Source organism: Paralichthys olivaceus, chromosome 4 (assembly GCF_024713975.1).
Source record: "Paralichthys olivaceus isolate ysfri-2021 chromosome 4, ASM2471397v2, whole genome shotgun sequence".
In the NCBI taxonomy this organism is placed as follows: domain Eukaryota; kingdom Metazoa; phylum Chordata; class Actinopteri; order Pleuronectiformes; family Paralichthyidae; genus Paralichthys; species Paralichthys olivaceus.
The window spans coordinates 25493318-25594591 of record NC_091096.1 but is presented as its reverse complement, the minus strand read 5'-3'; the positions used below and the strand labels follow the sequence as shown (position 1 = coordinate 25594591).

At 40.3% G+C, this 101274-nt stretch overlaps 4 protein-coding genes across 5 annotated transcripts; 3 read left to right on the top strand and 1 right to left on the bottom strand.

Moving 5' to 3' along the window:
- Positions 1–730: 730 nt before the first annotated feature.
- Positions 731–51679, top strand: LOC109639066 (collagen alpha-1(I) chain). Of its 2 annotated transcripts, XM_069522826.1 has the most exons (68): positions 731–988; positions 7167–7314; positions 7854–8012; positions 8223–8415; positions 10408–10515; positions 17325–17813; positions 20205–20249; positions 20643–20762; positions 23867–23905; positions 23981–24034; positions 24184–24237; positions 24330–24437; positions 24532–24585; positions 24833–24886; positions 25285–25329; positions 25931–25984; positions 26074–26118; positions 26221–26274; positions 26369–26413; positions 26518–26571; positions 27428–27472; positions 27552–27605; positions 28719–28763; positions 29574–29627; positions 29990–30097; positions 30459–30512; positions 31202–31255; positions 31362–31406; positions 31500–31553; positions 31720–31764; positions 32898–32951; positions 33048–33098; positions 33232–33285; positions 33464–33517; positions 33719–33772; positions 33881–33925; positions 34034–34078; positions 34767–34874; positions 35026–35079; positions 35209–35262; positions 35406–35459; positions 36862–36969; positions 37100–37153; positions 37615–37722; positions 37818–37871; positions 38417–38470; positions 39297–39350; positions 39443–39496; positions 39732–39836; positions 40368–40421; positions 40850–40903; positions 40982–41035; positions 41348–41401; positions 41487–41540; positions 41703–41756; positions 41938–41991; positions 43051–43104; positions 43220–43273; positions 43875–43928; positions 44037–44054; positions 44232–44285; positions 44442–44504; positions 44760–44925; positions 45127–45233; positions 46251–46331; positions 46438–46623; positions 48061–51494; positions 51632–51679. In XM_069522826.1, the coding sequence occupies exons 1-67, from the start codon at positions 877–879 to the stop codon at positions 48214–48216; spliced, it is 5181 nt and encodes a 1726-aa protein (XP_069378927.1). In that variant the 5' UTR covers positions 731–876; the 3' UTR covers positions 48217–51494; positions 51632–51679. The 2 variants fall into 2 exon arrangements, with proteins under 2 accessions (XP_069378927.1, XP_069378928.1); XM_069522827.1 differs by lacking the exons at positions 45127–45233; positions 46251–46331; positions 46438–46623; positions 48061–51494; positions 51632–51679 and having other exon boundaries at positions 43206–43273; positions 44760–44781.
- Positions 51294–61676, top strand: man1b1b (mannosidase, alpha, class 1B, member 1b). Its single transcript, XM_069523060.1, has 14 exons — positions 51294–51422; positions 52567–52686; positions 54610–54718; positions 55133–55242; positions 56602–56732; positions 56816–56922; positions 57125–57304; positions 57470–57618; positions 58048–58236; positions 58468–58658; positions 59277–59355; positions 60387–60581; positions 60755–60886; positions 61470–61676. The coding sequence occupies exons 1-14, from the start codon at positions 51294–51296 to the stop codon at positions 61674–61676; spliced, it is 2028 nt and encodes a 675-aa protein (XP_069379161.1).
- Positions 61677–65347: 3671 nt separating this feature from the next.
- On the bottom strand, positions 65348–75425 carry dpp7 (dipeptidyl-peptidase 7). The gene is made up of 13 exons (XM_020102375.2): positions 75243–75425; positions 74917–75043; positions 74691–74830; positions 73538–73701; positions 72141–72276; positions 71841–71922; positions 70976–71142; positions 69720–69780; positions 68977–69095; positions 67999–68155; positions 66742–66806; positions 66582–66652; positions 65348–66494 (listed from the first exon to the last, which is right to left on the bottom strand). Exons 1-13 carry the CDS (start codon positions 75318–75320, stop codon positions 66383–66385), a joined length of 1479 nt encoding a protein of 492 aa, XP_019957934.2. The 5' UTR covers positions 75321–75425; the 3' UTR covers positions 65348–66382.
- Positions 75426–79557: 4132 nt separating this feature from the next.
- noxa1 (NADPH oxidase activator 1) lies at positions 79558–95326 on the top strand. The gene is made up of 16 exons (XM_020102327.2): positions 79558–79717; positions 80886–81060; positions 82404–82486; positions 82984–83092; positions 84349–84480; positions 88273–88380; positions 88734–88793; positions 88897–88934; positions 89027–89165; positions 90645–90713; positions 91181–91268; positions 91479–91573; positions 92118–92278; positions 92764–92872; positions 94506–94629; positions 94780–95326. The coding sequence occupies exons 2-16, from the start codon at positions 80887–80889 to the stop codon at positions 94875–94877; spliced, it is 1587 nt and encodes a 528-aa protein (XP_019957886.2). The 5' UTR covers positions 79558–79717; position 80886; the 3' UTR covers positions 94878–95326.
- The last annotated feature ends 5948 nt before the right edge of the window (positions 95327–101274 follow it).

Genomic DNA, 101274 nt, shown 5'->3' with positions numbered 1-101274 from the left:
ACCAGCATGAAAGGTGCCTCACTCAGTCTTCAACACACAGCACAGCTCAAAATGGAATGATACATCATGTGTATTTTGAAGCTGACCACACACCTACTTTAATGCCTAATTTCAACTCTAATTTTACTCTGAATAGTTTCCTAAATAAATACCAGTGAATTCTGATAAGGAGAAATACAGTGAGTGTATATGAGGACCCTGACCTGGGTCCTGTGTTTGTGCCACTCAATTCAATTAAGTCCAAAAGTTTGAATACTGTTTTTCAACACTGACTCTTTTAGCTTGGTCCATGTCCCATGTGTTAACACGGAGAGGGCAGGGTTTGTGACTTATGTTGCAACCAGGATCAATCAATATGTTTTGGCTTCACTTTTTCGGTGCTGTCGTGTTGTCTATATATATATATATATATATTTATAGAGAGTTATTGATGTGAGAACATTTGCTTCTCTATTGTTGGAGGCTTAACATTGTAAAAATATTCTTTTAAAAAATGTCTCAGGTGAGTTTGAACAGAAAAAAAGTTAAATTAAAGCGATAGAGATTATACTGGGAAATGTTTTTTATATTTATATTTACGAATGTAAACATGTGTATGTAGTATTATTTCTAATTGTCTTTCTTGCATGTGTCGAAAGCACGTTCGCTATAGGAGCGGGAGGCTTTTGTTTTGAAGCCTGACCGGAGGTGGCCCTGTGCAGTCTTGCTCGCTTGACGCGGGTGAATAAAGGTGTCGGTCAGTGGATCACCTCGCAGATGGAAGGGGACTGCGGGGCTGTCGATAATCAATAATCACCGGAGTTTACCGGAGGATAGATAACGAGCTCATTTTAATGTTGGTGGCAGCTGTGTTATTGTTGTTCTATCGGCAAAAATATGTCTTCAAAACACCAAGTGCACTTTTTGTTGCTTTATTTTGACATGCTACTCGGATTTGCTGTGGATGGGATGTCTGTTCATGGAGAAACATGGAGTTTTCAGTTTTCAGGTAAGATACAGACACTTTCAAGTATTTGTACATAATCAAATAGACCGAAGAGTACAAGTTAATTATCACAGACATCATTCGTTGATTGGCTAATTGATTTTTTTTTTAATTGCAATCCGAATAATGTCCATTGTGTGTTGTAGCTCCATCAATGTATCGATCCTTTCAGAGCTGCTGCTGGGTTTTTATTAAGAAGGTGAACTTGCAGATGCAGGATGTGGAACTGCAGTACCCGGCTGCTCCGCGTAGAGCCGCTGTTGCCCTGAAACATCTGCTCATTTGATGAGTGCAGTGGTTGAACTTTGAAATCTTTATATACAGTCTATGGGTTGAACGAACCTCTGTGACTTAGTGCATCTGCTGCTTCCTGCATGTGCACGTGTGGTAGTTCCCTTTGTCCCCTGTCACCACCTCGTTCCCTCAATGACACAAAGCACCCGTTTGTGTTCATATGCTAAGGAAAGATATTCCCTACAGACAGATATCAATTGTTTGGACCACTTTGCCTCCATCACATGTTGGTGGTGGTAAGAAAATACAGAAATGCACATTTCGGTGTTGTCAGAAACAGATTACCAAAGCTGACCATTGAAAATAGACTGGTTCATAACTATTGTTCCATGTTGATGTATTAGATCTAAAAAATTTTTTATAGAGGGGTTCGCTCATAGATCATTCACGGCCTGATTTATGGAGCTCTGGCGTGATTAAACCAGACGTTGAAAAATCCCCTCTGTCAAAACCTTTGGCTCTAATATTTCAAAAACATGAAGCAAGAATTTGAACATGACTTCATCCAGTGTTCATCTTTCTGTTCTGCAAACGTATGTATTTAAGCACATATTTCATTAGATAGTGCCTCATTTGCATATTAAATATTTGAGAAATTTCAAATATTAAAGAAAAAATCTGTTTCAATGTGAGTCATCAAGAGGGGGAGTCTCATGGTTAGCTAAAATGTAAAATTTCCTCTTCACCATGTCTCACCATTATGCTTAGCTGTTTATTAAAGATAAACATTTTTTTAACATGTGTGACTTTAATGTTTCCCATCCCTGTGTGATTGTGCTCAGAGTTCAGGGTGAGGTTCAGAGATTGTGTGAACCTGCTATCTGGAACAGGCCCCCGAGTGGTTTAATATTTGTATGTAATTAAGTAATGATGATTAGGTCAGGTCAGCATTGCACCTCACCACCAGTTGGTCCGCGGTCACCTCCCAGGAAACAAATCCCCCATGAATCATCCCTTCCCTCTCAGTAACAATATATTGGGATTTGCAGGTTTAACATGATGCTGAGCCCAGGCCAGCAGTCACTGCTTCACAGTGACTTAATGGTCCAGTGTGTAAGATTCAGGTGAAAGGGATCTATTGGCAGAAATGTAATGTATAACAATCCTCATGATGTTTTCACTAGTTAATTTCATCTAAATTGTATGAATTGTAGTTTTCTTTACCCCAGAAAAGGTCCTTTATATATAAATACTTTATATTATCATCGAGGGGACCCTCTCTACAGAGGCCGCCATGTTTTTTACATTAGTCCAGACTGGACAAACTAAACACCTTTTGAGTTTTTATGACAACTGAAGCTACCACAGGTTCTGCATGCAACTTCAACACTAGATATCAGAACATTCTACACACTGTACCTTTAAGGTAGAGGTTTGCAGGAGGCTGCCAGGACACTTGTGCTATTAAAGAATGAATAAAGGGATCTCTCCTGAGGGAATTTCTTTTGATGTGAAGCATGCACACAGAGCAGGGATTTCAGCTCTGTTGTATCTGATGTAACGTTTGAACAGTGCACCGGGCAGAAAGCTGATGTGTGGACTCTGTGTTCTCTTCTCATGTCACATCTTCCGACCAGCTCACTGACATCCCATGATGAGCTGATGGCCACTAATTAATGTCACTCACCTTTGATAGCTGAGGCATGAGTGGAGGGAGCAGCTCCATGTTTGAAGCTGATTGTGTGTTCACTTCCATTTGGCTGGCGCCCCACACCAGAAAGTGTTTAGACAGAACTTAAGCAAATACAATTTGAAAACAACTTATATTGAATACATTGTACAAGTAAACTAGTTATTATCCAGTTACATTATGTTTAACATTTTTATACAGACTTTTTTTGTCTCAGGATGTTGGAGGGGGCAGCCATGCTGGATGTTGCTCCTGTGGAGGTTTCAATTCACTTCTGAGCACAACATAAGGTTGAGACCATTTGAGATAGGTATGAAACCAACTGGGACCATGGATATCCACATCTCGTGGAATCGCCAAGGATACCTAATGACCAACCCACATGTCCAGTTTAAGGTGGGCAAAAACATTAGAAATGATTTCTTTTTAATTACGAAAGAAGGAGGCTCTTATAGCTTGAAATTCCCCTGGGTAATTCTTTGCTGAGGTGAAAGGTATATCAGTTTACTTTACAAACACAGGGGGTCAATGAGAGAGTGTGACTGTTTTACCGAGTGAAGGAAAAATCTCCTGTCTCCTTACATAGAAAAGCAGTCTACAGCCAGGCTAGCAGCTGTGCAAGGCAGTTATTCTCTGAGCTTCAGGATTTGTTAATTAGCACTGATTTTTTTAAATACTAAAATCAAAGCCTAATTGGAGTTTAATGTCTTCAATCAATCTCCAAAGGTCTCATGCTAAGAGATGGGTGATTAAGATTAATAATCTGGAGTAACTTCAGTGGATCTCTGGAGTCCATTGCATGTCTGAAAGTAGTTTAAGAGATCTGAGCCTCCCAGATATTAGCTTGATCTACAAACATCGATGATCTTAAGAAAACATTTCAGTCACTATACAAAGTCTATAATCAAGTTCAGCAGCTTTATGTTAGTATAAGTTCAAACATGAACAATTTGTATTTAGTGATGTGCTTGGTAACAGTTAACCCGAGCTGCAGGAGGGCTACTTGCTGTTCCATATCGCTGTGGCCTTGATCTCTGTAACCGATGGCTCTCGTGATGCTCCACAGAATTTCTTTTGGAGTGATGCTTGTTACTGCTCGTTGCGTTGCTGGTAAATCACTGCTTAGCGTGTCGGTTTTGTTGTATACCAGAGGTTTTGTGTAACTGCAAAGGGCCACGTTTGATGCTGTAGAGGTGTAACATTGGGTCAACCCCGAATGTCTCAATATTATTCTTCTGAGAGGGAAAATATTTTAGATCAGTTTCACTGAATTCTGAGAATGTGGAGAATCTGAGTGTGAGCGCTCTTGCACATGTGTCATTAGAGTAGGAATCATTCATGTGAATGAATGCCATTGTGATGTGTAGATAAACACTGTGCCAAGTGTTGCTATGGTTACATCTGCTGCGTGTATTTGGGGGGAAAGCTTGCATTAATGTATTCATTTGAAATCTCTTGATTATAAACTATCACATTTGTAAAATTGGAAGATGGAAGTTTGCTGAACAGCAAGCAGGAGTGATGTGTTCTCTGAGCTTTCTTTGGAGCTACAATGACAGGCGGGCAGAAATCAGCAGAGCTGTCGCTTTTCGTGCTTCCTCCTTCACTGGAGATGAAAACATTACATCTGTGTGGCACGATTAAGTGACTGTAACGTCCCATGAGTTAGTAAATTAACGAAGAGTGATAAAACATTATAGTACATTATGTTTAATTATATCCTCATGGTTTAATGGCATATTCACCCTTCTGTGGTTCAGGAGGTTCATCAGGTTGTCCACTAATCAGAAGGTCGGTGGTTTGAACTTGTGTGATGTCCTCTGACCAGGTGCAGTTTCATTATGAACCAAAAGTAATTTTCTGATTTATTTGTTGCAACTGATACAGTATTAACATGGACCAGTGCATGTTGATTTTCCATTTTTTTCTCAATATCAAACAAAATGTGTTTGAAATGAGTAAAATCTGTCAATAATAGAGCTGCATGCTGCACATTTATTCACTCAGCCCCTCCTGCCCTCCATCCCACTGCCTCTCTGTCTGCCTCATACAGCTACAGATACACACACACACACACACACACACACACACACACACACACACACACACACACACACACACACACACACACACACACCTCTATGTATCTTTCCTCTACTTGCACACAAATCTAATAGACTCATACAAACCAATTTAACCACAATATCCTTTGTTTGATTCCAGCAGGAGAACTTTGCCGAATGTTGGACACCTCTTACTGCAACACCGTCCCCGTGTAGATAAGTCAAACTTAAACAGGGTTGAGTGACACTGGGGACAGAAAGGTTTCCCATCACATCTCCCATCACCAACAGTTTTGCAGTCACATGCTCTGCAGTCTTGCTGTCTGAGAGCTCCAGACTCACTGTAGCCATGAAACTGTCAGTGTCTGGATGAGCTCCTGGGACATAGTTAAGTCCAAATTTACCTCTTGTCTTCTCTCAACACATGGAGTCAAGATGCCAGTTTCTCCGCTCCCACCTGCACACGTCAAGTCGTGCTTTGTAAAAAGGCGCCTCTCCATCTGTGTCTCCGTCCTCTCTGATAGTACACTAACTGACTCCTTGAATATTTTCATCACTCTGGCCTTTGAACCAACCTCAACTTTGATTTCGTTTGTTTTATATTGCATTTGCTGTTTGAAGAAAGAAATTTCAAGTTAGATATTCTTTCAGTACCAGAGAGTGGAGTACGATTAGGCTGCAGCTTTCCTCTGATCACATTAAAACATTTTAGTTTAGTAGCCATCAAGAAACTGTTTGTTCAAAGGTGGAGGAAGGATGAGCTGGATAATCGCACTGAGTGATGACACCACTGTAAAGACAGACAAGTCTTTTACTGCACAAAAAGATATTCATAGTCATGACATTGCATTTAATGTGTCACTCTAACTGATGAGAAGAGTTTTCGGTGAGTCTCCTGAATCTGAAAGTCCTCTTGCTGTAAATCCAAATTACTATGATGTGATTACATATAAGAAGTCAGAGTGACGGTGGTTCGATCCCTCGCTCCTCCATGTTGAAGTATCTTTAAGCAAGACACTGAACCCCTGAGCCGGCAGTGTGTTCTATCTGTATATAGAGATGCTGTGAAGATTTGGAGACAACAGGTCCATCAGAATGTGATTTTAACGCTACACACCGTGGATACAGTTACATATTGTTAGTGCTGCTGACTTGCTCACTGGAGTTTCTTAGTGACAGCGCATGTGTTTCCTTTATCCATGGCTCCTACCGTACTGCTGAGCTCCAGCTCATTCTGTTAGAAATGAATGAAGGCTGTTAAGAGCTGCCATTCCGCGGCAGTGGAATCCAACCATGAAATGAATGAACGTAACGAAGGTTCAGGGGTAAAGTCAGACATTAGCGGATTTTAATGAAATGCTGAGGCTGCTGAATGTGGCTTTTCTTGTAGCTCTTACAACATGGATTGTATGTATCCAGGTATTTAGCAGTATATCTATAATACTTTCCCAGACACTAATTCATCATTGAATCTGTCTGTGGGGGTGAGGGGGCTGGGGGAGCACCTTTCACCTGCAGCACAGGATGCATCAGCGCAGGTGAGAGCTGATTGATCCTCAGGTTTATAAGGCAACAGAGAGACACTCAGGACTGAGTCACATGAGAGAAGGTCACAGAGACAGAGCTGCGAACTAGAAGTCCAGCAAAAAGTGCTGGCAACTTTAGGTTGTGAGTTTAGTTGAGTGATCAATAAAGATGCTGCAAAGCAACACACTTGTCTCTGGCTGTGTGTGTGAGAGCCCCGTGGCACTGTCAGTTGCCACACTGGCGCCCAACGTGGGGTAACGTACCCGGTATGCTACGTGTTCTGGTTAAGTCGACTACCACTGCTAGGCAACAGCAACATGGAAGCCGAATGAGCCCTCTGGTCGTTTTTTGTGGCTAATAATTTAGCAAGTTATTGGAAATATCAGGATTTTCCTCAAAACGACAGTCAGGTACGCAACAGTTGCTCTGCTCTCCTTAAGCGTTCCACGGAACCTTGAGTATGTGACAGTGAGCCAGCATTAACAATACCATGACTCAGTAGCTAAATGGAGCTCATTCACCATTCACACATGTGCATTTCCTACTGTCACATATTAAATTATCTTCTGGGGAAAAAAAAGGGCTTTTGGCCACTTTTGACTGAAATACTGGACTCAACTTAATTCACTGGTTACTACTTCACAGTATTTCTTTGGTTTCTCAACAGAGAAAGTGGATTTGTTGCAGCATTTCTCTCAGATGGTGAACAGCGCCACCAATGTGTCCTTATCAATGGACAGTCAGAGGTGCCCCACTCTCCACATTGGCCTTTATGGTAATCTGATGATGGCAACACAACAGGCGTTTGGACCCAGGTACACAAAAGTGCTGACAAGTGTCTGTGCAAGATAGTGGAGAATGAGAATGGAACATTTAAAGGAAAAATGTTGAAACATCTTGAAAAGTGCATACTTTATTTTTTTGTTTTAGAAAGAGATGAGAAGATGGACAGCTGGGGTCAGGATAGAGTTAGCTTTTCATCTATCACCAGAAAATTGATTAGTAATTATTTGTGAAAATCAAGTAATTTGTCAAACAAATATACCCCAAAATGTATGGTTTCAACTTGTCAAATATAGAATTTGATTTAATGTGTGTTTCATATTACTCTCTAACTTGAATATCTTTGGGTTTTGGACAACGTGTTAACATGTATTTCTCTGAACTTTGGATGAAGCCAGGCTAGTTTTAGTCTTAATGCCAAGAAAGAGAATAATCATAAAACATTTTAACCTATTCCTTTATTACACTGATTCACAGAGGTCCCATAGATATTGTTCAATGCAATGGATCTATATGTGGATGAGATGTGTGTCAGTGTGCATGCGTTTTTCTGACTGCATGTCTCCTGCAGGTTTTCTGATGAGTTCAGCTTGCTGATGGAGCTGCGCAGCTCTCAGATGGAGAAGAGCAGTGTGGTGACTCTGTTAAACTCCCAGCATCATGTCCACCTGCAGCTCCGCCTCGGCCCCTCTTCACTCACCTTCATCTCCACCCAGCACAGAGAATACGAGTATGCATGACCCCTGGAAAAATATTCCCATGCTGTACTATGATTAACCATAGCATGTAATGCGCCCTCTGCACTAGAACATAAATAGGAAGCCAAATAGCAACCTGTAGATGCAGGATCTTAGTGAGACGTGTCCCATGTTCCCAGATCTCAGCAGTCCCGAGTGTCTCCCCTTTCTTACTAAACCTGTCCTGCTTCCATCAAATGAAGGTTCACAGTGGGCTCTCTGTGGGATGGTCAGTGGCACCGGGTGGCACTTAGTGTTTCCCCGCTTTGGCTGGAGGTGTATGTGGACTGTTCTTTGGTGGAGAGGGTGAACTGGGCCTATCCTTGGCAGCGCATCTCCACCAATGGCGTTCTGATGATCGGAGGCAGTCTGGACGGCTCAGAGACACCGTTTGAAGTAAGAAAATGTGTCTTAATATTACACCTGTACCCGCCCATGTATTTTTAGTGTTTGCTTGGTACTAATGGAAGGCTGAAATTATTTCACCACTTGGTGGCAGTAGAGGAATCTTGATTGTATTATCTGTTTTCCTCTCTAAAGTTCTAATCATTACTTAAGGTTCATTGTTAAGGGAAATGGTCAGATAGGATGCTCTCTGTGATTAATGTGTAGGAAGAACACATAATGCAAACACATGCCCATCGCTCAGACAGTGATATTTAAACTATTCATTTTCAGTTGAAGTGGGTAGAGAATCACAGTACACAAATACAACAGTGCAGAAATAATACAACAACCTTTAATTAAATGTTATTTTACTAAAGTACAAAGGTATACCGTAGGTTATAAAGAAATGTGTTGGAGGCAGTGGTGGGATGTAACAATGTACTTTATACTTCTAACTGAACTTAAGTACATTATTCATGAATCTGTAATTTAATCTATTTTTGTGCCATTTTCACTTTTACTCTACTACATATATCTGCACATGTCGATGCTTTCTACTGCACCACATTTTTGCAATGCATTGCTTTTTGTTCACATTGTTTATTTCTTTATATTTCTAAGAGTAATCAGTACTGAGATTGGTCCACTGCTTCAATCAGAAGTGACCATCTTCCCCCTCTGACTGCCTCTTAGAAATCAAATTCTGGTTCACTCAAAATTTCCTCAAACGTAACTGGAATAAAACTGAACTTCTCCTTGTTGGCACCAAGTCCACTCTGGCCAAATGTAACAGTTTTTTATTTACAGTTGATGACTCCACAGTTTCTCCATCTCACCAAGTCACGAGTCTGGGTGTCGTCCTTGACAGCACTCTATCCTTCAAATCTCACAACAATAACATCACATATTTCCACCTAAACAATATCAACCGACTCCGCCTGTCTCTCTCCTCAAATGCCGTATCCACTATTGCAACACTCACCTCTCGGGCCTCCCACTCAAACTCCTCCATAAACTTCGACTGGTCCAAAATGCAGCTGCCCCAGATCATCACCAGAACCCCATCCATCAAGTGAGGAGTAGAATCTTGAAGTCGATGCGGTATTTATATGGAGGCACATCACCTCCGTCCTCTGAGGACAGAGATTCTACTCCTCACTTTCAAGGCTCTCCACAACATGGCAACTCCTTACCTCTCTAAACTCCTCCACAACCACACACCCACCCATACTCTTCGCTCTTGCTCCTCCATGCTCCTCACCACACCTCCTGCCGGGCTGTCTTCCATGGGGTCAAGAGCCTTCAGACATGCAACCCCCCCATCTATGGAACTCTTTCCCACAAGCCATCAGTAAAACTGACTCTCTCCCCACCTTCTCAACTCACCTCTTCCGATTGGTGTACTCACTATAATTTTTGTGTTCTTTTATCAGTCTGTTGTTCATGTTTGGGCTGTTTTTATTGTTGTGTATCTGTTTTTATTATTTGTACATGTAAGGTGTCCTTGAGTGTCATGACAGCTGCCCATAAATAAAATTACAATAAAAATATTATTATTATTAGACCGTTTCATTTGGGAATTGACCACACTCTGCAAGTACTTTTAAAGGTTCAGTGTGTAATATTTAGATGAATGGGATCAGTTTGCAGAAATTGAATAGAAAATAATGATGTTTTTGCTAGTGTGTTTCGTGTGAATGGTTTCTTTACCATAGAATGGACCCTATAATTAAGTACTTTATATTTACATCGAGAGTGGGTCCTCTCTACGGAGGCCGTCATGTTTTTTTACAGTAGCCCAGACTGGACAAACTAAACTTTTTGAGTTTTTATGACAATTGAAGGCTACCACAGGTTCTCTTTCATGTTCGGAAGGGGAGGGTGAGGGGTATTCAGCTGCAACATGTAACATGTGGGGTGGGGGGTTAAAGGTGGGGTTTCCTGGGCCTGAGGTTTACATATGGTTAATCTATGACCCTTACTTCCCATTGGTGTCCTCAGGGTGCTGTGAGACAGATGACTTTTGTGATAGGGGATCCAGACACTGCCAGAGACCAGTGTACTCTCAATCAGCCTCCGTGCAACCCACCATCCTCCAGGGCTCTCCAGGTAAACACTGCCATGGCTGGAACTCACTGTCCTTAATGTTTTGTACATTTGTGTGTGTGTGTGTGGGGGGTCTGTGGGTGTTGGGCATCGATGGGAGCATTGCACCAGTTTTAGAGTTGTTTTGGCTCTGACGAAACTTTGTCAAGAAGACTTGACCCTTAAGACCTGGATAAACAGTTTCCAACCTTTCTGACCTTCTGATGGCTTCTTCATCGCTACCTGACATTATTTTATTTGTATTTATGTTATTTCATCTGAAATAAGGAAACATGTATTCTGTTAACAAAACTGAACTGATCCCACCCCCCACCCCAGTCCAGGGTCACATTTACAAAAATAGTAATAACAAAGAATATGATAATAGAAATAAAAATAAAAATATAGATAAAATTAAGTATGCAGAAATATTAAGAAATATATAAACAAAAGATAATGTCACAAACAAAAGATAATGTCACAAACAAAAGATAATGTCACTACCAATGATTGACAAGCTCTACATCCAGAGTAATGCACTCCCAGCCAATGCCTCATAATAGGAGCAGATGAAATTATATTTAATTCATTCATAGGACAAGAAAGATCTTTATTATATCTAATAAACCGAGACCATATTGTTTAGAATTTCTGTTTCAAACCACTCACAGTAAATTCAAATTTGTCCCATTTCAGCATTGATTGCACCTCTTGGATCCCCTGAATAAAGAAAGGGGGCCTTCTCACTTTCCAATTGCTCAGAATGAGTCACTGGACCAGCAGGGAGGCAAATCCAATTGCGTTCCTTAAATGACCTGAAAGACCCTCTTCCAGCTGAAGTGCCGCGAAGAGGGCAGTAAGAGAAGCGTCTGAATGGTTCTAGCCCAGTCGGAGAACAGGAGGGAGACAAGTTATAAGACTGTTCCCCAGTGGGAAGGGACAGCATTTAATGCATGTGCAGACGCTGAGGATGTGGTGTCTCTGATGTACACCCCTTCAGGGAGGATTGTGGTCTGGCCTCTGTTCATTCATTACCTCTTCTTCTAGCTGCATCCTCAGTGCTGCTACTGTCCACCCTCACACAATATTTGCCAGCTTTCCACACTTGACAGAGGGTGTACTTTTCGGTGTGGTGCAAGCCTAAAGGTTAGTGGTTGAGGTTGCTGTGTGGGTTGGGAAAATCAAAAAGAAAGTGGATGATTCACCACATTTTGTACTACCTTTTAAAACTGGTGGTTTCTTCTGAAGGACAAATAATAACATCAATAAAGTGAAAACAGCGGCTCCAGCATTCTGGTGTTAAAGTGAATATATATGAACTCATTCTCACCAAATACAGGTCAATCAAAACCAATTTTAGTTCTCTTTTTATCCTTTTTCGTACTTTTCGTCTTTATTTATAGTCATGTCATTATCCCTATAATGCCTTTGATGATATTACAGCAATGTGTGCAATGCCAGTGAGCTTCTTATATGAAGTATTGTGGTAATTATGGTGCTCATCTGATGTGTCAGTGTCCTTTCCCCTGAGAAAACCTCTCAGCCCCTTATTGGTGGTAAAACAAAAACCACATGTCCCAAATATTGGACCAGTGTTGAAAGGGTTATCCTCTCTGTCATGGTTAGACTGTATATTTGTATGTCTGCTTGGTTGTTATATGTTGATTATTATATATATATATATATTATACACACACACACACACATATATACGCACGCACGCACGCACACGCGTGTGTGTGGTCGGACTTCAAGCTGTTTATTTGCTGAGGGTTTTCAATATATATATATATATATATATATAGTATAGTCAAGAACTGAAAGCCTCATTGTGACCACAACTTCTTCTTACTGCTGATCCCAGTCTTTAACCCAGTGAAGACCCTGACCACTCACTGTGCTTGGACAGGCTGCTGGAGGTCTCCTCTGTAATTCTTCCATATTAACCAAATTACTCATGGGGAGGTGGTCTGGTTTTATACTGGGAAACCTCTAATTACAAAGTCTTTTCATGTTAATCATTTGTGTATTATCATGGAAAATTGTCTAATTGAAATCAGCTAATGTGGTGACATTTTCTGGAAGCAGTCAGAGTATGGTGTACATCTGGAAAATCAAAGAGGGAATGTAAAGGAGTGGTTACTGACAGTATGTCATAAATTATAACATTAACAAAATTAATGATGTCTTTTATCGTATAAAAGTTTATGCCAAGGTCCACATCTGAACCAAGCACAGCCAAGTGGTACAGAAACCAGTCAATTAAATTAACTGAACATTGGTTTTTATGGTTCTATGCCAGTGATAGCCCAGACTGGCATTGTGGTTTTTTTGTGGGTTCTTGTTCTCTGAACACCTCAAGGGAATCTCTTCAGGCTTGGCAAACATGGTCACTTGGATTCAAGAAAGCACTCATTCATTAGGGGTGAATGTGGTTCAGGTGAGAAATGTCAGAAGAATGCCTCATTGGATAAATTACAAAACATTTGATCCAGAAGGTCCAAGGTCAATTTCACTTAGACATCAACCTGGTTTGCAAAACCTCTTTTCTGGACATAACTCAGGAACATGTCATTATATTCCTTGCAATTTCCATGCCTTGCAATGATCTCTGTAATATTTTACATATTTACCTTCACACCACAGATAGACTGTACGTTGTAAATGTAGTAACTTTTGATCTTTCTAATGAAGTTATTCTTGTATTAGAGATTTTGGATAGCATTATGTTTTGTCACATCCTCTTCCCAGAGGATGTCTTCTCCTGCATTTATTTTTTTGGCTGTCTATTAGTTACCCAAAAAACTACTGGCTGGTTTACCATGATGCGATATGGGTCGTGAAAAAACGGATTCAAATTTTGGTGTGGATCGGGACATGTTTTTCAATAGTTTCATTGATTTCTCCGAATAATGCATGGATCTTAAAGAAAAAAATCCCTCATTTTTGGGGGACTGATACAACATGATGCAGATCTAAATTAAAATCTGGATCTTGTGAATTTAAACGGGGACAGAGGAGATATGCGCTCTCTGACTGCCATTCTACGTTCTACGTGTGCCTCCTCACCTGCTGATCTTGCAGTGGATCATGGATGGTTAAATTCTAACATTCATGGAAAGATGCCAGTGGTGAAAGTTTACAACAGTATGTTGTGAGGCTTTGATGTGACAGCAGCAGTGCACAGGAGATAAGCACCCATCCTCCTCAGGGCTGAGTGAATAGTGTGGGGTGTGGTAGCATGTGTTGTAGTGTGTGTGTAGCAGAGTCCTGGGTGTGGCTCTAGGAGGGAGCGCTGGAGGAGGGGAAAGGCTGCAGCTCCTCTTCTGACAGATCCAGGTCTGCATATGGGCTCTGGACTCTGCTTGACTCAAGCACAGCTGCAGTTATTGAGGACATGCTGTAGACATGTGGATTACGTTAACTTTCATGCTGGGCTGCCTTTGGCTGCAGGACTCTCTGCACATGGGACTGATTGTGGATGGGCAACAGACAGATATGGTATGTACTGTAAGTGATGTGACAGAATGTCAGTGATAACACATCAGAGAGTGTAGGAATGCAGGATGTGAATGAATCAGAAAGTGACTTTCAGTGAGCACACAACATGCCTCCTGTGAAGTGTCTGTGGTTTCATGTTCAGACTACAATTGCACTGGGACAACTTTCATATGTATCTAAGGTGACTTGTTGTTGCCATGTAGACGCTAATTGATTTCATTTGTTATGGTTCTTTGATACTTTATTTATAGAGGTCTATTTAAATCAATCCCATTGTGTCGTGTTGATCTCGCACATGTGCAAATATGAACTTTTTTGGCTGAACCATCCAAGGTCCAACGCAACATCCCAGAATGTGAGTGAAAGTGTTGCCCTTTTAAAATAAATTGCTGCCAACAGCTGCTGTTACTTCATCAACTCTCTGCAAATGTGATCAACTTTTCAGATCTTTTTTGCAATTTCTTTTGCAACATAGATGGACAACATGACAGCTCCACAAAAGTGTAGCTCAAGCACCTCTGTTGCCCCCTGGTGGACGGCTGCATTATGGGTTATAAACCCCACCTATTCCATGTGGTTCTGTTGTACTGATATGTTTTCATGTATTTGATAAGTTTGGTTTGAGTTTTTTAGTTAGTTTATACTATAAAACAAAGTGAAAGGTCATGTTTGAGAGTTGAGATTAACTTGTGGCTGGTGTATCGTGGGACCTCTGTTTAAATACAATCATTGCTGCAGGCTAACATGTAGTCTAAACTGTCCACATCTCAATCAGTGTTTCATACAGAAACAGAAAAACGTAAAGGAGAACAGTTTCACCAGGGATTCAGCTGTATTAAAATGCAGTCCATGTGAGCACAGCGAGTCAAAGAGAAGTAACCAGATAAAGGCCTGAAACCAGCTGAAGGATGCAATGACGTCATAAATATAACAATAAGCAACAGTTTTCAAATAAGTCCTCAGTTTTGAAACATGGGGAAGCGGCATAACTTACAGAGCTATATGAATCTGGATTTCTGCTGAGGCTGCAGATGGAACAGTCACAATCTGGTGTCAACAGCATGAATCCATGGAGACAACCTGCTTTGTGTGAATAGTCCAGACTGCTGCTGGCAATGTGATGATTTGGGACATGTTTTGTTTACATCCATATTAAACCAATCAATCATGGTTTCAGTCTGAGTATTGCTACTGACCATGTGCATCCCTTTATGGTCACAGTTCACCATCTTGTATTGGCTTTAAACTAGTGTCATGAAAATGACAGTGAGTTCAGTGAACTTTAGTGACCTCCACAGTCAGCAGATGTGAATCAGACAGTAACCTCACCACACCCTCATCTCCTCTTCAACACATCCAGCTCATTTTGCTGGACCAGTTGGATGCAATGGTGGTGACTTCTTCTTCATGGACATAGGACGGGTGGTTTTGTGAGGGCTGGACTTGAGAGGTTCTAGCCAAACCAGTCAAAATCAAGTGTGATCGATGGACATCTTCTATATGTTGTATCTAAACTGTCCCTGACTAGGTGGGACAGTGATAATCAGTATCATGGCAGGAAGCAATTTCCAACATTGTTCCTTGTTTGGAGTGTATGATGCAATGGGAATGTTTGATGCTTTCCATTTATCCCATGTTGCAGGGCCACAGTTCTCTTTCTATGGCTCTGCATTTTGGACTGATAATGAAAAGGTACAGCGCTGTGTTTTGTTGTGATGCTTTGTTTATGCAGCTCAACTTATCAGAATTACTCATGTGATTAAAACGTATTGATATCTAAAGAAAACAAGTTGACATGTCTCTTTGTGGATTAACTACAGGAACATTACATTAACATTGGCAGTTTGGGTGTTGTACCTCCTCAGCTTCAGTGTGGTCATGGTTTTTATGCTTCTGTTTAAGATTGATTTTGTTCGTGATTCTCAGTTATATTATCCAATGGTTCTAGTCTGTCATTGCAATGGTGATGAGCAGGCTGGGAGAAGATTAGCTTGACAAATAGCTTCAGGTGCAGAGTTACCAAGTGTCTTGCTGGCTGAGCGAGCTGTAGTAACAATTTGAGCTTGTCCAGGATTAAGGAACATTGTGCTCAGCTAAAAAAGAGAGTCTGTGTCTGTACTGTCTCTTTATTATGCCGTAAGTTCACTCAGCAGAGCATCACTATCTTCTCACCTTTGTATCAGGTGGTCTTCGAAGTCTGTCAGCTCCAGACTTGTATTAGTGCATGATGCTGGCAGATTATTCAGTTCAGTTTGATTAGTTCATATACATGGTGTCTCACTTTCTGCATTATACTTTGAACTTCTGCTTTTAATCAGCCACTACTTAAAGGGATAGTCCACTGAAAAATGAAAATTCCCTCAACTCACCATTATGCCGAGGGAAGGGTGGGTAAAGTGTTTGAGTCCACAAACCTCAGTGGTAACAAGCATTGCTCTTCTTCAGACGTAATAAAACAACAGAAAAAGCATAACATGCCTCCATACTGCTCGTGTGGTGTCTGTGAGAACATGAATGCGCCTCCAAGGAGGATATTAGAGGTCATTTAGAATTCAAACTTGACGTAAATGATTTTGTTGCGAGTTGAATATGATTGTCGGCTCTTACGGGACTTGGATGACACCACACGAGCAGTATGCAGGCATGTTATGTTGTTTTTGTTGTTTTTTTTACGTCTGAAGAAGGAGTTCCATTTACTTCAATTGTATTTGATTTGGCTGCAAAGCTGTTTAACCCTGAGACTCCAAACATGTCTTTTGGACTCAAACACTTCACCCACCCCTCCATCGGCATAGAGGTGAGTAGATAAGTAAGGAATGTTCTAATATTTCGGTGAACTATCCCTTTTAGCATGGATTTTACTATAGAGCAGTGCCTGTCTTAAACCTGCCTGTTTGGAATGGGCTGTTTGCTTGGTCTGTGGTGATGCTGGTTGCAGCTTTCTTCCTTAAACTGAAAAACCCTCTCACCTGTGTAGTGATGCTTGACTCAGTACGCAGAAGCTGGTTGCAATTGTCATGAACGCGCTGTTGTCATGATTAACAATGTCAGTTACATTTATAAGTCCTGGGTGCTGCTACAGAGCGCTGCTCGCCTGTTTATTTAAAGTTTATCAAACATATCTCGTATCTAACTCCCACCAAATCCCGGACAGACAGAGAGATTTCTGGAATTAATTGATAGTGTGCAAATGTAACATTTTTCCTCTTGCCTTGTTCTTTAGCTTGTGTAACGTGTTACCATTTTAACATTTTGTCAGTAGCAAGAAACAGCAGAATTTCACTTGATGGTATTGGTTACACAACTGTGCTGTTTCTTTTCTGTTTTCTCAGGATCACCTGTCAGAGAGAAACCCTGCAGACTCCAACAATCAAGATGCTGCTGACCAAAGCCAAGGCTTTGTACTTGTTGATGAACCTCACATTGTGTTGACAACTAACACCGAAAATGTTAGAAGAGGTCAGAGTACTGAATCCTCTCCAAGCATCCAAACATCAGATGAAAATATCATCCAACAAAGTGCAGCGGGTACAGCTCTAACCTCACCTGATTCACAGACACAAACGTCTGAGGTCAAATCGCACAATGTTACTTTGGTGAGGTATAACAATGTGATACTATCAATGGCACCAAAAGGACATTGGGAGACAAACAGACCACTTCCTCAGTTAAGAAGCATTGAGGACGGGCAGCATTCCAGTCTGCAGCACATGGGATCAAAGCCATCTGCACCTTCTGGGAACATCATTTATGGATCTGACCAGAAAATCTACCGAATCCATAAAGGTCTCTCTGGGCCAATTGGACCACAAGGAAGGAGAGTAAGCATCTCCTTTATGATATAATTCGTCATGCATTATTGTTGGATACAATATAGCACTTAAATTGTTGATTTAGTGTAAGTATGTGGAGTGCTCAGACTGATGTCTGATTAGAGTATTAATTCTGCCTGGTAAAACTGGACATTGACTTAAGGTTTCAATGTGTAAGTTAAGGTGAAATGAATCTATTGGCAGAAATGTTATCTAAAACCATCTTATAGATTTTAGTGTGTGTTTACCCTAGAATGGGCCATTTATATTGAATTACTTATTTAATAATAATAAATTATATTTACATCAGGACCGGGTCCTCTCTATGGAGGCTGCCATGTTTTTTACAGTAGTCCAAGCTGGACAAACTAAACACTTTTTTGAATTTTTAAGACAATGGAAGACCATAGGTCTTTTTTATGTTTGGAAGGGTAGGGTGAGGTGAGGGGTATTCAGCCAGAACATGCAACTTCACCACTAGATGTCACTAAATTCTACACACTTAACCTCAGCCTGGGACAACAGCCAGAGTTACAACTGGCTTCTAGTCTCAGGAAAGACGAGCAGAGCTCTTCTTGCACCTGGAGGAGATCCTTAATGAGCCGCTTAAATCATCACGGTACACTCTTCAGCTCAACTACCCCATGTGGTTTGGGTGTTATGTAGAACTGTAAAACAAGGCAAAATACTGCCTGCAAAAAATCCTTTGCAAAAGACGAAGAGGACAGACACAGAGTTATGTAGGATCCTTGATAGCAGTCAGTATGACAGGGTTAAAGCATACTTGTTTGGTCTCCAAACAGGAGTTCACAGCAGATTAAATGGATCAGCCCGGATCAGTTTCAGAGAGGCTTCTTCAACGTGGTAACGGAAAATTGAATAGCTATTAGAAGCTACCAATTGTGGTGGTGATAGTACAATGAAGGTAACAGAAATAGAAGCATAAACACCAAGCAGTGGGGATAAAAATAGTAAATTATAACTGAGTTAAAAATATATGTTTCACCATCAGAGCAGACAAGTCATCCTGGGAAACAGTGGGATGTCTGTTAGCTTTTGGATAGAAATTGAGCTTTGGCTCAGAGCAAAATGACAAAAGGTTTTGGTTACAGACTCGGCGCTGGGATTTTAACAAATGTTTGGTGACGAGAACAAAGATATAGAATACCACAAGCATTATCTTTTAAAACTGGTACATTAACATCTCTCTACCTTCATATTAAGTGGGGCGTTGGAAACAATATAGATATACATTTTATAACCTTTTTTAAACTAACCATGATGACTTTCAACTAATCTGAACTAACCTTAAATGACACACAAGATCTCCATGTCCATCCATCACTCACAGGGATGATAACTGGAGTCAAGCGTGGTATTGCTCAGTCATAAGTTTAACAGGGCCTCAGATCAAGATAAATAAGCTTTGTGATCCGTTGGATGTTTCTTTGTTCTTTGTTCTCCTACAAACATGTGAACAGCATTTTTCAGTGATATTAAATCAAAATCAATGTTGTTTCAACAATAGGTTTATTTAAGTTTTTCTAAGAGTGGTAAGATGTACAAACCTTGTGCCTGTGTTTTTAAATACAAAGACTGATTGATGACGTAGTTAGCCTAGCTCTCCACAAAGACAGTGAGACAGTGTGAGACAACCTGGTTCAGTCTAAAGTTTAAAAAAATCTACCAGCATCCTTTATGAAGAACTCTGATGTATGAGAATTATTTATTTATTTAATTATTTAATTTTTCATCAGGCTGTGCAGTGCAGTTTCACCAGCTATTGTGGTTTGTTGGATAGTCAATATACACACAGGTCATGGTGGAGATCTCTGTATCAAACCTGGCAACCTGTCATTACACTCATTCATAGCTTCTCATTTCACTCTTGGAACAAAGTAAATAAACATATTCTTCAGAACTTAGAGTTTTTCAAGAGCTCCCAAGGAGCTGGAAACCACACTTTGGGTTCCACTGCTCATGTTCACTTCATGAAACCTCTAGAACATCTATAACCTGTGTCTCACTGGTGCCACTAGAATATCATCAGCAGAATGAACTATCTTTTCCCTGAGTGGCTTATGTATTTCCTCCAATTAGCTCTTCAACAGGCCTGTATTTTGGTTGTAAGTGGAGGTTATGGTTATTCTGTGCAAACAGTGTGGTTACATCAACCCATGGGAAAGTGACTCATACTGGTTTTTTATTCCACTCGTAAAATTATAGGGTACTGAGATTGCTTTCAAAACACATTGCATTAATATCATCTTGAAGAGACCACAGTGACCTTTACTTTGTACGATGTCACACTGTAGATGATGCCAGACAACAGGCTGGACGGTTTTTACCAATGAACTGTATACATGGTGGAAATAGCTCAATGTCATATTGTTCCTACAGGGATGTGCTGGGAGAGAAGGCTATATCGGATTAAAGGGTGACAAGGTGAGATGCTCGTGAGCAAATTACTATTTTCTTTTTCAAGCAAACATAAAACAACGTCAAATGTGATGAGATCAGAGGACATGTAACCTTAACAGGATAATCTGAGTAAAACACTCAGCTGTACTCCCTATGTTACTCAGCACAGTTAAACCCACTTCCATCAAAGCTACGTCATGAAAAAAGTTATTTGTCATTCATTCATTCATTCATTCATTCACGGTTCAAATCATTCGTACACAGGACAAAAACATGGCGTCTCCCAATAGCCTGTTAGTGTATGTTTTGCCAAACACATGACCTGAGACATGAACTACTAACTTTGAGAGACTGATATCTTTTATAATGTTTCTATTCTTGAAATATGTCACATGTCATTGACAATCCTTTTATCAGGGCTCTCAAGGTATTCCAGGCCTGGATGGGAGGAAAGGGGAACCAGGGCCTCTAGGACCTCCAGGACTTCCCACGCTGTATTTATGGCGGAACTCCGAGGACGACTGGATGGCTTTTAGGGTAATTTTAACACCCACACAATAATGTGGACCATACTGTACATAATCCTGACTAACTACCTGCATGTATGTATGTTTTATTTTTGTTTTATTTATTTATTTTTAAGATATTTCTGCAAATAATCGGGACAATCAACAAAAAAGTCACATTTTATAGTGTAGTAATGCATTAACCTTTGCAACCACTAAGATTAGATCTATTCCTCTGCCTATTTACCAAAAGTATGTGTGATCATAAGGTATAATGCTGTTATAAGGGCCGTACACACACACATTCATACAACACTTCTACAGTGCGCACTGGCAACAAAGCCTCCAGGGGCAGGGACACCTGAGCAAGAAGACTGGAGTCAGGGATCAAACCGCTGACTAACTACTACCTACTGAGGTCTGATGAAATGGTGACATCACTACAAGTCTGGGAGGGATCAGGCAAACAGACAAGCCAACAGTTAATCCAGATTATCTAACAATCATTTTGAGATTTAAAGGGGAAGATCTGTCAGTGCTCAGGAGAACTGTGACCGCACAGGGAAAATCTGTCAGTGCTCAGGAGAACTGTGACCGCGCAGTAAATGTTATAGTTCAAAGTAGAACCAGTAATTCTGTAAAACTGATTAGACTAACTACAGCATTATTGTATATATTTACCCTGTATTATAAGTGAAGATATGAAAATGTAAGAATAAAGTCAGTAATATGAACTCTGTGATATGGAAATGCAGTGCTTATGCTTTTTTATAGATGATGATCACATGGAGAGAAATGAGACTCTGTTACAGGCAGGGCTGAGTAATGTCTGTTGACAATTTGTAGATGGCCAAAGCTCAGGCCTTTACAGCTCACTGTGCTCACACTGTCTGTAATGAAAGCCGATGTATTGTAACTGGAGCAAATCCAGACCTCATGCCTGGGTCAGTCCCCGCATTAAGTCAGAGAAACAAGCAGGGTCGAGGTGGCTGTGAAAGGCCTCAGTGTTGCTCTGTCTCAGAACACACCAGAGGCTCTGACTGCTGCGTCCACAGAGACACAGTGAGACTCACAGTGAGGGAGGTCCAGTCCGAGCTTGACCTTGACAGGCTTGGCCGGCCTCCACTCGTATCTCCGCTGCAGCACCATTGCCAAGACAAATACTCCCCGCGGCAGCAGACCTGGGTGGTGGAATAAACTAGAAGCAATCTTGTGTTCCAGAATTGACTGACACTCCTCTGGCTCTTAGAGTGTGGTGACCACAAGCTCCATGTCATTTAATAACCATTATAGCACTATGCACTATCTAGAGCTCTCAACACTTTGTCACACACTCATGTCTTTTGGCTCCATCTGCAGTCTCAAGTGGTACAAGACATGAGGTGTGAGAGGCCACACAACCAGCTGTGTTAAAGTACTGTGATCATTCACAGCTGTTGCTGCTTGAATGGTTTTCTTCTAAAGTGCATTCGTGCTGTAATAAACTGTTGGGTCATGTGGGAACCTACAGTCAAAACAAACGCTCTCTCATCTAATTAACTTAAATCGAAGAAGACTTCGACAGAAAGCAACAATAGGTGCATCCTAAATGCCACAAGTGAAATCTGGTGTCAGAGCTGTCATTAGGAAATTAAACTGAAAGGAACTAATTGTAACTTGTGCTATTGTTTCATAGCCACCGTGAGCATTAACAGCTGTTTACTTAATTTTAACAGATCACTTCTTTGCCTCTTCTGACGTTTACATGGTAAACAGTTAGCCTCGGTTGCATCTTGTCTGCTCAGAGGACATATTGTAGTGAAAAATGGCGATCCTTCAAAATTCCAGTCAAGTCTCCTGAAAGGTTTTGAACATGTGTCGTGCCTCTTGTACACTAAAGTTTTGATGACCGATCAATAAAGCCCTCTTAGCTTCTTAACCATTCTAGTGGCATTTTTCAATTCACCATCACAACATATTAATATACATCTACCTGTCATCTTATTCTTTAATTTTATTTTATGTATATCTCATAAAAAGTAAAACTTTTAATTACATTTTGGTTTTTTAGATAAAAATTACGAAGAAGTTGGGGCGTTCTCAGGGGTTAGAGAGGGTCGTTCTTTAAAGTCGGCGGTTCGATCCCATTTGCTGCCCATAGATGCACTTTATGAATGTGTGTGTGAATGGGTGAAGGTAAAACTGGACTGTAAAGCACTTTGAGTGGTAATCAAGACTAGAAAAGAGCACCAAATAAATAGAGGCCATTTTACCATAGGAGAAACAATGCAGACACACTGTTAGATTGGACAGTAATTGTTCTTCAAGCCAATAGCGCGTCGGAGGTGGAGTAACCAGAGATCTGGCCTTGAGAGCCGTGGAGCAACATAACACATATTAACAAATTTTATCATTCACATTATAAACTTGTTTAAGGGTATTAAAAGATGCCAGATGAGAAAATCACTAAGTTTGCAGCACTGTGCAGGCTGGAGAGTTGCCAGCGTCCCTCAGTCCATCACTTGGATTGAGAGTAAAATATTTGAAGTGCACTTTTCCACAGCAGTGACTCTCATGAATGTTGTCAACATGTTCTCAAAGGAAGGAATCCTGAAGACCTTAATGTTCCCAGAGCTTTTCATGTAGCACCACCAGAAATTAAAAGAAGAGTTTTTAATTCTAAGCAAAATATATCATCTATTCAGTGGAGTTACACATTTCTTTATACATACATTTATTATTTTTAAAGGTTGAATGTGAATTATATTGTTGACCCTCTGCTTCTTCAGTGCCATCAGAAGGTTACAATTTCAAATACAGAGAAAGGTAGTGTCATCAACATCAGCTTCGGGGCACACTTAGCATTTAGAGCTAATTACCAAATGCTTAGATTCAAAACACTCAACGTAGATGGTGAACATGGTCACTATTTTACCAAGGAAACATCAGCATGTTAATATTTTAATTGTGACCATATTATCACATGACATGTTGGCATTAAGCACCGGTGAGCCTAAGTACAGCCACACAGAGCTGTTTGCACAGTGTAGACTTTTGTTAAGCTTCTATTTTATAGTAAAGTGTCAATGAATTGTTATTGGAGGCAATAATTCAGACGGCTGTGTATAACTGTCAATTTTGTTCTTTTTTTAATAGAGATCATCCTTTGCTCAAATGCTCAGAGCTGGCTGGCCGGTGAGTAGCTCAGCTTTTAGTTTTCAGTTGTTCAATCAGAGTAAGTCACTGATTTGTATTTATTTTGCTCCAAAGGTGAAGACTGGCCCACCTGGTCCCATGGGTGAGATAGGAAAACCTGGCCTTCCAGTGAGTTAAACATCCATTGTGCTTAAATAAGTCATTTAGGAAATGTATATTAGATTTCTTTTTCTTCAGCATTTTGACCCGTCTTCCTGTTATTGTTCTGAAAATATGTGCATTATTAATGTTTCTGTCAAAATGCATTTATCATTTAGGGTATTCCTGGTGACCCTGGGAGCAGAGGAATGCCAGGACAGAGAGGACCCATGGTAAATGTTGAAACCGAAGACCATTTCTGTAACATCCGCAGCTGTATTATACCTAGTGTCGTGACACCATGTGATATGTTTGTGTGTATTAGGGTCACCCTGGGCCAAAGGGCATCCCTGGCAAGACAGGGAGTCGGGGCAGGAATGGCAGTCAAGGAGTGGATGGGAGTTGTGGGCCACCAGGACTAACTGGGCACCGGGTGAAAACTAGCACTACTCAGGTTTAGAGAATGTATCAGTCGGTGTCAATGATTAGCCTGTATCCTTTAACATGTTGTCATTCATTCTTATCAGGGTCCCAGAGGTTTTAAGGGAGACGGGGCTTTATCAGGAGAGAAAGGTGATGAGGTGAGCGTTTTAGCTGAGTCAACTATAAAATCATATGTAAGTGAGTGTTAACACTCAGTATAACACAGTATATGTCCCTGGTAAACCACTGGCTACCTAAACATTCTGTCTAGCAATGAGGAGGCAGACTTTAAAGAAATAAATTAATCTGCCTGTAGTGACCGTTAACGACTTACAAGCACTCTCATTCTGAAAAGGAGGAGTTTGTTGTTTAGATTCGGTTTTCTGATTGTGTCCTGAACTACAGGGTTTAACTGGTGAGCCTGGACCATGTGGAGACAGAGGGAGAGCTGGGGCAAAGGTCAGTATAAAAATAGATTTTGATTGGTAAATAACAGAAAAGTATATGATAGAATAGTATTAAAAACTATTACTGCCAGTGCTTTTGCAACAACTACTTCTGCTGCTACTTTATTCATATTATATTATGTAATTTATTTATTATTAAAGGGAAACATTTGCTTTTTATTCAGTATAGATTAAATCTAGTGGAACTAATCAGTGAATACTGTGTACCACCGCCACATCATCTCGGTGTTTTGCATTGGTCTTATCAACTTTAATCTTACTTAATACAAAACAACTAATTCTAAATAACAAAAATAATGTTTTTATACCATGTCAGAATATATTGATATCTGACTAGTTGGAAAAATGGACCAGTTCCTTTCCTCTGCATGTTGTTTGTGTGTCTTCCAGGGATATAAAGGGGAACCAGGAGAAGATGGACCTGTTGGGCCTCCTGTAAGAGTGACAACTACTTTACTACAGTATATATTTAAATGGCCATTCAACAGTAAGATCAGTTTAACAGTCATGAATAGTAAGAAATATGTAAGCCTTTATGAGTCTCAGAGAGAACTACTGAAAGCTGCATCAAGTCAATGGTGGCATCTGTTAGCCTCCGGTATCACATATCAATTCTTTATCAACTTCTATCAGCTCCATTTGGTGTTTACACTGTAAAATATTTAAGTCTAAGTCAGCACCAGATACTCAATGTTTGTACCCTTATTATAAGGTACTGTTTACATGAAGGGTTATCTGGCTTTCTTTTTTAAATTCCTATGCAACACTGCAGTATACAGCTACTAATTATTCTATATTGAACCTGTCGATTATTGTTTTGATTAGTCAATTCTTTATTTGGCCCATAGATTGTCAGAAAATATGTTACATTATAATGTCTTCAAGCTTAAGGTGGAATCTTCAAATGCATTGTCTGACATGTTTTAGATAATGGATGCTCAGGATGTAGATTAACAGACCCAGTGTCTTGGATTTTGCACAATGCTTCAACTACACTGTGTTCTGTCTCATCTGACTGCAGTTTGTTCTTATCTAGGGTCCTCTAGGTAACAGAGGCATTCAAGGGCTGCCTGGACCTCCAGGACCACAGGTAGAATATGTAATATTCTTTATTAGTCAGACAGTTCTCGTTCCCCTCCCTGAAATGACACAACATGCACCATTCTTCCTTCACAATAGGGAGACTCTGGAGATGATGGAACGATGGGTCCTCCAGGACCAGTGGTGAGCACTAAATAGTGATTCACAATGTTCACACAAGTGCTACCTGCTGCTGCTGACATGACTTTGACAAGCAACTCTAATGTACATTGGGAATTTTTCTAGGGCGCACCCGGGGCCACAGGTGGTGTAGGGCCACCTGGACTTGATGGGTTTGAGGTGAGTTCACCATATTCCTTTGAATGTTTTTAGTTTGACTCGGTTAAATACGAATCAGGTATGAAGGTGTATGTTTCGTCTTTGTCCTGTACAGGGGGCTCAAGGTCCAACTGGTCCACGAGGTCGTAAAGGCCCTCATGTATGTCTTCCACATATTAGAAATTACTATTAGTTCTGATACTGATAAAAGATAGAGGATCAAAGCAGACGTGTAATTATTTAATCTTATTCCATCTCTGACAGGGACCGTCAGGATTAGCAGGAGCAACAGGCTCACATGGACCTCAAGGGACTCAGGTAAATTCTGAGAATTGTCCATATATGTGACTGTGTAGATCAGTGGTCGCCAACCCGTCGATCTCGATCTACCGGTCGATCTCGACAGTCTTCACCGTCGATCTCTGTAACTCTCTGGACCCACAGTCTGCGGCCGCGCGGCAGATCAGCTGTGGGTCGGTTGTCTGTTGTTCACACCCGCTGTGTGTTTATTTCCTGCATTTCCTTCAATACAATCGGATTATGCACTGAACTAAATGTCAGGACTCTACGGTATGAAGTCCTGCATCTTCTGGTCTGTTGACAACAATCAAAGCCCTGTTAGAACAAATGAATGGATTCAGAAGTGAAACGCTGGAGTGCTTTTACTTTGAAACGGGTTCAAGAAGTGTTGTGAATACGTTTGTGACATAGACAGATCAACTTTGTGTTTCACTGCAGAATAAAATGTTCTTTCACCTGAGTTTGAATGTTTATCTGTTGAATTTATGTCACAAACACAAAACAAAAGCACTTCAGTGTTTCTGTTGACCAAATCCATTCTTTTGTTTAAATAATTTTGTTTATTGTGAAATATTTGCAGGAGCTGAAAATGCATGAATTCATACTGAAATAATAAATATGACCTTCCTAAGTGGGTTTTTTGCAAGATATTGGGGTTGTAGATCTCGGCTTACGTTTTGAATTAAAAAGTGATCTTGTGCTTTAAAAGGTTGGAGACCACTGGTGTAGAGGGAGCAAATTGAATGATGTGATCAAACTATCACAAACAAATGTTTCTACTGTCTCAAGACAATGATGCAATCCGGTCCTGACATGCTTCAAATTATTAAGTTTCAAATTGAATTCATTTTTTTAATTGATATTTTTTTGTCAGGGTCAACCAGGCAATGGTGGCCCCTCTGGTCCAAAAGGGGAGATGGTGAGTTTTAATGTAACAATCTTGCTGTGTTTCTCAGTGTTTAAGCTTATGACACTGACACAGTTGTTCTCTCTGACAGGGTGAAATGGGACCTATGGGGAAAAAAGGATTACCTGGCATTGAAGGGCCCATGGTAAATAAAATAATCATCAATTCTGTTCGATATTCAGTTTAGTTAAAAGTAGCCGTTTGTGTATTTCTTTGACTCTGCATGTGTTGTTAGACTTGTGTCACAGTCTCCTAATTGTGGAGTTAAGCCTTGAATTGTAGTCTACTTCTATAATAAATGGTATGGTCTGTATTTATATAGTCCTTTTCTAGTCTTGAAGACTGAGTTGTCTTCAAGACTAATCACAAGGTGCTTTACAGTACATGCCATTCACCCATTCACACACACATTCATACAGTGCATATGTTTGGGAACTTTCTCTGTGAGAAGGGTCAATTTTGTGGTTCAGTATCTTGCCCAAGGACACTTTGGCATGCAGAAATGGGGATTTGGAATGGGAAAGTTTGTAAGTACAGAGCCCTGTTGGAGGACCTCAGCTAGCGCTCATGAAGGGTTAGCTGATCGCAGATACAAGCTGTTTAAGGCTTTAAAAACAAGCAGTACAATCGTAAAATCCATTCTAAAACTCACAGGCAACCAGTGATTGTGTCACGTAGTGTCAAAGCCTGGCAGCAGTGTTCTGTATAAGTTTGATCTTGGTATGTTTTGCTCGCTGATGCAGGAGTGAAGTGCATTACAGAAATTGACAAGATAAAAGCATGAATGACCGTCTCTAAGTCCGTAAAAAATGGAATGATCTCATTTTGTTTCGTCTTCTCAGTTGAGCAGAGCAGGACTACACCACTGTGGTCACTTGAGCATCAAAAGTAACTTGCTGGCCTCCTTTAACACATTGATTCACACGACTTAAGGCTGTGACTCTTGAAAACATGACTTGAATAAAAATACTGACTCTAGGTGACATGAGTCTTGCTTTGGCAACCTCAGAGATCTCTGGCTGATTTGGTGATGGTCAGTTTCCATTATAACCGGCTACATAGCATATTTCAGTCAACTTCAATATATAGATAATCTGAATAAAACATTCTCTCAAGAGCTTCAGTATCTTGTATGAGTTATGACTATATCTCCAACAGTATACTTTGTGAGCAAATCTTTAAGACGTAAGAGATAAGATATATTTTCCATCCAGTGAGTGCATGTTCTTATTTCACGATGCTCTGCTTGCTCTTTTAGGGGATGTTTGGAGGTCCTGGTCCAAAAGGATATCCAGGTGCCACAGTGAGTCTTCTGCCTTCAATTTTCAAAGCCAATATGAGCATTTAGGATTGAACTTAATGATTAGGGTAAGGTAAACTAAATGTGTTGGTGTACTGTCACTTTATAGATTACTTATGGCCTACATTTAGCAACAGTGTGACAATGGCAGGGTAATCAGACTCAGATAACTCAGAAAACTCTCAGGAGACCAGGGTTGAAGATAGAGTCAAAATGTTTATACACTAAAAGTCCTAAAAGGAACACAAAAACACAAGCAACACAAAGAAAAATGCTGAAATGCACGCACACTAGTGTAATGGCAATCTGACAAAGAAACGATGGGAATGGCAGACTGTATTAAGTGGATTTGGATGGGAAAAACAGGGACAGGAAACTAATCAGGTAACAGTTTCAGTAGTAAATTGACCAAGAACTGCACAGAAGGGAAATGAAGAACAGGAATTGGACATGCAGAAAACTGAACGAGATGTTACAGGTAGATGCCCTGCTGTCTTCTTTAAACACAAACTGAATCTGCCATTTGGTGACATTTTGGTGGTAGGTAGGAAACTAATCACAGTGGGTTTATCAGAGCTTTCTCACTGAAAACAGTGAAGAGAAATGAATGTCTGCCACAATATATTTAGTTTTAATAATAAATAAATGGAATATTGATTAATGCAGCTTTAATACAAAACTGTTTCCTTTTATATGTCAATCTCTTTTAGGGCTTAAAAGATGAGTTGAACTGAATAGAGCTGAAAGTGATTTCAAACTCAGTCAGAAAAAAGACAATGTTACATCTACTAAAGATGTCCTGTTTATGTGTAGGGCTTCAGAGGAAGGGAGGGTGACCACGGAGAGGCTGGACCCAAAGGAGACAGAGTAAGAGGAAGACATTGGTGATTGGTGATCAACTGTGCAATGAAACTACGTAAATCCACGTTTGGCTGAACTCCTTATTGTGAAACATAGAACACAGAAAATGAAATGTTGAGTATCTGTCAGTGCTGTTAGAATATATTAAACAAAGTTACTTGAACTGTAAAAAGTACGCACAGCCATGTGAAACCTTATACACATATCAGTATGTTGGTATAATTGTAGTCTTGAACAGGAGTTAAGGCTAACAACAGTGTTAATTCAGTGTCAGTGCAAATGTTTCCCTAGTTTTCAATGGTACGTCACATAACCCCATATATCACATATTTTGTGTAACTGAACCTCTGACATTATTGTTCCCTTAGGGCCCACTAGGTGCTCCAGGAATCAAGGGTCGTCAGGGAGAGAATGGTGAACGTGGCACCTCAGGCTCTCCAGGGGTAAGAGGTCAACCTGGGCCCAGAGGAAAACAGGTACATATCATGATGTCATTGTTGTATTAGATCATGTATCAGTTGGTATGAAACAGCATCCCACTGACTGAACTGACTGGCACTAATCAAGTGTTGTATAATTGGTAGGGAGGCATCCATTTTGCTGATATAATGAATATCAGATTGTCAATCTAAACGTGTATAAATATACAGTTGCAAGCCAAAGTGAAGTAAAATAACCAACTTTAAGCAAATGTGTCATCTTAGATTCACTTGTAGTCTAATAAAAAAAAAACTCTCATAAGGTTTAACCATTGTTTGATCTTATATATTTTCACATTTATAGTGTGGTCGAAGAGCATGTCATAGTTTAATGACTCTCCTTGTTATATCTCCTTAGGGTGAGGACGGGGAAGTTGGCCTCCAGGGAGCAGTTGCGATACAAGGGCCAAAGGTCAGAGGCTTTTATTGGTGTCTGGTCAAGTGAAGCTAATAACACTGAGCCATATCTGTCACAGCTTATCTCCCACTTGGACATTTGTTTTATTGCACTGCACTGAGCAAAGACGTTTGATGTGATGACCTCTGCAGATGTTCCTGTTAGCACCAGTACTATTGCTGCTAATTTATTGCCACTCTTACTGCCACTACAACTTAACAATGATAAGAGCAGTATTTAGTAGCTGGTGTAAAACAATAGGAATGTGTACACTGGCACTTTTTTTCCCCAGTCAGATAGACAAGTGAAAATGAATAAACCCCCAACAGTGCACACTGGTTTGTCACCAGTTACTATTTCCTGTAAGAAGACATTCTCTGTCTTCAGTCAAAATGTGCATAGTGTGTAATAATGATAATAATGAAATATCTATGCTAGCGATTGCTCTTTAAATTATTTACAATAAAATATATTTATAATATCAACCTTTGCCTAGGAGGTTATGTTTTCATCTGTGTTTGTTTGTTAGTTTGCAGCATTGCACAAAAACTATTGGACTGATTACCATGACATTTCTTGGGATTTCCCTTTCTGTTGCATTGCAAGAGAGTCATTGTCATCATAAACCCTGACTTCTCAGAAAAGTTTTTTTTAGTATATCAGTCTTTTGTCTCAGTCTAAAGGTGAATGTGTCCATATTTAAGGGCAACAGAGGAACCTCAGGACAAAATGGGAAGTTAGGACTCAAAGGACAAAGGGTAACTATTACTGGGACAGTATAAACTCAAATTCATTAATATAATATATCTGTGCAAATACATTAATTGTATTAAAAGCTGTTTTTATCTAATTGTCATTGTACAGGGTCGCCCAGGACTTCCTGGCCTGTTTGGTTTACCTGGCATTCTGGTAAGAACAAAACAAGCTCAAATCCAGCTCATCAAGTCTGTTCTACTAATCACTAAACTGTGTTTGTCTCTTTGTTTGTGTGTATTTTTACAGGGTTTCAGAGGCCAAGTTGGGACTGAGGGACCAGAAGGAAAGCCTGGTACACAGGTTCCCATTTTATAACTTTTCATCTCATAAAATTCAGTTTTTGCTTAATACCTCACTCTCAGTCAGCTCCATCAAGCCATCACTATTACAACATTTATAACAACATTGCGATGCATATGTAATGACACATACCGGTACATTGTAATGCCATGTGTCTTATGTGCAGGGTGCTCCTGGATCTGTTGGCTCTCCTGGCCCTAAAGGAGACAGAGTGAGTTTTCTTTTTTTATAACACAGGGGTGCGATGGAAGTATGAGCAGCTCAATGAGGATACAAGCAGACAACATAACATTTCATATCTTGAAAGTTATAATACTGTAAAATTTCAACCTTTCTATATAAAGTTCCTTGAGATCATTTACGATGTGATTTTGTGTTGTACAAATAATTGAAATGAAGTTGACTGATAACAAAAAGTACAAAAAAGGCTCTGTGGAAACTTTGTTGGGGAAATTGGCCTAAAGCTATCGTAGAATTCTGGAAAGTCCCCAGAAGCTAAATCTAGCAAATCTATCTAAGTAAAGACTGTATATAACTATAAATTCAGAGAGATGCTTCACCTGCACTGCTTGTAGGTTTGGATATTTAATATGTGCCAATGTGTTCACTTTTAAACACTGGTGAATGTTTTTGATTTACAAAATTATAAAATTATTATAACTCATCCATTAGAAGAGGGATACTGACCAGCCAATTAATGTATATATAAATAATTTATATATGCATACATACATACAATGTGTACAAATAATCATGCACTGTAAAATGAGATTGTAAGACCTGATGAGCATAATAAAGTATTTAGTAAGCATAGCTGCTAATATCGATGGTGTAGAAGAACATGTGTAATTATAGCTGCAAGCGGCGATACATGGGTTCACTCCCCTCTGAGCTGAACAGAGGGAAGCAGCTCAATCTACATGAATTAAAGCTGCGAGCAGCTGCCCTGTAGGCCAAGCTAGAAATACTATATGGTAGGTCTATTCCCAAGGCCTTAAGATACAGTATCTACCAAAATGTATGTTGATTGGATAAATTGTCAGTTACAGTCAGTGTTCATTAAGCAGGGATACTTTGTGAAGAAGGTTGATGGCAGCCATGGTTTTCCACTGATCTTGCTGTTTTTTAATATAGATGTGTATCCTAGCCCCCCCAAGTCTGCATAGCAAGTTTCGTCAAAATCCGAAACATTGTACTGATTGCATTAGTCTGAAACCTTAATCCAGTACAGTGACCTTGACCTTCGGTGGGCATAACAACACCAAGCTAGCACCTTCATGAGCCAACTAAATCATATTTATTTGCAATATTGGTAAAGGAAGTTCTGGTTTCTCTTTGGTGAAGGGGTTTCCAGGTGTGGCTGGTGATCGAGGGCAGACAGGTCGTCCAGGAGCCAAAGTAGGTCAAAACTTCTTCTAATGATCATATGACAAAACCAGTGTGTTCATTTTGGGTTTTGAACATTTTGAAAGAACTCATTTGTGACTTCAACAGGCTCCTGGAAAGCCTGGTGAAAATGGAATCCCTGGACCAGCTGGGGAGAGGGTGAGCTGATGATAATATAAAGCATGAATACAGTACATTTCATGAATCAACATAAACATCAACATAAGCATGTTTAACGTGTAACAGATTTTTCTTAAAAATATGAATGATTTATTTTAATGTCTCCTTTTAGGGCTTCACAGGCAGTCCAGGAATGATGGGCCCCCAGGGCCCAGTGGGCATGTATGTAAGTGAACAGAAAGAGACAGAGTTCATTAGACAGAAATATTGGAATGAAATACTAAATTGAACCAAAATAACAAAATACTTTTTTATCAAGTTCTTTTACAATGTTGTGCAGAATCCCGTTCGTAACTGGTTTAAATGTACGTGTGAATGTAAACAGAAAATATCAACTTCCGCAGGGTTACCCCGGAGCAGTAGGTCCGACTGGGGGACCAGGCCACATGGGACAAAGGGTGAGGCCTGGCTACTGCTGTGACATCATAAAATCTGAATCCATTCTCATAGCCCACAAGGATGTGGTTCAATAGAAAGTTTCAGTTATTAGAACTTTTGGTCAAGCTGCCAACCAGTGGATATGTTTGTGTCCTAAAAGATTTGTTGAGTTTCATTATTCCAAAACATGACTGAATTACTTTCTCTTACCTGTTGCGAAGGGAGACGCTGGTGTCAGAGGACTTCCTGGCAGCCTTGGAAACACTGGACCTCCGGTGAGTGTGATTGGTAAAATCATTTGGATGTCCACACACAAGCACATGGATGTACGTACACATTGGTTGATCTTGGCTGTAGCGTCTGTTGAATCATTGTCTCCTCAGGGTCTCCAGGGCCTTCCTGGTGAGAGAGGGCCTCCAGGACCACAGGTGAGAACAAGACTACTATACACCCATAAAGTATTGATCAGACATCATCAACTGCCATAATGTTAGAGGGTAACCTGATGCAGCTGTTTCTGTCATCTCTTTCCTTAGGGCCGTCATGGAGAGTTGGGGCCCAAAGGCATTCAGGGTCTGCCAGTGAGTATGTCGATCAGACACATGCACAGCGTTTCCACCACAGGAACTTTCCAGTGGGAACTAGGAGCCTTTGGAGACCATTGACTTCATCAAGTTTTAACCCCCCCAAAAAGTCCCCACAGGACAGGGTTCTTTGAGGTGAAGCTTGCAGGCTCAACATGAATAATTGGTCGGGTATTCCAGCATTTTATTTCAGCCAGTGTTTGCCACTCTTCCAATCAGCAGCAGCACAATTTAAATTTCCTCCATGTTGTATTGCTCGATATATAGAGCATCTTCGTTGTTGAATAGTTTTCTGTTTTTAACAATCGACAAAAACTTTTTAGTTCTGGGAGTAAAAATTCCAGGGATTTAGGATTATTTTTAAATGAAACACTTCATCACTACCACATTATTTTAGTATTAAAAGAATCAATTCAAAAGAATAAGAAATTGAATACCCTCTATAGGCGTGAATAGATTATATTCCAATTGGCCCTTGGGCACATCCATAAATCCATCCTCCACCTGCATTCTTCAAGCTGAGATATTCTGATGTCAAACATAAAATAAAAACTCTAAGTGCCTTCCACACACACACACAAAGAACACAGAGAATACAGTCATATGATATATTTGTTTCATGATCTGAATATCATGATGATATTCTTTTTAGAATACCAATGTACTCTGACTTTTGTATTTTCAGGGTCCTCCAGGCAAACCTGGACCTGGGGGCGGCTTGGGGAGCCCTGGTCCTCCAGGGAGTGAGGGGCCACCAGGGCCACCAGGGTCGGCTGGACCCAGAGGGTTTCCAGTGAGTGGGTACTTTCCACCTTCCTCTTCATTACATATTGATAGAGAGCTCTGCGATGCTGCCCTCCCTATACTCATAGTGTCATGTTATACAGTACCATATCATATACTGCAGCGTATGTTCATTGCAAGATCTTTTTTCTCCTGATTAGGGAAAACCAGGCATTACTGGGCTGATGGGTCAGGCTGGAGAGAAAGGAGAGCAGGTAACTGATTCTATTTTTTTTAAAATCTGGATGACATTTAATATTGTTATGAAATGTTGGGTTTGTTTTTGTTAATGGAACAAGTCCAATCCTTGAGATTTCAGTAATATTATTATTTATTGTTCATAGGGAGCAATGGGTCCTGCTGGGAATATTGGTGCTCCAGGTCTGGATGAGCAGCAGGTTTGTTAGCGTGCTGAACACACGGCTCTCATTCTGATATACTGCATTGTTTTAAACCTGCAATTTGTAGTATATAATACTGAGGAACCTTGTTATACATTTCACTGTGTTAATAATAAATGTGATCATGTTTGTCATGCCAGGGTCCTCCAGGGCCAACTGGAGAAGAAGGGATTCCTGGAACAAAAGGTGACCAGGTCTGTGTCTTACTGAAAAAAACTTTCACACTGAATGTATTATTATATATTCATGAAATAGTCTTTTATTTAAAGATTAACTTAATAAGAGACTGAAAAGCAGTGTTTCACTTCACTCTTGAGTTGATAGTTATCATGTGTTTTATACACTTTACTGCGGCAATGATAGTGTTCTCAGCAATGATAGTTACCTTGTGTACAGGTGGAGTGCAAATAGAAAAAGTTTTCCAGCTAGCTGCTGTGCAGACTGGTAAAATGGATCTGTCATGTCTCCTCTGGTGCTCCTGTCATTCTCTTTGCCTCCATACAAGATGTTTTGGTTATTATATATGATATTATATCAAGGCTGCATTCCCTCAACCCATCACTCATTAAACATATTCATAAATGGTTAATGATGAATCTTTATTATTAAACCACAACTCTACTACATTGTTAAATAGAAAACAGTGTAGATATACAAAATAGTTCTACAACGACAAGTACAAATCATATCTGTATGCACAAAACTTTCAAACATGTACAAAATATTTCTACAGCTACAACACTTTAGAGCTTTATTTTGTAAGTACACAGTTTGATCCATTTTGCCCTTTTCAGCCGCCTGTCAATTTCAATCAATCAACACAGTTTACACATTTATTTTTTCCTGTTTTCATGGCAGTGATCACCTCCCCCGATGCACCATTGTTGCATCAAGGGCTGTGATTGGTTTAAAAAAATACGAAAAAGGCAGAAAATGTTTGACCCCCTGTAGTAGGATGATAATGGCATCGACTTCTGCTGCCTATACTGTATGTAATATATTTTAATTATCCTATTAGTCCTGAAATGGTTGACATTTTCAGTCCAACAACATACCCTCCTCACGTCCTGACTTAAGTATGTGTTCTGAACAATTGTGACAGTTTTTCAAACAAGAAACAAAGCAACAGGAGATAAGGTTATTGTGCTCCAACTGTGTCAGAAAGCAGATGTGTTTAGTTTTTTTCCAAATGGCTTCACTGGAAGGTACAGAAAAAAAATGTGGATAATGGCACAGACTTCAGAAAGTCTCTCCAGGAACATACTGATAGACTGGTCTGTTTACATTTTAAGTAAAGGTTGTGTAGTCAATAAAAAAAGAAAGCTATTTTGAGTACCTGTCTCCCCTCTCACCTCTATTGGCCGAACATGAAGGCTTTTCTGAAATAGATAATTGCCAGCACAGGCATGTGACATCAGAAAGATTTATTCGGCAGGATGGGGTTCCCAACTTTATCTGACCAGCCAATGTATATCCGAGTTTACTTAAGTTGAGGCAAATAAAATTATAACATTCAGCATCAGGTTAAATGAGTCAGGCGGTCACAGAGGATGATGTCTGACAACTGTTAAACACTGAACTGTCCTGGTGAAACAGGGACCTCCGGGCCCTCAGGGGAAACCAGGACCCAAGAGACCAAAGGGAAAACCAGGACCTCAAGGATCCCGGGGGCTGCAGGGTGAGCCTGGCCAGAGGGGCAAAGAGGTTAGATCTATTGTCATGCTATCCAACTATTTTATGTTGAGCTGCAACTTAGGAGAATTATAGTTAATGATCTATCTGTCGGTTGTTTGTTTGAGAACGGTGCTCATCATGATATCTTTTCCCTGTGCAGGGAGAAGCTGGAGGGCCTGGGTCACCTGGGGATCAGGGTGTTAAAGGAGCAAAGGCTAGTACCATCTTCCCATTGTATTGTTAACTAATGTAGCATATTTCTTATTGTATTCATATTGTTTTAATGAATTTACAAAATCCAGTTATTCTAGTTAGGGCAGCCTTTATACTCATATACTCGTATTTTACTCCTTGGAAACTTCCAGATTTCCACTTTACAGCAGCAGAAGACTTGTTATGTTTTTAGAAAGTGAGATGGAGTGAAGGATTCATTTCCATCACAACTTTGTTTACTGATGCACACTGGGTGTTTGAGTCAGTCACACCATTGAAGTAGTCATTGCTCATGACTAGTGTAGCTGATTGAATTTAGAGGTCACTTAATTAGGATGAAGATCATTGAAGTGGCATATAGTAGATTGAACAATGAGAACAGCTGCATCTGGAAGGTCCAATTTACAAGGGGTTTAATACCTTTTTAATACAGAGTTCTGCTAAATTCATACTTTTTCACAGGGATATGTGGGGAATCCTGGTCCATTGGGGTCAGAGGGGCCCCCAGGAGTCTTGGGCATAAAAGGGCAGAGAGGGTCAAAAGGAGAAAAGGGCTACGCAGGGCAAATGGTAAATGAGCCTCAATAACTCTTTATTAATCAGTCAATATTATCATGTGTTTATCTACAGTATCTGTCCTCATCACCATTTATTTCTACTTTCAGGGTCAAGGGGGCCTGATGGGAACGGTGGGACCATCAGGCTTATTAGGACTACAGGTAAGTTACCATCTGCCATGAAAAAAGGGACTTCATCTTGATAATGAGTGTGATACTTTCAAATTTGTAGAACAGGTGTCATAGTTATGGCTCTACGCCAGCGACAGCCAGTGGCCAGAAGTGTAATGTTTTCGGGTTGTTTGTCTGTCCTTCCATCTCATTCAACACAATATCTCAAGAACACAAGGGAATTTCTTCAAATTTGTTACTACTGTTTACTTGACATCACAATTTAGGTGGTCATAGGTCAAGGTCACTGTGACCTCACAAGTCCCTTGTGAATGCATTCTCTTAAGAACTCTTCAGAAGGTCACATTGGCCTCTTAAATTATGTTTTTGGCCTCTTGAACCTTATATCTCAAGACTGCCTCTAGAGAATATCTTGGATGAGATGAAATTATGTAGTCTGAAAACACACTCATTGGGAGGTATACAACCACACAACGATATTTCTGGTCCTTTATGTTTTACAAACACTGTGAACCTGTATAACTTTTTTTAAACATTCACAGAGTGTCAGTTCACCTTCTTCAATCTGTTTTCAGGGGTTTCCAGGTATTTTTGGGATTCTTGGACCTCATGGGCCACCAGGACAAAAGGTAGTCAAACTCACACTCAGGACCAATAAGATGTTTTCAAATGATGGACTGGATTTTTAAAAGTCTCTGTTAATACAGATATCACATGCTATATGTTGAGAGAGTTGCTGGTTACTCTAATCATTCCTCTGTATATTGGCCATGAAGCCACTTCTTCCTAACACGAGTTCACTGAAAATTCAGAGCAAAAAGATATTCCAGTGTTCTGTTCCTATGAAGTTTCAACAATCTTGAGTTCAATCAAATGGGTGTTGTCCTTGCAGGATTGTGTATAAGCAAATAAACACATAAAAATAATTTCTGTTGGCAGTGACCATTATACCCAATATGCATATGCATCTGTTTGCAATTTATTGTATGGGTTGTAGAGAACAAGAAATAAAGAGGGTGAGTCTGGAGGGACTGGGTGAATCAATATGCTGTATATGGAATAAAAACAAATCAGTATGTGTCATCAGTTTTAATTTTATGGTTGTGGCCACAGAAGTGAAAAAATTATTTTGGTTCATTATTTTACTTAAAAGTTCAGAGGACGTCAGCTGAGAAGGTAAACATGTTTATGCGATCACCTCTGAATGTGGTCGGATCTCAAATTTGTTTGTTTCTTGGGAATAGACCTCTTTATATACAGTCTTTGGTATTCACATACTTTTACTGAGAGCTGTCCGTGTGACTAAGTCACACAACCACATTAGCAAGGGTTTGTTTCCCATTCAGAATGAAGAGAATGAATGACTACAATGACCATTAGCAGCTGCGTACACACAGGGTGGACATGTGGGTGTTGAAGTTACTTTTTGATGAAGTGGACATGCTCTGTTTACAGGGAGATACAGGTCCTGCTGGTTTGATGGGGGAGTCAGGAACTCCAGGTCCAAAGGTACAGAGCACTCCTGCTGAATATTTATGATGTGAAGCAACAGTCCATCTATTACAAGTGCTACATCCTCTCTGTGCTCTGTCTATCTACAGGGTGTGGCAGGAAGCCCAGGTGTGAAAGGTGACATGGGACAATCTGGACCACCAGTACGTGAACAAAGTACAACATGACAAATTAGTATAAAGTTAATAATTTTACCCACTACTGGACAATAACTTAACATTTTATCTTTTTCTTTTTCCCAATCATGTTTATTTTGGGGGTAAAATCATCCTCTATTAAACTATTAACCTGTATGGGCTTATGGTCTACCTAATGATGTTTACCTTTTGTAAATTTGCATGTCACCAAATCATAACCGGGGATATTATTGTGATTCAGGGTTCATCAGGAGTCCAGGGAAGACCTGGTAAGCCTGGGTTAAAGGGATCTCCTGGATCTGAGGGGCTGAGAGGAGAGCCTGGAGAGACAGGGCAGCCAGGAGAGGTGATGACAGCTTTTACACAAATCTAAGATTTTAGCTTGATTTTAAAGGTACAGGGTGTAGAATTTAGTGATATCTAGTGTTGAAGTTGCATGTTGCAGCTGAACACCCCTCACCTCACCCTCTCCTTCCAAACATGAAAAAGAACCTGGGGTAGCTTCAGTTGTCATAAAAACTCAAAAGGTGTTTAGTTTGTCCAGTCTGGACTAATGTAAAAAACATGGCGGCCTCCATAGAGAGGGTCCCCTCAATGTAAATATAAAGTATTTAAATATAAAGGACCTTTTCTGGGGTAAAGGAAACTACAATTCATACAATTTAGATGAAACGAACTAGTGAAAACATCATGAGGATTATTCTACATTACATTTCTGACAAAAGTTCCTTTTCACCTAAATCTTACACACTGGACTTATAATGAGTGTTGGTTAGAAATAAAACATGTAATTGTTTTTTCAATTATTATTTTAAATCTAAAAGATTTCTTAAATGTGTAAACACCAGATGGTGATGGGTCACTTTACTGTTTGCAGAGTCCTGATGGCCTGCCAGGAAATAAAGGAGCTCCAGGATTACCAGGACCAGAGGTAAATCATGACATCACTGTACAAAACGTCATGACAATCCCTCCAAATAAGATATTTCAACCTGACCAACGTCGTGGACTGATAAAGCGATGAAAAACGTCTTACTTGAGCATCTCCACTGTCAAGGCCACACTTTGTTTTAAAAAAATGCATTAAGGCTTTTAGGTTTTTAGATTTTATTGCTTAATGGGGTCCACCACCTCTTACTTAGTTCAACGAATTAGAGAAAATCTTTAAATGTTTTTTATTCATATTGAATGCTATATTGTTAATATATTGAAATTGTAATATATTCTTCACAGTTGATAGAGATTCATGTAGAGGAGACTTTTGTGGTCATTGCACCAACACACTGTGACCAAACAACACCTTCATTAGTGTCATATAGCCTGATATGACAAACATCCTGTTGTGTTTGTTTTTTCCAGGGTTGGGACGGTGACATGGGGCTTCAGGGCCCTGTTGGCATTCAAGGACCTCAGGTTAGTTCTGCCTCCACACTCAAGCATGGACCATATTGTGAAATACTCAAAGTTGGACTTCATCTGTATCACCTTCAGGGACCTAAAGGTGTTCCTGGGCTGGTGGGAAGGAAAGGACAAAAGGGTCAAAAGGTCAGCTCAAACCCTGTGTCTGTGTGTACCACACTGCAGCACTTTGTTGATGTTATACACTTTATTTTTATCCATTTCAAACTATTGCACTATTTCCCCCGTCGGCCTTAACGTTTGCTAAAGAGTAGTGTCCCACTGTTTCAGGAAATTACTGAACCCTTTTAAAACCTGAAACCATAAATTGATCTGTTGTGAACCAGTGGGTTTGGGGCTGAATGATGCAGACAGAGTAAGGAAGTCAGAAAGTATTGAACACAATGTGAAGCTGTTATGACTTTTTAGTCTAAAAAAAACTAATGGATTGAATTTCAGGGGGATGATGGCAGAAGTGGACGTCCAGGGAAGGACGGACGCACTGGGAAGAGGGTAGGATGATACGCTTGACCTCTAACACGAATGTGACTTTGACATCCCACATCCTAAACTCTAATTTTCCCTCTTTCTTTTAAAGGGGAAAAGAGGGAGAGCTGGTAGTTATGGTTTGAGAGGAATACGAGGAGAAAAGGTCAGTTGAGGCTTTTGAGCCTGACAATCTGTATGAGCTGTTACCTTAAATTTTAACTTTGACTTTAATTCTTCTGCTTTCAACTAAAATGACTTCGGGTCAATCAGTGTATTACATTGATTATTGTATTAATCAAGTCTTGATCTTTCTCTTGCCCTGCAGGGGAAGATGGGAGATCTGGGTCCATCTGGTCCTCCAGGAAGACACGGTACATATGTAAGTTGTCCTTATAACCTCATCAGGTTTTCAGTCTTTACAGTCCACCTCTTCAGATATCATCAGTATTAATGTTGTATTGTGTCTTTGTCATCTTGTGTTTGTCATACCCTCACCTTATTTCGATGAAAACAACCTAAAATAAATAAAACTGATCTTCATTTACAATATTTCCTTGAAGGGCAAAGCTGGAACTCGTGGAGAAAAATGTGAAATGGGACCACCTGGCTTAAAGGTAGGTTTTTTTGACTTATTTGTTTTGTTTTACTCACTCAATTACTTTTTGCTACTTTATTAATAGTTTATTTGTCATGGTTAATTCAGTAAATGATTCAAACTCATATACAAGTCACCCACCTAAACAGTAATACAGCAAATCCTATTCCATTTTATGAAAAACACTGCAGATGCGATAAACGCAAAGTTTTCTAACTTCACACTGCAGCACACCAAAGCTCTGCACACAACGTCCAGCACACAAACAATAAAAAGTGACAGTATATTGTTGAACTGCTTGAGGAGGACTCACTAATGACAAGGAATCATTCTGAAGTAGCTCCTGAGCATTACCACAGGAAAAGAGAACAGCCCATAACAAAAGGACAGGTTTACAACAGTTACTGCAATAGTTGTATTAAATGTCTTTGACGTTTTGAATTCTATTCTTTTTATTTATCCTCTTTGTGAAGCACTTTGTATTGGCTGTCTTGAAAGCATCGATATAGATCTTTTTTTTTATTGTGCACCTGGTATTTCTTTGTTTGCCTCAATATCTCCATTGTGCCTATTGTGCCTGCATTGTGATCAGATATCAACATACAAGTGGAGCTGGCAGATTTAGTAACATTTTTGATGAGGGGACATTTTGCTAGCCCCTGTGCTACTTTCTAGGCAGCAAAAGAGGCGTATGATTTGATGAATGTATTAATATTTCAGATCTGATCACAGTGCGAGCCAAACCACCTCCAGATGTGGTGGGAACTGTCCGATAGTGAACACAATACTTGCTGCATGCATTTACACCCTGATCCTGATCCAGATTGCATATTGGTAAATGTAGACGTGTAGAAGAATGTGAAAATCTCTTATTAGTACGGCCTGATCTACTAAGATCCCAAATAAATAGTGCTGAATTGCATGTGCATTCGAACGAATTGCACGTTTGGTTGGTGGGCGTTTTGCGGGTGATCAAGTTTGCACATGATTTTATAGACTTAAACCTTTGGTAGGTCAGGCCCTTATTCTTATTTGTATTGGTTTTTTAAAATAATTCCCTCAACTTCCCTCTATACAGGGAGAATCTGGGGACATAGGAGCAGATGGCCCTACTGGTCGAGAGGGGTTAAAGGTGAGTTTATGTTTCAATGCAGTATTCTATGAAAGCTTCTTTAACAGACTTAAATCTCCTATTATATATTGTTATGTATTGTTATGTATTGTTATGTACAGTATTGCTTTTTCAGGGAATACAAGGCTTCACTGGAGAGCCAGGAAGAGCTGGTGAAAAGGGAGAGCAGGTAAAATGACAAATTCATCATATCAAACATAAGCCCCTCGGATTCAATAATTCACAAAAACATACAAGAGAACACACAGTCATCATGAGAAGTTATTATTGTATGAAGGTTTAACAAAAGCACTTACGTCATTTTGATCACAGCCCGTCAGTTAAACTGCACACTAAGTGATAACGTGTTGGACGTGTAGGTAGTTATTTAATATGTAGGTATTTATTAATCAGGTAGTTATTATGTAGGTGGTTATTTATTATTTAAAATGTACATGTATAGATTATGTTGAATTTAATACCAAATTGATTGATACCAGTGGTTAATATATTTAAAACGTTGTAGCTATTGACAGGACATGGTCTGGAGTAAAGATTCCCTTTAGCCTCTACTATATTAAATTCTCTTTGTGACAAAGGAATTGTGTCAGTCCTAAAAACCTTCCTGCCCCCCACACAATATTGAAATGACTTTAAACACAAAGTCAAAGTTGTTTTTTCATTTCTCCATTTCCTGCTTGAATTCATAGTAAGAGCTTTCAATGAACTGTGAGTTCTGTGTCATTCTTTTCTGTTCTGTAATCACACGTTGGTATTGGTATGTGCTCTAGGGCAACATCGGCCTTCCAGGTAGACAAGGATCTCCAGGCCTGCCTGGGCTGCCTGTAAGTCGTCTCCACTAACTGATATTTCCATCAATAATAACTGATCTGATGTTTGATAGAAATCTGTCACCACTCTGAACATCTGCTCATCTGCGTCTCTGTTTTCAGGGTTTGTTTGGACACAAGGTGGGTAAAACCAAAACTAGACTGGATGAGGTTGTTTCCTGAGAACTCTGATTAAAATCTAGTTTTCTATAATATATATACTGAATATATATTGCATGCTACAATATAGAAACAGGCAACTGGTTTTATTGATTGGTTCTGATTGTATTTCTAATTGATGCAAAATATGATCATTAGGGTCTGAAGGGATTTCCTGGACCACAAGGCCGGACTGGGGAGAAAGGATTACCTGTGAGTATGCATAAATTGTGTACAGTGCAATGAATTAATGCAGATTAGTTGTGTGACATAATTTGGGATTTTGATCAGAGTTGTTTCAGAAATAGGACATCACACATGCTGACAAGTATGAGCCTCTGTATTCACCAGTCTCCTTCTGTTTATTAGGGTCTGCCTGGTCCACCTGGGCCCCCAGGGGCCACATTCAACCTCACCATGACTCAGCTGAAGGTAAATGAAACTGAGAGCCGTTGTGTGTCCATGATCACATTATTGCATTATTGTCCTGGTTTTCTTTTGAATATTGTTCACGCCTACAGAAAATAGCACGAACCTTCAACAAGAAGTCCTTTAAAAGTGTGTTGAGAGGATGTTGGGATGGGGCCGGAAAACAAACACAACAATACTGTTATGGAAGTTTTCTCCATTGTGGAGAAATAAACAGATCAAGAGTAAAACTCACTTACTCTGCAATGAATGTCTTAGGAGCAAATGTACGTGTTGGACAAGCCCAACCCAATCCTGGTGCAGGCTCTGCTGGATTCCCTGCAGGGGGAGCTCCAATGGTTCATAAACCCACCAGATGGCAGCAAACTTCACCCGGCTACTACCTGTCTGGAACTGTGGCTGGCTCACCGAGACTCCACTAACGGTGAGAATGACACAGGATCATTCACTGATGACAAGGATGTGGCCTAATAGAGGAAAACGCTGGACTATACGTATCTGTGGGTCAGAGTGGCCTCCATGTTTGTCAGCAAACCAAGTAAATGCATTATAAATAGTCAGAGGTGGATGTTAAGATGTTTGTTGTTTGCAGCACATCATGAAGCACAAGTACTCTTTCTTTCAGGGGTGTATTACATTGATCCTAACCAGGGCAGCCCAGCTGATGCTTTTCAAGTGTATTGTGACTTCACAGCAGAACCAAAGACGTGTCTATCTCCGCAGCAGACTCAGGTATCAACAACACTGAAGAATGAAGAACACATCAAAACAAGGCTGGGGTCTTCTGAATATCATCATGAATCGCCCGTCTAAGAATAGTTTCCTTTAAAGGATGCTTTCGTCCTGCCTTCCTGTTGGATGGAAAGATTGATATTAATTGGTTTCAGATGTTTCCAGCTTTGTTGAGGCTCTGTCATAAGACAGAAGGTATAGGTTGTTTAGTCTAGTGTAGACAATAACCTGGGTTTATAGCAACGTTGTTAGAGTAAACAGTTTTGATTAGTTTTTTTTTTTGCCAAATCTGACTAAGAGGGCAAAAGTATGTCATATTTGATTGTGCATATACACGGGTCAAAAGATTTAGAACACCACCATTGTCCAGTTTTTATTGTCTAGTGAATAACTGAATAACTATTTAAATGTCAGAGTTATAACATTTTCAGAGCAGAGCTAATGAGTTTAGCTCTTACAGCTTTCATGAACAACTGAAGGTTGGTATTCTTGATTTCTTTAATTTGAGAACTTTAACACATGGTGAAGGGTGAATGGTCTATTTTTTATAGTTCTTTTCTAGACTTGTCAAAGCACTTAAATACTCTTCACTTTCACCCATTCACACAAATATTCATAGAGCACTTCTATATGCTGTGCTTTGTCTATCGCACGCTATTCACGCACAGCTCTCAGGGGCAATTTGGAGGTCAGTACTTTGCCCAAGGACACTTAAGGGGATTGAATGATGGACCCTCTAATTAGTGGACAACTCGCTCTATCTCCTGAGCCACAGCCACTCCTAATAAACATAAAACTACATTGACTTCAGTAAAAACTTGTAAAATGTGTTGCATGTATGTGGAGTTGTATGAAGTGGACAGACTGATAGTATTTAATGAAGTAGTATTTTAATTGTTTGTGCTCAAAACTGAGGTCATGTTTTGTGTTCATTTGTTTAAACCTAATTTTCAAATTTGACTAAAACTTTATAACATGTCAGTGACATACTGCATTAACATCAGTGACTAACCACAGGTTCCAATCAAGGCTTGGCTGAAGGATTCCGGCACCAACATGTCATTCCACTGGTTGAGCACAATTGAAGATGGCTTCCAGGTGAGCGTCTTACACGTACTGCTTTTCTTTTGTCTGAGATGGATTTGAACTCTTTCTTTCTTCCTTACTCTTAATCATGTCTGATATGCGAACCCTTTCCCGACAGTTTGAGTATCCAGGAGGAGCAGATGTGGTGCAGATGAGGTTTCTGCGACTGAATAGCAGATTCTCCACTCAGACCATCACATACTCCTGTCAGCCAGGAAGTAGACAGAGCCACAGAGAGAGGGAAGCCAAGTTCCTGGCTGACACTCGGAGGCAGAGTTACGTGGGGGCACTGCCAGACTGTGTGGTAATTGACTCTGTCGCTTATTCAGTCACTGTGTTTTGATCGCTGACAAGCTACCGTCAACGAAACTGGAGGCTCCCTGCACAGATGTATCAAAGTTAAATCCTCCTAGCATCTTAAAATCACATATACACCTGCTCCAGGTGAAAATCTGTGAGCAGCTGAGTGTTGAATATGGCATGGATCTTCTGAAGTTCTAAAAGTGCTGTGGAAAGTTATACTGAGATATTAGAGTTTATTATTTCCATGTCTATCTGATGAGCCAGTGTTTAGTACGGATCAAAATGTATTTGTTGGTCCTATCTTGGAAAAAACAGCTTTCTTCTGATGATAAGAACAGACATTTTACTAATTTAAAATACAGAACTTATATTTAATGGCAGTTTGATTTTAGTATTTGATATTTTCTCTTATTTATTATTTATTCTGTTTTCTACTGATGTGATTTTGCATTGATGTCTTCAGCTAAATGCCTTCATCCACATACTCATTCTGATGAAATATGAAAAACACTAGGTGCAGGTGAGGCTGGTCGAAATTAGCCTGAGTTTTGCAGGTATTTGTAAAATATTGGACAAATTAAAATGTGAACCTGATGACCCATCCAGAATGCTTGAGTTATGAATGTAGATGAAAACATTAAAAACCCATTCAATAGATGTCCTGGCATTCAAAACCACCATGTGGATGTAGAGAAGAGAAGAGGGGATCAATCAGAGCGCTTATGATTCTGAAGTTTAGTGGGATTCCATCTGGTGGATGTTGGGATTTCACAGTGATGGTCAAAGTTATTTCTTGAGACGGAATTAATGAAGAAGGTTGAATTCAGACACATGAGACAGATTTTTAGACAGTCTACTTGCTAGAAGAATGGTCAGCAGAGAAAAAGCAGAGAGGAGTGGAAAGGTAATGGCTCTTTAATGATTCTTGTAATTGATGGTTAAGGCTGGGGGGCAGACAGGCAGACGAGCAGAGAGAGGAACGGAGGGTCCTGTAAGCCTGTTGTAGTGAGGGGGGGAAGCAGACACGGCAGCCGGTGGTTGGAGAAACTGGCATCACAGTCCTGGGCACAAGAAAGAGAATTATGAACTCTAGAAGTTTGCATGTAAGAATAATCTCTAGAGTAACAAGCAGTTTGTACAAAACAGCCAAGAGAATTTATACCAACTGAGCTGGTAGAACAATCTGGCGAGGAATGGCAGGAGACCAGGGTATATGTATTGCACACACACATAGGAAATGGTGGTGGAATAGGAACGCCATTTATGAGTCAAATTGTATTTTGTAAATATGGGCTCTACAAATGAAATTGGATTGATTGATTAAAACATCCATTCATTAGAATGACAATCTCAACACACACAAAGACAAAGAAATACAAATTAATTTCACTGAGAATTCTTTTTTTTTTAAATGTTTCCTTTCCTTCCTTTCCCTTAGACGTCAGAGATGTTGGAGTCAGCAGGTCGGGAATCAGTTCTGCAGTTTGACAGCGAAGATCTCCAGCTGCTGCCTCTCAGGGACCTGGCAGTGTTTGGAAACAAGGAAGTAACCTGGGAGTTTGGCTTCACTATTGGACCAGCATGCTTCAGCTGATCTCTCATGCAGGGTTGGATCTGAGTGATGGCTGCAGCCCCAAAGATCTGAACAGGCACCGTGTATCTCTGCCACTTTTCTACTGTCTTTCATACCTTGACATCAGTTTGGAGTTGGCATTGCTTTTTTTGAAAGTTGTTTAACTTTTTTTGCAAGTATGTTAACCAGCCAGTTTACTTGGGATGTCTTGAGCTGTCTCATTGTCCGCAGTGTAAATTCTGAACAATCTCTTTGACTTAAAACACTGAGGACGAGAGACACATACAGTGAGCTGTAGATCCTCTGGGAGAGAGAACGCTTCTCTCCCTTCCTCTGCACAGTGACTGTTGGCTTGAACCTGAATATCCTGATAGTAACTCTTCGTTTAGTTACATTTTGTTTGTGTGTGTTTGTGAAACTTGCTTATTTATGTAAATGTTTGACTTTCATTTAATCATTTTCATTTTGACCCAGGTACATTTTGACTTGATCATTGTGGTGATGATAACTCGTGGCTCATGCGTCTCAGATAATGTGTTTCCTTTCTTTATTCTGGTCTATTCTGTCATGTTATGAGTTTGCCTGTGTTCATGCACATGTTCAAGCACGTGTTCAAGTACATGCACATGCATCAAGCCAACTAGCAAGTCCACTGATTTTGACCTTTGCATTGAAAATAATCTACTTTGATCTCAAATTCTATTTTATAAATGCATAACCTGCCCTTGCATTCAGAATACTATTTCTATTTCTATACTATTCTATTTCTGACGGTGATTTTCAAAAATCTAATTTAAAGAAAAACCACGGTTATTCAAGGTAACTTCTTTCAAAATGACTAAAGGAGTCCCCCAACAGCATTTGAGTCAGTGAATTGTCCCTTTCACAGTTTTGTGTACAATTTCAGACTCTCACTCTCACTATATTAATATTTCATTCATTAGACCATCAGTATTATTTTTATTTCCTTTCTTATTTATGTAAATCTAATCATAGAAGAGTTAACCGATCAGATGCATGGTCCTACCTTGTGGCAGACAGCTTGCAGGATTCTTTAGCTTTTTTTCCCCCACGGGATTTTGATCTATAAACTCTATAGACTTAATGCTGTGTACAAACTTTGTCCAAATTGTCCCATGTTAAATGTAAGTACTGTAAATACATCATGTGGCTGTTGTAGATATTTTTTAAACTTGTTTGACATTAACATGTAGTCTACGTTTATAGTACGTCAGTCATTTGTGTGTATCGCCATCTTTTGTCATGACTTTTTTTCATATTGATTTTCTATTTGGTTTTATGGTTCTTTATTTATATTGTGTTGATTTCAGATTGTCCTGTTTGATTCTCAACATGTCTCAAAATTTCACTGGTGAAATTAAAGCTGCATTAAAATGTATATTTCCTGGCCATTTGGGGACTACAAGAAAAGTTGAAAACACAACAGCAACATTTTCACCGTGAGAAGTTATTATAGAGATGTTCACAGTTTCCTTTTGCAGCATTTACATTTATTTGGCTTGGTGTCTGTGTCAACCTGAGAAAGATATTTGGCTCGCTTCTAAATGCTGCGTAATGTTCACCAGCTTGTGTTGAACTTTGTCTCTCTGGTGTTTGGTGCCAAACAGATTGACAGTGTGCTTATTGGAGATTGATGTTGAAAACATCTGCCTGAAAAAACGCATTTGTGGGAGTGGAGTTAAAGGCTGGAAAACCAAACCAGTTTGCTAAAATCTGTACAGCTGAGTGGAACTGCAGTCCAGTGAGTCTCCTCTGTGAGTCACAGTGTCTTCTCTTTTCACATGTAGTCACTTGATCATTAGTTCTCATACAAGTATCTATTAGTGCAGCTTTGACCATTAAATGAAGGTATTTTGCTGTTTTAGTCGTATATAGTCCTGGATGGCTCATTAGCTTCCTTCAGATATCATTCCCACCCTGAGCTAACTATGCTAAATGTCAGAACATGCTTAGTTATAATTGATATTGCATGTTGCTTGATCGTGAATGGATGGATTTAAATGAATGTTGCTGTGTGTTGTTTCACTCAGGGAAGTGAGCTTACCCCCATGAGCTAGAATAACCTGTACTCTGTCCTGCTCTTATTCTCATACCAGGATTCATGTAAATTTGCAGACATGATTTGTCTCAGTGAGTTACCGGTGGAGCTAATATCACTGCTGTATGGGAGCTGAAAGCAGATATAGTTGATTTCTTTTCCGCCTCTTATGCAACAAGGACACAATTCTCTAATGGTTCACGGTTGTTTCTTATTCAATATCTGAGAGCCTCATTCATCATGCAAATTGAGCTTTAGTGTCTGTAATCAGTGCCATGAAAATGTACTTAACATTGATGGCTGCCTATTTATTAGATAAATCAGCAGATCTGGTGTCATGTGGGATAACTGTGCGCCTGATATATAGATGTACAGATATATATGACTTTGTCATGCCATTAAAAATGTGGATAGTATCTGTATGCATGATAAATAATTTATCCAACAGTATGAATCTCTGCACTATACTGTGTATTCCAATAAACCGGCCTCAAATAACTCACTAATATTGTGACATTTTGCATTTACATTTACAATGAAATACTTGTATAACTTGATACTAGTACACAAGCCAGTATAAACACAGAGTATATATATACATTGTGTTGTATACATGTCGAAGAAGAACCACCAATCCAGTTCATATGATGGCTGCACGATCATGCGCCCTCTAGTGGGCAGGATACACAGCATTGCCCTGAACTCATGACATCTTTATATCAAATCGAGGTGAATATTTAAAAAGTGTTTTTCTCTTTTTACAAATAACAGTGACACCAGTATTAGTTGTTGCTGTATTGCTATTGAGTTTTCTGATCTGGCAGAAAACTCAATGTGATGATTTCCACATAATGCACTAGATAAATATAATAAAAAGAATGATTATAAATAAAAAACGAAGGATAAAAACACTACTCGTTGGGGATAAACTCAACAGTGTGTTGTGTTGGTGTGTTTATTTCCTCCGGAGCGGTTTCGTCCACGCAGCCTGTAACGCGTCTGTGTTTTCCGATGTTCGGAGGGGAGCAGTGGAGGCAGCATGGAGCCATCGGATCGTGTGCTGTCAGTGAAGCAGCATCTCAGCCACAAGTGGATCTGTCTCCCAGCCCTGGATCTCTCACCTCCACGACACCGACCTCACCATGACCAGGCCGCCGAGGCTGTCCCTGTGACCGACGGCAGCTCAGACGTCTCCGGCGGATTCAACTGGTCGCCTCTGTAACGCTGGATACTTTTCAAGGTAATGTCAGTGTATTTGTATTTATTTTTGTCCATGTTGGATCGTGTGTGCCCTTTCTATCGCCAGGACGTTTGAAATAGTGTTTCTGCGGGACTTTAAAGTGATTATATAGTCACCTATATGATCGGTTGTTTTAGGCCTCAAGCGATGCCTCGGTCCACAGTTGAGCTGTGAACCCGCCAAAACATTACCTCGACCCGGTGACGCGTCGCCGAGGGACCCGCGGCGGAGCTACGGAGAGAGCGCAGAGGTTGCCCTCCTGTGTGGAAGGTAAAACAGCCTTATTCTGCAGTTCAAGCTAATTCACTCGTGTGCAGTGTCTCCTGTAATAAATGATATAACTACTGGATAGCTGTTGTGCATATAATATTCAGTTTATAGTTAGTTTTCATGCTGGTAACTACTAAAGTCCGCCTGTTGATGAATGGAGCTGTCGTTACATGGTGGCAGGTGTGTTCCAGCTACGTGGATAGCTAGCTAGCTGACTTGAGCCCTGTAATGAACAACACGATCATGAATAAAGTGTATGTTACTCAGTTCTCTGCTGCAGCTCTGGATGAGGGCGATGTTTGCTGTGCAACCGGGTTATAGCAACTAAAAGGTCCAGTGTGTAAGATTTAGGTGAAAGGGATCTATTGGCAGAAATGTAATGTAGAATAATCCTCATGATGTTTTCACTAGTTCGTTTCATCTAAATTGTATGAGTTGTAGTTTTCTTGACCCCAGAAAAGTCCCTTTATATTTAAATACTTTATATTTACATTGAGGGGACCCTCTCTACGGAGGCCGCCATGTTTTTTACATTAGTCCAGACTGGACAAACTAAACACCTTTTGAGTTTTTATGACAACTGAAGCTACCACAGGTTCTTTATCATGTTTGGAAGGAGAGGGTGAGGTGAGGGGTGTTCAGCTGCAACATGCAACTCCAACACTAGATGTCACTATATTCTACACACTGTATCTTTAAGTTAGATTGTTACTATGTAAAGTGAGTGTAGAGGAGGTGAGACTCTGCTTTGAATATGTGAAACATTGTTGTTCTAACTCTGAATGTGTGTGTCCTCCTCCAGGGCTGCTCTACAGAAATGCACCCACCGTCTCGACAGGACTACGTATCCGTGAGCCTCGCTGGACAAGGAAGTGGAGGTTACAACAACAGTAAGCAGTGGAGGAGACAGTCCTGCTGGAGGGTAAGTGGGTCGCATCAAGGAGCTGCTCATCGGGCAGGAATTTCCGTCTCTGCTCTCGTGTTTACAGATCTCTGGTTTCTTCCACCCTGCTCTAAACAGGACACCACTGCTGTGTCCCACTTTTCCCATAGCTGCTGTAGGCTGCTGATGCTCACCAGTATATCTCTGGAAAAATGTACTGTGGTTGAATGTCTAGGATGAAGTACCTACTAATATACCTTATACCTACTCTGACAGCCTTAGTGCAGTGAGGGTTAGAAGCTGCAAATAACCAAATAACTTTGTCTCCATTGTGGTCAACTTTAATTGGCCAGCAGGTGCTATTTTATATGCTAGCATCAACATTGCAAAGTTGGGCTTGTTGTATTTTCTGACATTTTCAGTTCTAAATGTAGTTTGTTTTGAAAAATTAGATTTGTATTCTATCTGTGACAGCAGGGCAAGGTGATCTCTCCAGACATCCTAATGCAGCACCATTTCCAGTGCATTCAGCATTGTACTGTATGATTCTGTGCTTGTTGTGTACAAATATGTAGTAACTCAATAACCAAGTAGAGAGGTGGAATGATTGCACTGTAACAGAGTAAATAATGCCCCAGGACTTCAAACTACAATGTCAGCACAGATATTTGACTCTTCAGAGTGTTCTAACATTACATTTTAGTTATTAGGCTCAGCAGGTCTTGATTAGTGTTGGTAGTGGGAGCTGTGTTTTTAAAAGAAAAGATATGTTGGCTCATTCATATCTGGAGATACTATCAAAGTTATTGATCATGGCAGAAACTTAATAAGAAAAGTGTGTGTGTGTGTGTGTGTGTGTGTGTGTGTGTGTGTGTGTGATATTATATCATCATTTTCATGTAGCACTGAGCATTGCTTTTAAAAATTTAATTGGATTAAAATTTTGCTGATAGTAATAATTGCTAGTGTTGATCGTACCAAAAGATGGCATGGTATAATTATAATGGGGCGGTGTTTTATATAATAAACCATTCCAGTGCACATTATCCCCTTTCAGACCTTTTTTAACATTCGTTTTGAGAGAACTGATCACAAGTTGACAGCTCTAAGTTCGTCTCTTCACACCCGGCGTTAAAATGTATTTCATGTTACCACACAGGTCTTACTTCCTCTCTATATGGAAATACACACGCACCATTGCTTTTCACAAAACCAAATGTTGTTTTTAGCCAATCTGAGTTTACAGGTGTGTCTATTCTCGATATGTGTGTGTCTCAGCGTGAGAAGGAGAGATGAGAAGAGGGAGAGAGCAGAGCCAGGAGGGGCTGAGTGAATCAATGTGCAGGCATTGCAATGAAATAAAAAAGATATTACTCTGAAATCAAAATCTAGATATGGTATGAAGTATATCATATTGATTTATTATGAAACATCCCACTGTGCTCTGACTGAGCAGATGTCAAATGTGCCCTCACACATTTTTGGGTGCATTCACACCTGTACCTGGAGGCTGTTCACTTGTCATGGAATCACTCAGGACAATACCAGGTCTTAATGGTGTCAGTGTTGGAAGTAGTATTTAGTTTCGACTGGCTTCACACTGTTATTAGAAAACTCAGACAAAAGAAGTTCTCAGCGGTGCAGCACTTCACTTGCAGTAGTCTAGTGAGTTTATTCATAGACCACAACACTGACCCAACTAACTTGCACAGAAATGAAATGAGATTATTTGATTGATGGTTACAAATCATTTACCACAGCACAGCAGCTCTAAATTTGCTGTTATGTTCAAAAACATTTTAGCAGCACAAGACCACAAAATTATTTTAGTTTGAGGGATGAGACCTGTCACTCATGTGGCTTGTTCGGTCAAGAAAATGAATATAAAGTATATTCTGCAGGAGCTGAGTTGCACTGACTGACTTATTCTCCATGTCCCTCTCGTCCTCTGTGTGCTTGCAGAAATGGAAGCAGCTGTCCAGGCTGCAGCGGAGCCTCATCCTCTTCATCCTTGTCCTTATGTTTATTTGTGGGATTGCCACCTATCCTTCCATCATCGAACACCTCAGAGGTAAGGCTCTTCATTCATTAAACATTTCCCATTTTGGGGGATTTAATGTCTGTATCAAATCTGTTATAGATTAGATTCATTGGCCATGTCCAAGCTGCCCTCAGCTCCTCTGCTGCTAGCTGGTCTGAAGCCAGTGATGGTCTTCATTCCACACCAGACCTCCCTCATGTTGTTCTGCTGGACATTCCCTCCAGCTTCCTCCTATAGCTGTCCTTTGCCTCCTTGATCTTGTTTTTCAGGTCCTGGAGGAATCTCTTGTCTCTTGACAGAGATTCCTCCATTTATAGTTAGATGATAAAATAAGTAACAGTGGATTATGATTAGAGGGCTGTTCTTTAATGTCTCGGCAGCAGAGGTTGTGTTTACTCATTTTAAGTAACAAAAACTTTTTGTATGTGTGTTGAGGCCTTCCAGATGGCGAGCACGACATAGACAGTAACGGCGCCCTGAGGCCCGCCATCCCTCATGTGCTGCCTGAGCCTGTCAAACAGGGTCATGCAGCACTGCCAGAACAACCTTCCCAGGTTTGTAAATCTCTGCTTCTGTTCTCTGAAGGCCGTCACAAGGTTACTTGAAATCTTTGAAGCATAGAACATTTTGATGGCTGTTCTGTCAGTTTGTGAGTGATGTTTGATAGAAAAAGCACTTTGTATAGAAGTGCTGTATGAATGTGTGTAAAAGGGGGAAGGTCAAGTGTTATATAAATGCTGTCCATTTACATGTTAACATCTAGTACCTTAACCCCCGCCAAGGAGGTTATGGTTTTCACATTGTCTGTATAGTTTGCAGAATTACACAAAAATTACTGGACAGATTACCGTGAAACTCATCAAATTCTGGTGCAGGTCTGAATAAATGGGCGATCCAGGATTTTTTATTCACTTCCTCTGTGATTTTCACACAAAATTCATTCCATCAATGGTGGTAGCAGTGGTGCACATGCACAAATGTAACTCTCACACACAACAGATTCAAAGGGATAGGTGAAGAGTGAAAGGTTATCTTGTGAGAGAAAGAACTGGTGCATGCCACTTAAGTTGCAGGTACGTGCACAACTGCAGCTGAAGCTATAAGGAAGGTAACAACTTTATTGACGAAAGCACAAGCAAACACATGGCAAACAGTTATGTTTGAATAAATAAATAAATAAAATAATATGTTTAAATACAAATAATGCTTCACAAAGCTATACAATGCAGCAGCGGAGCCAGAAATCAAGTTAGAAATCTCTTATGTTATTTTGAGAAGTTTTAAATAAAGTTTGTTTCATCACAAGACAAATTAGAATATTGATATCGATAAACCTATTGTGCCGTTAAGCACCTTATCTGGTAACCATGGCATCAGTAAAGTACAATATCAAGCGATTCTTTATAGCAGGGAGAAAACTGTTTTGTAGATATAAAAGGTTCAAATGTGTTCAGGGTTGGAGTTTGTCTCAGATCAGGCTCATGATTTACATTCACTGTGCACTCTGACTAAATTCTACTGTGGAAACTTCTAGTGATCAAGTTTGTCCCGGATTAAATTTATCACTATGAGCGGTTGATTACTTAAAATAATTGTGTAGCTTATTTATGATAGTCTCAGAACGTGAGGGAAAAGTAACACGATCACATAATGATCGATACTTTTCTTAATCGGTTAAATCTTTATTCAGAGCAGTGCTCGCATTCATCAGCCACTCGCTCGCTCTTTTTCTCTCTCTCTCTCTGTTTATATATTGCAAGTCATATCGTCATCACAATATTCAACAAGGTTATCGCATAGCACATGTTTTCCTTATATCGAAGGAACAGATGTCTTTTAAAATGACTTGCTTACATGAAGTGAAGTTTTGAATGGTTAAATACTTTCTTTAATCATGTCATGATTTGCTGCAGAGGAAATTATCCAATAAGAGAGGACCACCTGTCCTTCAGAATCGCCTTCAGAGGAAAGGGAACACTTCAGACATAGTGGTGGCGAACAAGGCGTCTGACAGCAAGAAAGAAGGGGAGGAGGAGATCATCAGGTGAGGCTTGCAATGTGATCACAACCAAAGTTCTGCGCATGTAGTTTCTGCTGCTAATTTCTCACTCCACCGGTGACTTTCAGCTGGCGTGGAGCAGTGATCGACACTGAACAGGTCACACAGGGCACCAAGGATGGGGAAAAGGAGGATTCACCTACCAACCAAGAAGCCATACTATCCAAAGAGTCAGGTATCTGTTGTTTTATTTACCTCGATCAATTATGAATTCACATTTATAATTTAGTACTTTTTTAAATAAAAGCAGATGTATCACAGTTTCTTATAGACTTGTCTTTGAGTCTGACCTTGTACTTCTAACAGAGGTCATTTGTTTCCTTGTGGAGCTGCGATGGGATCACAGACTGGCATCTTGTGTGTTGTATGTGTTCTAGAAACTAGCTGGCTGGAGACAGTGCGGGAATCTTTCAGACATGCATGGAAGGGCTATAAAGATTTTGCTTGGGGCCATGATGAGCTAAGGCCCATCTCCAAGTCCTACGGCGAGTGGTTTGGCCTTGGTTTGACGCTTATTGATGCCCTGGATACCATGTGGATCCTGGGGCTCAAAGAAGGTAGGCTCTATCTTCAAACACTAAACATAGAATAGTTGCCTCCTGAATGCTTGAAAGGTTGATCTGAGGAAGGGAAAGCTCACAGATGACCGTCTCAAAGCTTGTTGTCAAAATATATCAAATGGGCTGCTCGTTATTATTCTTGACACCAATGTTTTGTTACAGAATTTGAAGAAGCAAAGGCGTGGGTGGCCACAGAGCTGACCTTCAACAAGAATGTAGATGTCAACCTGTTTGAGAGCACCATTCGCATCTTGGGAGGTCTGCTGAGCACCTACAATCTAACTGGAGACACCCTGTTCTTAGACAAGGCTGTGAGTCAACACACGTGATCTCATTTAAAAGCATGTATAGTCACATGAAATTTTGTAAGCATGTAGTATAAAATCCATAATTCAGGAAAAGACACTTGGTGCACGGATCAAAATTACTGCAGTTTAACTTTCCCTTGATTGACTAATAAATTAAGATGATTTGTTTAATGGTTTCAGATGTAGAAATGCTACATTTAACACCTTTATAATAAAAGTACTTGACATGAAATTGAAACTGACTGCAAATATAAGTCATGAATACAGAAGACAGTAAAATAATATTCGCTCCGGTCACAAACAGCAACAAACTCAAAGTGCTTGAGTACACACAACAAAACTGTGCACCACCCTCATCTTTTAAAAAAAATCAGGTTTGGTTTGAATTTCAGCAGCAAACATCTGCACATAATCTCTGTTCTCCCTCTACAGAAAGACATCGGCTCCAGGCTGATGCCTGCCTTCAACACCCCGTCCAAGATCCCCTACTCTGATGTGAACATTGGGAAAGGTACAGCCCATCCCCCTCGCTGGACCTCAGACAGCACAGTGGCTGAGGTTACGAGCATCCAGCTGGAGTTCAAAGAGCTCAGCCGCCTCACCCAGGATCCCCAATACGAGGTAACGTTTTTTTTCGACTGACACTTTGGTTCAGTTCTCTGCCTGTGTTATTGCTGACATAACTTGATGTCATCATGTTTTTTTCCTCTAACATTGTGTAAATAACAGTGACAGAAAACTGCTAAAAAAAAAAGGGGATAGTTCACCTAGAATTGTAAATTCACTCGTTACCTACTCACCACTATGCTGATGGAGGCGTGGGTGTTTGAGCATCTATCCTTGATTTTCCAGGCTGCGGTGGACGAGGTTATGAATCAGGTCCACAAGCTGGACGGCAAGCTGGATGGTCTTGTTCCCATGTTCATCAATACGAACAGTGGACAGTTCACCCATCAAGGCATCTACACACTTGGAGCCAGAGCAGACAGCTACTATGAATACCTCCTGAAGCAGTGGATCCAAGGAGGCAAAAAGGAGAACCAGTGAGTTGAGCCACAAGTACCTGCTATTTACTCACATGACCAGACCTGATACTAGCAAATACTCAGAATCTAAAGGATCATACTGCTTCTATTGCAAATCCAGCTCTGTAAATACTGTGCAAGTAACTGCTTGTTTTCATTGTTTGTGTGTGTGTGATGGCAGCTCCTGGAGACACCTACTGTAGTGTGAATTATACCACAGAGGTGATTTTAGGTATCTGTCCTGTCTTTGGATAAATATGTCTTACTCATGTAGTAACGTAGTAATGACTACTGAGGACTCAAAAGTCCTAATTGACAGGTTTTACTGTTTGAAAGCCACCATGGCACCAACTTCTTTTATAGCTCAATCCAGAGTGTTGGGATGTGATGAGTCTGGCTCTGTTCACATCTGAACCAAAACTGTACCGGACCCTTTTTTTGAAGCATATTGTAACTGCAATTAGAGCTGAAAGTATGACATGACAAGATATGCGTTTGGATAAATGCAGTACAGGGTTTCCTCCAAACATGATGCTTCAGGCTGTATTTACATTGCTACGTTTTCAGTTAAAATTGCACCAACTCTACTACAGATACACACCAAAACACTGTGTACTTGTACTTGTATGGATGTAGCCCAACAGTGAGGCCAGACAGCCCCGTCTTTGTTTCATCAGACCAGAGAATCTTGTTTCTCAGTCTGAGAGTTGCTCAGGTGCGTCTGTGTGTCTTTCAGTGAAGAGAGGCTTCTGTCTCTGCTTGAGTGAAGCAGAGAGTTGTCCCTCTGAAAATGTTGAGCCAGAGGTACAAGGGGGTTTGTTGTCACCTGTTACTACTATTGCTCTTTGGAGCATTTAATGCAGCAGAGCTTTTTTTGGTCACCTCGACGCAGTCCTGTCTCTGAGCTCTGCTGGGAGCTGTGTTTTTAAAAGAAAAGATATGTTGGCTCATTAATATCTGGGGATACTATCAAACATAGTTAACATAGTCATTGATCATGACAGAAACTTAATAAGAAAAGTTATGTGTCAGCTCAGTATCAACTGCTTCCTTTGATCCTTCATGATACATGTCACTGTGGGAAAACCTCACTCGTGGTGAACTTGATGTATTTTCTATAAATCTAAAATTAACTCTTTCTTCATAATAGGGTATAAGGTGTTAACTAAATGGGTGTGAATCCTTTCTGAAGGAACATTTCCATCCATTTTCCATTTCCAAGTGTCAAATGACTTCACTCAGGCATCAGGCACACCCTGTTCATCATACTGTCTGATTCCTTTCCCTTTTCATTGTAAAGTTCAAAGAGTGCTATTCCTTCATTGTGTGTGTGTGTGTGTGTGTGTGTGTGTGTGTGTGTGTGTGTGTGTGTGTGTGATTTTAGGCTATTGGAGGACTATCTACAAGCAATAGAAGGTGTAAAGAAGAACATGTTGCAGAAGTCTTCTCCTAATGGCCTTACTTTTGTAGGAGAGGTCTCACATGGACAGTTCAGTTCTAAAATGGTCAGTAATATTCATAAACATTACCTGTTGCTCTGAATTCTGTTAAACTTAGCTAAATATAGTGTTTGTAATTTGGTTTCAGTGAAATCATCAGTAATATCAGAAGATAACAAACAACCAGTAAGCTTTAGACTGTAGACTTTAAATTATAATCAGAAATCATTAATCAGAGCTCATGAATTCATTAACGGATCATTCATATCAGTATGGAGCACTCAACTGTATTTGTCTGTTCATTCAGGACCATCTAGTGTGTTTCCTGCCAGGCACTCTGGCCCTTGGTGCTCACAATGGCCTGCCGGCTGATCATATGGATCTGGCTAAACAGCTGATGGAGACCTGCTACCAGATGTACGTCCAGATGGAGACAGGCCTCAGTCCAGAGATTGTCCACTTCAATATGCATGAGGGCAGCATCAGAGACATTGATGTGAAAGTAGGTCGAAATATTTTTTAAATGCCTGGTGGGTCAGACGTATTTGTCTGAGAGTGTTACAGAAAACACTGGGCCGAAGAAATACAGGAAATCAGCAAAAATATGATCAAGTCTAAGAATCAGAGGTGACTCACAATTTATTGTTTGTGTCTCTCTTGTATTGTCTGTCCTAGCTTGCCGATAGACACAACCTCCTGCGACCAGAGACTGTGGAGAGTCTCTTCTACCTTTACAGGTTTACCAAGGACCTCAAGTACCAGCAGTGGGGTTGGGAGATTCTTAAAAACTTTAACAAGTACACTAAGGTAAGTCAAATGTCTTGATTTGGAGTCAGTGTGTGAGTTGGGCTTTTATATGCAGGTCTGCTGTTCAGTGCTCAGTTATGTGAGCTCATTAACTCATTTCACACAGACAACATACATACCATATTGAAAATCATTCGTGCCTTGCACCACGCCAACCGCGTCAAACCGAACTGAGCGACCAGAAATCTCCTTCAGCTCTACACATTAACTAAGTTCACAGATTCTGTTGATTTTACCCAGACTGAGTTTATACATATGTCTGATAACACTGTTAATGTGTGTGTGACTGCACCAACTGCCCCTGCTCTCAGTATCTTACTTTTTCCTGTTTGACTGCTCACAACAGTTCTGGTAATGTGTGACATTATTTAAGCAGCTAATTATAAGCCTTGTTATAAAAGGTGTAATTGGTAAACCACACAAATTCATTTCCCCTTTCTTGAAGAGAACTGTGACTATATGCTTGTGCATCTTACTTGTTGGTAACAACTAAATGTTTGACCCTAGTAATAATTGTGGATAGGTTTAAAAAAAGAACCTCTTTTATATCTTAAAGTGTGAGTTGTGAATGTGTGTGTTCCAGGTTTCCTCTGGTGGCTACACCTCCATCAATAATGTGCGCGACCCAGGCTATCCGAGTCCTCAAGACAAGATGGAGAGCTTCTTCCTCGGAGAGACCCTGAAATATCTGTACCTGCTCTTCTCAGATGACCCCAACCTCATCAGCTTAGACCAGTACGTCTTCAACACTGAAGCCCATCCTCTGCCTATTTGGCCTTCCACTGCGTGACACACACAGGGAAGAATTCAAACGACATGTGTAAACACAACAAATTATCTCAGGGTTGGTCAAACACCAAGATGATAGCTACACCCCTTCTGTCTCAGTGAGTGAACTCTGCCAAAACGACCCTGAACACAGATGGAAAAAAGCCTCTTTTTTGATTGGATCTATTGTTTGCTATGTGCTTGGTCTTGGTGAAATCACAGGAGCCTGGGTCGGTGTGTAGCTTATTTATACATATTTGTCATTAGGATTTCTGTTAGTGACGGAGTGTTTTCTGGAGGAGCGGAGGAAGGTTTCTGTTCTCTCTCTCAGATTACGTCAGCACTGGAGAGGAACCTGAATGTGACTTGAACTGAAGCCGTCTTAGTAACATGTTATGGGGGAAGGTGGAGTGTAAGGTTTGACTGATACAGATGAGATTTAATTGATATTTTCAGATTGAAGCTGCTTATATTTGCTTACAGTCACGTATGTTCAATTTCTAAAAATTACCATTTTTATTCCAGAGAAAATCCTCCGACACTTTCATGTCTTAATTTGTAGCCCTGCATTGTATTATTACAATGGAGACGTTTCTGAAACAGAATGTAATCCATTGGGACACAAAGCCAGTGTCTGGTGGTCTTACCTCAGTGCGAGGTGTGAAAGCAGCAAAAAAAAAAGTTCCCTGACAGCAGCCGCCAGCTGTGAGAGCTGAAACCAACCACAGCCTGCTGCACAGAGAACCTGACTGCTCTGCCGACATGTTTGCACATGGGTGCCACCGTTGCAGGGATCTGAGGAAAAAGCTAATTCCTTATCACACTGTATAGTCTCTTAAGTGCTCTGGCAAGAACTATTCTTCCTGAACAGAGCAGAGCGTGCCAACAGGCTGTTAACACATTTATACCTGCATTAAAATGTGATCATCGTTAAATTGTCCAAATCAACTCCAGAGGTCAAGGACGTATTGTGATTGAACATTGAACACAAGTATAAAGTTACAGGTGAAAAAACGAAATCCATGCAACCGTTTCAAACCAGTGAAGTAGCAGCTACACAGCTAGCAGCCATTAGCCAGTGAACACAGGAAGCAGTCCTCACATTACTCAAGACACCTGTGGACGGAGTGAAGACGGGATCCAAAAGCAAGAAAACACAATAACAGCCTCTTCTCTTTTTTGTTGTTTGTTGATGGATCTCTTCAAACAAGAGGACGGTCAGACTTCAGTGTGAACACTGCAGACACACATTAATACCAGTTGAAAATCAGGTTCAAATCATACCTTCATTTAATCTGGATACAGGTCGCATTTCAATGCCAGGTGTAAAAGGAGTGTGTGTTTTGTGTCCCGTGCTGCTTTCATGTCATACAGGATATGGTGGGATTTTACAGCACAAAAATCCCGCTCAGTAACCTCAGGTCAAGAAGACATTGCTTGGAAAGTGCTACTTGATTAATGGATTACACGGACCAGTCATATGCAGTTGGCAGCTACAAACATTTACTGTAGGGTTTGGGGCATATGATGATAGTACAATATCCGTTTGTCATTTGGAAGCAGCATGTATGAAAAACGGCAAAGTATTCATGATTCAAAAGCAGATTAGATTTCCCCCAGCCACCCGAAATTTCTCTTCATGACCTATAAAAAACATGTAGCAGCTTTTCTCCCCACATGACATGAATGCAGCATCTGTCTCAACATGGGACGCAGACAAACTTATTCCAGCTGTTGCCAGGCAGCAGATTTACTTCTGAACTGTGAAGCTTTTGTTTTATGAGCGTAGTCGTGAGTTCTGAGCATTTATGGTTCTGTTTATTTCTTTGTGGGTTTTTTTGTGTCCTGAGCAGTTGCTCTTCTCGCTGAATGTTCCATTTCTTTCTTTTGTCATTTACCTCTGTAAGGTTTTTATTATTATTCTCATTGACCTGTTAGATTTTAAATATACATTTAGCATAATATATTGATTTCTAGTGTGTGTTTAATGTTGTAATTGCAGCTATCTAAATACAGTGAGCTGGGATTGTGTTTTGTTCAGTTTTTGTTGTAGTGGCCACTTCAGAGCAGTTTGCAGTCCTTCCTATAAATACCACTAGTTAACATCATAGCTCCGCTTGTAGTTGTTACTTTTAAAAACTTTGAATTGAGACCAAACCTCATTTAGTTCATTCTGTTATTTTCCTCACGTGTGCCTTTAATGTTGCTTCAGACAACATTCAAAAGACCAACTGCTAGCTGTCCGTAAACGTGCATTTCTATTCATCCGAGCTATTTTTTACATGTAGCTGACTTACAACAGTGTGTGATGGTGATGAGAATTTTTACAGTAGGATTGAAGATTGATATTTTTCCCTCAACGCAATCATTAGGTTTACATGATGCTAATCTCTCCCAGTGTGAATTTAAATCCTACTTACAAGGGCTCTGCGTGATCCCTCCCTGGATCCTTCAGCATAAAATCTGAGCCAAAGACTTGCTGGAGATACCATCACCCCCGGCGTTTGGTTTGTTCTTACGATGAAAAGCCATTCTCTCCAAAGCCACATCTTTCAGGAAAAACTAACAAAGGAGATATTTTCAGTGCTTTTGATAACAGTGTCACTGGTGTGGGTTTTGAAGACTCAATATTTTTAGACAAAAGCCACTGACGACTTTTAACAGCAGGCCACACACACCCACAGCTGTACAGTTGTTTACAGTCAGACTTGCCCAACAATCAGTTTCTTATTATTAGATCATTACAGTGGTATCGCTACACAAAGCACATTAAAGTGTATTTAACCAGAGTGGGAAGATTAAAACCTCACTCAAAACATATTTATATATATAAGTACAAGAACAGGACAGCGCTGAGGCCAGAGTTGTTGAGTACAGTTGGTAAAGTTGGAGTAAGGAGGCCTAAATACTTACTCACTGTGTGAACGTACACTGTAATTACCTGTCAAATGTATATACAATAATCTCTGGTTATAGAGGTTGATATGATTGTTAAATTGTTGCAGACCCACATGTTCACATTATGTCAGATTTACTGAAAATAGAAGCCAGTGGACCTAACGACTGTCCCCGAAGTGTCCTGGGACGCAGGTCAAGCATCAAACTGATAAACCCAGGATTATATTCATCACAGCCACTGTCTGCCCCAGGTGACTGGTGATATTTCCAGTAACAACAGTCCCCTGCAGGCTCGAAAGATGAAGACACGCTAATTTCATTTTGCGACAGGTTCTAGTTTGCCCCAAATAGCCAAAACATGACTAAATACATATCTGCTGGCAGAGGTTTGAGGCGGCTCCATGCTGACTACACCCATTTTCTCTCTCCCAGGACAAGGCAAAACTTTACAGCCACTAGTCAAGTTCACTGAGGAGGGAGGAGGTGGTGTGTTTTTATACTTTATCCATTGACATTGTTTGAAAAGTAGCGATTGGTATTCTCCATTTATTCCAAGACATCCTCATGGTCACGGTCACTTGAGTGCTGTGTCCTCTGTCTGAAGCGTGACCTCTGCCGACGCTGCGAGATGGGATCTTACATACAAATGTGGGGAACACGTGTAAGAGCTTTGTTCTGACGGAGGGGCGGCCTTACTGGTTGGTTTTCTTTCCATTTCAAACCTTATGAAATGTATTGTTGATGTCACTTGGTGTAAAATAAACGCTGGACCTGCATTCATTCTGTGCAAAAAAATTAAAATGATGAAAAAGCTTTTATTGAACAGAAACAGTATTTGTGTTAATCATTGACCGGTCTGCAGTGATGGTGATCTGCCTCACACACTTTTTTTATTGTATAACAAGAGAAACAGCGAGAGCAGCTCCCTCTCATTTCACTGAGATATCCAGATCCAATCACATGATGGGGTATCTGGCTCAGAGAGAGGAGCAGGTAGCGTAAATGAGGTGATCGGTGAGAAGCAGAAAACTGCCAATCATTAAACCCAACAGCCAGCACTCCAGTCACATGCAATTCAGGCACTGATCTACAGAGGGAGCACAAGTAAAAGTGTGTTTGACCCTGGATCGTCCCACCGAAGGCTGAGTAAGGGAGGGGGTTTCTGGTTCCCTCTCTGTTTCTTCATGTCAGACTGATGATTCGACTTGTTGTGTGTTTCAACCGGAACTAAAGAGTAAACATTGAGCTGAAATAACACTAGGACAATACATTACAGGAGTCAAAAAAGAAAGTTGAGCAGTCAAATCCCATGTTGAAGCTTCTCAGCTGTGGATAGACCCTGGTTTCCTCAGCCCTCCGTGATAGAATATCTTGAGGTCCTGAACTGTTGGTCGGATAGAAACTGGCTGTTTGAACACGTCAGCTTTGTAGCACTGCTGCCTGTGTAGAGTTGTGGTGAGGTGCATATTTCTCCACTGCATGGACATGCACGGTTTGAACTGAGCTCAGCAGCGAGCAGCTCCTGAGATGACGCAGTTCACTGGCATCACACTCAAACACATTCATCACACACACAGTGACATTAGCTTCGGTTCCAGAGTGAACTCACTTCTATAATCTACCCCCACCTACAAGAGACACATGAGTTTTGTTCAGCACAAATAATTATTCAAACCAGTAACTAACACACTCCAACTCTATTTTGTAGGAGTGTGAAATACTGCATCAGGAAATGATTTAAGAGGCACTGGATTATTTACAGGATATTATCCTTTGTGTTACCACACATGATATCAACCATTCACTTTTTAATATCAGAGAGACTGAGCTTTAAAGTGACTTATTTAACCTTCCCCTCTCCATCTTCACCCACTGTGCGATGATGTCTGCTTCTGTTTTCCTGGCAGCGATCACTGACGCTGGATCAGCATCGTGGGATCCTCTGCAGGAAACAATAGAGTCGTATTAGATTTTGCTGTGTGAGTTTAAATCAGAAGTGAGCGTCCCAGGGGCCGACAGCTGGCTGTACCTCAGGTCCAGATGATGGGCTCCCTCAGGAATGTTGACAGCGATCAGCGATGAGCTCAAGGACTTGCGCACCTAGACAGCAGAGAGCGGGTTAGCGCAACAGACTGACAACAGTGGCTTCACAGCTCACTGAAGTCAACTGACTTGGTTCGATCTCTTACCCCTCCGTTTGCCCATGGGTCCAGATCTCCATTGGAGAAGATGATGTTGCTGGCTGTGGAGAGGTCTGAACATAAGAGCAAAGTTCATTAGAATCAAAGAGAAATAGGGAAACAAGTTTTATTCCTGTTGACTCATGTCAAAACATCTAGAAAAACATGAATCACTGCTCATCAGATGTAAAAGGAGACAATGATGTTGCTTTTTCAGTTTTCCCTAGACGTCTGTGCACGTCATATGACATCACATTGGTATAACGCACTTCTACACGGTCGACATTTCTTATGTGCGCTGGAAACGGTTGACGAATCAAAGAGCGAGCCAGGCGGAGCTTTATCTGGAGGGTGGGGCCTTAAAGAGACAGTCTGAAAAGAGGAGCTGCAACAATGGACAGATTGAGGTGATGTGTTTTCTGGACATTAGAGCTAGTAAACATTTTCAAGCAACAACCAGTGTTTCCCATTAATTATCCAAACTGTGACTGCACACCATATTTGTCCTGCCACAGTTGCATATTGAACAAACATTTTTTTTTACACTTCTCATAATAACACAAGGGATTTCTAATTTATCTCTGTAGGGCTTTTTGCCGTGTGCTCACTAAGGTTCATAACGTTTTTCCCGTCCACACAGACCTCATGGTTTAAGCTGCAGTTGTGGCTTCAATGCAGTTCTTTCTCTCACATGAGAACTTCTATCACTCTTTAGCCTGTGTAGCTGTCACTCGGGAATCTATCCGCCATAGATTGAATTCATCTGGTGGGAAACACAGAATAATTCAACTAAGAAATATGAACCTGAATATGAATGGCTCCTTTAAGACTTTAAGAAGAGATTGAACAACTATATGACCCAAAACGGTTCTAAAGGGTTAAACGGTCCAGTTTCATCGCTCTCTTCCAGACAAGCTGTCAGAAAATATATATAAAACTTTGAATATATTATTTAAATTACATTTAGTCGTTTGTCATTATTGACATAAATGTGAAGTTATTCATTTCAAAGGAATTCTCGACTGCTTCACTGAAAAGTTCTCTGTGAATCAATGTGGGTTTAAAGCTTCCGCATCACACAGGTTCTATACTGTTAGTGATATCACTAAACTTAAACATACTGAACACAGTGATACAGTGTGACCCTGCCTGTTCAGTGTGATTAAACTACTCCAGTTCTTCATCACACGTTCTGGATCACACGTCAAGATGCTGCGATACAATCAGGACCGACTGTGGTGTGTCTGATATTAGGATTCAGCTCACCGTCGCCCCAGAACTGGGTTTTGAACCAGTCTGGTCGTGGAACCACAGCCCAGCGTTTGGAGCAGTAAACCTCCCGGTCTCTCTCAGTGAAGGACATGGGAGGAAACATGTCTGTCACGTTGTTGCTCTCAAAGCACAGATTCACCTCTGTGCACGCCTGCAACCACCACAGACGCAGGGTTAGTCATTGTTAAGATGAAGCCCAGTGCATGAATGAGATATTAATTTTGTCAACCGATCAGGAAAACTATACAGACATGAACTCTGGAAACGTGCAGACAATTTGGCTCGGACATTTTCCAGAGTTTGCCTTAAACATATAAAGAACCCAGAAAGAGACACGTTCACAACAACGGGAACATTTGCATCAAAATCTCTCAAACCTTGTTGTCTTTCCATCTTTGTCTGCATCTTCTCTCAGACCTTTTCTTTTGTATAAAGACTTTAAACATTGACACCCTTCCACAGTGTTAATAACTAATCAATGTTGTAAATATTGTAATTGTGTCGATGTTAAATGGTTTCCTTACTCTTGTTGAGGGTTAAAGGTCCAGTGTGTAAGATTCAGAAACTGAATACAAAATAAAACCTAGTGATGCCACTAGTGTGTTTCATCTAAATTGTACAAATGTTTTTTTCTTTATATTTAAATACTTCATATTTACACAAATGGTGATTTGTGAATTTGGGCTATACAAATGAAATGTGATTGAAAATTTGATTGACTGACAAATATGGCAGTCGTCTTGATCTTTCTCACCCTGAGATATATGTATCCTTTTCAGTTTCATACTTAACTGTATGTTAAACATGTATAAAATATAAATGTACATATCAGGCACATGCAAAGTTGTATTAAATCTATACTTTCACTCATCTATCTAACACTTAAATCCAGTAAATGTTGAATACAGCCTGAAATGATCACTTACAGTAATAATATGATATGTTGTGCAGTGTCGGGGGATGTGGAGTTACCTGGTAGTCCCAGGCCATGCTGTTGAAGCCCAGTCCACATCCAGTGGGATCAGCACACTCCAGATACAGATTGTACAGGTCGAAACATGTCAGCAACCCAGTAGAATTATACACAATCCCTGCAGGAGGACAACATGGAGGTTAATTCAGTGTCTGGTTAAGGGAGGTCAATCAGACATGATGGTGATACAAAGCAAAATAAAAGCAACCCCCACCTTGGCACAGCTTGCTAATGATTGTATTCTCAAAGAATAAAAGCATTTGCTGGTAAGTGTAGTTTTAAGTTATGGAATATGAAGCTGGCCACTGCCCTCTAGTGGCTCCTGACATGAAATATATCTAATAAGCAACTGGAGATAAATGGTTTGTATTAATGAAGCACTTCTCTAGTCTTGATGACCACTCAAAGCCCTTTACAGTACAGTCTGCCACTCACACACACATTCATACATTCAGGGTTCAGCATCTTGCCCATGACACCTCGGCATGCAGATGGGGAAGACTGGGATTGAACTGCTCTACCCCTCAGATGTCATACTTTAAATCTCTACTTGCTCATCTTCATTTACCAGAATCTGAAATAACCACGGTCCTGTGGAACAAACTGATTTGATTTCAGCTCCCTACCACCCGACAATTATTCATCACTTTGTGATTGTGATCGTTGTGTCGGAGCGATCTCTTCGGGTGATGCACACAGAGTTCTAAGCTGCTTTAAATAAGACAGTGTTCATTTCTTTTACCTGCAGTGTTCCTGAGGTTAACAAGTAGGTCAGATCCAATCATCATGGTTTCACAAGCCACCTGAAAATCAAAGGCCCATCACACACGTTAGAACTGATGTGTCTTATCAGATTTATGTCACTCTTGTCACATCTGCTCATTTGTTCTCATTTTGGCTCATCTTCTCCTTCATCTTAAAATAACTATATCAGATCTCTATCATTCAAATTGTATTTGATATCCGCCCTTTAAACTAAATAGGAAACAAGGAACAAGGAAAAACTACCAAAAAACACCCTATTAACAAATCCCTGTAATTATATATTTATATATTTTTTTATATTTCTATTTTATTATCTGTACCCTGTAGAACTGTTGTCATTAAAATAACATCTGCCCTTTAGTTCTTATTTTGGCTCATTTTCTCCTTCATCTTAAAATAACTACTTTATCAGATGTCTGTAATCAGATGTACAATATATATCTTTTTTATTTTATTATAAATCTTTTTATTTTATTTTGTGTACTCTGCAGAATTATTACTTCGATATTTGTTCTTTTGGAACATCCGTGTATTTCTCTTTGTTAAAATTCACTGTGCTGCAGTTACAGGGACACCTTCCCTTATTGCTATGCACTAATACACATCTAGATGATGTATCAGGTGACCTCTAACTCCTGGGCCGCATGTGTACCACGTGACAGCTGCGTCTCCTGTGAGTTTTCCACACAGGGAGAGTGTCTGCGGTGTGTCCACTGTATATCTCCTGTGTATCTGCTCCGGAGCTGCTATGTAAAGTTTCTGTTATGACTACTGTATATTTCCCTTGAATAAAAGCAGGCATCTGTACTCAACTAAATGCCAGGTCCCTACAGTATGAAGCCATGTATCTTGTGGTCCTGCAAATATTTCACAATAAAACCCTTTTTTAATCAAATGAATGGATTCAGTCAACAGAAACGCTGGAGTGCTTTAACTTTGAAAGACATACTGTATATATGCACACGGAGAAGTTAGGTGAGACCCTCTAGAGCAGCAGCCTGAGACGCTCAGTTAGTGCCTCCAGTGAAGCACAGTGTAAGAGATAGAACTGCAGCTGTGCAGCCACACTGGAGGCTCACAGATGTGGTTAATATGCTGTTGCTCCACAGTGGTTTGCGAACAGTTGCTTTTTTGTTTGCATATTGTGAAACTTGAGATGAACTGAATATGATACATTTCTGATGGAAAGCGTTTGAAATGACTGAATTTTGGTTTGAAAACAATGGAAACTACCTTGACAGGGTTAGCGGGCATGTTGCCCATGAAGTGAGTGCTGTAGGGATAGTCCAGCATGGCCATCATTGTGAAGGCGTTCCTCAGCAGGCCGTACAGCTGGTGGATGTCCTGAGCAGATGACGGAGGTTTGCACAGAGTAAACTTTGTCTGGATGCCGCTGTAATCTGCATTTTAGAAAGACCAACACTTTTATCTATTTGTACAGGAAAGGAAACAATTTAATGTTTTGCAATATATGTCGCCTGGAAAATGTATAAGCAATTGTACCTCTATTATAAAGAACTCTATGATTGTATGTACTGAGGGTGCATGTGTGTATATTTACATTTAAAGGCACAGTGTGTAGAATTTAGTGATATGTAGTGTTGAAGTTGCATGTTGCAGCTGAACACCCCTCACCTCACCCTCTCCTTCCAAACATGAAAAAGAACCTGTGGTAGCTTCAGTTGTCATAAAAACTCAAAAGGTGTTTAGTTTGTCCAGTCTGGACTAATGTAAAAAACATGGCGGCCTCCGTAGAGAGGGTCCCCTCAATGTAAATATAAAGTATTTAAATATAAAGTATTTAAATATAAAGGACCTTTTCTGGGGTAAAGAAAACTACAATTCATACAATTTAGATGAAACGAACTAGTGAAAACATCATGAGGGTTATTCTACATTAAATAGTTCCCTTTCACCTAAATCTTACACACTGGATCTTTAAAGGGAGCATGTACACCTATATATATAAAATGCTTCTATTTTATAATTTGTTGCCATTTAATTTGTTATTTCAGATATGTGTTGTGCAGCATAAACAGCAAACATTTTTTGGCAAGGTCATCCTTTCTGCAGACAGAGCATTAACACATGGATTCACCTTGGTGCTCGGCTAATTCTTTCAGCCGATGGAAAGCTCCTCTCACAGCATCACTGCATTCAGGGGAAACGCTCTCAAAGTCCTTTAAAAGAGAAGCACAAGTTGCATGTGTGTGTGTAAATTCATGCATTATTTTTTTTGTAGTGCAGTGATTTAATAAACTTAAGTGTTTGGGAAATGACATTTGGCCCAAATTCAGATGTTCTAGAAGCTTTTTATGTTAGGTTTAATAAAGCTAAGTGCACTTGTCTACTTAAAGAACCAAGTGAGCGGTAACACAAAGATCGTTCATGCACTTACAGCTGTAACATCTCGAAAAAACTGACGGGAATCTCCCAGCCCGGCAGTGGACAGTATGGGGGCGCTGGCAGCCAGAGCTCCAGCCACAACATTTGGATACTTGAGTCTCATATAAACTGACAGCATTCCACCGTAACTGCAGAGAAGACAAGAGACAGACAGAGAGGACACAACATGAGCAGATAAAATCAGTCCTGTCTGGCCTAAGACGGACCGAGGAGCATCTGGGTTAGTGTTCTGAACAGAATTCAGTTATGTGAAAGCAAAGGGAAACTTAGGAGGAATGAAAACATGAGCACGAAAAGGCTGCCTGACAGCCAGCACTGCACTTTGTTAAATCAGATCACACGTGGTCTGTTGCTCTGTGATGTGTCTGTTGCTCTGTGATGTGTCTGTTGCTCTGTGATGTGTCTGTTGCTCTGTGATGTGTCTGTTGCTCTGTGATGTGTGTTAAGTCTATAGGTGATGCAGATCATTTTGGAGAAACTAGAACTGAATTAATTAGTCGATTTAACAAAAATACAGTTGCAGTTTAAGTCGACCGTTTATGTCCTTGTCAAAATAAAACTGCCAGACAACAGTCTCTCGTGCCAGCTTCTCAAATGTGAATACTTGCTGTTTGCTGCTTGTTGAAAATCAATATGATGGGAACTTAGTATTGTTGTTTTTTAATATTTCATTGACTAAACAATTCATTGAGGAAATGTGTTAGCTGTTTATTTTTAATGTTCACTGGTCTGTCTTGATTATCTGTACGTGCTACTTTTATGTGTTTTATTGTTGACATGTTCCGTTTTTTATTTGTATAGCACTAAATCATAATATACATGATCTCAAGGCTCTTTACATAGAAGGTCAGAATCATATTAATATAGAGAAACCCAACAGTTCTCACAATGAGCAGCACTTTGGTGACTGTGGAGGAAAAACTCCCTCATTAACAGAGAGAAACCTCTAGAACCAGAGTCAATGTGGGCGGCCATCTGCTGGTTGGGGTGAGCAGAGAAAAAGGGAAGGAGGGGAGAGATGAGTGGAAAAGAGGGGGGGTAGGACATATTGCAGGGCTGTTGGACTGGATTGAACTGGTTTACTAAACAAAAAAAAATCAATATAGGTCAAATATCTAAATGACCAAACATTGTCTGTTGGTTCAGTGGATTTAGTTTGAGTCAGTGAATCACAGAGACAACACTTTGGTTCATGTGTAAAACTTGAGGGCAAATTAGTGGGAACATTAGAACACTGCCCACTAACATCAGCTCTAATGCTCTTAAGAATTCATGTTTCAGAAAGAACAACCAGCTTTGGACTAAGGAGTTTATTTAAGAGATAAACACTTTTGGACAAACTGCACAAGTCACTCAATGTAAGAAAATTGTTGGTTGGGTGCATCCTACCTGCCACCAAACACGATGACAGGACAGTCTGTGGCCGCCAGCTGCTGCTTCAGTCCAGTGATCATGACACTGTAGTCGGCGAGGGCCTGCTCCACGGTCAGCAGGCCGACCTGTGGGATGTTGAAAGAGTCTTTGCCGAACGGCAGGGATTTGCCATAGTACCTCTGTAGGAGGCAGAGGAGGACGAAGATGGTCAAATAACTATGAAAAACACATTGTGGGTCATACTGTTGTACTGTGTGACACGTTACACACACACACACACACACACACACACAGATAGACACATCTGTAAACTCAGATTGGCTAAAAACAACATTTGGTTTTGTGAAAAGCAATGGTGCGTGTGTATTTCCATATAGAGAGGAAGTGAGACCTGTGTGGTAACATGAAATACATTTTAACGGTGGGTGTGAAGAGACGAACTTAGAGCTGTCAATTTGTGATCAGTTCTCTCAAAATGAATGTTAAATGATATAATATCTCACACACACACACACACACACACACACACACACACACACACACACACACACACACACACACACACACACACACACACACACACACACAGCTGGCTCTCCTGCCATGTGTTTATGAAGTGGTTGTGTAGTTTTCTCAGTGTACAGGTCTGTGCATTCATCGCCACATTAAACTGAAATGCTACTTTGCTCTGCTTCTCTCTGGGTGTTTTGTCTTTGTCACTTCCTGCCTCAGTGTGTTGGTAGGGTTGAACTGTACTGGGATGTGGTGTTTGGTGAAAATCCTCCACATACTCCAGCAACATAAGGATCACAACATTGGACGGGAGGTGAAACATCTTTAAGAAACTCAAAAAGTCCAGTTGACTGTTTTTTTAGCACGTGGATATTAAAATCTACTGTTGAATGTGTGTCAGGACGTTTTGAGGCCACAGTTTCATCTTTAAATCACAGCAGGGAGATTCCCTCAGAGCCACACCATGATCCCTTCTCTTGGTGTCACGAGCAGATTCCATTTTGTCACGGGTCGACTTGTTCTACTGTTCAAGCGGCTGCTAATATAAAACCAAACAGCCTCGTAGAATTTGGAGATGTGGGAGAGTATGAGTCAAACTTTAACCATCCGCCCACCTTTTCCACACAACCTGCAATCACCATCTGTGTTTTCTTACGTGTTCGGCAAATATGACAAGTGCCCTCTGCTGAGCAGCCAACTCTGTGACGAATCCAGAGTTGAGGGCAAATTCCCAGATGTCTCCCTCGTTGCCTGTGTAGAAGAAAATAGGACCACTGCCCTTCTCCCAGTACTCATCTAAAAGGAGAGAGAGAGAGAGGAACAACACATGGAGTCGTTTGCCCTTTAGCTTTGTCATATTTGTAACAGGAACCTGCTCTTACCTGTGATCAGGTAACGCTGGCTGAACGTCCCATTCCCCATGCTGTTGAAGTTGAAGTGATCCATAGTCTGAGTGAAGTACTTCTCTGTGAACCGGGGCTCTGTCTGGACTCCATCAGGATTTCTTAACTACGAGAAGAAACGAAATGTGCAACACATATTCATCTGAGTCCGTTTGTCATTCATTCCATTTTCACTTCGTACGCTCACAAACACTTTTACACCACAGAACTTTAAATGGAGACATTCTGGTTTTGATTTCAGTTCCAGGGAACGTGCTGTCAAACCAGGAGTGAGCTTTCACACAAACAGCAGGACAGGATCTTACCTTCGGGTCCGCGTGTGGCCGCGACTCGGCGAACAACACGAACACTGCCGCAGTGACGAGACACAGGGTCGGACTCATGTCGGAGGTCAGGTCCAACCGCGGACTGAGTGTGAAGAGGGTCCAACACACGAGGATCAGCGATCCGCTCACAGTGAAGTCATGTGACAGAGAGCAGCTGTCACGTGACTTCTGTTATGATCCGTGCTGCGTTCACGTGCGACCCGTATTATCCGCCATGCTTCAAATAAAGCGCTGAGACCGAAAACTAGCATTAGCACGGCTAATGGATTAATCAACAAGAAGAAAAATATGTTTATCAGTTCGTTAGAGCAGAGGAACTCGTAAACACGAAGACGTCTGCAGCCCAGGTTGAATGGGATCCAATGGAGCTGAAGCACCGAATCAGTTTTCTGCAGATTGTCCAACATGTTCTTCACATCAGCAGTAAAACAACAATAGTTTCATCAGATGGATCCATTGGAGTGACATACCTGTTTGTATGTGAGTGTGGAATAACGTGGTCAACACCACAGTGAGCGGTCAGAGTAAAGTTTATTCACACATTTGTACTCGACATAAAAACTATAAAGACAGATATTTGATCAAATAATGACACACAATACAAAAGGATGTATTCATATTTCTCCAGCATGTGCGGGCTGGGAGCTCGGAGTTAGAGCACCACCCTGGCAGGTGGGATTGGAGAGCCCGGTGCCTGGTGCATGGTGTCTGCTGGGTTTGTGCAGATCTCTGTGGCCCCATGCTTGAGAGGAGAAGATTCAAGGTTCACCTCTCCCCTGTTTGAGCCACCGTGCAGAGTCAGCCATCCATCGTCACTGTAAAGCAGGGCCCCATACACCAGTGTTGTCTGGCCACTGGTTTCTGCGTTGGTTTTATACTGTTGGTCCGACGTCTGATACATCACAAATCCATGATAGACTGTTCGATATTTAATAATTGTATTGATTGTTTTTTAAAAATATTTTATTGTGACCCGAAGCGACCAGCTGTCACTGTAGACTGACTATAAAGTTATGAACTTTATACCCTTAATGGAGATTTCCAAGTAACAGAACATATGCTCACAATCTCCACATCTGTTCCTCACTAATGGTGTTGAACAATGGCCAGATATGGCGTTATATGAACATTATGATATTGTGAAATTGTGATTTGTAAATATGGACTATACAAATATAATTTGATCGATTGACTGATATCATGGTAGAGTTGACCTTTGACCTTTTGAATGACAAAATTTATTCTGTTGGACATATTAGCACCTTTGTGCTGAATTGTGTTACAATTACCATTTACAATTTTTGAGTTACAGCTAAAGATATTTTGTGAAGTCACAGTGACCTTTGACTTTTGACCAATGAGTTCCTTCTTCAGTGAACGTCTGTACCAAATTTCAACAATCAAGCATATTTCAAAATATATTAGTATCAAGTATATTTTAACACATGTTTTTACAATTATCATGTATATTTCAAGCATAACAGCTGCAAATGATAACGGGCTGTATTTAAATGGGATGTGGTTTGTAAGATCTCAACTCTTCTCTGAAGAATGAAAAACCATCCGTCCATCCCTTTCCACGGTCATGGGGGACTGCGGGTGGGATACATCATGGACAGGGTATCTATCAGTGTATCACAGGGACGGCATTCTTCTTCCTAAAACAACAATAATGATAATATAGTAAAGACGACACGTGGCTTCAGCTCTCCTTCCTTCCAGGTGTATTTGTGGACACAGGTGACTGCAGGCCGTGACCGACTAAAGTAACATGGCGGTCTCCTCCCTCTGGCTCCTGTCCTCACACCTCAAGCTCCCATCTCTCAACCCACCTTCTCCCCCGGTCTCACACTAACCTGAGGATGAACCCCTGTCTCCCAGCCAATGAGAAGCACACAGTCCCACCCAACCCACAGCCATTGGTTGCTGGAAGTGACAACAGTGACACGTGCGCAAACACTGACTTGAAACAATTGTTACATGACTCTTGATTTGTTCTGTAAATTCGTCCAATCGTCTCCTCACGTCCTCATTCCTTGTTTCAGGTCTGGGAGGTGAGCAACAGTTTGAAGAAGAGGGACATTGAGTTTGAGGCACGACAGTTCCTCAAATTAAAACTTTGATTAATTTCACAATTAACAAACATCCAGAAATAACATTGAATACAGGAGTCCAACTGATTTCATTTCATGTTGTTGCCCTTGTCTTCTGAAATCATCCTTTACAAAAGTAAAAGTAGCAACAACACATTTTGAAAAAGTAACAAGTCCAGTATTCAAATGTTTACCAGAATCAATTACACAATTAAAAATTGGTGTGTGTTATGGGTCAGGGAAGAACCTGTTAAATTTTGGTGCCAATCTAAATTTGTGGATCTAGAGTCTGTTACAATACTCTCACACCTTGAATTGTCAATAGAATGAGGCAAATGTGTATCTGTTTCTGTGTGGGTTAATAACACTGTGTACATATAAGATCAGTTTCAGTTCCACTTGTGTACTATTTACTCTCAGCTATTCCCCCACAAAGCTGATGTGTTACTATAAACTTTAACATGGAAGTTATAAAATAGTATGTAAAACATGCTGGAGTACAACCTCAAAGAAGCCAATGTGCGTGCAAAAGTATTCAATCGGCTACTCTATCATAAGAGTAAGCACAACTACAAGCCAAGTTAAACTTTCTATAGAAGGCAAGAATACTTAATTATACTTGTCTTAAGTATATCTCGATCAAAAGATTAAGTACAAGTATAGGCCAAATATACTTAGACTTTTCTGTATACTTTTATAAGATAAGCCAAGTATAATTTTGTTAAGCATATCTCTGATTAGTACATAACAAGTATACTGAATCCACTCCCCTGGTTGGGATCCAAAAACAAAAAAAAAATCTGTACGTTTAGGTAGATTGCTTGGGTAACTTCTGAAACAGTGGACACAGAGAAATCTGTTAGAAACCCAGTGCTGGGTTGAGAGAGTATATCACTGTTGATGTGTTGTAAATGCATTTTTTTTTCATTGTTAACTAAATATTGTTGTTTTGTTACTTATTGTTTTGTTGAAGAATTTTAATGTTGATGTTCAATCATGATATGATATGTGCGCTGCTTACATAATGGTCCCCGCTGTTTATGTTAAAGTGTGTTTTTTTCTTTGGTTTCAGTTTCAGAGATTTCAGTTATTTTAGCTTTTACAAACATTAGGAAATAAAAGTTATTTACTTATAAACATCTTTAATATCTTTTTTCCTTTCTCACGTCCTCCATGTCAGTCCTCCCCTTATTAAATACAGAGTTAATTGTGAACTGAATGTCTCCAGCTCTTCTTGAACCCCCAAAATTAGATTTTGTCCATGCACACTGAGGTCATTGGGGTGTAGTACGACCCACATGCTGTTTTAAAATACACATTTGTCAGTCTTAACACTGTGCCTGGTTCCAAACAACATGTCAAATTTCCCAGATACAATATTAAGTCAATAACAGTGACAGTGCTGTCGATCAAAACGTTTGATCATTCAACTGAGGCTCCAGCTGTAATTTACATATTAACAAAGAAGAAAAGGAACTTGTAAAACAGTCACACATTGTTTTACATTGTTGCAGAGTTCAAAACTAAAGACAACTGAAGACTTAAAACCTGCTCTGTATCTGAGGAGTTTCTGTGAAGGGTGGGGCCACACTGTGTACTACTGCACTGCCTTAACAAAACACAACCTGTGAATCGGGTTAGCCAACCCCAGTGATCATACTTGTTTTTAAACATTGCACACATTGCTGTCTCGTCCCACTGGTCTTTATGATGATTTCTGGACAGCGAGCTCATTTCTTCTCCTGACTTCCTCCATAAATCTTCACAAAGAGACGTCAAAGTTCACCCTGCACAGTTAGATTGCACTGACACCCTTTCAGTAACTCTGTGATGTAATTCTACAGCTTCCAGTACGTTTGTTAAGATATTAAGTGACTCACTGTAATGACACCTGACAGAAACCTGCTGCTTCTATTGTTATCACACAGATAATACAGGATTTCACAGTCGTGGACTTTCTGCACGTGTTCATATACTCTTAGAATGTTACCAAAGAACAAAAGGAAATGTTATCGATGATCATTTTGGCTGTATTTTTCAGTTATTTACAATTTACCTGACATGTATGAATGATTGTGCTGAATGCAATAATAACAACAATCTCTTATAAAAAATCCTGTGTGAGTCATGTGTGTTAAAGTGGCCATGCATACGTGCCACACCGGCAGGTGAATTCCAGAGATTGTGTGCCTCTGTGGAGCGTGGACAGAAAACTTCCTTGTAGCAGCAGGGTGGAGTCTCTGCAGGAGGCCTGGTTCACCTCCACTTGTTTCCCTGTCGGCACAGTGAGTCAGACATCAGGCACCGAGGATCAGCTGGACACTGACTGGAATCTCAGGAGCTCTCATTCAGAAGCAACAGGTAGGGATTTATAAAGTTTGTCTTATGAACTGTTCAGCCTTCGTGAACTGAGCTGAACGACTCATGCACGCATGGCACTGATGAAGGGACAAGGAAGTATTCCAGTAAAAGTGTGCAGAGTGTTAATGATTAACATCAGTTCCCCTGTTGGTCTCACTTTTCTTTTTCATTTTTAAAAATCCTTTTCATGTTATTTATATATTTTCATTCATATTAGTAACAGGTAAGATTTGGTGAAGGAAAAAATGTTTGCATTTGTCTTTGCTTATTCTTCATTCTATCATAGTCCCTTTTTACCTTTTTACTAAATCCTTTAATTTAAATTAAAACTATTAAAATTATAACCTTATTTTCCTCTTTGTGATATTTAGTTACACATTTATTTTCTGCAGTAGTGAAAAATATTGATTACATTTGCTCTTCTTAAAAGTTCAGTGTTTTTAGAATATAGTGACATGGTGAAGTTACATGTTGAAGTTGAATACTCCTCACCTCACCCTCCCCTTCCAAACATAAAGGACAACCTGTGGCAGCTTCAGTTGTCATAAAAACTCAAAATGTTTAGTTTGTCCAGTTTGGACGACTTTAAAAAAAATGGCAGCCTCCATAGAGAGGACCCGCTCCTAATGAAAATATAAAGTATTGGAATATAAAGGACCAGTTCTAGGGAAATGAAATCAACAATTTGTTATTAGATTTAGATGAATACACACTAGTGAAAATATCACTAGGGTTATTTTATATTCAATATCAGCCGATAGATCCCTTTCCCTTAAATACTTTTGTTTCAACTTAATATTGTGATACTTTGACTCCACAACATTTATCAGGCAGCTATTGTTTCATTTGCAGATTAAAAGTTGAATCTTGTCAAATCAGATGTACTGTATAGATGAAACTACAACAATACCTCACCTTTAAATCACCACCTGGAGTAGCTACAATTTTTAAATGTCGCTAATTGTTATATGCCAATTTATGGGTAATAATAACCCGATGACATACTGAAGTACTCATATTTACTTTTGATGTTGAATTCTCACTTTTCACTTACTTTTATCTTTCACTTAAAGTGTCACTGTTAAGCAGTTAAGAAAAGCAAAATGAAACATTCCCTGTTGTCCATGTTGTCAGTGATCCTTCTTGTTCTCCTCTCTCTGTTCTTCAGGATGCTTTACACTGAGTTACTACAGTTGTGGAATGAGTCCGTGCAGGCTGTGGACGCCAAGGACTGGCAAGGAGCTCTGAACAAACTCGAGCAGATCAGTGAACCCACGTCTCGCACCCTGTTCAACGCCGCCTCCGCTCACCTGGCTCTGGGACAACTGGACCTGGCCCTCAAGGTCCGTGTGCTGGGTGTATCAGACAAAATGATGGACCTGAAACTCTTCGTTAGTCGTTAGAACTTTCATGAAGAATAAATGAACAAATGTATATGTTATAATTAGAGGTTTTATAAATTCTTGTATGTTTTATTAATGCTTTATAAGGCAATTATTAGGCAAGTTCCATCACCATACTTCATAATTTGTTAAAGTTTATAAGAAAGAATACTTCAGTTGACTGTTTGAAGTCTTCTGAATATTGTAGAGCAACATTTTTATTTATTTACTTACTTTGTTCTGCCTTCATCTGATTGGTTGCAAATAATTATTGATCTGTGTCAAACCAAATGGCTCTGAAGCAGTAATCATTTTTGGCAACTTTTTTCAGATTTAATCCAAGTGCTGCTATCAAAAAAGTCTACGTTAGCTTCAGCTGTATTTGTCAACCTCACCCTGTTCCAGTCGATTTTTAGTTGACTGAAACTCTTTATGTTTTAGTTTCATCTTAGTCGAAGTAAACCATAAATATGTAGTTTTAGTCGAGTTTTAGTCGAGACAATGACCATTTCAGTTAAACATCAGCAAACAGCTTTCAAATAATATCATATCCAACTAATTTAAAAGTTATATTGTGGAAAGATGCAGAAGCACCAGTGAATGGGAAGCAGCCTGATTCTTCAAGCACAAGTTAAAACAAGGAACTAGACGAATAAAAAAACCCTTCACTATCAAAAAGAAGCCTGTAGATTAGCACTGAAACAAATCCTCAATTTACAATGTTCAGCTGCATCAGGCCTATCATTTTGCACAACACACTATCACTGTGACTTTAAATCTCCATCCACGATGTAGCAATGTTGTTGTGAGATGCTAATATATCTCACACCATTTAATAGCTGTCTTAATGTTACTCTAAAAGTAACATGATACAGTGGTGTTAGCTGAGCTTCTGTGTGGTGCACCTCAACGTGTCTCTGTGCCGTCTCAGCATCTCTTCTATGACACATTGTCATAGTTTTGGGAAATGAAAGTGAGTGAATGTACTGTACTCTGTACCATCAGCACCATTAATGACTGCTATGGGTAGATACTTGCTCCCCAAAAAATAAATAAATAATTTAAAAATGTTATCTATCCTCAGTTATACCCTGTCGTTTGTTTTCATGTGGCAGCAGTTTTAATAATATCTCCATTATTACAGCATTTTGGATGAATACAAGTGATGTGGGGGGGGGGGGGGGGGGGGGGGGGGGGGGGGCTGCCTCGTGGCTCTTTACCAGCTCAAGAGACTGCACCTGTCTCTTGAGCAAAGTGTGAAATCTGCATCTGTCAACTTGTCTTCTCTTGTGGCTGATCTTCAGGCTTTAGACCTCACTATTGTCAAGGATGAGCGTCTTGCTGTTGGCTTCTTCCAGAGAGCGGGAGTGATGATGCAGATTGACAGGTAGGAGCCATTACACAGTACAGCACAACACTATACTGCACTTCACTGCACTGCACTAAATGTTACTGCAGAATTGGTTACTGGGGTTACTGAAAATTAATACACCATATATATTAATAGAATAATATAATGATAGAACAGACGAGGAATGTATTAATAAACGGTTGGACATTTATGAAAATGCATCTTGTGCATGTTTGATACCTCTCTGAAGCTTTTTAAGTTAGTTTGGGGTAAATACTGGAAACAGAGGGAATCAACTACTCTCTCACACTGTCTCTGTCACTATGAGATTGCCAGGCAACCAGCAGAGACTCATACTGCACCCAGTGAAGAAAAGAGTCTGACCCATCACAACCTGTGCACAACAATGTAGGCTTCACTATTTGGTTATAGCATGGGGCTTCTGTAGCCTGAGGTGATGCACTTTTATTTTGAATGAGAAGAGTTTTTCATTGTCTTCTGTTTGTCTGCTTCCTGCATTGCTCTGTCTCCAGGTTGGAGGAGGCTTTGTCCGACTGCATCTGGGCACAGAAGCATATGAGAGGAAACGCTGTCATTGACTACGGTCAGCTGGGACTGAGATTCAAACTCTACAGCTGGCAGGTCTGACCTGACGCACACACACACACACACACACACACACCCAAGGTGTCCCCACAATGACACCTTGGGTTCATGTGTGATCAGGTCCCCACTGAGATATTCAAAACAAGCTCAATCACACGCCGCACCTGCACTCACACGCGGAGTGCAGGTGCGGCACACCAGTATCCGTCATGCTTCTTCTGTCGCATGGCAATGAAATAAAAAGGAAATCCGACTCCATGACGTCTATCAGTGGTGAGGAATGAACACGGAGAGAACTGGTGTGTCATCACCTCCATTGTTCGAACCCCACACTCACCAGGGAGCTAACAAAGCTTCATTGATGGAGGCTGAAGAAGAGGTTACACCACATATTTCTCACAGGGCAGATAAGATGTCCTGGAGCTTCACATCGACTGTGCTTGTACACTTCCTGCAAACTGTATATATCCAGTGGGGGGTTTTGCCTTCAGTGTAAATCGGTGGGTGTAAGTAAAAGGTAAAGTCATCAGAACCTTTTTATGGATGTATAATTTAAAGGTGGTACGACTGAGTAAACCATCAGTGGATAGACAGTGATGCAAATTAATCGTGGGTGCTGCGAACTGAGACAAAACACAGAGTTTCAAATTGACCATAAATCACAGCTTATTCTGCAGAAGAATGCACAATGCAAATTCTCTTCAGCACTTGTTTGTGACAGACGCAGCTTTGTTCTGGTGCTGGCTTTGCAGGAAAGCAATTCACAGTGCAGCGTTTTAGGAATTAAAGAACAAATTAAAGAATTGAACAGACTTAACTGGAGCACTTGGGTAATTTAACGATTTCTTTGGAGCAACAATAAAACACAGGCCAAATAATGTTTCTTGCTAAATTTCTCTCACAGCGTTATTCTTCAAGGTGGCAGAGTTGTGAAATTGGCACAGGTCTCTGGCTGTTTAAATCACTGCTCTAACAGAAGCATCAATGCAAAGACACATCACCCTGATGAATACTCGAATAATACTGCTGTTTTTAAACCTTTGTGGCGTTCGCTGACAGTACCTTCCTCAAGTGTCTTAAGACTTCAGTGCGTAGGGAGGCTTTTCTTTCTTAAAACCAGAAAGTACATTTGGAAAAGACAGACATTTTAGTTAAGTAATCACTGAGTCATTGGTACAGGCCCCATGCTGTGAGTTAACTGTGGTAAATGGTGATGGATGCTCTGCAGGGGGGTTTCAGACCACAGAAACACGAATATTAATAACATTGTATAATTGCAATGTGTCCCACAGGTTTTATGTAATGCAGCAGCTGTGTACTGTCGGATGGGCCACTGGGAGCAGGCCAGGGAGGTCCTGCTGTCAGCTGCTCAGGAGAAAGGAGGAAGTCGAGGGAACATAGAAATGTCTTTGGACAGCGTCCTGGTGAGTGTCACAACTTTTGCAACAGAGTGGAGAAGACATGCCACAGACTGGTACCAAGTTTCGACAAATCAAATCACTTTGCCAAACGTGACATCCTAACCATGATAGAAACACGAGGATGGTTCTGCAGGTTGGGCAACATCTGTCCTGTCCTCACCTCTTTAAAGGTACAATGACTATTTTATCTGAAATAAGTGACTGAATCATTGGCTGTGCTCCATCTGCTGACACTGGTGTGTGTGAATCATGATGTTAGAGCAATGGCAGGGAAACCCATTTAAAGTGAGTGCAGGTTGTATTAGTTAGAAGGGCAGTGATTTCAATCATTTAAGAATGTACCTCTGCATTGAGAAATGCATAAACATGTTTTAAGTAATTCATAACCTTTTGTGTCAGAGCTCCAGACTAACTTTTAACATTTGTTGCGCTTAACTTTTTCATTAAGGTGCACCAGCACACAATTTAATGCACCCAAAATTTTTCACAGCGACTTTTGGCACCGTGTTAACAAACATATTATAACTTTTCTTGACGGTTCCCATATGCATTGGTAATTCTTTTAGTAGGGCTGGGTTCAATTCCATTTTCCTTTTCAAATATCGATTTAGTTAAGGATATTTCAGTGTACAGTCATTTTGCCAGGATATGAAAGTAATTCTCAAAGAACAAACCTGTAAACTGTGCAAGGACACCTTAAGGTAGGTCCTTCACAATAATCAATATCTGCAGTCAAACAGGGTGAACAGAGCTGTGTGTGTGTGTGTGTGTGTGTGTGTGTGTGTTTGTGTGTCTTGGAGTTTATTGTTGAAGTGTAAAGTAAGCACAAGTCATCAGGAGTGTGGAGAGAGGCCATATTACACCTGTGTGGCGTCCCCTTCCACTGGTTTCCTGTTTGTCACAGGATTGATTTCAAAATTTTATTGTTAACTTTTTAATCTTTAAATGGACTGGCATGGCCTTACTTAGCTGAAGTTCTCCACACTCACACTCCAGGTAGAGAGCTGAGATCAGCCACTCAGCTCCTCCTGGACTTGCCTTAAATGAGGCTTATAACCAGAGGTGATCAAGCCTTCGCAGTAGCCGTCCCAACTTACCACTCCACATTAGATCTGCCCCCTCTCTAGCACACTTCAAATCATCTCTAAAAACACTTCTGTTCTTCTTGCCCTACTCCTCCATTTGAGAACTTTTATCCCGGCTGATTTTATTTTATTTGATTATCGTATATCTCATATTTTATTTTATTTACATTTTAATTATTCTACTTTCTATCTTATTTTATTTTACTCCTTGTACTCTTTATACTTGTGAAGCACTTTGGTCAACCAAGTTGTTTTAAATGTGCTATATAAATAAAATTGACATGGAGGACGACACTCAGAGTCTCTGACAAGATACAGACCAACCGATGCTTCTGCTCTGATCCTGATGCAGCGGCACTAATCATTCTACAGCGTTGATCCATTGTGGAAACTCTGAAACTCTGTCACACTCTCTGTTTCAACTGGTCGACATACATCCTCTCGTACACCTCCTCTTCTCTCTGTTCAACTCCTCTTCTCCCTCATCTCTGCTTGTGGTGTGTCAGTGTGTGAGTGAGTAGGGGCGGGGCCAGCCGGGGGACTGTGTGTGTAAGTATATACACACCATTAGATTCAAATAGATTCAACTTTATTGTCATTGTACAGAGTACAGGTACTGAGACAACGAAATGCAGTTTAGCATCTAACCAGAAGTGCAAAATAGCAATAAAAGTGCAGAGTATGTGCATATGTAAAGTGGAATAATTGAATAAATAAGATATGTACAGTAAGAGTTGGGTATGAAAAAAAAGAACAGAATTGGGACTAGCATGCGGGAACCTCTGGTATAGTGTGTAGATGTGTTACTATTACACCAAGTTGAGGATGAATTGTGCCATTTCTGGACTATAAATGTATATAGAGAGACACCATTTATAAATGTATATAGAGGGACACCATTTATAAATGTATATAGAGAGACACCATTTATAAATGTATATAGAGGGACACCATTATAAATGTATATAGAGGGACACCATTATAAATGTATAAAGAGGGACAGCATCATAAATGTATACAGAGGGACGCCATTATAAAGCTCTTAGGGGACCAGTTTGATAGACTTAGAAGGATCTATATACAGAAATGGAATATAATATTCATAATGATGTTTTATTAATGTTTAATGAACACCTCAAACAGTGGACCAGTATGTTTTCTTTTCCTTAGAATGAGCTTTTATAGTTAAACATGTTACACAGACATGTTTGTACAGTAGCCCAGAACAGACAGACCAGAGCACTGGCTCCAGAGAGGATCCCTCTTTCATTATGTTCCATGAAGGCCACCATAGATTCTCCTGCACACTTGGAAGCGGAAGGTGAGGGGAGAGGTATTAAATTGGTTGCAATATGAAGTTTCACCACTAGATGCCACTAAACTGAACACACTGTTGCTATAAACCCCTGCCAGTTACACATTTGGCTTTTCTGCTATACTGCTCATATGTGGAGCAGTAACCTGGGTGTGATTATTTTCAATTTGTGTTATTAATGGTCACAAAGGACAACACATATGAATGCACACAGTTGTACGGCAAACACATCTGTCTTATCAGAGAACGCGATAAATGCTAACTTACAAACTGTTATGTGCAGTGACTGATGAAGTCTAGTAATTAGACATTCATTTAAGAAGTTTCTGTGTCGAAGTACATTTTCCAGTTTCAAGAATGAACCTTCAAGCTGAATAGATTCCTGTCCTCAATTTGTAAAGACCCTGAAAATCTAATTTCTCAGTCATCATGAGCAGAAGGCTAGAACATTTTGTGCCAGGCGTAGCACAGCTATGGTGATTACACATGACAGCTTTCTGTATTTGTGTTTTCTTATCAGGGCTCAGCTGGATACTTTTGGCTCCACATACTTACACACACACAAATCAGGATTGAACCATTTCTGAAACAAAACCTCGAGAAGGATTGTTCGCTTATGTTCTCAAAACGAATACTTATTTATAACAAATCACAATTAAAACTTATGAGCGTTATAACTGATGTGATTTTGCCCATGTATGAATCAGAATGTCTCTTTTCCATAACAATTTGTTTATCTATAGATAACCTCTTTTAATGAAAACATGTGGAAACAGGTTTATAGGGGCTTCTTTTCTATTTGGATTCAGTGAAGTAGTTTGTAGTGAAGCAATACAAACTAGCAAGGCCACTACCATCACCAGTTTGCCTTGTTGTCACTCCATCACTTTGTAGTTATCTCACAAATCTCAATTAACCCTTCTAGTCTTAATACAGGTAACAATTAAGCAAAATATCACTTCAACCTCTTCAACCCCTGTTTGTGATCTGCGTATCAGCAGTGCTAGCACATGAATGGATATTGGAGCAGTTCCAGTGGAGCAGCAGAGGTTGGAGGTGATGAGGATGGGGTACTTCCATCCTTTCCCTGCTGGGAGTCACCCTGCCAGTCACCACTGCAACCACTGCTCACAATTAATTAGATAATGCGAAGGTCAGGAAGGGGAATTAGCTCAAATGGTAGCGTGCTTGCATCGCATGCGAGAGGTGGTGGGGTCAATGCCCACATTCTCCACTGGAATATAACTATATTAACTTTATAACTTTATCTTCACCTGTGGTTTCAAAATATTATAGGGGATTTTAATCAGTACACACACACACACACACACACACACACAGAATTATGGTTTCTATTTTGAAAAAAACAACACATTTCTCTGATTTTGATCACAGAGAAAGGAGGTCCTGGCTCCCATCCTGGTGCCTGAGCATTTGGTGTTTCGTCCCAAGAAGCAGGATGTGGAGCAGCTGCCACAGAGAGATTTCCTGGGCAAGGCAAAGGTAGAGTGTCCCCGGTCATATTTTCACTCTCGTAAAACTAATGAGAGAATAAATATCACAAATATAGCGAGAAATACAGGTCCAGTACATCTAAAGGTACATACAGCATATACAGTACATCTAAAGGTCCAGTGTGTAATATTTAGGTGAAAGGGATCTATTGGTAGAGATTTAATATTCTATGGTAAAGAAAACAACAATTCATACAATTTAGATGAAACACACCAGTGAAAACATCACTAGGATTATTTTATATTCAATTTCTGCCAAAAATCCCTTTCACCTAAATCTTATACACTGAACGTTTAAGTCAAATAAGTAGAATTCAGTAATATATGTTGCTCTGCCTGCAGGTGATTTCCTCCTTGATCCCTAATGATGATTTTGGAGGCTTTGAACCTCTGAGGCTACAGGTAAGACTGTAAAAGAACAAATGACAGAAAATAAGAGTCCAGAAAATAAAGATGTTGTTGTGAGTCTGTCCCTTTGACAACTGTCCCCCTGTCTTCTCCGCAGAAACCTGGTTTCTATGAGCCCAAGATGGAGGGAACTCAGTGAGTATCAATCAAATAGACACATTTTAACCTGAGCTGGCACCTTTACTGTGTGAGGAAATCAAATGATTTTGTCTTCCACCACCTGCCAGGGATTCTCGATACATGCTCGTACGTGGCCCTTACATGGCTCGGGGCCAAGGACAGCTGACTGTGCCGGGAGGGGCCAAGGTGTTTTTATTCAGCGAGGAGGACCGGGATGGGATGGCAACTGTTATATTTGATGGAAAGGTGAGAATCAGTGTGAATCTTAAAGGGACTTCAAGTGTTGTGCGGTGGGTGTTTGCATTTCTTTTCTTTAGCATTAAAGGTTCCCTGGCTGGTTTTAAAGATGCATTCATTTATTTTTGTGGCCAGTTAGGGTCAGGGGAACAATCTGAAAACAATGCATTTACATGTTGGGACTTTGCAAAGAGAACATAACCAGTTGTGTATTGAACATTTTCAGCAGACCCAGTGTTTTAGAATCTCTTACCTCTGGTTTCTTCCTCCCAACCCCTGAGATAAACATTTGAAGAGGCAGCTCAATGCTCCACTATGTTCACCATTCAGCAGTTAACTCGGTCTGCTGTTTGGTGCAGGGCAGCTGGAGTACAGTGGGTTTGTCTGTGCTTGTTTGGTGAGACCAGTGACAGGCTCCAAATCCATCGTCTTCCATTTTGATTAATGTAGTATACTATGTACTGCAAAGTGTTCTGCTGATGGATACTGTGCACCTGCAATGCTCCAGAAAGACCCAGGGAAATAACAGAAATATGAAAAATCTATGATATTTTGCTTTAGGTGTTTGATGTTTAACTGGGAGAGAAGAACTGTTAGCTTGAAGCACGTCAGTATCTTTTTGTATGTTAGTTTGAAAATGAACCTCTAAAATTATCACTATATAGTGTATAGAACTAACAGGTTCTGCTGCTGTAATAAAATTGAAAGATGCTTCACACAGCTGAAATGGAGCAGCAGAGAAGGAAATGATTCTGTTTGACTTTTTTGATACAACTGACTCCATTCTATTAAACATAGTGATCCATGCAGGGCCAGTGGTGCGATGGATAACCAGTCTGACTCCGGATTAGAAGATTCTAACTTTGACTCCTGGCTTGTTTACGTTACATATATGTTCTCACCTGGACTGTTATACTTGAACTTTCTGTGGACAATTACTTGCACACTGTACATATGTCAAATTGTAAATATCAGTTGTTCATATTTGTAGTTTCTAGCATTTATAATATATTATTAGTATTCATCATTAATGGATAAGTGAGACTTGCAAGTACTCTGTGAAACAGATCAAATGTTATTTTTTTAATTCATTTAATTCTTTGTTCTTGTACATTTCATGTCTCAAAATGCCAAAACATGTCAAAGCCTCTTCCATTCTATCAAAATATGGAGGGGGCGAAAAAGCTTAGTGCCCTAACTACGTTAACCTAATTTCATAAACGTGTCTAAAAACATAAAGGGGCTATTAGGGGTAGTTTTATAATAATTGTTTATAACAATAAGAATGGCTAATTAAGATCAATCCAACATCTTCATATTTCATCTTTCAAACCCACCATGTGAAGTTGTCTGCAACCCTTTCAGTTCAGATCATTTACAAACAGAAACACTAAGAATTGGTCACCTATGACCCAGTTTTCTGGTGTATTTTTGAGGGCAGTGTATTTCACATGTGACGTTTGATTTCTAGTCTTTTTTTGTTTTCAGAGAGGACTTCTGCCAGTGTCCCTGCTTGACCCTGTAGATGTCAAGATGTCCAAAGGCAAAAAGGAGAATGTATGTATTTGTCCATGTAGAAATACACTTCAGGATGTTGACTGAAGTGATTTTGATATTTCAAGCTTGTGTGAGAGGAGACGCAAACTGAAACAGTCTGGTCAAACAAATGGTATACAATAAAATGAGCTGTAGATCATGTATCTAATCTTGTTGGTAGCAAACATTAATGCATTACTCCACAATATGATGTAATTCTCTGACTGGCATAATGACGTCATGATAACGTCATTCTTACCATTTGATTGGGCTTGTGCTGTAGACTGCAGAGCTGCCTGGAAAAATGCATTATGACGTCATTCTCTGACTTCTTTGTGACGTCTTCATGACATCACTTATCAGAAGACACCGTATGACAGAGGAATCATTTTCTGATCAGTGCAGTCTTTAAACAATATCCTGCTATTTCACCTCGCAGGTTAAAAATGATTCTTTCACTGAACCTCCTGTCTTGTTTTCTACCACAGAAACTTGCCAGTGGAATCCCCTTCCCACCCGGACTCAAGCCACCCACTCGTCCAAAGAGCCAGCATGGCCCTGCAGTTCCTCCTCGGGGTAATCTCTTTTTTTTATCTAAATCAATCCTGCGTCAGGAGACAAAGACGTCTTCAGTGTTCTACCACTTAGTTTCGAAGCTGGACATCCTGAGAAATACTGGATAGATAGATATATGATAATTCCAAGAATGGATCTAGCTGTGTAACTTTCCATCACATTTGCACTGTGTGCTCTGTGCTCAGACTGTTCCTGTATGTTTCCCCACAGTAAGTTTTACCTCAGACACTCCACCTCCATCCTACGCCACTCTCACCCACGCACCGTTGGCAGCCTCAGAGCCTCCCAACACTGCCAGTGAGCAGGTAGTATCCCCCTCTGATTCAAGCTGAAAAGTGCAATCACATCATAGTTCTTCACTGCCTCACACATCCAGCTTATGTAACGCTGCGTCCTAGAAATTACAGTTATATACAACTAAACAGCAAATATCTAATTACTAACTGGAATCTGTTCAAAAGCAGCTTTTTCTAAATGAGTGAGATTCTCTCTGTGGCTGCTTTTCAAACTGAATACAATGCTGCTTCCTTTAACACACAACTGTAAGAATATTAACGCAACATAAGCAAATATTGCATCATTACGAAACATTAAAAATATTTTGTCTCAGCTGTTTTCACTGTGACAGTTTTCCTCTTATCTCTCCTTCAGCAGCCTGATCTAAATGATCTAAATGATCTAAATGGCACCAATACGGAGCCGGACATTACTCTAGTATTTCTGAATAGCGACCATATAAAAAGTATTTTCATACAGACTGGAACTGATATAGATTCGTAAATAAAGTTTTATATGATCCATTAGCAGCATTTACATTATTTTTAAGGTGTTTCTACTTATTGCTCCCAGCCCATCGGCTCAGCTCAGCTGGAGGAGGTGGACTCTGTGGTGATAAAGGTCCACTACACGTACACTGTGGCTCTGTCTGTCCCTCTGGGCGCCCCGTACCATGAGGTGAAGGAACAAATCGCACAGAAACTGGGCCAGTCCGCGTCTCAGCTGCGCCTCAGGTAACCACACGCCTGCCAACCCATTTCTGTCTCCCTGTATCTCTGCAAATGATGCTTCATCGCTAAAAATATGCTTTTCTATGTCCACTCCACCCTGTGGGTCCAATATCTGTCCTGGCTGAGAAACCCTAACTTGAGATATAGGACACTGCAACTGCAGCTCCGCAGACAAGAGAGCTGCAATAAACCACAGAATAGAGTTGATAGCATAATTGTGAGATTAAAAACGGAAAACAATATGACATCTAAGGGTTGATAAGAGTGGAACCAGTTCATTTATCTAGCTGTCAAAATTAAAATAGAAATCAATAGTAAACGTCATTCATCAGAGCCTTGCTTTAAGGCCTGCTATTTTTTTGAGTCATTTCAGAAGAAAGTCATGTCATTCCTTTTTTATCTTTTGCCACCCAATGTTTACCCCCATGATGCCCTCATCTCTCCAACTGGTCCCCTGCTCTCCCTCACTATTCCTTGTCTCTCATCAGACATAAACCACATGGCTCCCAGGTGCTGATCCCACTGCGTGGGGAGGTTGAGCCAGGCTGCACCATGCAGGAGTTGGCTGAGGCCGGCAGGGCCACCCTGTGGTGTCAGGTGAGCGTTAATCCCACAACCACACTCACATCAGGGCTTGAAAAACTTAAATAGTGAGACGCATCTGTGGGTTCCCCCTATCATTTTGTTAAAGGGATAGTTCACCCCAAAAAATTCCCCCATCATCTACTCACCATTATGCTGATGGAGGGAAGGGTGAAGTGTCTGAGTCCACAAAACACTTAAGGAGTCTCAGGTAAACAGTGTTTCAGCATAAGTGTCCTCCTCTTCAGATGTAATAAAACATGCCTCCTTACTGCTCATGTGGCGTCATCCAAGTGCCTTGTTTACACCGCGTTTAAAGCAGAGAAGTCCACTGATAGCCTCCTCGGAGGCACGTTCTCGTACCCTCTGGCCCCTAGGAACACTGCATTGACTCTCGCCCAATGGCGCGTAAGGCGTGCGCATTCATGTGGCTACGTACGCTAGCATGCCAACTTTCGGTAGTGGACTTTTAGACATAAATCATGGTGTTTGAGACCTTGTTTTGAGCCAAATTTGAATGTAAGGCCTTGCAGAAACTTGGATGACACCACACGAGCATTATGGAGAATATTATTATTATTATTGTTATTATTACAGTCGTCACCATTTACTTCAATTGGATTTGGCTGAAACACTGTTTACCCCTGAGGCTCCAGAAGTGTTTTTTGGACTCAAACACTTTACCCACCCTCCATCGGCATAGTGGTGGGTGATATTGGGTGAATTTTCATATTTTGTTGAACTATCCCTTTAAAGCAGCATCAGTTCAAATTTGTACAGTGTAAATCCCCTGATCAACCCGGCTCATAACAGCAAACAGAAAGTGTTGGCAGCTCCTTGGTGAACATGGTGGATCTGTGCTAGAAAGCTTACAGGCTGAAGGAATGTAAATAAAAAAGTAGAAATATTTATCGTCAAGACTGGATGCATCAAGGCAGATGGACTGTATAGATGTTAACAAAACACCAGTTGTACTTCTGTCTCTAAATCTGCCTTTTCCTTGAAAAAAGGGTTTGACAAATATATCTAAAAGTTGGTCTGTCTCAGGGCAGCACGGTGGTAATGTAGTTTTTACTTTTTGACACAACAAGAAGGTTTCTGGTTTCTGTGCAGATCTTGCATATTCCCCCCCATGTCAGTTTGGCTTTTCTCCAGGTACTCTGCCTTCCTCCCAAATGTCCAAAGTAGGTGTGAATGAGAGATTGACTGGTTCTTCGACTCTATATGTCGGCCTTTTTAATGATATGCTGGCAAACTATCCAGGATGTACCCTGCAGCTCGCCCAATGCCAGCTGGGATTGATTGCATCTACCATGACCCTTAAAGGATAATCTGAAAAGATAATGGATGGATGGTTTGTCTCACCTTTGCTGTGTTCTCTCTTGACCTCTGTCTTGCCTAAATTAGTGTATGAGAACATATAGTTTAATTAGCAAATTATCCTGATAATGAACTGTAATTGTTTAAATGGTGCAATTTCCGCCAGTGGAATCAATTAGGGATAATCTTTTAATTATCTTTTCTAAGGATACACATTGAAGTGTTCCATTCTTTGTGTGTTTTGATTATTAATGATGAAAAATAAGGAAATCGATCTAATTACTAACCTAATGAAAATGTACCCTCATTCCCCTGTATTGTGTTACAGAAAGAAGACCCCTTGGCCAACTATACCATCCTCTACCAGATGGTGGCGCTCTATGACTACTTAACTCAGGGCCCAGAGGACTTGGAGTTCAGTGAAGGCGACACCATTGACATTCTGGGTGAAGGTGAGGCTCGGCAGGTCAACCTGAGACATAAAAACTTTTGTATTCATTCAAACACTTGCACATGAAATGGTCTTCCCTCTGCTTCATCCTCTGCTCGGAGGGGCCTCTTGTTTCTCTCTCACACTCCTCTTTATCTTTTCACTGCTCCAGTTAATGAAGAATGGCTGGAAGGACACTGTGCAGGAAATATCGGCATCTTCCCCAGGTGCTTCGCCTACAGGGAGGATGACAGCATCACCACGTTGTAGAAGCCGACAAGTTACTGTCCAGTAATGTCCAATAAAGCTGTTAATAGCCTCCGAACAACCACACAGCTGCCTTATAGCAGCATAGTCCACTCAGCACTGACTTTATTGTGCTTTAAAAATATTTCTGTCCCTTATGGTATCACTGTAATGTTACTATAGTGACTCTGAGTATGTCTATGATGACGAAGAGTATGTTTATATTAAACCTGCTGTAGTTTTCCTGTTTTCTGTGCCCTGTCGTATCACTACAAGAATCCTGATGCTCTCTGTATTATTCTAATGAGGGTTTATACTGACACCTGTGAAGAACTGTATCAAACTCTGTGTGTGTATTTCCATGTAATATATCTTGTGGCTCATAATGAACCTTGTTGGGCAACTCTAAGAGTAAAAAGGTTATTAAAGACTGCCATAATGATATTGTACTCTGATATATTATCTCAATGAAACCTCTGAAGATCCCAGTGTTTCCTTTGAGCTGTCTGGGATAAGAATATAAAGAATAAATTAAAAATAGCAGAGTATCATGGTGAGACGTGAGTTTAAAGGAAGGCCTCCAAGACACTCACAGCAGCTTTGAGGTTCCAGTCTTTGTGACAGAGCTGGTGCACACTTGAACCCCGTCAGTCTTTATGAGAGAAACTTTATTACAATTATCACTCCCTCAAATATATTGTGTTGCTTGGACTTTGCCACATAAGTGGGGACACTTTACGTTCTCTAAATGTGGACTCAGTCACTGTGTGGGGGGACTGAGGGTCTGAAGGGGGGCCATGTGACAGGTAGACTGGTGCACGCTGTTTGAGTTCACAGTGGCAAGAACAATTGTTTGTCTTTGGAATGGCTTGGTTTAGTTAAATATCAAAACTGGGTTTATGGCAATTAGATCATATTAAACACACCCATTGAACATTCACAGTGCTGAAAGAGAAGTAAGAGAACCCATGGGTTTCTAATGTTTGGGAGGAGTTTTGGACCATTTTTCTTACAGAGCTGCTTCAGCTTACAGATGTTCATATAGTGTGTCTGCTCTCAACAGCTCATTTCACTAAACTGGGCTCTGACTCTGGATTTTCTTTATCATTTCTCTGATGCTCGGCATTTGTCCTGTTGCATCACTCAACCTCTCCTGATCTCCAGCTGGTGAACACACCCTGATATTATTTTGTAACCTATTTCTTGACTTGGGAATTCATTTCACCCTGGATGTTGGTGAGATGTCCAGGCCCAGAGGCAGAAGCTTTCTCCACCATGTTTCACCTCTGTGATGATGTTTTCACTCTACTCTGCACCTTATGTTATCCACATAACAAGTTGGATTTTGTCTTTTTTAAGATCTTGGACTTTTGTGCAGCACCCTGAGACAACTGTTTGTTGTGATACTGTGCTATATAAATACATTTGACTTGAAATTTGATTCCTTTAAGCCACAGTTCTTTATTCCTTTTTTTACTTCACTGATTATTCTGCTTTGTGCTGTTGGAGTCATCGTAGCTGAATGCCCACTTCTAGGCAGAGGTGCCACAGAACAAACATTTCTACACTAACTGTGGACTGATGAACATCTAAACTCTTTTAAATGACTCTTTGAACCTTCCCAGCTTTGTGTGAATACATTTATTTTGATCCTAAGTCTTTTGAGAGTTTTTTTTTAGGCCTGATTCACGTTAGCAGATGCTTCATGTGAGTAACAAGTTCAAATGTTTGACTGTTTTTCAAGTCAAAGTAGCGCAAACACAACACCCATAAAAAAAAAAAGAAAACACAAATACCACCAAATATATGGAACTTGAATAAACATGATTTTTGATTATTTTCAAAGTTAAAATGTAATTAACTGGGTAAAAACGTAGAAACTGCCACCATGATCAAGATCCACCAACATGATCGACACACCACCATTAAGATCCTCCACCAAAAACACACATATCAGCAGATTTGTATTGTTTCCCTTAGTTTGGCAAACCTTTTTCAATTGGGGGAAGAAAATGTCCAGAAACAAATATATTTTGTTGAATAATTGATCCAGTCAGGTATCCCATTATCCCTTCGAAATCCTGTTAATGGCCATGATTACTCTTACTGTATTGACATCAGCCTTTTGTTATGGACACAGCTTTATGTCACTCTGTGCCTCGTCCATATTTAGGGGCATCAGACGTGAATAAAGTTGGATCAAGAGGCCGTACTGTAGATGTCAATGTAAACGTCAATGTCACACAATGTAAGAAAAATTGTCACATGAATAGAATTAGATATATACATCAATCAAATGCCACACACACATAAGTGTATGTGTATACCTTATACCAATACAACATGTGTCAGAGCAACTCTCCACATCCTCATAACTGTGTCTGGGCAGTGGACTAAATATAAAGATAAGTATCCAAGACTCTGTATTGGCAAGATGTGGGGACCTTAACCCCCTCAGAACGATGGGAAGTTAACTGGCTTCAGCATTAATTGCCAGCTAGGGAAATGTCAGGGGCTTTTAGCTGTTGTCACAGATGGTGGATGTGAAAAATGGTGAGGTGGGGGCACTGAAAGCTCCATTCAAATGGCTTATGAAACAGAGGCCTCTAATTACTGCTCTACTCTCCCAACGCCCACCTTCCCCTGCCACAGCTACTGCTAGCGAGGATGGACACAGTGGGAGTTATATTAGCTTTACATATAGTGAGAAAGCAGTCGGTTAACAAATGACTGTTCTTTGCACAGAGAGGCAAAACCTCTAAGTGCTATCTCTTTGGCTTGCCATGCATGTCATGGAAAAATGTATATTAATAATAATTTGGTCATTTGATTTCCTAACACAAGTTTAACTGCAAACATAGTGCAATATTTAAAAAGAAGACGAAGAGTTGAACAGTTCTGTGAAGCTCTTCCTATTTTAGAGACTAGGAGGTTGCATCTGAAAACCAGGCTCCTTCAAATGCTTCCTTCCATCCCCGAGAAACAAAGGCTCCAAAGGGTGGATCCTTCCTGGCCCTACCTATCCCAAGATTCATTGCGCTTCAGTAACAAAGCATTTTTCAAAGGCCAATGCAGCCGGCAAGCAACGAGATGTCTGATGCTTGAGTATCAGCCTTCACCTCAACCAAACTGCTCATGGTTGACTTGATAAAAAACTAAAACAAGGGGCATTCAAACTTTTTTGTTGTGTCCAGTTGCAGTTCTGTTGCTAAGTAACAGCGATAAGGGTGAGACAAGCTGGTGATGTCGAACATGGAAAGCCTCTGTAAACTCTAATTTGAGTTTGGCCCTCATGGTCAAAGCCTGCGAAGAAAGTGGTCTGCGTGGGCCGAGTCGACCGTAGATTGAAGGATGCAGCCCCTGTATTTTGACACAGCTAGAGTGGTGCACTTTTTAGTTTGCATATTGGCATGCTACCATTTGCTTCTTAGAGGTAAACTCAAGATTATGATGCTATGGGACTATAATGGGTGCTTTGTGTTTGTTGCAGTTCTGTTCTGTCTCTTCAGAAAAGACCAATTTGTTCCTCATGCTCTAAGAGTCCTTGAAAATTCTAAGCAGTCTGTCAAACGCCTTTAACTTATAGTAGCTTCCGTCTTGCTGCTCTCCCATATTGATTAAGAGCCGCTGATGTTTGTCCTTCCAGCAGGGGGTTTCTGAAACTCTGTTAGAGTGACTGCAGCAGCTTTGGTCAGAGAGGTGACCAAAGCTGCTCAGTCCTGGCGGCTCCAAACTTCTGCCATTTCATGATGTGATCGAGTATAAAGAATAACAAAATTGTTTGGTGTATGAAAGAGCACAACTAGTTCAAGCTTCAAACTTCTTGTAAAAAATGGACAGCTTCATTTTAGGCCAATTGTAGCTCCTTTGTTTGTGGCCATTTAGGTATTACACATGCAGTGATGGGAATCATTCAGTGTTCCAGGGATGGCAGATATACAATATGTGTCGCTGTATTGATAAATTAATAGTGATGTTTTGCATTTTGAAAACTAATTAAAAACCTGAAAATGTAATGGAGAAGCTGGATGGTAATGCTCCTATATACCTAAAAATAGCAAGGGTGCACTAAATTGTTTAAAGTATGACAAATTATTTAAAGCTTAAAGTTTGTGGGTCTTTCCAATTAGAGTGTTAGCTGCATGGCTGTTTTTAAAGCAGTGGACCGACATTAAAACTTAGAGATGCATGTTGCTTAATGGAATCCACAACACATGTGGCTGGTTTGATACAAGAAACAGTTTGAGAAAATGTTTTCAACAAGGGGGAAATGTAAAGGTTGGCTGGAGGTTTATTTTTCAGAAAACTCTCTGCAGAGACTCAATAGAACCTCAGTTAAACACAAATCTAGGGATGTCTCTGTCATTAGCAATTTAATTAGGATTTAATTTAGACAGCAAATTTTCATGTAATAATAATAATAATAAACCAGAGCTAAAAAATAAAAAAATGTAGCTCTGGTAAGGCAATTTTTCTGTCTTGTATTTTTTGCTTCCTTACTGAAACTAGCTGCCGAGAAACAGTGGTGATGAGAGGCTTTCTGGTCTCTTATTTAATTTAATTTAACAATGAACTAAATTGAATTGTCGGCCCCATAGGACTAAGAGGTACAACACAACACGGTTAGTAATAATTCACTGTGGGTCTGCAAGCAACATTTTTCACAGTTTACACAAATATTTGATTCATGGTTTTTGCAGAAATAACATTTGGCACAAAGGAATTTGTCTGTCAGTCTCTTTTCCTGTCAGTTTGTCTGAATGCTTTAATCAAGGAGCACAATGCAGGCTTTGAATATTGAGAGTTTTGAAAACAGCACGGTGATGGGTTCATTTGTGGTCTGCAGTAACTCTACATGCTGAAAGTACGTCCCACCTCTAGACTGCCTCGTGTTTCCTGGAGATTGTGTTCCTTATATTTGGACTTTTTCATCCAGCCCTGTAAGCTGTTGGATAAGAAGACACAGGTGGATCTGCTGGTGAGTCTGAGAGTTTTGACTTGGAGAGGGAGTGGATTAATGTTGTCTCAAGATAAATCCTCACTCACCCACCTACTTAATTTAAATCCAAAATAAAGCCTGTCTTTAAACAAGCCTCTGTTTGATCTCTTTAAGAGTAAGAGCTACTGTCTCTGGGAGGTCTATTCATTAAGATGGACATTTATTGCTTCGTGCTATAAGAAGTTCAAGGTGGTGGATATTTTCTACTTTTTTATCCACCTCTGAATAAGAACGTACCGAGCCCAGAAGAATGGCTGAAGAAGAACAAAATGTAGTATTTCAAACGCTTATTTGACTGAAGTGAGAACTGCCTGCAGTTAATACTGCCTGTCCTTGTTTTGTCTTATTTCAGTGCATGTAATGAATATTATTCCGTTAGTTTAGTGAATTTTAACATCCTCAAATCTTACTAATGCATAACCTTCAAAAATCTTTTAGTTTGAGGATTTCTTTCGAAATCTCCAAGGATGACTTTTTGAATCCTTAAAATCTTCTTTAACAAAACCATGAAATTCTGCATAGCAATATCACATGTCCACAATACAATTCATAAATATGGTAAATGGTTTATATTTATATGAGCTTTTCTAGTCTTGGTGACCACTCAGAGCTCTTTACAGTGCAGTTTGCCATTCACCCATTCACACAGCATCTACTAGAAGCACTTTTTGTTTTACAAGGGGCAATTTGGGGTTCAGCATCTTGCCCAAGGACACTTTGACATGTAGACGGGGAAGACTGGGGATTGAACTGCTGAATTTTTGGTTGGAGGATGATCACTCTACCCTTCAGCCACAGCGAGAAAATCAGATTTTGATCAGGGGACACACACGTAGCTGTCATATGCGATCAGTGACAAGCATCATGACAACTGTCGAGAACAGATGTGGAATATTGTGATTTCCAAGAAATATTGAACTATGAAGAAGAAGTATAAAGAACCGCTGCAGACCAATAAACAGCAAGGAACACTGCAAGAAATGTACAGTTTTCTCTCTTCCCTGCAATGAAAAAAACAGACCTTGATACCATCATCATCATCATCATCACCATCATCACTATTGGCCACCATCACATTAGAGAGGTTAGTGTGATAATTGAATAGGGCTGAGGCTGTAATAACAAGTAAAATGGCACTTGAAAGGAAAAAAGGTTCCTCACCCTAATGTTTATATGAGAGACATTGAAGGGAGAGTCACCTCAGTCTAAATGATACATAAAAAATCTAATAGGAGACTAATGTACATTGCATCTGCAGTATCATTGTATTATGTTATACTGGTACACAGTGTGCATTTTTCTTCACCTTAATGGAAGCTAACCACCTGGCAAACTTCAGGGAAGTTGTATCACTGTCATGTGTGTCTTGATTTTACGTCTTTTGAACTCAGAGGAAAATATATCAATCACTTTATCTCTTGA

What these genes read in the sequence shown, in the direction of transcription:
- LOC109639066 (XM_069522826.1), top strand. Translation starts at nt 877, where the DNA reads ATGTCTTCAAAACACCAAGTGCACTTTTTGTTGCTTTATTTTGACATG. An exon ending in CTGGAACAAAAGGTGACCAG is followed by an intron (nt 35,460 to 36,861) that starts GTCTGTGTCTTA and finishes CTGGTGAAACAG; the next exon opens with GGACCTCCGGGCCCTCAGGG. An exon ending in TCACCATGACTCAGCTGAAG is followed by an intron (nt 44,505 to 44,759) that starts GTAAATGAAACT and finishes TGAATGTCTTAG; the next exon opens with GAGCAAATGTACGTGTTGGA.
- noxa1 (XM_020102327.2), top strand. Translation starts at nt 80,887, where the DNA reads ATGCTTTACACTGAGTTACTACAGTTGTGGAATGAGTCCGTGCAGGCT. An exon ending in GTGATGATGCAGATTGACAG is followed by an intron (nt 82,487 to 82,983) that starts GTAGGAGCCATT and finishes CTCTGTCTCCAG; the next exon opens with GTTGGAGGAGGCTTTGTCCG. An exon ending in CCCAAGATGGAGGGAACTCA is followed by an intron (nt 88,935 to 89,026) that starts GTGAGTATCAAT and finishes ACCACCTGCCAG; the next exon opens with GGATTCTCGATACATGCTCG.
- dpp7 (XM_020102375.2), bottom strand. Translation starts at nt 75,320, where the DNA reads ATGAGTCCGACCCTGTGTCTCGTCACTGCGGCAGTGTTCGTGTTGTTC. An exon ending in AGAATTAGCCGAGCACCAAG is followed by an intron (nt 71,143 to 71,840) that starts GTGAATCCATGT and finishes TCTAAAATGCAG; the next exon opens with ATTACAGCGGCATCCAGACA. An exon ending in TAACCTCAGGAACACTGCAG is followed by an intron (nt 69,096 to 69,719) that starts GTAAAAGAAATG and finishes GTCCTCCTGCAG; the next exon opens with GGATTGTGTATAATTCTACT.
- man1b1b (XM_069523060.1), top strand. Translation starts at nt 51,294, where the DNA reads ATGGAGCCATCGGATCGTGTGCTGTCAGTGAAGCAGCATCTCAGCCAC. An exon ending in TGCCAGAACAACCTTCCCAG is followed by an intron (nt 55,243 to 56,601) that starts GTTTGTAAATCT and finishes GATTTGCTGCAG; the next exon opens with AGGAAATTATCCAATAAGAG. An exon ending in ACTTTAACAAGTACACTAAG is followed by an intron (nt 60,887 to 61,469) that starts GTAAGTCAAATG and finishes TGTGTGTTCCAG; the next exon opens with GTTTCCTCTGGTGGCTACAC.